A 120,190-nucleotide genomic window follows, 5' to 3' on the forward strand; every position below is an offset into this window, starting at 1 on the left:
GCCGCCGCCGCGGCCGCCGCCGTGGGGCTGCGGGCTCCTCCCGCAGGAGATAACTGTCAGCGCGCGAGGCAGTGGCGGCGGCGGCCCGGCTCCGTCATATGACCGGCCGCCGGCGGCCCCGGCGCCCCGCAGTCACTCGGCCGCAGCCCGCGCTCCCGCAAGGCTGAGCGGCCGTGCCGCCGCCGCCGCCGCGATGGCCCCGCCGCCGCGCCCGTCGCCCCCGGCTGCGCGCTGAGCCGCCGGCCCCCCGAGCGCCGCGGCCGGAGCTGCAGCGGCGGCGGCAGCATCATGGCCCCGACCCTGCTCCAGAAGCTCTTCAACAAAAAGGGCAGCGGCGGCGGCGGCGGCTCCGCGGCGGCGTCTGCCCAGGGCAGGGCTCCCAAGGAAGGACCCGCCTTTAGGTGAGGGGGCGCCGCGGGACCCGAGTTGGCTGCGGTGCCCGCTTGGGGGAGGGCAGGGACGGAGGGCGGAGGGCCGCCCGGGACCCCGCAGCCCACCGCCCGCCCCCGCCCCTGGGGCTGGGCAGCGTGGCCGCGCGGGGTCCGAGCGTGGCCCCGAAGCCCCCGTGGCCGGGAGGCTCCTTGCCTTTCTCTCTCCCTCCCGCTGTCTTTCCGGACCGCTCTGGGCTCCTTCCTCGTTTCAGAGAGTTGTTCCTGGGGCTGCTCGGGCGCACGCCTCCTTGGCGGCGGAGCTGGGGGGTTCGCGGGGAACCGGGGGGGACCCCTCCCCTGGGCGCCTCTGCGGGCGCTGCCAAGCTGTAGCTGTCATTTTGAGGGCAGCTCCAACCTATTGTGTACGTGACAGTATTTTTGAAGTTGGGAAGGAGCAACAGTCACGAGAAAGGCATCTTCCTTCCTTCTCGCTCTGCGTGACACGCTCGCAAACGGATGAATGAAAAGTATGTAATTTCCACGGCATCTGAAAGGTGGATGCGGCATGATGCGTGCAGAGGGGGAGTAAAAGGATTTTTATGAAATGGCTGAGATTTCAGTTTGAGAAAGCTGATGCATATATTTAATAGACCCGAACTCGGAACACACACCTCGGAACGATCATACCTACGAGCATTTATGGAGCGTCTAAGATCTTAAATGACTTATGTCGATTTCTCGTTTATTTCACCAACAGCCAGTGGGAAGTCGGTGTTATGTTTCCCATTTTACAGGTGAGAAAACTTAAAGTCACAGAGAGCGTTAAGCACTTTGCCCAAGATCCACAGCCGTACGTGGCAGAGCCTGCGTTTTGACCCAAGTAGTGTGACCACAGACTCCAGTCTTTAAAATCTCTTGGCTCTTTTGCTATCAGGGGCTAACTTTTAAAAGATGCCTTAAAATGACTTATACTGCCTTTCAGCACACAAGTTAAGTTCATTTATTTACCTTTAACAGTTGTTTTTTCCCCCAGCAAAGTTTTTATTGAGCATCTACTTCCAACTCTAACTCTGCTAGATGCTTTTTGGCCAAAGTATCTTGCAAAAAGCAATTTAGTATGAAACAGGTATAGACCCAGTATAGTCAACCTTTTTAAAGTTTCAAGTGAAACTTGGAATAAATTTTGGACTAAGTTTTATGTTCTGGATTTTTGCCTTTCACGAATCCATTCATTTAAAACACACACAGCCCCTCACTGCATTTATGTGAACATTGAAAACCAATATTCTATATTTGCGGGACGGTCTGTGTGTACATGAGGTTTGGAAGGTGAATTATAAGGACTTTAAACTACCTTAGTAAAATTCTCCTGTTTCCTTTAGGCTGACTGAATCTTTATAATTTGAGTACAGAATTCTGTTCCTTCTACAGCTTTGAGTAAAAGTGATGCTGGCTGGCTGTGTTGCTTCTCAGAATGGTAGAATTACTTCAGACCCAGGGTGTGTAATTTCTTCTCTTCCCTCCCAGTAACCCAGACTTGATCAAGGGAACAAAGCCTGCAGAGAAAAGGGCATGTGTGTTACAGGTGTCTGGTTTGGCAGCCATTTGTCAAGAGCATTTAAAGCCATTTTAATGCTAGTGGAGATAGTTGAGTTACAGTGTCATTGTTTCCTGTGCTCTCTGCCCAGTTGCCCACCACTATTTCCTCTGTCCACAAATTTAATTCAGTGTATTTTGAACAACAAAAAAAGTGGCTATATTTAGGGCTTGCCCATATTAGGGAAATTGATTCCCGCATGGTGGGAGCTTTTTCAGTGTAGTGTTCTGACTTTCCATTGGTGTCTGATGAAGAACATAAAATTGTGCCAAGGACTGGTTTTTTGGGGGTGTTTTTTTGTTGTTGTTTTTTTAATTGACCTGATTAAGATTTTCCACAAGTTTTTGAGGTAAATGTTTTTGGGAGAATTGGAGACCTCAGTTGAACATCTTATCGTGATGACAGCCTATCAACTTGGTCCCTGATAGGGGTCCCCATGGAAAAAGAAGTAAAGTAGCTCCGTCAGTAAAGACCCAGGAAGATGGGGTCAAATCAGCCAGGGCACACCAGATCAACAAGGACACCCAAGCAGTCTTTCCTCCTGCTGTCTTCACCTCACTTACCTCTTAGATGCTGGGTAGCCCTCCTTGGGAAAGCCTCCTGGAAAATTTCGCCTTCTTGCCTTACGAAATTAGGACCTTGTTTCTGTCTTATCCAGATTTAACCAAATAGGAGCTAGCACATGCTTTTTGGAGAAGTGGGTGCCTCAGACAGATCATTAGCTGCCCTTGGGAGCCCACTTTGTCGTTGAGTAGATTTTGAGAAGTTAAGGTAAAATCCTCAGATTAAAAATCTAGTATTCCTAATATGAATTTGAATTTGTGTCCTTCAGTGCCATTTAAATACAGGATGTAATTTGTAGATCTTGAGAATGAAGGGTGCCCTAAAGACTCAGAGATTCAGGTGGACTTTTTAGGCAGTTTTGTAGCATATATTGCCATATATTTTGGGGGGAAATCTAAGTGAAAATAAGATCCAACTTTAGGTACATATAAATGTGTTTAGTGTGTGTGTGTGAGCGTGTGTGTGTATATATATTTATTATATATACATAAATGTCTTTTAGAGTTTATAGAAGCCTTTTATATGTTCTTTCTGTGATGAACTTGGACTAGTTATTTTAAACTTTTCTCCACATCTCTGGAGTTCTGCCCTTCATCAAGTTTTGCCCGAGATGTTCCTCCGGTCACTCTTGGGCATGGCCTAGTCACTGTCCCGGGTTTCTTACTGTTCTCTCATTCCTTTAGGTTTCACATACTGTAGCTGATTAGAGAAATGTGTTTTTCAATATCACTAGCTTATATCACAGATCACTTTCAGATCTTCATGTTTTCTGGCATTCCATCTAAAAAGAGAAAACCATCACAGTCAAGATTCCTTCTTAAGTGTATTTCTTTTAGGATCTTGACAAAGAGCCCTTTTCATAGCTTTCAGGAGAGAGGTTGCTAGGAAAACAGAAAAGGAATCAAAAGAGATTGAATTTACATGTTTGGGAGAAGTAGTTAAGAACACTATATAATTATGGTATTTGTGAATTGTAAGCTCTGTGTAAAATTATGAAATTGCATTGTGGTCTTGAAATTTGAGAGAATTCTCTTATTTGCAGGTCTTCAAAATACTTTCACTTTTAATTAAGTGATACATAAATATATATTTGAATAACTCTTTGTTCCACAAAGATAAATTAGAACAAAAATAATGTGTTTAGTAGCTCAAGTTAGAAGTAGAGTTGGGTTCTTGGTTACCTTGGATTTAAAGTCAGCATGTTCATTTAGAAATTTTTAAAAGCCAAGATATGCCCAGTGAAATGCATGTTTGGTTCAACTTTGAAGTTTTATTTTAAGGTGTTTTTTCAATGTCTCTGGTAAATTAGTAGACTTGTTTCCACCTAAAATATATATGCAACAGGAAGGTCAAAAAGATCGTGAGTTATCAAATGTTTTATTTTGGATCAGCTAGATGAAGTGAGTAAGCATATATATCACCTGGGATATGAGGAGTAAAGGAAAGTATTTCAGCTGCTTGGCAGCTGGCTGTGTAAATGATGGAAAGAGGAGCCCCCTTTCCTCCTCCCCTGCAGTCCTGAATGGCCCAGTTAGTGCTAATCCACATTGCTCTGTTAGAACAACTTTAAATAATCTGTTACCAGGTTAGTATAAATATAATCTAATCTACTTATCGCCATTATCAAATAGCATCTGATGCCCGTGTGCTTGTGGCTTTGTGCTCCAGTTGTATAATTCAAGGTAGGATACCCTTGTTCCCACCTACTGGAGTTTACAATCTAAAGGAAAACAGATTTTACACCAAGATGAATAAACAGCGAATAACACATTGGAAACCATAGCAAGAAGATAATTCAAACACCGAAAAAGTAAATCTTTACATTAGGTACAGCATTAAGAACTCACCATTCTCATCCTTGCTGTGACTGAGGCCAGGACCAGGACTTATTCTTCCCTCACACAGAGGGAAATTACACAGACGCACTTCCAGCTCCCAGGATACAGGCATTTCTAATGAGATTTTTCTGAAGTAGGGTAGAGAATATTCTGGAAAAAATACAGTTTAGTTGCACTAGGCTCATATTTTTAATGCCTATAACATAAGGTGAGTGACACATAAATAGCAGGTTTGATTTCTTTTTACCGCTTTCTAAAAGTCTTCCTGGAAGTTTCCTTGCCTGTTGTTTTGGTTTTATTGGCACACTCATTACGTCATATCTCCTTGTCCTGAAACGAGCCATATACCATGGGGGTTTATTAGATATTTTTGGCAGAGGTACGAAAGGGATTGTTCCATCTAATGCAGTGTGTTCTGTTAAAAGCACTTGGGAGACAAATTGAGGAGACCATTGATGTAGTGGGGCCTCACGCATCATGTGAGAGCAAACAAGTCTCTTCATTTCTCTCGTCCTCTGTTTAGTCATTTGTCAAGAAATAGCACCTATGTAATAGGGTTGTGGTGAGGAGGTAAGATGATGAGTTTGGAAATCTTGGAAAAGAATAAAATGCAATACAAAATGATTTAAGTATTACCAAGAGCCTTTTAAATCATGGAATTCAGTATTCATATTGAGGCTTTACTAGAATTGAACCATTTTTCAGAGACCATTTTCTTTCTATAGGTGGGAGACTTGAGACAGAACTGAAGTGACATGCTTTTATTTACTTATTTTTTTACCTTGATGTTGTTGATGAAACAGAGACCCCAACTTTTCAGAGGAGTGTTAAAGACATATAGCAGGCAGTAACTCAGATGTGGATGGAGGTCACCGGGAGTTCAGAAATATTCTTAGGAGTCTGGTGTATTTGTATTTAGAATTATTTGCAAGTTTTTCTTATCAAGAATGCAGTCTTATTTAGCCAAAGGGAAATTTGTTAAAATAAAATAAAAAGGTATAGCCGTATAATGGATGATACTCTGCAGCAGTCATCATTATTTTATATATAGTTTTATATATATATGTAAATGTATATTTTATATATAAATATATATGTACGTATATATAAATATACATATATATGAGATGTGATAAAAAAAATACCGTGAATGCTGCTGCCGAGTGCCATCCAACAGAAAGGCAGGATCTTCAATACAGAAAGCGGCACGTTGAACATTAGTAACAGTGTGTGACAAGTTTCAACTTGTTCAGTGCAGACAGTCAGGTGTGAGCTACGGTTGAGAGAAGGTGTGTTTTAAAGTGCGCCGTAAATCAAGGATCACGTATAATCAATGAAATTTTGATTCAAACTGCAAAAAAAGTGCTAAAGAGACACACAAAATGTTAAAATTAGTTTATGGTGATGCTGTAGTGACCATGACGTGGTCCTGTGTGACCTCTGGCTCTTCCCCAAAGTCAAAATGACCATGAAAGGTAGACGTTTTGAATCAATTCAGGACATTGAGGCAGCCAGGACAGCCCAACTAAAGACACTTACGAAAGAGGCCTTCCAGAACTGCTTCAGGAAGTGGCAAGGACGATGGCATACGTAAGTGTGTTCGAAGCGAGGGGGAAGCATTTTGAGGGGGTTTAATGGCAATGTGTCTTTAACTATAATACTTTTTTTTTTAACGTAAACATTCACCGCATTTTGTGATCACACCTCGTATATACATATACCCATGCACATATACATACACACACATATATATGTGTATATATGCACACACACAGAAATGCATTCTCAATAGAAAAAGTGAAAACGAGATATAAACTGATGTGAGCAACATTTTAAAACTCGAAATGTGTAACATTATGCAGTGTGGAGGGTTAGGAACACTACACCAGCATATTAACAGTGGTTGTCAAAGGGCAGGTGAAAGGTTTTTTCACTCTTTTGTGTTTTATTTTTTGTTGGTATTTTGGATTTTGCTCTAATGAATTTGTGTTACTTTTTTTATTTAAATTATTTCAAATGTTAAATAGTCTTTGGGGTATTTTACACTGTGAGGAAGGGAGTAAGCATAATATTTGTGGAGAAACCTGATATAAAAACTGTAAAATTTTCCCTCTTTGGTAAAATAACTGGTATTTCCTGTTATTAAAAGTAATATGCTGTGAATTTTAATGTACTTAAAACTAAGTTCATTATAAACCTCAGGAGGCCAATTTAATTGGTGATATTGATAATTGTGGGCAATATACATGAGCAAAATGTTTATTAGTCGGGTAGGTCGCTGCTTCTCCTGAGCCTCAGAGCCCTGTGGTGGTCACCCTCACCAGGTCTCGAGCTGGTGATGGAGAAAGATCTAATTAAGATTTATTTCAAATGTGTTTAGAGAAAAGCGACACCACCTTTTAGATTTTGGAAAACTTGGATAAGTTAAGGGGTTTGGATTCGATGTGTTTAAAGCTAAGATATGTGTTACAATTTTATGTTTTGAAGTATGAATTGGTCATTTTACACATTGTCATTTGACTTCATAGGGGGTCTTGAGAGATGGTCCAAGCATGTGGTCTTGTATTGCGCAGAGCGTAGCTCTAAAGAGAGCATTGGCTTTTGTTGTGGCTTTAGGTTGTGTGTCTCATGGTTTGCTTGTGAGGTCAGTTTAAGGAAACCACTTTGCTGTTGTGTTTCTTTGGCAAAGGAAGTTGTAAAAGATTGTCTTTGCAACTCAGGAAAGTCTTCAGCTGTCAGTGTGAACTCCTGGTGGGTGAATCTGATTTGGGAACTGGTCCTGTGCCTATTTCTCCAGCCACTGTTTTTCTTGGTGTGGGTGAAAAGGAACAAATGTTTTATCCTGATTGTACAAGTCCCTTGCCTAGTGTGAATTATTAGGCTTGCACTATGAGATCATGTCCTTGGCTGTACAAGTCATTCTTTTCCTTTGTGTGTAACAGTCCTGAAATACTACTAGGTGAGATCCTACTTTCCAAGCGTTCTTTATCTCAGGTTTGTGAAAAATGATTATTATGTAAAAGAGGAAAAACAGGATGGACTTTTCCAGCTAACTGGGCATGAAATAGTGATTTCCCTCAACTCCACCCCATCTGCAAATGGAACATCCATGACTCACTTCTCAGGGCCACACAGGCACTTTTGTAACCAGGGCTTGAAGGGGAGGGTGGGATGGGGATGGAAGGAGATGGGCTGGCATCCCACTTGTGTTCAGCCAGAATCTGTCCAGCTGCCTTCATAATGGACTTCTGGAAAAGGACAATGTGCCTTCTCACACATCATACTACATATTTTTTTTCTTATTGCATTTTCTGTTAGTGCCAAAATAATACAGTATATTAAGTGCAATAAATGCAGCCATTAATGCTGTAATGCTGCAGCTAAGTGTTGCATAGCAGAGTTTGCTCTGTACGTTACATCAGATTTTAGTATTAGCTGAAGTCTGGAGCCCTGGTTATCATATTCCTCTCCCTTTAACTGTATGCCTTCCATGCCTTTACATATTAAGAATATTTTTCTAGTTATGTGTCCCTGAATCTTGCTTAATTTGTAGATTGTGCTCTAGAATAAATGCTCAGCATAGTGTTATAAAGAGATACATATACTGCTTTCTGAAGATGATTTTATCACCACATCTAAAACTTTTTAATCATAAATAAGCATTTCTGTATTTGATATACTACATCTTTCAATAAATTATCGTTGGTGTTTGATTATCCCCTGATATCTAATTGAAACTGATCACCTATTCATGAAGGATGTCTAAGTGAGAGTGGTCATTGGGGCAGGGGAAATTCATCCCCCAAAAGCTGTGGGGGACAGACTGAGAACCTATGTATCTGGTGAGGCCCTCAGTCTAGTTCCCAGAAAGGATAGTTGCATGTTGAACGTTAATAATTTATGCAGCATATGTTGACAACCTTAATTCTGTGTATTTTTGATGGAAATATTTTTCTAGGAAAATTGATGGTCTACTTATTTGAATGTACCTTAGGTTATATTGTGTATGTGGATGTCAGCAGAAATTGAACATGTACATGAATTTACGTGACAATTTAACACAACTTAAGAAATATAACCAACTTTAGAAGTGTCTGTTTGGGGAGGGTGATTATCACTTTGTGAGGGGTGTAAATGTCTATTAGATTGTTTTGTACACATGAAACTTTAAAAAAAAAAGTATCTGCTTTTCTTTGATTTAGGTATACTAAAGACCCTGTGATGCTAAATGCAGCATTGCCAAGGTTTAATGGTCAGTTACTTGTTTAAATTTATTTATTTGTGGCCTATTCTGACCAAAAGGTCTGTGAGTGTGTTTTAATATTTCATTCATGAAACATTTTCACAGAACACTTTAATATTTGCTTTGACAGGTTTACAAACAGAAACCTAGAATTTGCTTGTAAGTACAAATATGCTATATATCAGTTAAACGGAATTGAGTGGATTTTTGCATTTTGTTGGATAAATTCTACTCACTAAACTTTTCATTCAGTTGTCATGGCAACTCTATTCCTTCACAAGTTGAGGACAAGTTAGATGTTAACCTGCACATTCCTCAAGAGATGAAACAGGTGTTGATTTAGGATGTATTAGGAAGAAGCAACAAAATCAACTGCCTAATCAGTTCTGCTTTTAACACACCTATAAATACTTCATATTGCCAACTCTCCCTGGTGTATTCAGAAAATTGGACATTTTCTTTTTTCTATCTTATACTTGAAAAGTTTGGGGTGGTGGGAAAAAAAATTAGCTCTTAATTAACCATCCTTGCTTACTCAAGGTCTTTAATAAAATATGATTGAGAAACAGTGGAAATATTTTTAAAATTTGCCACTTTAAAGCATACATTTGAAAGGAATTGAATGAAGCAAGGAAATGTACATCTTATGGTTAGAGCACAGATATGCAAGTTCTAAATCCTAGCCCTGCCTTTGTATCTGTAGTGCTTAATTCAGTACTTGGCACGGAGTTGCCTATAATAAATACCTGTTGAATGAATGAATGTAAGAGTTTTACAAACTGATGATCATTAGAGATTCTCTGGTATTCCAGAATCTGATCTCTTGAAATATTAATGTTTTATAGTAGGGAACTGCCTTTCTTGATGTTTCTGGCATGCATTGTGATATTTTTTTAAAGGGAATCTGTTATAGACAACTCAACTTCCTTCTTTCTATTAATATTAATGAGTTGTTTTTCTGGTATCAGATTCAGAGGATAAATGCTCCAAAGGACCTGCCCCCTTCAAAAAAAAAACCAAACAAAAAAACCACACAAAACCCGAAACTAAAAACGACGCTTAACTAATATATCTGAGATTCAGTTTTAAAATCCCACAGCTATTAAATGTGACCTACTGAAAAAGTATTTAACTTAAATATCTGCAAACCTCTGAAATTATTAGCCGTGTGTTGATAAATGTGAAACTCTGTTCTATACTTTTTAGATCTATTTGAATTTTTGTGTGGCTTGGAAAAACTGAAATATATTATAGAATGAAATTAGCCAATTGGTTCTTTCAAATTTAAGATATAGCTCGCTTAATTATAAAAGCAGTATTGGTGTGCTGAACCCTGTAGAGACTGTTTGCATGTTACATGAAGTAAGTGCTTTAGAAAAAAACAGATGGACTCATCTCTGCTTTCCATGTATGATTTTTCGATTTGAAAAAACTGACTTAAAAATGGGTTTATACATCTGACCTGCCCTTTAAGAAGAGTATAGCCCAGACTAACACACCATTAATGATGGCCTACACTGTGTGAGGAAGCAAACCATGAGTAAACATTCTCCCTAAGCATATCAGGCAATGACTGTTTACTTTAGAATGGTACATTGAGTAAGTTAGTTGCTAGGGCAGAAGGCGGTAGTAGGAACTGGTGTCTCTGCCCAAAGCGGGGAGACTGACCCGTGGCAGCCACTTGGTTCTTTCCAAGTGTGCAGGGCTCCCTGGAGCTCTATGAATACTGGTGCCTGTTCTGGGATACTGCACATTGCTCAGTGCTGTGTGTTCCTGAAAAATTGTTTACAAATTAAATTATGAGTTTATTTTGTTCAACATTATTCATTTTTAAATGCACCTGATTAAAAATCAAACAATCTAAAATTAAAAATTACACACATTGAAATATAAGCCTCTTGCTTCATAACCATTATTTTCCCCAAAATCGACCTTTATGCCAGTTTCTTCTATATCCTTCCTGAAATACTCCATACAAATACAAGAAAAAAAATAATCTCTTTCATGTCACAGAAAATGATAGTTGCTGTGCACACTGTTCAGCATTTCGCTGATAGTTGCCTAGTATTCCATTGAATAAATGCATGTATAATACTTTCTTTAACCCAGAGGTTCTCAAGTCTGCCTGGACATTACAGTTACCTGGAGAGATTTAAATACCCAGACCGCGCTCTCAGATCCTGATTTAATTAGTCTGGCTTGGGGCCTACATGTCTGTCTTTCTGAAACCCTCCCCAGATAATTTTCATGTACAACCAGTCATACTAATTTTAACCAGTCCTCCACTGATGGATATTTAGATTGTTTTCAGGACTTTTTGTTAGAGATAGTGAAATTCCAGATCAGAAGACCCCTCTGCATAAGCTCAAGTCTATTTCTAGGATAAGGACCCACGGTGGAGTTTCTGCCAAATTGTTCCTCAGAGAGGCTGCACCTATTTATATTCCTGCCGACAGCATAGTGGCTGTTGAGTGGAGATGCTTTAAAGTACCCTAACAAAACAAGACTGGTGGGGGGCGGTGAAACTCAGTCCCCAGCGCACTGTCCGTAGTTTTCCGTCACTTGTGTAGTCCACTGTCTGTGCTGATTGTTTGAAGCTCTTGAGGAATTCAGGATGGCAGCGCTTTCTAGACATAAACGTGCTTGTACTTTTTTGACCCCAGTGATTTAAACAAAAAAAGTTACCTGCATAAAGTTGTTTAAAAAAACAAAATTTCATGCATGGAGATGTCCTTTAGATATTATCATTATAATGATAAAAACCTAAAAAGAATCCTAACAGTTGTCTAACAATAGGAAGGTGGCTAAAATGTGGTGTTTGCTTTATGGGATGTTATATGATGGTGAAATGATTATGAGGCTTGTATTAAGATAACCAAATTTTATATTTAATGCATTGACATAATTAAGTGTAATTTACTATAATGAATATATTAATTATATGTAATTATCAACCAATTATAATGAACATATCAATACTTAAAATGTCACTACAATCAAAGGTTTGATGTGTTAAATGAAAAAAAACAAAATGGGTGCATACAAAATGACTATATAGCAAAATATGTACACGTATGACCAAGGACTACAAAGGAAAACAAAAATACAACAGCTGATACGATGTGATAGCATAATTGCAGGTAAATATCCTTTTTAAAAAATCCTTTATTATAAAATTGTGTGGGCAAATAATAAAATTAGGAGAAAATTTGGTTTTATAATGCAAATAGCCATTTATGGCTTTAAAGATGTACTTTCATATTGTAAACTTTGTTAATTAGTGGATATATTATATGTATGTAAATGGTTTCTCTGAAATCTTTTCAGATGTCTGTAGCTCCCTTTCAAGAATTTTAAAAGAGACCCCAAAAATATTTGTGAAAAATGAAACTATCATGTGCTGGGCACTGTGCTGCCTTCCTTCTACCTATTCATCTCTCTCATGTCCCATTGTTATCCTTTGAGGGTAGATGTTAGCTAATTTGTAAGGCTATAGTAATTTATAGATGAAAAATTGAGGCCTGCTGGAGATTACCGAGTAGTTAACTAGTGATGCTGGGAACGCAAACCCGGGTTGCTGAGTTCTTTCCTGATCTGTAGTCCTTCTCTGCAGACTAATACCTGGCGTACCTAAGAGGTTAAAATTCTGTGCAGTTTATAAGGAAGTATAAAGTCTAAATATTATTTCTAGGAAACTTCCTGTTTAATTGTGCAAATAATAGATGTTAAGTTTTAAAAAGTAATTGGTAATACAAAACAGCAGTTCAGGACCATGTCTCTAAAGTCAGGTGGAGATGAAAGGAAGGAATGAGGGCTATTTAGTCTGGTTGGTTAGGGGAGGCTTTACTGAGGAGAGAGACCTGATGGATAAAATTCAGAGAGGGAGGGAGCAGGAAGACTTTTTGCCTTAGAATTGTTCCTGGGTTAATGAATGGACCAGCTCTGTGAAATAAGAGAGCGCCTGTGAGGCAAGATCCACTGTGACCAGATTGGCCAGCCTTGCAAGCATTATTTTAAGTTTTAAATCTCGGTGACTTCAAAGAGTAGATGGGGGGGGGCAGGTGAGGGGAGTCTTCAATCTATACTTTGAGGGTTAATAGGAAGAGCGGGGACTTTGTTATGGATTTGTATTCTTGACTTCAAACTGGGCTCTTGCACTTGTGACATAGGGCACATTATCCATTCTGAGATTTTTCACCTGTAAAATGGATGTCAAATTGTTTTTCTTGTAAGGTTGTTCTGAAGACTAGAGATAAAGTATGTCCATCATACCTACTACACAGTGCTTGGCGCCTATGATGCATTTGATAATAGTGGCTCTTATAACTCTCAGAGCCTTCAGTGTTATCTGTCTCTTCCTGCAGCTACTTCCCTATGTGAATCCCGTCTCAGGATTGCAGGGCCGTGGCAGGCAGCTTGTCTCCATCACAAGGTGGGGTCCCCTCTCTGAAGGCACAGCATTGGGGAGCCACTGCAGTTTGCAGTGTTGGATTGCTGAAGCAGCTTGCTCAGCACCGGTACCTTAACTTAAATTTGGGGCCTGGGATCCAAGTTAGTGCCATGTTACCATCTATAATATCAGCAAGCAGAACCTATTTCTGTTCTGTAGTCTTCCCTCTCTCCCCCAATCCTAGACCTCTCTTATCTACAAAGGGAAACAAACAAAAGTGATACAGGCCAGAGACATCATGCTCCCACCTTTATGGTTTCACTCCCAGTCTGTGGCAAAATCCATACTTGGTAAACCTATCAGATCTATCTATATATCTTCATCTTTATCTCTGTCTTTCTCTTTGTCTCTGCCTCTCTCTTCCTCTCTTTAAAAATAAAGACTTTATTTGTTTAGAGAAGTTTTAGGTTTGCAAGAAAACTGAGAGGAAGGTACCGAGATTTCCATACATCCTCTGCCCCCCTCGCCCCCCCCCCCACAGCCTCCCCCATTCATTATCAGCATGACTCACCAAGGTGGTACATTTGTTACCAAGGATGAACCTACACTGGCACAATACTCACCCGAAGTCCATAGTTTACCTGAGGGGTCACTGTTGGTGGTGTACATTCTTTGGGTTTGGACGAATGTATGATGACCTATCATTTTTCCCTGAAAATAAGACCTAGCTGAACAGTCAGCTCTAATGTGTCTTTTTGAGCAAAAATTAATATAAGACTCAGTCTTATTTTACTATAAGACCAGGTCTTATATGATATAATGTAAAACCGGATCTTACATAAGACCCTGTCTTATATTAAGTTTTGCTCCAAAAGACACATTAGAGCTGATTGTCCGGCTAGGTCTTATTTTCGGAAAAACAGTGTATATTCATCATTACCATATCATATTGAGTATTTTCACTGTCCTAAAAATCCTCATGCTCTGCCAGTTCATTTCCCCGTACCCCCAGAAGCTCTCATTCTATCTCAGGAGCTCCTGTTTTGTAAGTAATTTCCCAACAGTTCTGCTTCTCATATTGATTAATTTCCCAAATGTGTAAAGAGTCACTTGTGGCTGTCTCCTCATATTCCATACTTATGCCAACGAGAGTGGTTTGTGTTTAAAGACTGAGTAATTCAGTTACTCACAATAGATTTTTACAAACAGAAAAGGCGGGTGGGGGTGGGACGAGAAAGGCATTTGTTTTAGAAGGCAGAAAAAGGGGAAAGTTCCAGCTGTCCAGTAATCTTATCTTGCTGAAGTGCTAAGTACTGCCCCTAATTCATGGGGGTGCTAGTTTAGATAATGTGCCAAGGGAAGTACGTAACTCCTGCTTGCTCCTAATAAAGCTGGGGAAAAGCAGTCTAGTTCCATCAAGTGCAAACCCAGTTTGTTCGTCATTGCGTCTCCCTTCTTCCAGTCTTTCTCCCTTCATACCCAGGTTGTATTGGACTTTGCTCTTAGAGCTGATTGCTGAGCTGCGCTGCTCTTCAGGTTACTCCAGTGAATATTGGGTTTTACAGCTCGGACGCTTAAAGTCAATATTGTGTTTAGCACAGTGGCAGCAACGGGAGTTGTTTGGAGATTGCCTTGACCCTGTAGCATGCTAAGTAGCTGTTTAAGAGGAATGTTCTTTTCAGAGTGATTGTCAAAATTAGCACTTGATTGTCAGAATTGTTGTGGTCCAGTCAGCAGATCATATGGCAGGTAACTTCTCAGGGGTTAAAGTATTGCCAGGGCATGTTAGACCTGTTGTGCTCTCTCCCTTCATGTTAGAGACCCTAACATGTATGTGCAAGGCAGTAGGCCTGTAGTGCCCCATGTACTTTAGTGGGGGAGGGGCAGTTATTGTCCAGGAGAAGACAACAGGGTCTCTTCTCTTTTTCAAAACAAATCCCAAAGTATTGTTAATCTATCAGTTATCGCCCCTCTGTTCAGAAGACTCCCCATTTCTTCCCATCCTAGAAATACTGGGATGTGGGACCTTGACCAACTCTGCCCTAAGCATTGGGGCAAGTAGACTTCATTTTTTTTTTCTTTTCTTATTTATTTATTTATTTATCTATTTTTGCGAGCTGACATTCTCAGTGACAATCCATCAGATTAATTCCTGTGCGGCGTACTGGGGCAGAGGAAGAGGTCATTGGACCAACATGGGTTTAGGCTCTGGGTGGCCTAAAATCCTCACAGCTGGAATTCCCCACCTGGTCCCATCCAGTCCAGAGCTTGGTCCAGGCTAACTTACTAGGATTTGAAGCTGAGTTTTGGCATCAAAGCTTAGCAAGTAATTAAGGGTTTAGATATCTTCCATCGCTTTCTCTGAATGTCGTTTCCTTGGGGACTGAACTGGTATGCATGGAGGAATGTACATGAGGCATATTTCAGAGGAAAAAATGACACGGGGGTGTGAACGTGAAGAAGAAGCAATTGTTAACAAAATGCGTAAGTTTTTAAAAAGTAGTAATGCATACTTTTAAAAAAGTAGTGACATATGAAATAACTTCAAGGTTTTTGAGCCTGAGAAACCTGGGAGAATTATATCATAATTAATGGAAATAACACAGCTATAAGGAGAAATGGCTTTAAAAAGGGAATATATATGTTTGCTTTTGCACATCCTGAATCTGAGATGCAGTTGGATGGACAGGACACTCCATGCAGTGATGTTCAAGAGGCAGTGGTTGTCAGGGGAGATGTGAAGCCAGTGTTTGCCAGAGGGCCCGGGAAAGCTGTATTTTGCTCCTAAGATTTTTTCTGTTCTGTTACCCAAAATTACTTTTGCCAGAATTCTCTTTGTTCTTCCAAACTCAGTTCACGTGCCACCTCTGATTTGTCTTTGCTGAGTGCCACAAATGGGCATGCCTCCTGTTTTCCTAATTATCCAAACACTACCAGGTTATATGCTGAGTGCAAGGAACGTTATATGTAGAGGTCTGACAATCAAGTTCTCAAACTTCTTGCAACATGTTGCTACTGTGTTTCCCGGAAAATAAGACTTAGCTGGACCATCAGCTCTAATGCGTCTTTTGGAGCAAAAATTAATACAAGACCCGGTCTTATATAAGAGCCGGTACCCCGTATTATATTACATTATATTATATTATATTATATTAATATCACATTACATTATATCATATTATGTAAGACCCGGTCTTATTTAAAATAAGATTTTAAATAAGATTTTTCTTATTTTAATATAAGACCGAGTCTTATATTAATTTTTGCTCCAAAAGATGCATTAGAGCTGGTGGTCTGGCTAGGTCTCATTTTCGGAGAAACACAGTAACCTTTTTTGATATCAGAGGGATTATTCATTATGAATTTGTACCAACTGGACAAACAGTTAACCAAGTGTACTATTCGGAAGTGCTGAAAAGGCTGCGTGTAAAAGTCAGACGACCTGAACTTTTTGCCAACAATTCATGGCTCTTGCATCACGACAATGCACCAGCTCACATGGCCCTTTCTGTGAGGGAGTTTTTAGTCAGTAAACAAATAACTATTGGAACAGCCTCCCTACTCACCTGATCTGGCCACCAGTGACTTCTTTCTTTACCTGAAGATAAAGGAAATACTGAAAGGAAGACATTTTGATGATATTCAGGACATCAAGGGTAATACAACGACAGCTCGGATGGCCATTCCAGTGAAAGAGTTCCAAAGTTGCTCTGAAGGGTGGACTAGGCACTGGTGTCGGTGCATAGCTTCCCAAGGGGAGGACTTTGAAGGTGACTGTAGTGATATTCAGCAATGAGGTATGTAGCACTTTTTTTAGGATGAGTTCGCAAACTTAATTGTCAGACCTCCTATGTCTCTGCAGTGTATAGTACAGCACTGACTACATTAAGAGGAGCTAGAAAATGTTCAAATATATTTATTTGAACCTGTTTATTTTCAACTTGTACCGCTGTTTAGAGGAATACAAATTATCAGCCATTATATAAAGTTCCTTTAAATTTTTTGCACAAATTTGTCTCTTTGTATCTTTAAGAACATTTCCCAGTGTTTGTATTTCAGAATTTAACTAATGTTTTAATCCTGTTCATGCCTCTATGTTTATCCCTTTTTGTACTTTCTTTTCAGCTACAGAATTATGTCCTCAAGAGACTCTTCTCTATAGATCATTTTATTTTTTTCTATGCAAGTTCCACTTTTGATTTCTGAGGTTCCCCATTAAGAAATGTGTGACTTATTCTAATAAGAATATACTTGTTTTGGAGTTTTGGTCTGTCGTAAGAATAGCTTGAACAACCTTCTTTCCCTAAAGTGACCATGCCTTTGCCCAAACTGAAACTCATTTGCCACTTATCTGTTCAAAGAACCCTGAAAGATCTTACTGTGTATTCCTTCTAGTCGGGCATTTTCCTGGTAAAAATATTTAGTACCACTGTGTTTTCCCGAAAATAAGACCGGGTCATATATTAAGTTTTGCTCCAAAAGACGCGTTAGGGCTTATGTTCAGACAATGTCATCCTGAAAAACCATTCCAGGGGTTGTTTTCCGGTGAGGTCTTATTTTCTGGGAAACACAGCATTTGTAAATATGGCCCTAACCTCGGCCAGTCTGTCACTAAGATCAGTTATGAAAATGTTAAGTTCAGTCTTCACACCCATCACTGAAAGACCATTCTATTTATACTTCTCCTTCGATAGAAATGGTTGTTTATTCCTACTTTTGTTTTCTGGTCCTAATCCAGTTCTCTGTCCAAGATAAATATTCTCCTGGCTTCATGTTCTTTTAGCCTCATAAAAACAAGTGACCAGGTACCTGTGGGTTAATGCAGTTCACACAGTAAAACATGTTTGGCAGATGAGATTCAGATGAATAAAGGAATGCTTGTTCTGGTTTCTCATGGCCATAGTTTAAAAATACATCCTAAATTTACTAGTAAGTTTATTAGTACATAAATCATATACTCTTACAGCTTCAAGGGACTATCAGAAGTTAGTTCCTCCCATTTGAGCTTTATGCATATCAATTGTTTGAATTAAGTGAACCAACGAGGCCTGGAAAATATTTATTTCACTCATAAGTTGTGGCTGTCCTCAAATGGTGTTGAGAATTGACAGTGGTTTTTATTCCAGTAGTCACCCTCTGCAACCTTTATTCTGTGAGATTCTTTTTTTTTTTTTCCTAAAAAGGTAGTGACAAATTAACCAGAGTTAAAGGTATTGCGATTTTGACCTCCTGGGGTTTCCTTCTCCCTGTGACTTTTTGATTTCCTCTTAATGATGCTCTCGCTACCTTTACTTTGCCACTTTGATTGACTTAGGTGAGCGAATTTCTTAGTGGGCAGAGGATAGGAAACAAGAGAGGAGAGATTACTTTCTGAATCTTGCCTCTCAAGGCCTAAGATTTCTTTTAGTCCCCAAGCCTGTGATTTGAATTTTACATCTGAGACAGAAGCTCCAGAGACTCCAGGTGGCTGCTGCCATCTCCCCGTAGTCTAGGAGGTGGCACATCAGGGATTGGAGGATCTTATACTTAGCTGTTGATGAGAAAGTTAGGAATATTCCCTGCCCCCGCCCCCCCATGAGTGCAGTTAGCCAGAGGCTCTCTTAATTGAATCGTTTCTTTTCCTTAGCAAAGACAAAGACAGAGTTGTTTAGCCTGTGAAATGTAGTGGTGACGGTTTCAAAGCAGAAACAAGCCATGCTGAAGGTTTAGGATGCTGAAGTTACGAATTACACGCTACACAAGCCAGTTTCCTTTTCTATAAATGGTTTCCTTTTCTATAAATAATGGTGAGAGAAGGGTGCGTATTGGGTTAAATAGGCTGTTGTGTGCTAAAGACCAGTATTTCAGGGAAAGCGTAATTGATAAGGGACTTAGCTGTAATAACTTGCACTTACATGGCTTTTATTTTCCAAAGCAGTTATATGTATGTTATGGACTAGGAAACAGGCTCACTGGCCAAGGTCACAGAGAGTTTTCCGTATGGGTAGGGCCAGCTCTGGAACACAGACCTCTTGATTCCTGCATTGGGCCTCAGCCAGTTTTTAGTCCAATGGGTATGGCAAGTTCCCTTGTTTTGCCCTTGTTAGAAGCTATTATGAATTCATAGCTAAAATACATTTTTTGGTTTTTAATGCTCATAAATCTGCATTCTTTCGTGTGCTGTTGAACCTTTGTGTTATTTTCATTCGATTGGTGCCCTTTTCTGACATTGCCGTGCTCAGAAGTGTACGTAAAAATCAACTCTAGACTCCTTCATATGGTTTGCCATGTCTCATTTCTCTTCGCTCTTCCCCTAACACTCCTTACACGAGTCAAAGTGAACTTTTCTCAGTTCCTCAAACAATTTTGAGCTTTCCCTTTATAAAGATTTCTTTGCCTGGAACTCACCGTCTCCCTTCCGCCTAACATCCTGACTCCCACCTAGCATGGTGGTTAGGAGTGGGCGTGGGCTCTGGAGCCGGCCTCAGGTTGCCATCCCGGCGCCATTGCTTCACGGCTGTGCGGTCTGTGTGACCTACAGAGCTGCTCTGTGTTAGTACGTCTGCTGTCGTCCTCTTGGCACATTGGAAATAATAGTTCCAGCCTCCTGGTACGGTTATGAGATTTCAGTGGGTTTGTTCTTGGAAAGTTACAACAGTGCCCGGTACATGGTAAGTGCTCTGAGAGCGGGAAGCCCGTGCTGATAGCACTCCCACCCCCCAGTGCACTAGATAGCTCTGCTCTTTCTCCTTGTCTTTGCAGTTAGCACCCTATCCCGCCCATTTGGCATTACCTCTGCATGACTCGTCCAGGTCTCTGTGAGGACAGGGATGACTGAGCCATGTCTGTGTTGTTCCCTTTGTGATGGAGCACGGGGCATGGCTACAGGTACTTGGGAAGTGTTTGAATAAATGAATAAGCAAAGGACCTCTTAGCTCACTCTGTAAGCTGAATGTCTTTGACCTCAGCTGTCCTTTCCTGTAGTGAAGATCAGCTTTTCTTTGGGGCTTTTGATGGCGCTGATTTTAGGAGAGGAAGATAGAAAAGACCATCTCCTAGTTTAGCCTAGGTTTCTGTGTGGAAGCCTTTGGCGTTGTGACGTATTAGTGCTTCGTGTAGAAGAGGCTGCACCTATGGGCAAGCCTCCCAAAAAAGGCTCCAGAGGTCACCAGTCATTGCTGACCACAACCTGGACTTAACCTAGTACCTGCCCCAGCCTCCCTGCCCCAGCTCTCTAAACACACATTCGCAGGATTTCCTGGCATCCAGCTTTTGTTGGCAATCAGGTGTGCTGTGGTGGTCATGTAACAGTACAAGCCACTTGACTTTTCCCCCTTATGTGGTCTATTGTTAGTCAAGAACAAAAACAGTGTAAAAGGAAAAGCTTATGCAAGAAGAGAATATCTTCTGGTTGAAAATGAGGAGAATTTCTTTTCTGCTCTAGGAGTGGTGGTGATCTGGCTTAATCCTGGCAGTTACTCAAGTGGTGGGGATGTTCACGGTGAAAACAAGGCCTTCGTTAAGGGGAGGGGCAGGGAAGGAGGCAGGGGTTTGCTGTGCTGCTGTGAGTCCTTTGCTTAAAGCCATTAAAGGGTTGCAGGACCAAAGAGTGAGACTAGCAACTAATTTCTGTAGAATCTATCCGATTTTCAGGGGACAGTAGGGAAAAGCAAAGACTAAGTCAAACTGTTGAAAAACATGTTTCATTTCTTGAGCTTGCTCCTGTCTTCCTACATCTAATCTGCCCTGATAGAATAATGATGATACAGTTTAGTGGGCAGTGACCATGTATAGGCGCTGTTCTAAGCACTTTCCATACACTGTCATTGTACATATGTGCAGTACTTATGGTTTGTTTATGCAGTCTTGTTTTTCTTTCCAAAGAAAGCAAAGCGGGATGCATAGCAGTTAAGAGTGGATGTGTGTGTGTGCGTGCATGCGTGTGTGTGTGCATGTGTTTGCGTGTGTGCATGTGCGTGCATGTGTGCGTGTGTGTGTGTGTGTGTGTGTGTGTACTCATATTGGATTTGAACCCTACCTCTTCTTACTGGCTGCGTAATTTTGGAGAAATTACTTTCCATCTCAGATTTCATATCTACACACTGAAATTAGAGTTCCTACTAGATAAGATAGTGAGAGCCAAGTGCTGCGCTAGGCTCATAGTAAGCTGTTTTCTTCTACTGGGTGTGACCTTTGATTGTGATTGGTATCCAGGGAAATTTTTGAAAAATTTCAGAGCATTTCTACTATGGCTCTGACTGGGAAGTTAATTTTGTGCATTGATCAGTGCTTCTGGCAGTGTTGCCATCGTCTGTCAATAAAGAACAGGACCACTGTCACCTCTGCCCTGGCTTCCCAGACCTTTGCTGATCTCCAGTCATACCTGTCGTTGGTCCTTTATTTCTTTGTGGAGACAGACAAAATTGGAGCAGTGTGTTTCTCCAGGAAGTCGTGGTACCTCATTGAACCACTCACTCTGTTTCTTAGACCAAGAGGGATTCATGGTGTCGCAGCTACTTCAGGTACTCTTCTTTCAGCTGTACCTTCCTTCAGCAACTACTCCTCATCCTCTTGGTTTTTGAGCAGTCTTTTGCCATTCTCCCATACCCTCAGAACCTCTAAAAGAGCTGGGTTTGGGTGTGTGTACGCGTGCACGCACGCGTGTGTTTGTGTGCGTGCACGTGCGTCTGTAAAAGAGCAGGCTCTTACTACTTGGAAAGCATTTTCTCATAGTTAAGATGTTAAAGATGTTATTATGTTATAAAGGACAGTTACTTCATTAATTTATTAGAACAACGGCTATATTATAGGTTAACCTATTTTTTGTAGGATGTCCCGGGACTCTGACCACCCTTTATAATGTTTCTGACATGTAGTCTGAACTCTAAAATACATTTACAGATGAATTTATAGGACCCCTTACAATAAATCTTCATTCAAAAACATCTATTGAGGGGTGGCCGTTTAGCTCAGTTGGTTAGAGTGTGGTGCTGATAGTACTAAGGTTGCTGGTTCGATCCCCACATGGGCCACCATGAGCTGCACCCTTCTTAAAAAAAAAAAATCAATTTAGCATCTGAATAGGATACTTCCCTTTTCTTGAGCAGTTCAGTTCATGAAGGTTTAGGCCACATTGTTTTGCCATAATACGTATAATAGGGACTAACAGCACACCAAAAGGTAGAGCTAAGGAGGACTTACAGAAGAGCTCAGTAAACGTTTGTTAAATGACTAAGATCTCTAAGTTTTCATTTAAATATCTATCGTTCCATTTGGAGAATTAGATACTTAGTGTATGTATTTAAGTCGTTTTCATATTTGAGCTCATAATGTTTTTATTCCTGTTGTCTTTCTATTTTATCTGCAAGTGATTTTCTAAAAATAAAGATCAGTTTATCATGATTAGAATTTGTTTACTGGTTTTCTGAAAACCTAACCCAATGGAATGGACAGGGTTGAGGGTGAGAGGTGGATGGAGGAGGGGGCAGCCATAAATGAGAAGGTGGAGTTTTCTGATAGAATTTGTGGTTTCTCCCTAAATGCTCTCAGGCAATATTGCTTCCAGCCCTTCTATAACGTCATTTTTATTTTTAGTGTCCACAAATACTCCAAGCTTTATATGTTTCTTCCGCGTTGAGAACCCTTAGAAGTTTTCATGTTGGTATGTTTGTGATACTAGGAATTTTACGAGTTATAACCAGCCACTGTTCAAATGCAGGAAATCCTCTTTTGGAATGTCATGATTTTTCATAGACTTACAGGGTGTATTGCCTCCCTGCCCTGACTGTCAGTAGGGACCGCCAGTAATGACCCTGTGTGTTTCATTTCCCACACGTTGTCTGCATTGTGTAGAGTAAAAAAGGAGGGTTCTATAAATCAGTAATCCTGAGTGCATTACGTGCCACATAGAGAAGGGTTGAAAGTAGGTAAAAGGTGGAGGTGGTGGGGCAGCTGGTAGAGCACTGTCCCTGAGCAGGTGAGAGACAACGAGACCCAGAGATCAGGCTGTATCTAGTCTTTTTCTTAGACTAGAAGAAGCAGAACTTTTGCCCATAGAAGGAGGCAAAGGTGAATGTGGGTTAACAAACATTTGTTGAGTGCCTTCTATATGCCAAGCACTGTGATGGTTTCTGGGAACAAATGGAGGACCTGACCCATGATGTGCTTTCAGGGGCCTAATAGTTCAGTGGAGGAAATGATCACAGAATACCATCAGGGACTGAGTACAGTCAGTCCTCATTATTTGTGGATTCCATGTTTGTGAATTAGCCTCCCCACTAAAATTTGTTTATAACCCCAAGGTCAATGCTTGTGACGCTTTTATGGTCATTCAGGGACACGGGCAGATGGGCAAAATATTGAAGTCCCTGGATGTGCACGTTCCCTGCTTAGGTCAAACAAGGCAATACTCTGCCTTCTTATATCAGCTCTTATACTGTAAACATTTTCCTTTTCACAGTCTTTGGTGTTGAGGTGGGTTTGTTTGTTTGTTTTGCATTTTTATGCTTTTTGTTGGTGATTTTGCTGTTTGAAATGGTCCCCACATATAGTGCTGAAAGTCTAGTGTTCCTAAGGCAAGAATGCTGTGATGTGCCTTACGAAGAAATATGTATTAGATAAGCTTTGCTCAGGCAAGAGTTACAGTGCTGTTGGCTGTGATTTCAGTGTTTTGATGCAACAGTCAATGTATATATTAAGTAAAGAGTCTTTAAGCAGAAACACACATAAAACATGGGTAAGTCTTCATCAGTTAATGAAATTGTTTTGGCCAGAGGCTTGCAGGAACCTACCCCTATATTTCCCCTAAAAGCAGTGGTCCATTACTCACTAATTCAGTTTTCACAGCGACTTCATAGAACATGAGTACTGTGAAGAGCGAGGCTCAGTCGTACCGTGAAAGTGCTGTGCGGCCCTCAGCAGCCTGAGGTGCAGAAGGTGAATGGTCAGCTGATCTGAGAGTGAGTCTTAAGGGCTGTGCCAACTGAAGGACTGGTGGCTGGGGAATCAAAGCATGACTCTGTAGGACTCAAAGATAATGCAGTGAAGCCAAAATGGGTTTGATACAGGAAGACACTGGAAGACTATGTAAAGGCAGAGGTCAGGCTAGGAGGGAATACAGCAGCTGTAAGGGTAGGAGGCTGTAGTCAGTCATACCAGGAAGTGGGTGGGGCGAGAAATGAAGGCTGTGAAAGAAGAGCCAACAACACATTGTTTGTTGGATCAGCCATTCCCAGGAACATGGGGCCCCGAGGGCCAGTACAGTGATAGCTCAAAGCGCCCAGCGAGCTAACGAAGACCACTTCATTGCCCACCGAGTGCAGCTGCGTGCATCTTTCCACGGAGTCCAGGAGCCCCAGCGTGTCCAGAAGTCTTAAAAGTCTGGGTGTAAAAGTAGGTCTAAAAGGCCTAAAGCAAAATACCAAATGAGTGGTAAAGTTCTTCACTGCACAGAACACAATGTGCTTTTTGGTGTCCAAGCCCTACCCCTTTGTACCATGGGAGGAACATGGAGGAGGAATCAGCAAGATTGTTTATCGATTAGATTTGATTGAGGGAGAGGAGGGGAGGAGAGCAGTGAATGTTGTCAAGAGTTGTGCCCTAATGTTGACTAATTGTCATGAGATGCTTTTTCCTCTCCAGAGAGCTAGATGTTATACTTCCAGAATTTTCTTTGTTATCTCTTCATGCTCGTAGTTCTTCAATTTTCAGTTCCCTTGTCATGTGATTTTCATTATGGCCTTTGGACTGGCGAATGTGTGTACATATGGTTTGATAAATAGAGGTAATGATTCCTCTCAGTTCTGTTTGCGTGGGGGTTGGGGAGTTAGCCAGCTTCCTCTGGACTCTCTTTAAGGTTTCACTCACACCTCTGGACAGTCTGATTCGAGGCTTCCAAACTTTCCCACGGGCCGCGGAATTAGGTTTTCCATCTTTTCTTGTTGGTCGTGGTGATGGGGTTTGGAAATGAGGAGAGGAAAATCATATTCATCAACTACCCCTGTAATTCTTCTTCAGAGTTTCCTAGAGCTGTGCTCCCCAGTTTGGCAGCCACTAGCCCAGTGGCTGGTGAGTGCTTGAAATGGGACCAGTCTGAATGGAGGGGGGTGTTTTCTGTAAAATTCACACTGGATTTTAAAGACAGCGTGAAAAATATGAATGAAAATATTTAAAATTTTTTTATATTGATCATATGTTGAAATAAGGTTTTGTATATGTTGTGTTAATCAATCATTACAATTGATTTCACCTGTTTTCTTTTGCTTTTTTTTAAAATTTAAGTACTAGAAAGTTTTAACATATATATGTAGCTCACAGTATTTTCTGTTGGACGGTTTTGCATTGCTTCCTTTGAATTTCCAGGGAATGATTTGAAAATGACTATCAGATGGCACTAAAGACCAAATTGCTGGGTCCACTTGTATTTGTCGTGCCATTGAAGTTGCTAGTGTCCCTGAATGGAGCACTTGTCAACAAAAGTAATACTGTTATGAATACTAAAAATGCTCTCTGAGAAGAAAACTTCTCCCTAAGAAGTATATTCTTTTTCTTTAGAAATCCTTCTGTAGTAAAGAAAATCCAACATTCATGACAGTTCTACTGGATGAAATATAACTGAATCCCTTTAAGAATTGATATCAAGGTTAGCATTAGCTTGTGTTTTGGACTAATCAAACAGTCAGATTTTTAAATATGTAATTATTTTTCAAAGGAGCATTCGAATCTATGTCACCTTGAGCCAAGGTATAATGAGGTTTTGTTGTCCCTGTGAGTGACAGGGACTTAGGTGGACAGCTATTTGGGAGCTCGAGACAGCCTGAGTAAATAATGAGAGAAAAGAGGTTAGTTCTAAGTTAAGAACCATTTACTAATTGCATTCTGTCTTTCCACTGTTAGCTTAACTACACAAGCAAAGCACTAAAGAAATGAAAGATGGCGGTGTCCATGTCCTCAAGAAGTCCATCATCTGGTTTCTAAGTTTGTAAGGGACATTCTAATACTCTGATGTCTGTGATGAGGTGTGAGGAGAGAGTAACACCTTATACTGGTAGCTCAAGCATTCAAATCTGCTCATTATTTATTTAAAAAAATGCAGGCTCAAGTTTACTGTGAATCAACACCACTTCCACAGTGTTCTTATATGGGAATTGTGCATGGCCTGCATCCGTTCTTGCCTGTATTATGACTGTCCCAGGGTAAGACGTAGGGACTGTCGTTCTAAGGTATAGCCAAGGGGAACAGTTGAGCCATGGCTGTTGGGAAGATTCTGAGCTATAAGAAACAAATAGAGAACCCTTCACAGGCATTGTCCCTTCTGTCTTCCCATTATAGATGTTGAAATAACTTCAGAAAAAGCGTCACTGTGAGGGGTTTTTACAGGTTAGATGGCCCTTGGTTTGTATATTGAAAAAACTTAAGAGGATTTGACTTGGAGAGTTAGATGAAGGGTATTTTAAGAAGGGACATTGGTGTGATTGAAGCTACATAGGAGGTGGAAAAGGAATTTATTCATAGAAGAAAGAATGCCTTATGTTAATTTGAAAGCTAACTATTTCATAGATATAATTTTCTAGCTGTTGCACCAATTTGTTCTCGAGTTTATTGTTTGCAAGGGACTTCACAATGAGTTTATTTTAGAGAACTTAATTGCCTGGAGCTTCCAGAGAACTGGCTGTGTTTTGGTGTGGGGGTTAGGGAGGCAACTGACTTTTTTGGATAAAATCATTATTTGCCAGATGTGACTGTGGCCAAAGTTATTTATCTTGGCTTCATATTGTGTAAATATAGTACAGTCAACTATGAACTTAGCAACTCAAATAGCACAGTGAGTACTTTTGGATGCATATTTTTAAAAAGCCACATCACATTTGTCTAGACCTGTGCAGTTTTTCAGAGGGACTTCCACAGGCTCACATGTAACAGTTTTGACACCTTTCCAAGATGGGTGGAGTATCATGATCACCCATGTGTTTGCAGCTGAGGAAACTGAGGCTAAGAGAGACGGAGCATCGTTCCCCAGAGGCGTGTGGCTAGTGAGGGACTGGGCCAGCGCAGATGGAGGCTGGCCGTCAGGCCAGGGTTCTTTTCCCTGTGTGACACTGCTGACGGCACTCCACGTGTGCTTGCCGGCGTCTCCGGAGTTCCTAGTTCTCAGCCTTGTCATGAGGAACTGACTCAGAGAAACGACAGCCTGCTGATTCAGAGCTGAATATCCTTTACTCAGCCTCTCATTTCCAGCTTTCTCTTCTCAGAAACTGATTTCTGTCCACTCCCAAGCAGCTTTCTTTGTCTTTGTAGCTCTTAAACCTCTTAAAGCACTTTAAGAGTCTTTCTTACTTAATTGGCCAGTGTTAAACATATTATAGAAGAAGGTTTTCACTTTAGCGAGCTTAGGCTTGTGTCACTACTGGTGTCTGTCAAACCAAAACTGAAGGAGGACAGGAGAGAAGGGTCTTCTGGTATCACTGATCTACCTCTATCCCAACCTCTGCACAGATTTACTCGAAAAGCTCTCATACCTTTATTCTGCTATGTGCACTGACTGTTCCATTGCGTGGATGTGCAGTAGGCCAAGAATGAATGGGGTACTGGTGAGCGGGCTGCTGCGAGAGTCCTGGTGAAAGGCGGGGCTTGCACTAGGGTGGGAGCAGTGGGAACTGCCCTGTTTCCCTGGGCAGGGTCGAGAGGGTGCCCAGACTGCCATGCATTCCAGATAAGAGAGATAAGAGTTCTTCCCTTTCTCCAGCTGTCATGTCACCAGTGGTGAGTGAAGAAAGTGTCTTAGTACTCTGAGTACTTCTAGTAAGAGACTCCCTGGCTCCTCCCGCCCTACCCCCCCAACACTGACAGCCCATCTCACCGTCACCGCATCTGCCCCGAGATGCTCAGTGCACGCATTCCATTTCTCTCTGCATAATCAGCGTCCTGAGCAGGGCCTGACGCATCAAATATTTGAAAGGGTGAATGAATGGAGTCCTAAGTCTTTAGAGAGCGTGTTTTAAAGGCAGGTTTGTAAATTATTCTGCAAAACTAGTGAGATACCTTTATAAATTGTAGGAAAGTGTCAAATGCTTTTTATTTTATTCAATCCCATCTGGTGGCTTATTTAATTACAGCACGGATTAATAAATAACTCCCAGTAGTTCCAGAATTATCCCAATGGCTATAATAATTACAGTAATAATAGTTTTTGTTTGTGTGATGCCATTTACAGTAGTTTGAATTATTTATTCCTCTGTGAGATAAATAGTTGTATCCTCATGTTATGAATGTTAAAAAAAATGATAAATGCTTACAAATGTTTTTAAAACTGTTATACATGTGAGAGAGAGAGAGAGAGGGAGGGAGAGAAAGGCCTTTTGACAATAAAACTTTTCTCCAGGAAGACTCAGAGACGAGTCTGGTGTGGGACATGGGTGTACTTTACCTGAGTGGAACAAGGCATATGAGAACGTGCGCAGCAATGAGACGGCTTATAGCAGAGGGTCTCAGTGCTCAGTTAAGGGAGCAAAAGCGTCCGTGAGGCCTGGGCATGTGAGCTCCTGTGTCTGAATACCGAGGCTGGATTTTGCCTGTACAGCTCTGCTGCGCACTGAGCAATCCAGGCTGCATCTGTTCCAAGGAATCAACGGAGTTTGATTATGTCATAGCTGTACATCCAGATAGAAGGGAGATGGAGATAGCTGAGAGTTCTCCCCTAAGTCATTTTTGAAACATGCTCCTTATGAATTACACAGTTTGGTGAGAATAGTGACAGTTTTGATGAGGAGAAGGGGCGCACCGAAAACTGGCCATACTGCAGAGCCGTTTATGGTCAAATAGGTGTAAGGGAACAAGTGTGTCCTACAGGAATTTCTGTAACAGCTCTTCAAAGCAACCTCTACTTTACTTTGTGTGGCCTGGTCACACGCTTTGTAGAAAATGAGAGAACTGCGAAATATTCCCAAGATGATGGCCCCAGCCCAGTAGCTCAGCTTCCAGCGTCTCCAGCAGATCTGGACTGCTGACACTTTCGCTAAGGTCCAAATGCTTGTGACAGCCTGGTTTGAAATTAGAGTTAAACTTTAAAAGTAGTGTAATATTTTGTTGCTAATATGTGTCTAACTTTCGGAGTCTTGAAAATAACCGATGTGGTTGTTATTAATTGCAGTGCAATTTGGGCATGGGTTGTAAAAATCAAACATAGGGAAAAAGGATTGTAGAATGAGGACTGATATTGGACCTTAAAAAAAAAAATTTATTTACATTGCTGGTTATCCAGATGATTCCAGAAAGGGTGAATCATTTTACTGAAAAAAAAGATAAGCAGCACCTCTTCTTATGGGTGGACAGTTACACTGTAGAGCCTTACAACCTTGACTTAGCAGGCCTTGCCTGCCAACCTTTTTTTCTTGTTAAAGGTTAGATACGAAATAGTTACAGCCACAGTTTTATTGTAACTCTTCTTATCAGGACCACTGTTTCACTTATGAGGTTAGAGATCTCCGGGAGTCTCATCTTTCTTTTCCTTATCTTTGTTGTCAGCATGTTGGCGGTTAGATACGCCATTTGGTTAGATACGCTTGGAATAGCACTTTCCCAATAAAAGTGTAATGTGTGTGGCTTAAAAATCCCCTTATTGTTAGGTATATTTATTCCTGCTAGATACTAAACTAAGTCTTCAAATGAAGGGAAATTGGGGAGTTTTGTTTTTAGTTAGCTATTTTAAAAGAGAATGTAGCTGCAGCTATATACTTTTGCTGGCTTATATAAATACTAATTATAGCAATTCCGTTGAAGGAAAATGCAGTGTGAGTAGAATTGCACTCTGACAGGGTGAGTGCTTTGCTTTTCCTTTCAGCTGTCTGAAATTGTTTTGACTCTGACAATTCTCTTACAATAAAGCCTGCAGAATTGTTATACAGTAAAGAAATAAAATGATCATTACTGATTTGGCTACAAGAGTTTAAAAAAATGGTTTTACCCATTGTTTGTAAATAATACATACACATTGTTAAAAAATGGAAAACAGAGAAGAATAAAAGGAAGAGTATTTTTAATCTCCCTACCCAGACATTCTGATGTTTCTTCTGAGTTCTTTTTTCTACACTGAGGTTTTAAAAAGCACACTTGTTATCAAAGTGCATATACAATTTTGTATCCTGTTCTTTTTATTTAACTTTATAAGAATTGTTTTCTGTGATTCACAGATTTCATGAAGACATGCCACTCATTCGTTCATTCTTTCAATTACTGAGTGCCCTTTCTGTGCTAGGTGCTAAATTCTGTGGTCCTCTTCAAAGTATGGACGTATGGGAGTGGAAAGTAATCTGGATTACAATTAGGAACTACAGATTATCCTGAATTTTCGTATAACTTTTATCTGAATCTGAAAGCTAAATTATCTCCCAGGCGTTCCTCTTTTAAGTCGAAGCAGTGACACTGGTTGATTTTATTGTACATTTCAGCTAGCTTTGTACGGATCAAAAAATCACTCTACGATCAAAAAATCAGTCTGCGTAGGAGTTTGTCCCGCAGCTGCAGTGCTGGACTGGGCAGGGTCAGGCAAAGAGGGCAGAGCAGACATCCTGTGGGGTGCTGCTGTGCCTGGCTCCTGCACAGGGCTTGTTTACCAGAGAGTGGGGCAGGGTTCATGGCAAGGTGTCTTAGTCGCCCACGGTACACATGACCGGGGCCTTGTCCTCAGCCAGGACTGAATGAGTGAGAATCTAAGCATTGAAAATGGTGTGGGGCTCAAGATGTAGGAGAAAGGAATTGACATAATTTATCAGTGACATCCAACTGCCTCCTCCTTAACCTCTCCCCAAACCTGTCCTCTGATGGGCACCTCCCGGCAGAATAGATTGAGGACGAGTGGTGTGGATCAGCCATGAGCAAAGCTGCCTGGATGTAAAGCCTGCCTCTGCCGCTGACAGGCTACATTATTTACAGTAGTTCCTTAACCTCTCTGCGCTCCATTCTCCTCTGTTAAAAGAACATGTTAGTGCTACCGACTTCCTGTGATTAAATGAAACACTATTAGAACAATGCTTGGCATGTAGAATAAGCACTGATAAATCTAGCTAGTAATTATCTACTTTGTATGCCTGAGTTTGTACATATTGCCAAATTTCCTGGGTGCTGAGCTTGTCAGATAAGTTTAGATGGCATTAGGGGCAGGTATGTTATTTTCTGATTGCACACTGGACTGCTAGTATAAGGCTGGGCCGCTGCTTAGTATTTGGAGCTATTCATGATCATGTTTCTGAAAACAGTCGAGTGTTGACAGATTTGATACTAAACCTGGATCTGTCTCCAAAACCCGTTGTTCTAAATCACATCTCTTCAAGAAACCTTTCTCATTCCCTTACCTTCGTCCAATTGCCCCTTTTTTAACTTTGTATTAAACTAAAATATATTGACAGAAAAGTATACCTATTCTGCTTGCTGTGCTTTATAGCACCAGCGCCTAGATCAAGAAACAGTAGTTTACCAGCGTCCCATAAGGATGCTTTCTTTGTTGTGCCTCCTTCTGGGGATGACGCTTTGAAAACCGTTGGCAGAAAGGCTTGTGATCAGTTGCTCGTGGGTGTATGGAAAAAGCATTATGGAAGAGGGGGGATTACAGTAGTCACCCCTACCCACAGTCTTGCTTTTCGTGGTTTCAATTACCCACAGTCAACAGCTGTCCAAATATATTAGATAAAAAATTCCAGAAATAAGCAGTACGTAAGTTTAAATTGTGCTCTGTTCTGAGGAGCGTGACGAAGATTCCGGTCTGCCCTACCTAGGATGTGAATCGTCACTTTGTCCAGCATCTCCATGCTGTAGTCGCTCCCCAGCCGTTAGTTACTTAGTAGCCATCTCAGTTATCAGATCAACTGTCGTCGGATTGCTGTGCTTGTGTCCAAGTAACTCGTAATTTACTTAAAAGTGGGGGAGCAGTGATGCTGGCAATTTGAGTATGCCAAAGAGAAGCCGTAAAGTGCTTCTGTTAAGTGAAAAGGTGAAAGTTCTCAATTTAATAAGCAAAGGAAAAAACTCATGTGCTGAGGTTGCTAAGATCGACAGTAAGAATGAATCTAATGTGAAATTGTGAAGAAGGAAAAAGAAATTTGTGCTAGTTTTGCTGTCGCACCTCAGACTGCAAAAGTTACAGCCACAGTGGGTGATAAATGCTTAGTTCGGGTGGAAAAGGCATTAAATTTGTGGATGGAAGACATGACATCGTCATGGCTCAGTGATCCTCTTTCTGACGTTTCGTTAGACGCTCAGTAGTGGCTTAATGCCACGTCACTCATGTGAGTGATTCACCTCATTTCATCTCATCCGTAGGCATTGGAGCACCTCACATCATCACTAGTAGAAGGGTGAGTACAGTAAGAAGATATTTTAAGAGAGCCCACATTCATATAACTTTTATTACAGTACATTATTATAATCGTCGTTTTATTTTTAGTTATTGTTAATTCCTTACTGTGCCTGATTTATAAATACAACGTTATCACAGATATGTATGCATAGGAAAAAGCATACATATATAGGGTTTGGTACTATCCACAGTTACAGGCATTCACTGGGGGTCTTGGATTTTATCCCCCATGACGGGGGCACTACTGTACCCCCAATAAGAGGAGGGTCTATTGTGGTGGCTGCAGATCATGACCCAGCACTGCCTCCCTTCCTTTTATTCTTCCTTTTTTCTCATTAAGGTAATGTGAATAAGCAGAGAAATATTTTTTATAGAAAGAGTTATTAGATAAGAATAATTAGAATGGACTGTTTGGGGAACCATGTTAGGCCTTCGTTCTTCTTTTCAGACCTGTCTCTTTCAGTCGTTGTTTTTGAGTTAATTTTTCCTTACATACAGTGATCACTGTTTTTCATCACCTGAAGAGTGCGAAGTCAAGTGAATGCAGAATTGCATGAATACTTAACTTAAAATTTTCCTGACTTTAATTCTCCCAACTCTAAATCAGTCATGGGAATGGATTTTTTCCTCAGATGCCAAATATCTTGCATTGGAGGTGGGTCACTGGAACGCTGCAGTGGAAGGATTTGGAAGGAGTCTGGGCACCACAGGAAACAGCGTTCTGGTTGATTAAAGATTTTGGCTGTGGGCAAAGGAGACTGTACTGGGTCCCAGGTATTTGTCTTGTATGGTCTAAATCAGGGGTGTCCAAACTTTTTTCAACATTTTTTACCAAGGGCCATATGCAGTAAAATACACAAACAGCCAGGCCACGCACTCGAGGTGAAGTACGTATTGCCTCACCTGGTTTATTTAAGTAAACTAAATATATTTTTGGAATTTGCTGCAGGCCAATTAACAATGGATTGCGGACCGCAGCTGGCCCAGGGGCCGCAGTTTTGACACCCCTGGTCTAAATGATACTTACGCTATTTCTTGACTCATAAACCTAGCACTCTTCTCTAGGACCACTCAGTACCTGGGCTGAGGTTGGAAGCAGTCCAAATGCAATTTAAAAAGTCTCCTTTTCTTACATACGTGGATTTATGCCACTTCGGCACTTCTGGGGTCCTCATTTCCAACACCAGATAAAGTTCACCTGTATTGTGAAGGTATCTGTAGAAGCAGCAACAGTGCCAGTCAGCATGCTGACATGCAGGTGGAGTGTGGGAGTCCATTCAGTGGTTGCGGATACTTTTCTAAGTGTATAAACGTGGCTGAGCTGTGTGAAGGAAATGGCTTTGTCCTGAGAAGGTTTATTTACAGGGCCGATGATACATTTTAATATGTATGTTATTTAATATTTAAGAGCAGATTATATCCCCCCATGCTAATGAGTAATAGTATGAGTACCTAAGTAAGAGTATGATTACGTTTTGGTAAAAAGATTGAAAGAAAGGGAGATTGGATTGACATAGAGAACAGAATTTGGGGCACCAAAGATCTAAATATACCTTTTTCTTAGTTACTCCATGAGCTGTTCTAATATCTCAGAATTACTTGTTTTTTCATTTACTGAAGAAAATTTAAAGCTTTTAGTTTAAGTATACAAAAGTTGGAGCTATGTAGTGTACAATGGTTGTGGTTTTGATGTACTCTACTTGATTACATCTTATCAGATTTTGAACTGTGGAATTTTGGGTTATTAAGGGGAAGAACAGGGGAAATGGCATTTTCACTTTTTTAAAGTCTTAAGTCCTTTCTGTTTAGATAACACGAGTCACATTGATTGGAGTTAACACAGGAGTATCTTTTGATATAGTTGTGAGGGAGGGGAAAATGTTCCCTCTTTTCTATTTCTAGTTCTCTTGGTTGGTCTAATAATCAAATTGACATGACACAGATCAACAGAAGAAAATAACCAAGTTTATTATGTACGTACGTATGAGGGTTCCATGAAAATGTGGGACCTGAGGATAAAGCAGAGTTGAGACTTATATACCATCTTCAGCTAAGGAGAAAGTGGGGGGGTGGGGAGGGAGGTCGTGGTTTGGACTTCAAAGGGAATGCAGGCAAGTCACAGGTAGATGAGAAGGAGCAAACATTCAGTCAACAAATTCTTCCCAGCCACCCAGAAAGAGTAGGACTCGAGGGGAGTCACTAGACTTTGCTAGGCTTCCTCCCAGTGTGCCACACGGTTCATAGTATGTTAAGGTGATAGCTCCCTTCCTTTAAACAGAGTTTTCTATCTGATTTCCTTTAAGCAAGTAAGGGAGAGGTAAAAGGCTCTTCCTGAGTCTTTTGTTTCTTAAAAATAACCAGCTTAAAATAACCAGTATCCCCAAAAGGCATACGTTGGGGTGGCAAACTGCTCCCCCTCACAGTAAATGAGGGAAAGAGGAAGCGTGTGTGTTTGAGCACAGACACCCTCCTGATCAGAGTCCATGCACAAAGCAGCTCACTGTTTGTGGCAGTAGATTCATATCATAGTTTTAATGTACATATTCAGTGGCATCAAACCAATCCACATGTTATCTGTTGGGTGTCTTGTAAGACCTGTGTGGGTACAAAGCTGAATGTCAAGAGCCAGTTTTTATACTCAAAGAATTTATGATCTAGTTAGGATCATAAGACATGTACACTACTCTATTACAAAACAGTTCTGTGTTAAGTGTTAAAAGTGTGGTTTAAAAAAAATTATAGAGGAACTCAAGAGAGAAAAAGATCTTCCAGCCACAGGAGGCTTCATGGGTAAGATGGAATTATGACTGAGGAAGTAGTTCTCAAACGTATGGTTCCCAGGCTGGCAGCCCCAGCACCCTGGGAACTTGTTAGACATGTCAGGAGTGCTGAATCTGAAACCCTGGGAGTAGGCCCAGCGATTTGTGTTTATAAGCATGCTCAAGTTGTTGTCTCTCTGCCAAGGAAATGGTAGCTGCAAGGTGTGCCTCCTGAGTGTAGGGAGAAACGGACTGGCACATAGTGAGTGCTTAGTTAAAGACGGCTGCCTGAATGACGAAGCGCACGGAAGGCGTTAGAGATTCCGTGCCACTCACTTTCTGTTTCACAGACTTTTCTCCCAGTGCATCTTTATCCTTATTTCATCTAGATGTCCTTTGTAACCATGTTGTCATTTTCAACTCTTACTATTCTGGTCATTTAAAATGTTTTCATCATCTGGGTAGGGGATGAAATTTCATTTTTATAGCAGTATTTGAAGTCTTTGGAAAATGTAAAATATCAGAATTATTGAACAGATTTGCGGCTATTCCATAAATGTATACAGAATACATATTTCAAAAGAGGGTTTCATGTCCTCCCATCAAGTTCTAGAATAATATATTTTAGAGTTTGGAGTTTTAAAACTAAAATTTATTCTTATACACAAAAGTGGGATGTGTTCCCCCAGTGTTTGTTTCCTCTACATATTTGTATAAAATTCAGTAACTTTGGCATTTGTAAAGATCCCACCCTGTCAGCGCTGAGCTCTGCTGTCATTTCTCCTCTGATCGTGGACGAGGGAAACCCTGGGTGACTTGGAGACGCTGGTCTGGGGCCTGCTGGGCCGGGTTCAGAGCACCTGGTGACGGGGAGAGGCTTCACTGTCGGCCCGCTCACTGAGCGCCTGTGAACCGAATGGAAAAGTCCGAGCGCTCGCATAGACCTTTGGATTCTCTGTCAAAAAGAGAAAGTGATTTTAAAGACAGTTCAGGTGGGGGGAAAGGAGAACCCGTGATTGCACTGTGGCCGTGCAGTTAAGCTCTCAGTTTAAAATGTGTTCCCCTTCCTGGAAAAATGAACTCATTTTCTCCTAACCTGGTTTTATCTCGCCACTGTCCATTTAACTTGTGCCACAGAGAAGTCTATCTAGTTAGTCACTGTTGTAGGTGTGTTGTGATCTTTATTTCTCAGGAGGATATATTTGAAATCTTTTTTGGGTTTGTTATAGAGGAACTAGAGGGTCACATATATGGTAAAGTCTTAAGGTAATGGAGACCTCTGCTATGCTATCATGGGATTTTCTCACACTTGTGAGTGACATAAGTGGCGGCCATCTATAAAGATACATACATTTAAAACCTTGTGAAACTGAAGACTCAGCCAAGGGTTCATCAGACTTTAGGGATCTGTTAAGATTTTCTTCAACCAAATTCGAGGATGAGGAGGAAGAAGAAAAGGAATTGGGACAATCCTTTGTAGAGGGGAACCTATGCTTTTTATTTCTTCTAAAAGAAAAGATATTTTTTTCCTTGAACTCACAATACCGTGGAAAAATCATATTCTATAACATTATTCTCATTTTACAGATGAAGTATGTTAATGTCAGAAGTCAAAATTGAACTGCTTTTGTTCTTGGGTTCTGGTAGGAACCCAATTGTAGGAATTCAGTGTAAGAGTTTTGAGGGTTTATAGCTTCTCACTTATTACTATTTTTCTTATGAATTTATCTCTCTCTATATATTAGTTTAATATATGTGTTTGGTATTAAAGCAAGGATGCGTCTCCACTCTCCCTCCCCCATGTCACCTCCTATATGCTGAGCCCTACATCTGTCTGTTGTGGGTAAACAGCTCTCCCATTTGCCATGGGCAGAATTTTGCAAGGTTGCACAGTAAGACCTGTCAGCTGACACTTGCTCACATGAGGGCCATTAAGAGGGTGGTGTGGCCAATGTCAGAACAACCTTGCAGCTAAAGGCAAGTCACTGCCTTTGCCCAGAGCCATAGGAATAGGTCTTGTGACCCGTTGTTTGACTACCACGTAATCTCCAACCGAGGAGCTCAGATGGAGTGAGTCAAGCCAAGCTGCTCAACCTGCTCACTGCTTTTTCTTTTGCTAACAGGAGTACAAGCTTAGGAACAAAAGTAGGAAGTGGCATTTGGACTTGTCTGTTTATAATGGGTTTGCTGAGAACATGTTTTATAATGTGATGGATGCATCTGACTTCCTAAGTCATCGCAAGCTTAATTTACGTAACAAATGAATGTTCCTTTTTTTTTTCTTTAAAAAAAAGTAATTCTTTTGAAAGAGGAAATTCATAGGCTGCTGCCAGTAGCTTGTCTCACCTACTGTACAGGGAATGCAGTGATCATTTGAGGCAGCTGGTCCGTGCAGACTATCCCTCAGTCAACAAAGGATCTTCAACATTTGTGTCCAAGTCCATGTTGATAGTCAGGATTACCCGGAAGACAGTTGAAGGGCTCAGGAGATGTGTGGCGGCACAGCGAAGAGCACACACCGGCCCGGGGGCCGGCAGGGTCCGGCCGCTTGTGTGAGTGATGCTGCTTCTGGTGCCGGAAGGACTTACAAGTCAAGCTTATGCACAAAGCTTCGAAAGCGTGCCCAGGTAGGAAGGCGCACTGATCACACGGAGCTCCACAACAGGTTTGAAACTTTACTTCTATTTCAAAATCTAAGCAACGTTTTTATTTAATTCACTGTGTACCAAGGAGATGAAATTGAGTGCTCTAAGTAGGAGATCCGGAGGGGTTGGTGGGTGTGCAGACACACATCTGTTTCTTTGTAGAAAAAATACGGGGGGCATGGGTATATTTTTGTGAATGTTTCAATTCTACCACCCCCCTGCTTTCTTCTTAACTTTTCATTACCTCTGCCTGGAGCCAGCTTGCAAGAAATAGTTACCACCTTGTCCTGTGTTGCAGCTTGAACTTTATGCTATTTGCAGTGGTCATCAGGAAAGAGTTGCAGTCCTGACGTACCACGGCCATTGGTACATGAGCACCAGAGTGGGGGTTCTCGCTTAGTTTGACCGGTGGGTGGGTGGGTGTGCTTTTCTGGTGGAAGGCTGGTGGTGAGGGAGAGCCCGGTCTTCCTCTTCTAGAAAATCCTTTTCACGGGAAGGATGGTGTTTTGATGAACTCATTTTAATAATGGAGCTGATCTATAAAGAATAACATACTTGCTGTATTCTTTTAGGTTGATTATTGCATTCGTCTTGGGAGAATTCATTAATTTTATTAGTAGTAGCTCTTAAATATTCTTTGTAAAGAATTTTGTTGCATGTCAATGAAAAGGAAAAATCCTGAGAATTACATTTCATTCCAAAATCCTTTGTAGATAGTAAGGAGAACCAAAGGTTAAGCTCTGATTTTTGTAATTAGTACAAAAGTAAGTTTCTAAATCCACTTAAATGTTATGTTTTTCCTTATAGATGTTTTCTCAAAATTAGTGTGCCTCATAAATTCCTTATCCCATAAATATATTTCTTGGCAGATGAAAAATAATCAGGATATAGTTTCTGTCATATAAAGTCTTTTCTTTCTTTAGTAGAAATGTAATAAAATGTCCATTCCAGTATAAGAGCCCAGTGGATTGGAGAGTTAGGGAGAAGTGTGGAAATCATTTTATGGGTGTTGGGTCACATGCTTGCCGCTCAATTAAAGAGGTATGTTTGTAGAGGAAAAGGTAATGAATGATGTGGTACATTAGAAAAATACATTTGAGCATCCAGATAAGAATTTCACTTTTATACTGTGTGTTTTTCTGTTTCTTATCAAGAAAGGACTGCTGACAAGAGGGAAAGAGTAATGGAATGACACTATTTGAGTCTTGATCCTGCTCCTGATCTGAATCCCCAGCTCTGAGCCTGGGAACCATGAGTTCCCAGGCGTTTCTGTGTCTCTCGACTGTTAACCAATGTAGTTGGTTCACACTATTTTAAAACTCCTTTCCTCCTCTGAGAGTCTAAGATGTAGCATCAGGCCCTCTGTACCCAATTTTAGACCTCAAATAGGTACTTGGGGGGAGAGGTAGCAGCCGCAAAAAATAATATGCAGGGCCACACCAATTTTTTAAAAAAATTCTACAGCTTTTGGTATGCACTTCTGCTTCTTACTCCCCATGAAATTGCTATTCTTTGGTGGATTTTAATCATCTTTTATTGAAACAACACTAAAATTAACAAAACATGTTCATATTTACTATCTCCTTTCCTTATTTTAACTTCTTTAGATTTACATCTCTGATGCTGAGATTTTTTTTTCTTCAGAAAAAACCTGACACAGTTCAGTGCAGAAAGAAACCTTTTAATCCTCCTGTTATACTTCATGTGAAATGAAACTTTGCAGTGTGGAAGTTTGTCCTCTTCCACTTCCGTTTTCCTTAATTTCTAGAAATGACAGATGTTGGGGTTCAATTTATTTCACAAAATTCCCAAACCAACAAAACCCTACAGAATTTGATGAGGCATCTTAAATGGCTTGTCTATAAAAAATTTCTTGCTAAAACTCAATTCACATCTCGTAACTCTGAAATATGATGCTGGGTATAGCAAAGGCAATAGTAACTTGATTTTTCAAACTTTGCCAGCAAATTAGGTAAATCCACAGGGCTGTTTATATGAGGAATGTGGGAGCTTATCTGTGAATCATTGTTTCTCTGATGGCAAGAGAAATTTAACATAACCTTGTCTTAAAAAGTATACCCTTTACACAATGAAGAGGAACTGAAACAAAGCACTTCAAAGTCAATTGTGCTTTAAGTTTCATATCTTGAAATTTGGAAGAGATTCTTTGGACTGCATTAGAATCCCCAGGGTGGAAGGAGCGCGAGAATTAATGAATGTAGATATCTGATTTACCTACAATTTGGATGAACTAATTCTACTAAAATAGAGCTGTAGGGTATCTGCAGTCATTGCTTAACAAGAAAATAAGTACAGAAACTACTGTGTGTGTTTTCTCTGCTGAAGCACTTCACAGAGACAAGCTGGCCATGATTTTACTACCAGTCTTTATTTATAGTATTTGGGATTACTGACTAGGAAATACAAGATTTGGAGAGGTGCTAAGGCAACAGACCACAGAATTCTAAAGATTTTAGTTAAAAGCTATTAAAAGAAAGTCTAATGCAGGTTGTAGGAGTGGGAAGAGTGTTTCTCATTGTGTTCTTCACTTAGAAACACTGCGAGAAAAACATTCTGCTTTGATACTGAGAAAATGTAGCTATTGGACAGGTTGAATGAAGTGAGCAGAGAGCAAAAAACAAACCCTGGTCAGTTGATGGTCCTGTGCTTCAGGACAAGCTTCCCAGGAAGGCTGTGTGTGTCTGGGTGTGGCTTTCCCATGCATTGGGTATTGCTGTCACAAGTTCTGCCCTTTCTGCATTCCTTCCCTTTTCACTGATTTTAGATGCCTTGAGGAATTTTCGTTGACTAGTTAAAAGAGTTTATTGCCACCAGTTGTTGGTTGGGATTTTGAGGTGTAATTTGAGAATGAGTGAGTGAATGAAAGAAAGTGGTATCTTAGTATGGCTGCAAAGTCATGTCTGATTTAGATTTAAAGAACCTTTATCTTCTCCATCTGAGGCCACCTTTTTCCTTGGGAATGAATCAGAGCAGTCTTAGTACAGGGGTTTTGAAGGGATTGTGAACTTGCTTCCTGGAAGCTGATAACTGACAAACTTTTGTCTGGGCCTTATTTTGGTAAGTACTGATGACATACGTGGGAAAGCCCCTGCTATTAGTCACTATCACTGTGTCCATAATGACAGTGCTCCAGACAGCAGACAAGATGACTCCGACTCTGGGCCAGTCACTGAGCAGCATCTAAAGCCCCTTTCCCTTGAGTTCCCGCTCAGCTGTCTGCTCCCCTGGAACACTCACTGAGCTCAGTCCACGGTTCCTGGTTCTCCTGTGACGAGTCCTGTTGTGTAAGTGTAAGGCTTAGCCTTAGCCTTTTGTTGTTATAGTAACAGAAGCTGACTAACTGCTGAACAATGATGTAGCAAGCCCTGGTGAGAATTGGTGAGAGCACTAATAAACTGTGACCCATCTAAGATTATAATTAGACTGCCAATCAAAACTCACCAAAGGGAATCCAGCCTGTGGGCTCTAGAAACACCAGGATTCCTGGCAATTCTCTTCCCCTTTTATGGGATCCCAGTTTTATATGGGATGTTGGATATCAGGCATCCATCCATCCATCCATCCATCAATGTTTATATCTTGAAGGGTTTCATCCTTATCAGATTAGAAAGTGTTTTGTTTTTGCTTTTTAAAAAACTTTCAGGTCTTGTTACAGAACAGATGTGGATTAAAATCCTGTCTTTTATCTCACTGTGCCATTTCCTTTCATTTTTGTGTCTTAGCATGCCCAAAGGCCATAAAAGAAAGAAAAACTTAGTAGAACTAGGTTAGCTTTTCTACTTACTAAATTTTTTTTTTCTTAGTTCAAATCTCACAAGTGGGAACCTAGACGTAGCAGATATGGTAGAAGCACCTTTATTTGGGGGTTCATCTGTATCTTCCTGTCATGATCTGAGGTTTCATCTATGTCTTGAACTCACAGTGTATTTGGAAATGTTACCCATCTCTCTGTTTCTATTTTCTCTTCTAAAAAAAATATAATAATAATAAAGTGGTGGATTGGGTCAGTGATCCCTAAATATGTGAGGTGTTTTTAAAAATGTAGGTTCCCAAGCTTCACTTCAGATCCATTGGACCAAATTCCTGGAAGTAGAGCCTGTGAAGCTTTGTTGATTACAAATATAAACAAACACAAATAGCTTCTGGGATAATTCTAATGATGAGTCAAGTCTGGGACCCTTCAGATAAGTGGTATCTGAGGTCTCTTGTATGTAGCTCTAGTATTATAATTGTCTGTCAGTGACCAATAAGACCCAAAGAGGTTAGAGAATTGTGAAGACCTTGGGTAATCAAGGGAGTCAAAACCATCTCAGTGGTGTTAAATTCAGTTAAGTAAATTTGAGGATTTAATTGGCTTTATTGAGCGATTCATGAATCAGGCAGCATCCCATCTAGCAACCAGAGAGGAACCCGAAAGGCTATGCAATATGGAAGGCTTTTATATAAGCAGAAATTGGGCAGGACACGAAAGTTATTAGCAAAATAACTCCCCCGTTGTTGGGGGAGGTGTGTCTTGTCAGTCAGACTGATTGCCTCAGCTTCCTCTGGGCGGAGGGGAGAGGGCCCATGTGACAGATGACCTCGTTGCTCATTGGTACTTACCAGGGAATTCCAGACTGAACAATTAAGGTTATATTCCAGGAGAGGGTTGAAACTGCATTTAAGTCATGTATTCTAGGTTCGGTGTCATCGGCTTTAGCACAAGTGACCCCATGTTGAGCCTGTGTTTTTCTCTTTAACAGTAGTAATCTTTTTCAAGGTGAGGGAGTAAGCCATGTGAATATTTGAGAAAGTGTGTTCTCAACAGAGAGAAGAGCAAGTACAAAGACCCTAAGGCAGGAACATGCTTGGTATGCACCTGTAGGGGAGGACAAAGAATTTTCCTTCTATCCTTCTAAATGCTAGCTGGTCAAATAATTCAAATGACACACAGCAGATTAACAGGAGAAAATCACGTTTTAATATGTGCGCATGGGGAATTCACATAAGCACAAAAATTCCAGACATTGAGGGAAAATTTATCATTCAGAATTGGGGGAAGTAAGGCAATGCACAGGGAGAAGAAAAGCAAATGCATATCGGCCATCTTGAAACAATGGGACAGAGAGAGGAGTTTGGTCTCATGAGCTTTGCTTGGTTCCTCCCTGTCTATCACACCTAGTTCATACTAAAATATAGTTATCTAAGGTAATAACTCCCTTCCCAGAGCAGGTCCTCTATCTCAGTTCTTCAGGGCAGACAGGAAGAAGGCCAAAGTTTTTTTCTGAGTCTTTTGTTTCTTAAAAATAACCAGCATAAAATAATATCTCATAGAGGCATATTTTTGGGTGACAGACTCTGTTCTCCTTCAGACCCTAAAAAGAAAAATGTTGGCTAAGGACAGAGATGATTTGGATTCTGAGAATAAATGGTCCTCTTGGGGGGTGTGAGTGGGGCTGAGGTGTGCTGGTAGAGAGGGCTATCCCAGTGTGACAGATTGGGGTGTGGAAGTTGCCTGCCCCCACGTAGCTCTCCCATTGGCCCTTGCTTGATAACAGAAATTCCTGTTATCGGAACCTCATTTTTTTGTATTGAAGCTTTGTTCTCTCTAGGCAGTAACTGATACTTTAGTGTGAACTAAAAGAGAACTTGTTCCTCTGTCGGGAAGAACAAGATCACATGAGAGGACTGGGCTCATCCTGTAGAGCAGTGAGGACTGACGGGAGATGGCCTGCACGTCTGCTGAACAGAGACACAGACTTTTGATGGCTACATCCAAAGCTCTGGTCATGCGTCCTTGGTTTTCATCTTCACAGAGAATTCTCAAGCAGACTATAGCTGACCAAAATGATCTTCAGAGAAAAATCCTATCGCCAACTTTAAAACTAGTGCCTATTACTAAAAGTTCCTATATTTTAAAAGTTCCTTTGACAACTGAAATATTTTTCCTTTTAAATAGACTTAATTTTTTAGAGCACTTTTAGGTCCGCAGCACAAGTGAGCAGAAAATACAGAGCTCCTGTCTACTTCCTGTCCCACACACCCACGCCTCCCCTGCTGTCAACATCCCCACCTGAGTGGGACATTTGTTACAAATGATGAACCTGCATGCACACACCATTATCACCCAAAACCAGAGTTTACATTACGGTTCACTCTTAGTGGTGTACATTCTGTGGGTTTTGGCAAATGTATAGTGACGTGTGTCCACCAGTATAGTATCGCACAGAGTAGTTTCACTGCCTTAAAATGTTCCTGTGTGCTTATTCATCTCTCCCTATCCCCAGGTGACTACTGATCTACGTTTAAGAGTGTGATCCATTTTGTGTTAAGTCTTTGTGAAGGATTTAAGGTCTGTGTTGGGATTCTTTTTTTTTTTTCATGTGAATGTCCACTTGTTGCAGCACCATTTGTTGACAGACTGTCAGTTGACTATATTTATATGAACCTGGGCTCTCTTTCTTTTCCGTTGATCTGTCTATTCTTTCAGCAGTACCACACTGTTGATTAGTGTAACTTTATAGTAAGCCTTGAAGTTGGATCCTTTGGCTCTCCATATAAACTTTAGAATCAATGTGTTGATATCCACAAAATAACTTAGTGGGCTTTTGATTGGAATTGCGTTGAATCTATAGATCAAGTTGGGAAGAACTGACAGCTTGCATCTTCCTATCCTTGAACATGGAATATTTCCATTTATTCAGTTTTTTGATTTCTTTTGTCAGACTTTTGTAGTTTTCTTCATATAGATCTTGTACGTATTTTGTTAGATTTATTCCATAAATAGTTTTTGGAGGGGTGCTAATAGAAATGGTACTGTTTTTAATTTTAAATTCCACTTGTTAATTGCTGTCATGCTAGCTATTTTCCCCTTTTTAAATGCCTCCATCTTTTTCTTTTATATCATTACTAAATTAACTTCTAAGATTTTCTTAAATATTATTTATGATTATCAAGATGATACAATTTTATTACAAAATATTTGGAAAATACAAGCAAGTATAAAAATGAAAACCCAAATTACCTAAAATGCTATCAGAAAATTTTACTACTATTAACATTTTTGTTGATTTCCTTGTAGTCCTTTTTGGTACATGGATGTAAGCTGCATTGTATTAACTGAATCAGGCTGTATATCAAGCTGTATAATCTGCTTTTTCATAATGTTTTCCCCATGTCATTAAAATGTTTTTGAGGACAATTTTTAATGACTTTGTAGTATTTTCTTAAATGGCTTCGAAAATTAGGGTGTGTTCTGCTAATGGATATTTAGGTTTCCAGTTACAATGCAGCGAACAACCCTATTTTTGTTCAAATTTCTGACAGTCTTCTTGGGTGGGAATTTTCCTTGTAGGAAATTTGAAGGAGACCCATTTTTCTTCTCCAGTGGAATTTGCAAATTGAGAGATAGAAATTGGTCAGGTAGATGGAAACCAAAACACCTGTATCTGGAGAATGGCTAGCGTGTGTAATAACAAGGGGCAGCCTGATAACCTCAAAATTAAACCAGTTCGCCCACCCTGCATAGCAGCCTAGAACCCACAGGCCTGATCACAATAGGGTCTCACCCCTATAAAGCGTGATGTTGGGGAGTTAGGATCAGATCAGTGTGTGTGCTCTGTAGGCAGATAGATGCCCACAAATACAGGGAACCTGACCAATCAGAGCTCATTCTTCTTCCCCTGGGAAGGATCACATGGGGGTGCGCGGCAGTCAGGAGTGTTAACACTCACGAAGATTGTGTCTGTACTTGCAGGAAACCGGAAGCAAAGGTAGAAAGGCCCCCAACTCTAATGGCTTTTGTAGGACGTGATTACTGGGGTTTTTTTTCTTAACCTTTTGAAAAGTGTTTTATCTATATATCTTCAGATATGATATATCCAGTCGGTTCCACAATAAAATATGTATTTGAAACATATTGCTCCCACCTCTTCATTCTTCCCCATCCCCTTTAGGTAATCACTTTTAGTAGTTTCTTAAAGATCCCTTGTATATTTCTTTTGTGCATAAATAAGCAAATAGAAATATGTGTTCTTCCTTCTTACACAAAAGGTAGTATGCTCTATACTTTGCTCTTTGCTGCTTGGACTTCCCACTATAATCTTAGGGGTCTTAACCACACTCTCCTGCTTTCTCTCCAAGAGCTGCTTGGTATTGTGTTGTGTGGGTGTAGCATAAGTGATTGAATTTGCCCCACCGGTGTCCTCTCCAGTTGTTTCCAATTGTTTGCTCTTATCAAACAAGCTTCAGTCACATGTTTTTTTAAAATCTGTTTAGTTCCAGAAGTGGGACTAGTGGGTTCAAAGTTAAAAATACTTATAATTCTGTTACCTATAACTTAACCATCCATATGTAATCTTACTATTTTGTGCCTCTCCCTGTATTTCTCTCGTGTGGGATGTCTAACTTGAATTTTTGCCAATCTAGTAGATGTATGATTTTAAATTGTTTTTCTCTTTATAAGAGTGAATTTAGCACCTTTTCATGTTTAAAGACCATCTCTATTTTTTTTTCCTGTGAGCTATCTGAATCCATTGTCCACTTTTCCACTGCCTTGCAAGCCTTTTCCTTTATTGATTTCTGATTGTTCTATATGTGTTAGGGATGTTGATCCTTTGTGATATGAGCTGCTAATTTTTTGGTGAGCTTTTTAAATAGCTCTTGATAACTTTTTCTTTTTTACCCCATTGAGGTCATATTGTACCTATAATTTGGTGTTCTGCCTTTCAGTGTTAACATTATATCACCAGAATTATTTTTACACCTCAGAAGGAAGCGCAAAGGGAGGTCCTGGAGTGTGGAGGATGTGACCCTCACTTATTTGCCCCTGATGTTAAGGTGATAGTGGAGCGCAGTTGGACGCGCACAGAATTTGGAGTCAGGAGACAATGGTCTGTAGTCCCGGCTTTGCCACTTTCTGGTTATAACCTTGTTAAAGCCTCCTCACTTCTGTGTGAAACAGATTATGTAATACAGGCTCTCATAGGACATTTAAGGTCAGCTCAGGTGAAGTCTGTGAAAGCGTTGGCAAACTCTGAACTGTCAGGCAATTATTTGTGTGTGTGCTGTGCAGCTGTGATCACCGTATGCCCCTTCCTACATCTACACATCAGACCTGGAACGCGTGTCACTAGTCTCTGTGAGAGTATGCAGTGAAACAAAGGCAGTTACTTACCAGATGGAAGTCACTTTGATACAGGACCAGCACAGCAATAACAAACCCAAAGCCATATGTGGGTCTAATAAATGAGAAGAGGGATTGCGTTTTTAGAAACTTGGTCCTGTCTTTGGGTGAGGTAGGGAATGAAGAAGGACAGGAAAATGTGGTATATACATGCTGGGAAGAAAGCTCAATAAATATCATTGTCTAAGGCCAAACTACATATTTGAAATTGAATCTGAATTCCTTGAATTCATTAAGGTGGTTTCCCTGTAGGAGTTCACCCACTGCCTCATGCTTCAGCTACCAAGAAGCCTCTGACAGCAAACAGTAATTAAGGTTGTTCGTTTTAAGGCAATAAGGGAATCTTTATGGGTTAAAAAAAAAGGCGGGGTGGGGGGAGCGTTCCTGTTGTGTTCCTGTTTCATTATTTTAATTTAAATTTTATCACATATTTTTAAATATTTTAATTTTTTAATGAGAGATAGGACAGTCATATGGTTAAATATTCAAAACACACAAAATCTTAGAGAGTACTTCTAGCACTCTTACTGTGAGCCTGGCTCTGTGTTATGTCCTTTACACACATTTTATCCTCAAAACACTTCAGAGGTAGCGATGGCGAGGATACTAAGGAACAAAGAGTTTAGGTAACTTGCTCAAGTCACATAGCTAGGAAAAGAGGCAGAGCTAGGGCTTGAACCCAGGCTGCCTTGCTCCAGAGTCTGCACTCTTCCTCACTCTTCTGTTTTGACAGAAGAGTATTAAGTATGTAGGGAAAGCCTTTCTCTGTTCTCTGTAAAGAATATGCAACAAAGTCTGCTCACTTCTCTTCCTCGACAACCCAGTTCTCTCCTCCAGACACAACCAGTCTTACCAGTTCAGCATACTGTGTCTTTCTAGAGATACTTTATGCATATACACTAAAATCCAGAGTTTTTCCTTTTTGAAAAAATACATATGGTAGCATTCTAACACAGTGTTTTGTATTTCTTTTTTCTAGTTAAAACTGTGACTACTCCATTGTATGGGTGCACCATAATTTAAACATTCCGTGTTGACAGTTGTTTCCAGTCCTTTGCTATTCCAAGCAGTGCTGCAGCAAATACCTTTGTTCATAATCATTTTGGACCTGTGCAAGTGGACTTGTAGGAGTAATTCCTACAAGCAGTATTGCTGGGTGAAACAGTGTGTGTGTATTTGTACCCATCTCTCTTTCTCGCTCTTTTGTTATTTTTTTATTTTTGTTTTTTTGTCTCCACTTCTGCCACCGCTTCCCCACATGCTTGCCTCTTTTAGAGATAATGTTTTACATTATCAGATAAAAGAGACACCCATCTCTTTTAGAGATAATGTTTTTACAACCAAAATAGGTACAGTTTCTGTGTATTTTGGCTTTCCCATTTTGCAAACAAAAGACCTATGGAGAGAATCATGCTTTTGACCTCTGGAAACCTCTAGGAAAATAGAATGATTACCTTATTTGTATATAATTTAAATGGATCTAGAAATGATATATAAGGCAATGTCTTAAATATTTAGTTTGAAATGAATTCATCTGTCTGTTATCAGTACATACCTTCCGTGGGTGAGGGGATGCGGAAACCTTACCCTTCAGGAAAAGATATGAAATCATGTTGATGCTTGTTAGCTTTCAGCGGAGCCATTATACAATTCAGTAATCGTGAAATACAGTAAAGAATGTTGACTGTTTGGGTTATGCTGACAACACTATGAAAGAATTAGCTTAGTAAATATTGTATTCATGCATACATGGAGACAAAGATCAAAGCTTTTTTTTTAAAGTAAAGGTAATTTCTAGTTAAAAAGAATGACTAGTGCTCTTTTAAGAATTAAAGGAACCATTTTGGAAAATGTGAGCCATATTTAGAGATTCTATGGGTTTTTACAGGGGAGAAATGAGAGAAACTTAATAACAACAAAATCGAGGAAAGGTAGCTGGGGCAGAATCTTGGTTGGCACTCAATGTCCCTGCCCACTCAATGTCCCTCTTGATTCAAAAGAATTTGCACTTTTTCTCTTGAAATTGTGTTAGCATCTTTTGAAGGTTCTACAGTTGGAGATGTATTCTATACTTTGATCAGCATGCTTCTTAATTGAAACACATCTAGAAGGTTAAAGGGATGTCATGCAGTAATGCACATTAATTCATTACGATTGCTTTCCTCTCAGTACCTGGATGAGATCATCTATTCTGAATTATACTGTGCACGCTTAATAGATAATTTGGGATTGTGGTGTGTTAGAGTTGGAAGAATGAAGATCTTGAGGAATAATTTTAGTCCCAACCTATCGTTTTATAGAGGAAGAAACATGGGACCAAGACGTTTAGTGGGGGGCTCTGCTGCTCCCTCAACGCTGTGGTGGCCGCAGGGCAGTGGGTTACGGGGGGTGCTGTGAGTGCCACACACAAACTTGACCAATTTCAGAGCTTTACCGGACATGACCCTTAACTCCAAAGGAAGGGATTCCATCTTTTCCTCTTCTGTACTTCAGATCACTCTGTTCATAGCAGCCGAACCTCAGGCTGCATTGTGACTCGATGTTTTGTCATTGCTGCATGAACACATTATAGAAAGACTTAACATGGTTTGAGCATGTGACCCTCGCACCATTTATGGCATTGTTTCTGTGGAGGAGAAATAAGTTCTGAGGTACCAACCACCTACTTATACATAAACTTTATAGTCACTTTTGTTAGGGATCGGGTACATTTGGGAAAATGTGGGGGACCTGAGTGTTACTTATTTCAGTCTCGATTTTAGTAGGCATTACGTTGGTCAACAGTCTCTTATCCTACAATTCCAAAATCCTGAACTGTATAAAAAATATTTTTGGAACTGACCTAAACTGATATGAGGCTATTTATAGTCCCTGTCTAATCCACTTAGCAGAAATATTTATAACTTGAGCTGGTGAGGTACTAATTTTTTTGATTTAAGGGTTTGACTACACCTCAGACCCTGGAGGAGGCATTAAATAATATGTGTCATAAGCGTCTTTCTAAACTCTAAAAAAAAATCTGAATTCTGAAACATCTGGCCTCAAGGATCTCAGTTAAAGGATTGCATATCTGAACTTATCTTTGAGTTATGCTTTACAGTTTTAAAAGTACTTTCATACTTATTCTCTATATTTTCCAACAACCTTGTGAGACAGATCAGGCTGATACATTTTGAGAAAGCTGAGCCCCAGAGTAAGTGCTTTCCCAAAGCCATCTGGGTTGCAAGTGGCAGAGACAGAGTTAGAAGCAGTGTTTCCCCTGGAGAGCACTCACTCATGGCCCAAACCTCACGTCCTCTGTGACTTGCACTCACCCTTCATCCCCACTGTGCAGACTTGACCTCTTCATCCTTTAAGTTCCTCATAAGCCATGTAGACATTTATATCTCAGTAACCGTAACAGTATAGTTTACTTATTTATTTATGGGTAGGCTTTCCCATATCCGATTGTAAGCATTTTGAGGTGGGAACTGGCTGTAGTTAATTCCTATTCCTGGGATCTGTCACGGTCCCTGGGTCAAGCCAGGTGTTACCGGTGTGTGGAAGGAGTGAATGCAGGAACGTGCTTTTGGGTTCATGTTGCAGTGCTCTTTCCATGCCATGCTGCGGACCATAGGGATTTATTCTTCCTTTCCGCATATTTCTTTTATAAAAGGAGTAAAGGATTTACATATCCCCTGCTTTCTGGAAGACAGAAAAAGTGGCAGCCAACATTGAATATCAATTTTTTTTGATAAACTAACAGAGGGATACATTTAATTGGGATCATTCTTATTTTTGTTTTATTTTATTTTGGAATCATTTAGAAATGATATCTTTAGATTAGTATTATGTATTAAAATTTCTAATGAGAATTGGAATCCTTAAGCACTTTTTGACTATCCTCTTGACCACAGGACAACAATTCAGTGGCGGATTTTTATGTAGTTCCTCTAAAACTAAACTAGGCCATTTGTGCAGCGAGGGCTGTATCAGTACAAAATAGGGGAAGAGGGGAAAGTCAACTAATTTGCAAATTAGTTTTCCTGTAAGCCATCTTCCTAACCTAGCCAAAAAACAAATTTTTTTTTAAATCTCTTGTTGCCACCTATTTACATATTTTTTTTCTTAAAATAAATAGCTTGTTACAGTGTGGGAGCTAATGTACATTTGTGCAGACCGGGTGAATGCTGATTGCCATCTCAATCATAATCCTGTCTTTTCCTCCACTCCTAGTCTTCCTTTATTTGCATGTAATAGTTATTAGGGCCTGCTCGTTGTTCTTGAGCAAACCTTTTGAGAGAGTTTCTATTTCTATTTAGAAACTTTTTTTGAGAAAGTTAAGAAGAAGAGAAGTGGGAGTTAGCAGAAAAAAGAACATAGAACAGGATTTGAAAGTGGCTGGCAAATACCAACATACACGTAAATACAGTGAGTTTCATAGGAACAGGAGTTATGCTTTGTTCACTGTTTTATTCCAGTGCCTGGAGGAATGCTTGGCAGGCAGTAGGCATGCAGGAGCTGCTTGTTAAATGAATAGTATCTGCTAGTTTTTGTTGTGATCATTATTGTTAGTTTTATTTTGTTTCATTTACCATTTCTTTGGACCATTGAAAGTTCCCTATCATACCTGACTCTTTAAACATTCACATTCTTGGATCATAAGACTGCTCTTGACTCTTTACGTGACCTTAATTTTGACTGTAGGTGGGGATGTTTCCTGTGTGATAGTTAGCAAGAGAGAAAACATTTTTGAAGTTGCTTCTTTCATTGATCATGCTTCGACACGGGCGTACTTGAGCCTGCTTCTAGCCTGATTCCTATACAAGTGTAAGGGAAGAATCGAGCACCAACACTGGAACTGGTCTTGGAGGATGTAGCAAATCACCCTGCAACAAATCACACCGATACTACTCTCGTCCTTATTAGCCAGGACTCCTTGAAACCCTGGGATGCAAGTCAGTACCACCTCTCCACGTGTCCTGAATAGGGTTCCCTCCTGAAACACAGGTCCGATCATGTCATTCCCTTTCTTAGAAAGTTGGAATGGCACACCAGTGCTTGTGGGACAGACATATTCCTCGGCATAGCAGTCAAAGTCCTCCACGAGTAGCCCTGCAGACTCTCTTGCCAGCCTCATTTCGTACAGAATTCTTCTGCAGTAGACATGTTCCAACTACCGAAGACTTTGACCTTGTGTCGCTTCACTCCTTGTGCGTGTGCTGTGCCCTGGCCTGCAGTAACTCTGCCCTGTTCCCATCACGTCTCCTCCTTGCTATCCTTGATCACCTCATTCGTTCGGATATTGCTTCTCCAAGAATTGTTCCTGTTGCCTCTCTTGCCCTCTGTATTCTGCCTTGCCCTCTTGTTTTCCTGTAGGTACTTACATGATTGTCTCTTCTAGATTTTAAATTCCTTGAGAAAAGGCACTTAGATATTTCTTAGTCTTTATATTCCCCTGAGTACCAGCATTCCTTGGCTTTCCTTGGCTTGTAGACGCCTAATTCCAATCTCTGTCTCTGTCATCACATAGCCATCTTCCCTCCTGTGTCTGTCCAGATCTTTCTTACGAGGACACCAGTCATTGCATTAGGGCTGATTCTAATCTAGTATGACCTCATGTCAACTTGATTACACCTGTAAAGGCCCTGTTTCCAAACAAGGTCATGTTCATAGGTACCAGCAATTAGTAATTGAGTGTATCATTTTGGGGGGCACAAGTCAACCTCAATACGTGGTTATATATATTTTAAAGAAAATTCTGTTTTCTGTACTTAAAATCATTTGAACTATTGCTTGTCACCTTTCAGGTAAGTAATGTAGACTTTGGTCACTTGCTTCCTGCTCTGGATGTAATAAGACCTGATTTTAGTTCCAACCACCAGATCTTACCATCAGAGAATGTCAAAGCCTAAAATGGTCCATATAAGTCACTTCGTTTTAAATTTTACGGTAAAAAAAAAAGGTAGACAAATCTTGTGCCTCAGGTCGTACAGCTGTGACCATAAAGTAGATGCCAGGGACCCCTTGATGCCAGGGACCGTGATCTTTCTTTCCTTGCTTTCAACAAAAGCAAAGAAATGGAGTAGTTCTGATTAGAAGAGATGCCGTGAAGAAAATAGATATTTTAAGGCAAAAGCTTCAGGCCTATTTTTCATACCTCTCTGAATCTGCAGAGTGGCCCTGAATAAACCACCAGGAACCACGGCTGGTGCTTCTAGAAGCTCCACAGAATGTCAAGGTGAATGTGAACATGAAGAGAATATATGTGCCACGTGATTATGAATACCTCAAGCCCTGTGTGTGGAGGGCAGTAGGGAAAAGAGCTGGCAGTGTTCTGGGCTAGTTTCCTAGCGCATCTCCTTTCATCTTCACAGCGTGCCCTGCAGTGATGCTTGGGGGAACTCTCTAGGTTGTAACAGCAGCGGGAGGCAGAGCTGAGATTTCATCCCAGGCCTCTCTCATTCTGAAGTGCTCATTTAATCTCCTCTGTCCTGCCTGTATTTCCTTTACCAAATTACTCAACTGTAATTTCCTCTACTAATATTAGTGATGGTAAAATTATAATTATGTGTTAAACCAAAGACATTTATATGGAAGAAAGAGATTAGAGTTTTCCTCATATTTTATAAAGTACTTTTTAAAGTATTTGGGTAAAAACTTGCGACACTCTGACTTACATATACTTTTCCCTTCCCATATCTTTTATTTCCATCTCTTTAAAATTGAAAAATAACATGAAACATTTAATACAGTGCTGTAATCATTATTAAATTTTAGTTCTTCTAGACAGGTTATCCTCAGTTTGATAGTAATTTGAGTCAAAAATAAGGATTGAACATCTCACATCATTATAATCTGTAAATTATAATGCTATTTTGGCAAAATGTGATTGTTGGGGCAAAATAGATTGAATAAGAAAACAACAAGGCACTTAGATCTTTGTTGGTTTTTCACGTTTAATAATTTCATCCTGTGTATTCTGTTTTAATAATTTCAGAGAGTGTTTTTAGTGACCTTGTATAATTTTAAAATGTAGTGCTTTAGGGCACAGTTGTCCGTACATTTTGGTTGTAAGTGACAGAAAACTAACTCCAGGAATAGTGTTCGCTCAGCAGCAGCTGGCTTCAATTGCAAACAGGAATCAGTCTCATTCAACGGCTAACCTCAGCTTTCCTCCACGTTGACTTCATTTTCAGAAATGCTGTTACTTCATAATGGCCAAAAATAGGCACCAGCAACTCCAGTGTTAGCATTTACCAGCCGAGCAACTAAGTGTGGGACTGGCTCTCACGGCCCAGCTAGGGTCACATGGTCACATCTGATGGGCCAGGCCTGCAACATGGCCTAGCTCTGGACTGAGAGTAGAAGAAAGATGATTTCCAAAGTCAACTTGCTAGGTTCTCATCAAAATGAGGAGGAAGATTTGCTGGGCCTGGTAACTTGGAACACAGGTTGTTAAAAAAGCAGGTCCAACCGGACATGTTTTTTGGTGCTTAGATTTAAGAAAGTGAATCTGGTACCCTGAAAGAACACATTCAGTATTAACTACCACTGCCTGAGAAAGGAAAGGACCAATAACGCATAGTTTGTAACTGGGTACCACACACTGTATCGATTTATTTTAAAAAATAACATTAACAGTTCTCTTAAGTAATTATACCATTTGGGAGCAGTTAACTGTGCGTCGGCCTCTGTGTCAAGCACTTGCACTTGACGTATTTCATTTAATTCCTACAGCAGTTTTGTGGGACGGGCATTAATTCTCATTACGCTGATGAAGACATGGAAGCTCAGAGTTTGGATTTAAACCCAGATGGGTCTGACTTCGCTCCAGCTATACTATGTCTTAGTTTTACAGTTTGCTTTTGTAAGTCTATCTGTGGAATTACCCATTCTCCACCTTTCGGGACATCCTCTTCCAGCCTTCTCTAAGCAGTTCCCAGTCTGCGTCCGCACACCCCTCCAGTATTGGTCCCCTTCCTTTGCTGTCAGTCTGGCCTTCAGTTTGGAGGGCCTGAACTCAGAAGAAACTATTTGGCCTTCCTCTTTCTAGTCTTGACCTGTCCCAGCCCTGTGTTCTTCAGAGCAGCCAGATTGGACTTTTAACAAAGTGTAGACTTGGGTTAATCACCCAGTGTTTACATTGGCTTCTCACTGCACTTAGGGAGGATGCTTGCCCCTGCCTTCCTTCCAGCCTACCTGGAGCTCTCTTTCTCCCTCGGGCTGGTTTTTGGTTTTTCATGTTTGTTTTTTTTTTCTTTCTCTAACACTTCAATCTTAGATCTTACCATGTCCCTCCCTCTTCTACTGTGTTCTTCATTCCACACTTTATCTCTTTAACTCTTACTTCTTCAAGTTCTATTTAAATGACACTTCCTTAAATCCTTAGGCACTTCCCTGCCCCTCCCCCCCACCCATTAACTATGAAAATGTGAGATTCTTATCACATCCTTTACTTTTCCTTTTGGCACACATGACGTCTGTGTTATGTATTTGTATATGATTCTCAGCCCACCAGCGTTCCCCACTAAGCCGGGTCCTCCACGAGGCCTGCGGGGGGCCAGGTCTGTTTAGGTCATTAACTGCTGGGTCTCAGGTGTCTACCGCAGTGCCTGACAGGGAGGCGCTCAGATGTGTGTTGCATGGATTAACAGCCTAATAACAGGATATGCCCAAAGCAGCGCGTTTTAAATGACTACCCTTTCTCTAGTTCTCGCATTCTGATTTCATGTATTACTCAGGAGCAAACCTATATTTAGAGCAGTTTTGTCCCAGTAGCTTTTGGTATACTTCCTTTATTTCTGTTTCAGCAGTTCAGATGCTGTTCAGTGATATAGTTGGTTTTTATAACTTCTGTATCAGAGCTAGCTGTAATAGAGGAAAACATAATACTAAATTTTCAGATATGTAAATTCCTCTCAATTTAACCTGAGCATGGGTGGGTGGGAGAGGAAAAGAAAAGGCTCTACTGACTGGCTCCAAATGGTTCCCTGCCCAATGCCACAGAAGCTTGACTGCTCCTGGTCCTCAGATGTCCTGTCCCCAGATCCCAGGCATCCAAATGTTGCTCTCTTCACATGTCCTTGTGATTTCTGGCAATCATCCCTGCCCAAAGTGGCTTTGGAAGAAGAAGCTAATCTCCAGTGATTTATTATCTGAAGCCATCTTCCCAACCTTTGTCATGGACACTGGCAACGTGTGTGGCTCGTTGGAGTCCAGAGACAAGGCTGTGTGCCCCGGTCTGAAAGGCTCCTTACCTGTGTGGCACGTGTGGCCTTCTGAAGTGGCACACAGACGCATGACTTGGACACGTCTCCTCCAGGATTATTCCAAGTGCAGCCTGACTTCTTTCTCCCTTTCTAATCCACAGTTGGGCATGTTCGGAGTTTGACCTGAATGAGATTCGCCTGATAGTTTACCAGGATTGTGAAAGGAGAGGCAGACAAGTCTTGTTTGATTCTAAAGCTGTTCACAAGATTGAAGAGGCGGCAGCTCAGGTATGAAATCCAGATTTGCTTTCATCTTGTTTGTTTGTGTTTTTTAACCACCTGTCTGATCAATCATTTATTAATCCGTAATCCTCACTTGTACCCTCCCCCACCCCGGCTGCATTTGTATTCTTATTAATATACATAAGTGAAATTGTTAGCAAGTAATCATGACAGCTGCTACACAGTTTACTGTAAATATCACTAGAGGTGAATTTGCTGGTGAGTTGCAATCTAGTAGGATTTTGATGCCAAATAGATGCCATGTAATGGGAAATCTGAGAACTCCAAAAATCGTAAAGTATTAGCTTGAAGGGAAGTTAATGTATCATTCTGTCTAGTGTGTCTCATAGATGGTATTACAGAGCACTGGGTTAAACAAAATGAGCTAGCTGTCCTCACTGCAGGGCTTCAGTATGCTAGCATGCATTGTCATCTTCAAAAGCGAGCACTTCTGAAACCTGTCTGACCATGGAAGCTTTTATTTATTTCGTTCACTTAGTGGAAGGCAGGGTGGTGGAGGTGTTGTGGGCTGCAGTGCGGGGGTAGGATGAGGGGGTCTGGAGATGGTAAAGTGAGGACAGAGCAGCTTCTGACACCTTGGAGCCACAATGGGTCAAGTTATGTGTCTTCCCTGAGTCTCTGGACAGCAGTCCAGGCTACTTCCAGATGTCACCTTTAGACCTTTCATTCTCTTTTCAGTAGTTATTCAGTGGTCTGCAAATTAAATAAATCCATTTGTATTCATTCTTTTCATGTTCAGTAACTTGCTAACTATACTGACCAAATTCTGGCAGTTTACACAATGTGTAGCTAAGTAAACGAGTCGTTTCTGTCAGTCTTTGTCTCATCAGGGCCAAGGGGCTGTTTTCCTGCTTTTGATAAGGATCGTTTCTGCAGGAAGGAAGTGTTTGCTTCAAGGGAGTTTAGCTGGGTGGATTCCATAGTGCTTTCAAGTGGAAGTCTGCCAGGTAGCTAATCATTATGGTAGTTGTTGGGCTTGTTGGGTAGGTCGGAGTGTGTGTGGGGCGGAGGCTGGGGGACTGGAAATCTCTCAGGTGATTCACCTGTAGGCTTTAATGGTGGGTTTGTATCAAAGTTTAGGTGAGCCAGCGCTTGACCCTTTGTTTGGACAGGACATGGTTCCCTTGATTTCCCACATCATTTCCTTCCCTGAAGGCCTTGCACAGATGGTTTAGTTGCACACCCACACTCCATCAGTAGGGTTAATGATGGTAACAGGTGGAGGGAAAAAATTCTCACCGGTTTTCAAACAGCAACTGGAATCTTCAATATAGCGGAGCAGTGAGGAACATACATTTCTTGGCAGCATTCATTGAATCAAAATGGCATCTAGGTCCAGGAAGGTTTGTAACATGCGCAAGGCTCCAGAAGGAGTCCATCCACTTGGGGCTCTCTTCACTGTACCAGGTGCTATCTCCAGTTATAGGCCGCCGAGAATGTGGTGCCCCAGCCGGAGGGGCTAACAGTCTCTGAGGCAGGTGTGGACTGGGTGTTGCTGTAGGCCCTCTGAGGGGCTGTGTTTCTCGCTGAAGTGGTATTAAGTAACAGCTAGATCTGAAGAGGGTGTTGAGGGAATGCCAGATGCTCGGGAATAACCAAGCCCAGTTTGAATACCATCACTGCGGCAGCGACTGTTAGGTACCAGCGCGGTTTGTGATGTCCTTACACTCATCCCATTTTCAGTCCCCGACCCCTTTGGCAAGCACAAGATGTCATGAGTTTGTGTCCAGCACATGACTGCAGCCATTTGCATTAGACTACCAGTGTGACTGTCACATTGGAGATTAGATAAGCTGCAGTTGCATTCATGTTTTTCCAAGCAAATCTGCGCACACAAAAAAGCAAGACTTGGAATAGCACTAACGTACCATAGAAGGCACAGGATGTTTATTTCTGTATGGAGTAATAATGTTTGGTGTAGGAGGAATGGAAAAATTAATAAAGGTGTACCTGTCTGCCTTTATGTCATAAAAATTAGCAGTGAACTCTGTTTAGGGAACATACAGTAGATAATCTTCTATTACCCCTAACCTTTAAAGACTGAATTTCCGTCACGTGCTATATAATTCAGAGTTTTAGCTTCATCTTTCATAAACTTAACCTCATAATTTTCTTTCCTGTTTCCTTTAAAGGAGTCCTGAAAGAAGTGTGTCATTAAAAACGCAAGCCCAGTCTTTTTAAATTCATAGTTTTGCTTTCTTAGTTCTATTTGCTTGGTAAAAGTTTAAATTTAAAGCCACATCTTTCTCATCGATTTTATATAGTATGACTCTATACAGTACTAAAAATCCTCTAGTAATGAAAACAGAGATCAGAGCTCATTGATGATTTAAAAATATGAATCGAAATCTGAATAATGCATTATTTAAGGAAAATGAAGTCTTAACACGTAACCCATTACCCTCTGTCCAAAACCCTTCTCCTCTCAAACGTTGCAGACTCTCAGGAACCACATTTTTGTCCTCAAAAATAGAAGTTTCTGGTTTTCTATGTGACCTAGGCACAGTATAACAGAATGTTTTAACACAGGAATTCCCAGTGAGGAATATGTGGAGAAAGCCTGGTATGCTTAGCAATACTTTACGTTGCCTGTGTCTCTTAACCAGAAAACAGATGATGTCCCTATTAAAATGTCAGCCAAGTGCTGTCAAGGAAGCGGCAGCAGTGGCAGCAGCTCTTCCCATGGTTCTCCTGGGGGTTCTTTACAACATGCTAAGGAGCAGCTTCCCAAGTACCAGGTAAGCCACCCACGGAAGTGTGGGGTACGCAGGGAGCTGACATCATTTACTATGATTTCTCCACAGTTAATCATGCCTGCTGGGGGGCTCTACTCCAGGAATGTGAGAACCGGTATTACCAAATGTGCTCTGAAATGTTTCACGTCAATGCTGTTTTCACATTGTGGCTTTTATCTCTTTATAAAAACTGTAATCGAACAGAGGGGATCCAGCGTAATGTATACCGAATGAGGAAGAAATAGTGCAAATGAAGTAAACTCTTTTGTTTTGCTTCCTTTGTTTTCAGAAGCAGATTAATAAACAGGTATTTTTTCAGTTTTGTTATAAGAACTCTATAAGGAACTGTTATGAGGATTTTAGGAATGTATGTGGGCATCCTAAGAACATAGCACTTGCCAGTAGAAGGAAGTAAACCTTGTATAGGAGAAGAAATAAGTGGCAAGACCTAACTTGAATGTGAAGGATAGAGGGCTGGTAGCATTTTTATGCTGTGTGTCTGTGTAGAGGGTAGGGATTAGGTTGTTGAGAAATACTGGCTAACTAAAGAGAAGAAATGTTTCATAAATATTGAGTAACAGAAAGGTATTAGCTAGTGGAGGACATATCTTTTTTTTTTTTTTCCTTTTTGGACCCATGTAGAATTTTGTCTATCATGTTGCTGGAAAAGCCAAGACAGGAAAATTACCAGCAGCCATAGGTCTATAGAACTTTGTTAATCTCATGGTCAAATTTTTACCGTATGTTTGAGTTTGCCCTTATTTCACAGTGCTCCTGGGTCTCAAAGCAATTGGTGGTTAAAAAAGTATAGAGTGAAACTTTCAGCTAGTTGAGAATCACGGTTGTTATGTAGACCATATACCCCATGAAAAACCAGAATATAAAATGGAAGTGGTGAGTGGAAGTTATTAATAAAGAATGTGAAAGTCAGTTGGTTTCGGTCTGCACGTAGTGAGAGGAGGTTAGTGAGAGTTGTAACCAGAGAGGAGCGTAGTTAAACAAGGTTGATGGATTCATGTTTCTTTCCTGCTCTACAAACATATATAGATAGTGTGTGTGTGTGTGTGTGTGTGTGTGTGTGTGTGTGTGTGTGTGTATTTGGAGTTAACAAAAGATTGAAAAGAGAGTGTTAAGGATGATTCCCACGTTTTTGCTTGAATGGAAAGGGTATTAGCAGAGAATCTGGCTGGTGAGCTGGGTCACAGAGAGACGGTGGTTTTGTTTTGGTCAACCGGTGCTGGAATTAGGTTTATCCTGTCTGTCACTTTGTCACCAGTGCTTAGAATAGGTGCTTAGAATCCTATATCCAATGCATCCTTTCACATATCATCTGTTCGTAAGATCCAAATGTTATGATATGTGAATGGATGCCTTGGATATAGGATTCTAGAAGAGGTCTGGGCAGAGAGACAAAGATGTGGGAGTTATTTCTGTGTAAAGAATCATTGAAATTCCAAGAATAGTTGAGAATGCAGACACTGAGGAGGGTGGCCCTCTGAGGACCAGCCGTGTTCAAAGGATGATCTGGGAAAGAAGAGCTCCAAAAAGGATAGTTGTTAAGAGCATCAGATACTGTGAGAGACATTTAAGAAAGCAAACTGGGAAGTGTCCTTGCATTGGACAGGTAGACGGAGGTCATCATTAGAGCGGTTGGAATAGAGGAGGCTGCAGATTAACAAGCAACTGAGAGTGAGGAAAGCGGCAGCAGCATAGGCCACCCTTTGGATGATGAAAGGAACAAGAAAGACTGGTCAGGAGATAGAGGGGTCAAATATTTAAAAAATACTTTGGCAAAACTTCAGAGGTACCAGACCATCAGTTATCTTTTGGACTCTCACAAAACCCTGCCTCCACAAAGTTGCACTTTTGTTCAATACTGTTCATCATGTGGTTTAATAATACTGAACCATATATATTTCTTTTCAGGATATGTTCTTCGTACCAAGAGAAGAGTTACCCCGTTTCTTTCATATCTTAGTCTTTCTATTTAAAGTTTATAAATGGAGATGATGAAAATATGTGTATCTCGTAACAAGATTAAAAATGAACTCTGATAAAACACTTGGATTCTGTTTAAAGATACTGTGTATAAAGAAGAAATGGTGAACGTTAGTAATAATTTGGGGAAAAGTAGGCCATCACCATTATAGATTAAGATGGTAAAGTGATCCATTGTTGCTTTGAGAAATTGTTTTAATTACCCACGAAACTAAAGAGAGACCCAGAGGTTAATAAACGTTATTTCCTGTTGCGTTACCCATCATTATTGTCCCACATGCTAACTCTGCTTTCGGTTTCTTTTCACGTGTGGTAGTATACAAGACCAGCGTCTGATGTCAACATGCTAGGGGAAATGATGTTTGGCTCAGTTGCAATGAGTTACAAAGGTTCCACCTTAAAGATACACTATATACGGTGAGTTTGGCCTTCTTTTTCTACTAGTTGTGAGAAGTGGAATGGTGATACTGACTTCTTACATCAAAAGTGCGTTTCTCCCTCTTTTTCCCCCCCAGTTCTCCTCCACAACTGATGATCAGTAAAGTCTTCTCTGCTAGAATGGGCAGCTTCTGTGGGAGTACAAATAAGTAAGTGTGGGATTTTGCACCCCCACCCATTTTTTTTAGTGGCTATTTCTGGGTAGAATAATTCTGTGAGGGCTGTAATTCATTTGAAATGGGAAGCAGGATGAGTTCACATTAACAAAGTGATCTTAAAAGTAGCGATTTTCCTACACAGAGTGAGTATGAAAAGGCCTGTGACTTTATCAGGTAGCTTTAAAGTCAAATGACTGTTTCCTGGCCTCTTTTGGGTCTCCATCTGTTACCCACTGTGTTCCTAATGCCATCACCAAGTTTTCATTCCTTGCAAAATGAAAAGAGAAGGGAAAAAAGGAGGGACCATATGAATGAGTTTATGGTATTCACCAATATTATTTTATCCTGTAAAAAAAACTTGAAAACTTGTTAGTGTGTTCGTTTATTTCTTTCTAAAGGGATGAAGTAGATAGTGAGTTTTTACAGGCGGCTGAGGAGCTGTGTGGCAAGATGGGCTACCTGTGCTTGCCATCTCTTCAGCTGTCAGTGTTGCCCATCTGCGTGATTGGTACTTAGGCCTTGCAATATCTTGGTTTTACTCTTGAGTTTTTTTCTTCCTCTAATTTTATACTTGTGGAGACAAAGAATGCTGAAATGTCTAATTTAACTGCCATTCTGGCACATTTGTTCATATATTTTGAACTTTGCAAGCAGTAATATTTCATATATTTCTTTCTTTTTTGAATAGAATAACAAAACCTTTGTTATACTTCAGTAATTTGAAAAAAAGTTTTGTAATAAAGGGGCATTTTTAGGGGTCAAATGAAGGCTGTTATTTTTTACAATCTTGAAAAATTAAACATATATTACATATATTTGTTTGTAGATTTGGGTGCCGTTAAGTCTGCTTACTCTTCAACAAAATAATGAGTTTACTTGTTTGAGCATTTAGCATTGGACTGTTATGACTTAAGCCAGTATGGGAAGTGACGTTTATTGTGAGAGTTTCTTTTTTAGACTCTTAATATTACCTGAACATTTATATACTAAACTAACTCCTTGTAATAGAATATTGAGCTCAGATTTCACCGAAAATCATTTTGGCCTCATTCTGCGTTATTCTCAAAATCCTGATACTTATTTTACTTGTTAATAAATGCAATAATTATTAAAATCTGCTTTCCTCACATTGGTGTTGATGAGTCATTCTAACTTTAGATGTTTTAAACTCAGACTCCTATAGGAATCCTATCAATTTCTGTTACATCCTCCTCCTGATAAAAGTTGCTAAGTCATTCATAGATGTTAACTAAGAGTGCATATTAATTTCATTTTCAAGGTTTATGTAAAATCATCTCTGAAATGAATAGTAACATCTTGGCTGTCAGTCACAAAAGCAAAATTTAGAAATGAATAGTAATGTCTTAGGTGTCAGTCACTGAATCAAAATTTATAGAGGTTGGTGTCCCATTATGTAACGTAAAATTGTTAGGAATGCATTGTTTAGTTTTACAGCGTGAACTTCCTCAAAAAGCTTTTCTTGTATTTTCCTCCAGCAAATTCCCCTAAAGTTTAATTCCCTTTGGTAGATGTGAAACTTTATTCATTTATAAAGGAAAGTCTGAGCAACTGATAATTTGTCTATATTTGAGAGTGTCCGTTAGAAAACAGCTTTATTCATCTCTTCAAGTTTTTCTCCTCTCTGTCCCTTCCTTCCCCTCTCTGATTTAGCTTGCAAGACAGCTTTGAATACATCAACCAAGATCCCAATTCAGGAAAACTGAACACAAATCAGAATAATTTGGGTCCTTGTCGTACCGGCAGTAACCTAGGTAAAATCAGCCACATGAATGGGTTCTTTCTTTGTGCATACCACTGTTGTGGGCGTGTGTTTTGCTTTATTTGAGTTCCTTGTGGTGTGTGTGTGTGTGTGTGTGTGTGTGTGTGTGTGTGTGTGTGTTTGCGTTATCTTTAATCTCTGTTCATTTTGTGTGTGTACTTTGTCCTCTGTGTGTTTCTATCCCCAGGTCTGCTGCAGGCGTGCAGCAGCAAGCTGCTACAGGGGGTGGCAGAAGGAGGACCTCTCCGGCTCACCCGGAGCGCTTCTTTCTTTGCAGGTTTGTGTGGAATGCTGAGTACAGTGCGACCCACACACATTAATAACTCCTGTGCAGGTTCTTTAAAAAAAGCCTCTTTGGTGCCTCTCTAGAAATCCAAAGGGCTCTTGAGATATTAGTGTCAAATGCAGCCAAGTTCATGGTGTTTTGAAAATTCCACCAGTGAACCTCCATTGTAAATGTCTTTGATAATACCCCAGGGTAAGCTGATTTTGGACTGAAATGAGCCCTTAGTGTTTCTAAGAGGATTATATTTTCTGATTTTCCTAGGCCGCTTCTGCTGCTATGACCTTTTCCCTTTGCCATGGTATCTTATATCAGTTTATTCACCTGCATCCTTATCTGCACAGAGTTTCTTCAAAAGTCACTCTAATAAGAGCATGGAAAACACCTCTCTCTCTCTCTCTCTCTCGCATTTAAGTAGTTTAAATACAGTTTCTAGGTTCTTTACAGGTATAATCATTTTGGTCTCTCTGGGTAGGTCAAGTCTGGGATGTAATCAACCTTGCTGACTAAGGCTCTTGAATGTCTGTTGTAGTCTGGCATGATTAACAAGTGTGGAAACCTTCATTACTAACATTAAAGGCTGTGTTTCTGGCAAATGGTTTTCTGTTCTTTGTGGTCTAAAATATGCTAAGCACCATGGCTAACTGACACCTTCCCACCTGCTTAGAGTGAGAATACTCTCACTCTAAAATGTATACTCCCTTTAAAATTGTGAGAATAAACGTGATTCAAAAAATAGCTGGCAAGTATAATAGTCAGGCAGGGCCCCGGGCTTCTAGTTTACTATAGCAGCATGTCATCTCCCCTCTAGCGCAGTAAATATCCAGTTGAGATCAATCTGAAACATTCCTAGAAGTCTGTAATACTTTAGAGCTTTGTCTCAGATTCATGCCAGGACATGAGTTTTTCTAAGTAACTACAGTAATACTGTGTATGGGTGTGTATGGAAAAGAAGTGGAGGAAGAAATATTTGAAAATGAATATAAGTGTTTTCTATCTGCAAAGAGAGTGGGTTATGTAAACAGAGAAGCATTTTTAAATTTATGAAATGATTTTCAAGTATTTCTCTTCACTGAGTTGCCTCTAGCTACTACTGAAACTGATTAGAAAGCATTTTGAAAATACAGTGCTATTTAAATTCTACTAATAACGAGGAAAATGGCTAAAAGTACCTTCCTGAAAATGTTGGCGCATTGTATCAACTGCATGAATAGTTGATTCAGTTTTTTAGAGATGAGCGTCACTCACAAAAGTTTACATGTACAGTAGGGTAGTCAAGACAGATAGTTACTTGATTCTGTTTTCTTCTTACTCTCACCATCATCTTTTTATGTATTTCATTTTGATTTCTACTTAATCTCTCTCTATAAATTTACACGAATCATCAGTAGCGGTAGCCTACTTGAAATTAAAAATTATGGCAGTCTTTTTTTTTTTTATGCAACACCTTGTTTGAAGAGCCCAATAACATGGTCTCCTTTTGCCTTTTCGTAGCACATAGCACTCCAGTTGACATGCCAAGCAGAGGACAAAACGAAGACAGGGACAGTGGCATCGCGCGATCAGGTATTTGTACTTCCTTTGAATTGGTTTGGCTAATAGAGTGAACTGTCCATAATGGTGAGGTAATTGGGAGAATGTAAGACAGGCCTCAGCTTCCTTCTCCATGTTCTAAAATAGCATCATATGTCTAAATCTCTACAAATGTGATGTACAGTATCCAGGAGTAATTGTACAACACAGACAGACTAGTTTTTTTTCTGATACCTAAATCCAAATGAGTCTAATGTGTTTGGAGAAATTTCTTTTTAGCGGGAAGCTTCCTTGAGCCAATTGTATTTGGTGGTTTGCTTGCTGGGTGTTGAGTATAAAATCGGGAAGGAAAGCGTCTGTGGAAGTCAGTCTGTCCATGACTAAGGAAGGGCCAGCCAGTTGACTTGGTCACCCTTTCTTCTGTCCTAGAATCACACCATTCTAGATTTTATCTCAGGTACCCCTTCTCTTCTCTCCTCATTTTAAGACTTGAGCTTTTCTAATACTGCTTTTAGCATCTTTTGGTTTCTGCTTTAGTACATGATTCTGCCATGGATTTTTGATTTGTGATCCCTATTTGAGGTAGGTTCTGGGCTGTGAAGGAAAGGCAGTGAACTAATGATCTGGAATCTGCTGACTTGGAGATGAGTGGGGCTTCGCCTGATGAACACGTACGCACAGCCTCTGTCTTCTACGGGAGACTAGGGGCACCCTGCTGGTTTCCCCAGTGATACGTGCCGCCTTCACCAAGCAGGCCAGCCAGTCAGGGCTCGGATGTGCCAGGGCTGGGTCCAGGCCTCTAGGCCTTTCCTTCTGACCTTTCACCCTTTCTTGTTTCCAGCTCTTTCCTGTAGAAACAGCTTGAAGGAGTCCTGGTGTTCCTTCCGTGCAGTACCAGAGCCTGTCTCCTTACTTGGTACAACTTTGCTCCCAAGTTATTAAATGTAATTTGGTACTGAATCCCTGTTTGGTTTACATATGTCCCATAATGTAAAGTATGCAGCATTTTATTTATAGTTAAATAAAAATAGTGGAGTCATTTTGGTTTACTTAAACTATTCGGAATTTTTCTGCTTGGAGGATTTGTCTCTTCTCCCTTGTGCATTCATTCATTCATTCATTCAGTCAGTCAGTCATTTATATCAACATGGATTCAAAGATATATATTTTATACTTTGGATTGTAACTCAGTTCTACTTTTATTTAGTTGCTCAAACTGTTCCAGCTTTGGCCATGGAAGCCATGGAGCTCTTTCAGTTGACTCCTGTGTTTCTTTAACATATCCACATCAATGTGTGTGTGTGTGTGTGTGTGTGTGTGTGTGTGTGTGTGTATTTGAACACTTCCTTACTTTATGAGATTACCAGATGCTCCAGACTTGTCTTGTATGTTTCCTAGCGCCCCCCCACACCCCAAATCAGCCATTTCTCCATGGGGTCTTGTCCTTTCACTGGAGAAAGGTATTCCAAAGTCTGGAAACTACAAGTGCTTGTTGCTACTGGAGTGTCATTTCTTATAACCTCTCAACTGACCAGCAAAAAATATGAGTTTATGCTTACTGTATTTATACATATAAATATTTCTATATGTAACATCTGTATATTAAGTTAAACATGAGTTTGTACTGATATCTCCATTATTCATAACCCATTACCACATGGATCATTCTACATTCATCCCCTTGCTTATCTGTAAATTCTTACTCCAGCCATGAGAAGCCTGGCTCTCACTATTTGCCAACCATTTAATTATTTACACACACACACACACACACACACATCACTTTTCAGAATTGTTAACCTGTACCCCTATAGGAAATGACTTCATTAACTAGAGTACAATGTAATTCCTTTTACCTTTAATCTTACACATGTCCACTCTTTTCCAAAGTTACTTATAGGTCAGCATCTTTCAAGATGGGAGGATTTTGGTAGTTATATATACCAGGCCAGTAGAATCTCTGAAATCACAGCTGACACTAGGTCATCTTGCAACTGGCTTCATGAGTGCTCCCAGAAATACTGATTATCACAAATTAGGTCTGAAGAATAATTTAAGTTCCTTTTTTTCCCATTAGTCCAGTAAAGAAGTAATTTTAGAAAAGCTTTTCGTCTGTTTGTTTTTAAGATCATTGTTTATAGAGAGAAACCTGTTCCAGAATTTAAAAAAAGGAATTTTAAAGGAGATTTTGCAATTCTCCATCAAAAGGAAACCTTATGCTCTGTCCTCTGCCATCAGCCCCTTCTGTAAGCATTCTGTTCGGCAGGCAGCCTTCAAATGAAGGAATGGATGGAGGAGTTTATTTCACTTTCAGCAGCAGACTTGTTCTGTGCATAGTGTTCTCTGGGGCTAAAAAGAGCCACATGGTTTTGAATTCTTAAAGGGGTTTAAGAATTGTTACAGAACTAAATTACTTTGGTGGTTTCCACAGGAAGACCAATTTGATACAGTTGAAATTGAGGGATGGAGTTAGAAGGGTGGTACAGCTTCCTGATTAGCCAGCCATCAAGCCACATTTATTTATTGAATAACGAATTTCTAGCCCCCTGTGTTGTTGGGCTCTACCAGAATTTGGGGTATTTTTGAAGAAGACAAAAGAATAGCATGTGCCCTTGGGAAGAGTTACATGTAAACCAAGAGTTAAAACCAGTGTGATAAGTACTACCCCATAAAATACTGCAGGAGCAAAGAAGAAGAGTAAGTACCTTTGCCTGGGAAGCCAGAATGATGGCCTTGGAGAAGAGGTGATATTTGAGTGACACCTTGTAGGTAGAAAAGAACTGCATCAGAGTTTAGCAAAAGAGCATTTCTGAAAATAGTTTGTGCAAGGGTGTAGATCCTTGAGAGTATACTGTTAGAATGTTTGAACAATGGCAGGACTGGAACGTCAATCGGGTTAGAAATGTGAGGCAATGTCAGAAGGGTAAGGTGGTTAGGAAAGGCTGATTTTGAATGGGGCCAGTGCCATGCTAAGGAATTGGATTTAATCTTGTTAGTGGGGCAGCTAAGGGACATAACTTGATTGGCTCTATATTTTAGATGCATGCTGTGTTTCATAAACTCTGTTCCAGAAGAAAATAGACCCATATATCCATTGCTAAAGTAGAATGACGGTGATACTTTCTACAAGGGTGAAGGGGCTAGAACTGGGCAATTGATTTTTCCCATTAATTTTATGTCAGTACAATTTCCCCAAACTTTTGGAGTTTCTCGCACGCGTGTGTGTATAAAACTAGTGTAAAATGATTATCTGATTTAGCATAAAATTTTGAAAAATAGTCCATTGTTTTTTTCCCTCTTCCCTTTTTGGAATAGTGTCTTAGAAAAATATACAACATTTTTTCTGAGTTATTCAGTAGCTTTTTGTAATAAAAGAGGAAATAAAATCTTAATTCTGATCTGTTCTTAATGCATTTTACTCCTCATCATAAGTACTGTAATGCCTCTTTGCATAGTTTGTAACACATAGACACACACACACACACACACACACACACACACATAGAACAAGAAATAGAGCAATAAAAAGACTTAACTAATTAGAAAAATATTTTTTTAATGAAGTTTCTTCAGTAAAGAAACAAACTAAATAATCAGCTCAAAATGTTTTTTGCATTGTAATATTAGCAGTTACTCAAAGGTCTTTGCCTTACTCCCTGAATTTTTGGAATGTATTAAGGCACATAACTGAGAAATATATATATATATATATATATATATACACATATATATACACACTTTATTCACAATTTAATATTCATATTCATAGGCTTTTACTCATAACAAATTTGAGAACTATTTTTCTAGTGTCATTGTGGAAGATGAGAGGTATAAGTAGGAGACAAGATGACATATTGTTGTTTACCAGAAGATCGGAAGCAACCCAAATGTTCACCTCTAGGGACTGGATAAATTGCATACTTCCCAGTCAAGTCAAGGAACACCACGTAGCAGTAGTTAAAGGATTGAGGAAGCTTGGCATGCCTTGAAACAGAAAAATTCTCTTAGATACACATATATTTTAAGAAAAAAAACAAAGGTGTATCAACTGTGTTACAGGGAACTGTCATTTATGTTTCAAAGAAAGGTATAGCCAAGATCTCCCTCTACATACAAAGATAGGTAAGTATATTCATAGGCTGTCTGTAGAAGGGATACAGGCTGGGACAGGTATGGAGGGAATATGCATTATCGTGGTATTCTCTTTTGAGTATTTTGAATGGGTCCTCTTTGCATATGTCAACCAAAAAGATAAATTATTTTTAAGAGGGTCTGTTAGGGGTTGCCATTAGGAATTTTCAAGTAAAGTCTTGGGAAAGAAGAGGGATGAATTCAGCCTTACTAGGAGGCAGTACGGCAGGGCTGGCAGGCCTGATGGGACATGGGCAGGAGGGCGGAGCTAAGGGCGACTCTCCAGAGTCTTAACTTGGGAAAACCAGTGGAGGACGATGGTATCAACCAGTAAAGGGAAAGCAGGAAGCCAGTCTGGGGAGACAGATGTTGAAGTAGTTCTTTAATAGACGTATATATAAGTTCTCCAGCTATGAGTAGTCAGCTGTAATTTAGAAAGAGGAATCTGGCTTTAAAGAGAGGGATTGGAGCAGAAGCTAAAATTTAGAAATCTGGGGTACACGAGTGGAGTAAGGTTCAGAGGGTCGGGAATGAGACCAGAGTCCTTGAGCCTCATGAACCTGTTGCCCTCACTCAGGTTTAGATTCTCTTTCTTATCAAAATGTCCAAATCATTCTCTGTAAAACTGCGTTTCCTCTGTTCTTAACAGTAGTAAAATAAGCAGAAGATCGGCACGAAGACAACTTCCAATATGTACTTGCAGACATTTTTACTTGAGTGTTTTAAAAGGAACCATCAGGACAAGAATACACATCATAGATTGTAAATAGGACATGTGTCTTGGTCACTATGCAGGTACAGGATGGACCCCACGCTCAAGATCGGGTTTGGATGTCAAGACTGATAACATTACACATATACTGAAAGGATATGAAAAGGTTTATTCCCCACATAATGAAGCTTTCTGATGACAGCAGTAGGCTGCCCACACTGGCTAGAAGATGATTTGGGAGAGAGGGAAAGGAGACTATCTTAGTTTTTGAGGGTCGAGCCAGGGTGAGGGGTCCGGCACGTGGTGTGAACTTCCCACTGGCCACAAGGAGGGAACTCCAAGGCTTTTTCATCAGCTTGCCCAGATACGGAGCAGAAAAGGGAGGGGGGTGGGTGACGCTAAAGGCCATCAGCACTCAAATCTCAAAAACTGGAGTCAGACCCTATTACCACATGGGTCACCTTTGAATGATGTAAAATGCCATCCCATTTGTATTTGAACCCTTCCTTGACTTAACTGACACAGTGCTTTCTAGCATTATCAAAATGTCCAAATCATTCTCTGTAAAACTGCGTGCAGGAGTCAAGGAGTGTACTGTTTTTTGTTTGTGGTCTGTGTAAGGGAAAGGCTGTGGCACCCTGTTGACCTTGTATGTATCCATATAGGCAAATGCTTCAACTACCGCTTGTCAGAGCCTTGGCGGTACAACTCGTGCTCCTCGGGGAACACGAGAGAATGCGAGGCCTTCAAAGAGCTGCCAGGAGGTCATCTGCTGCTCACTTCTCTGTCTGTCCTGGGAAGTTGTCACAAGGCAGTTTCTCATCACCTCCTGGGTTCTGATGACATAGAGCTTTCTACCCTGCCCTCTCAGACGAGAACTGCAGAATATAAAACTGCTTAGCTGGAGTCTAGAACTGGCTCCCCAGCGACAGGGGCCCCCCCAACTTGGGTTGCAGGCATCTGACCCCATTGGCGTGTGGGACAAGGATCACTGGGGACTGGCCCCTTAGGCCGGGTCTGCTTTTCCCATCTGTGTAAGTGATAAACTGCCCAAATGTAAGTAATAAGCTGCCTTGTATCCTTACTGTCAGATCTTGACCTTGGGCTTTGCCTTGTCTTTTATATATGTGAACTTGGCAGTCTGTTCTATAGCGTGGGTAGAACTCAATTTCTTCATTTCTTCAATTTCTTCTCGTATTTCTTTAGACTTCTCATATTTCAAGTTTTAGGTTCCCAGCATCACTTCCCAGAATGGTATATTCTACAGGAATAAATGGATGCTAATTGAAGAGTTTTTCCTCAGGCATGAGGGTGGAGGTGAAAATACACTTTTTTTTTTTCCACTCCCCTGCTCCTCCCCTCGCCCTCGCCCTCCCTCACTCTGAAAATACACATTTTAAATTAGGAGTTAACCTGGTACAAAATGTTAACAGTAATCTCCTAGTGATGGGATTTGAGCTAATTTTAGTTTTCTTATTAGCTCACAGAACTGCAAAAGTCTTTACAATCCATATATGTATTCACTTTTTTGTTCAAATTATAGAGGGATTCTAAAAAGAAAACTGATACTAAAAATATTAAGGAGCATTAGACAACACTTTTAAGCTGAAACTCAGCCTGTGACTACTTTACCTAAAAGTCTCACATTTTGTAACTGAGGTACCAATTGGAGAATTTCTTTACCCAGCTCACAGAGCTAATTGGGGGCATAACTGGGGCTGCCATGTATTCCCCCTTAAGTCTCAGGCGAGAACTCTTGAGTAGCCTGTAGACCCCAGGCCCTGTAGCAAAGGGAGGGTGAATCAACTGGGCAGAGCCCATGCAGCTCTATTTTCATACAGGGTGAGTGGGGTGCACAGAGCTCTAGCGTCAGTCACATCACGCCACTCTCACGGCCTTTCCCACCACGAGCCGAGCCAGCAGTCCAATGCACTAAATGTAAATCCAGCCTTTCTTCATGAAAATGGAAAAAGGTTGTGGACTGAAATTAGGCCTGGTCTTGCATTGGAGAGTTGTAACTGTATTGTTTTCTAGAATATCTGATTTACTTAAGCACCTTAGCTTAATATTTCATTTGTATGCCGTAAAAATTAATACTCAGCATTTTATAATGAGGAGAAAAGGAATAATCTCTTCTCTTTTTTGTTATTTTAAATTTTTGCCTTTCCTTTTCATGTCTTTATTACAAGTCCTAGGTTCTTTTCATACTTAACTAATAAGAATTAGAAACCTTTTAGTACTCTGAAATGTCTTACTTAGCCCACATTTTCCAAGAATTATCACAGAGTGAAAACTTACATTTATTGTATGGTGCACTGGGCTAAACGTTTTGCATGTATTGATTTGTTTAATCTTCACAGGAACCTTAGGAAATAGATCAGTTTTTTTCAAAGTTTCTTTTGTCTGCACAAATGCTAATGCATTTTATGTCCAGTAGCAGACCTCTTTAATAAACAAAAGTTTCCTCAATATTAACACTGCACTATACTCATTTTTGTTTTCTTATTTTTTTATATGTTGGTTTCGATCAATTAAATAATTCATAACCCACTAGCAGATCTCAGCTCTCATGAAAAATAGTGAAGTGTGCTACTTTATTATCTCCATTTTACAGATGAGCAAGTATCACAGATGGTGAGTGACAGAGCAGGGATTTGAACAAGGAGCCTAGGCTCTTAGTTTATTAAACTGAATTATACAGCCATATAATTTCCAGAATAAATTGGACCTCAGGGTCAGCTCCATCTTGCTTCCGTGATGAGGAGAAAAAAATGTTTACAATACAAATACATCCCCTCAACTGTGTCCTCCACATGCCAAAAAGAAGTTGACTTGCTCAGCTAAAGACAGAAAGAGAGAGACAGGGGACCGTAACGATTTGGGAATAGGGAACAGGGATCTTTTGGATCTTATAGTGGACTCTAAGAACTTCGGGGATGGGGCAGGAATTTTGGGGATTTTTTTTATTAAGTAATTTTGAGGAAAAACTCTCTTTTATCTTCTTTCAAAATTCTCAGTGAAATTACCCCCTCACTGTTATTTGAAATGTGGATTTGATTTTGGAGATTTAAGTCAAGCCTCAAGGTTGAAACCAGGTCAGAGCAGAAGCCACCTGCTGGGGCCAGCCACGTCTGGGTGACACTTAAGTGAAGAAGTGCCGTGCATTCAGTAGGTGTTTATTGTCTGTTGTGTTCAGCGTGGTATCCTGGGCACCAGGCATACAAAGATTATTAAGATCTACCAAACAAATTTCCTGTGAATATTGATTTGAGAAAAGCATCCCATAGACCTTTGCTGTGGGAAGAAGCTTGAGTCGTTATGCGTTAGCCTGGGAAGTTCTTGATATTCTTGTGGACGTGAAGCTCCATGAAGGCAGATGTGTGTGTGTCTTGTCCACCACTGTCCACCCCAGCTGCCTCGCACAACACCTGGTACATCACAGACACTCAGCATTTGTTTATTGATCATTGGCTAATAGCCAAGTAACTCTTGGACTCTTTTCATTTGTTTAAGAACTCAAGCCAGAGAGTTAGGTTATTTACATCGGCCGTAAAAGTGTAAATAAAAATATAATAGTTCACTTGTAGAAACTGCCTTACCAAGTGATATCCCCGAGCGTAGTACACCTTGTTTACTGAAGTCAGTTTCCTTGGCCCGGTGATTTGCTTGTGAAAATGTTGACCAGTCATCTATCTGTAACACCCCATGTCCTTTTCCACTGCACTGAATGACATTTCAGTATCTAATTCCGTAGCCCCAAGAAAGTAAAAAGAGAAAAAGTCTTGCCTCCTTTTTCCATTCTTCCAAACCAAGCAGACGTCTGCCATGCAGCTGGGATTCGAAAGAAACCCTTTGCCTACCTAAGAGGGACCAGTTCTTGCCTGCCTGTTAGAGAAGTCTGGGCTGGCATGTCAGCTCACATTTACTACAAGCCCAAGTGCAGGCATCCAATGTTATGTAGCAGGAGGAAGCAGAGAGGCTTGGAGGCAAATAAGAAATCCAAGCAGAAAACGTAAATTGAAGACTAGAGGTTGCTCTTTCATAACAAAGGGACTGGCGGGAGGACTTCGGGGAAGGAGGGATAAATATTGTGTATTTGGAGATGGGCAGCAGGAAAGAGGATATTATGTGGAGCAACTACTAATTTGCCTAGATTTCACCTCAAAATACAGAGTGACGAAGTAGTCGAGAGGAGGCAATGTGTGTAAGTAAACTTCGTGTGTATGGCATTGTTGCCAGGTAGCAATACACACAGTTGTCTTATATGGGCCATTTTACCAGATATCTGCAATCTACACTCTGATTGAGTGAGTAATAATTATTTTGCATTTGTAATATGGAGCACGATAATTGATGCACTTGCGTTGTCTGTAATCCCTGTTTCTTTTCATTTGTTTTCTTTTTTAAAGAATGTTTTCTTTGCTGTACAGAGGTCATACCTTAGTAAGAGAGGAGTTATAGTCTCCCCCTGCTGGAAGTGACTGATAGGACTGATAGGACAATTCAGGTTGCTTGGCAGGAGTACTCAATTTACTTTGAAATTTTCTTCCCCACAGCTTCGCTCAGCAGCCTTTTGATCACTCCTTTCCCATCTCCAAGCTCCTCTACATCTTCTTCCAGCAGTTACCAGCGCCGCTGGCTTCGAAGTCAGACCACAAGTTTGGAGAATGGCATCATTCCTAGGAGGTGAGCTGCAAGTTTCCTCTTGCTGAAAAAGGTACTTATGTCGGCAGCACCATGAGACTGGCAGGACTGTACTCACCTATTATCAAGGGAAAACGGCTGCTGAAGCATTTTGATTGGCTTCAGTACAGCCTGAAAGTTTACAAGTTAGAAGTTTTCTGGAAACAATAAATAAAAGCTGGGGGTGGAAAGTCTGGTTTCGAAGATACTGGGAAATATTTGGATAGTTGTGCCATGAATGAGCTAAATTTGGTGTTAATTTAAAAGGAGTAGTGAGCGCTCTCTTTTAACAGGCTCCCTTCCAGATGTAGCTCCCTTAAGTTAGAAGGGTGAAATAAATCTCTTCCTTGGCTTACAGTGACCCAGTATGGTCTTTGAAAATACATGAACTCGAGGATTGTGACATGCTCTCTTTGTAAAACTTAAATTCTTAAACTAAACAGTCATGAATCAGATTATAAATGAGATGGCAGTGAGGTGTTTTCTGCCTTTATTTCAGTTGGTTTTTAGATCTAAAGTTTAGTTGTGCCTAAAATGTACGTTTTTGGCTAATGATGATTTTACATCAGTAGCATCCAGCTATTTGTTCCTACATGCCAAAAACTTTAAGGGAATTAAGATAAGTTGTACCTATAAAAATTCACGTCAGTTGATTTAGTAAATTGACGTAATCACCGTGTGTAGGGAACTGTTTAGGTGTAAAGATGATCCAGCTACCTGCCTGCAACTAAGTAGTTAACAGATACATACCATAGTAATGATATAAAGAGGCTGATAAGTACTATAAAGAGGCATAACGTGCCTTGGGACTCAGAGAAGGGAGAGAGTGCTTTCTGGTGGTCATGGGGGAAATTGGGGAGCCCTCCATGGAAGAGATGGTACTGACAGGACACGCTGAGAAATGAGAGGTCAAGGTGTGTATATAGCACATGTCAGGTTGCTTGCCCCTCTTCTCCTGTGCTCTCACAACCCTAAGGAGCTAGATAAGAGAAAAACTATCGCTGCGTCACTGAGCAACCGCTGTTTGGTTGGTGAACTTCAAGTGGAATGGTTAAGAGCTTGGGATTTGGTGTGGGGACAAGTCCTGGCTCTGCCACTCACTAGGTGAATGTGAGAAAAGTTAACCTGGATTCAAAGCGTCGCTTCCTCACCTGCAATATAATTGTACTAGTGCTAGCTTCACAGCATTGTTGGGAGAGTTAAATGAGATAATAGCAAGTCAAGTCAGGCCAGGATGAGATACGATAAATAAAATATAGGCCAATTATGACTTAATTACTGTTATTGTTATTACTGCAGCTGTCAGGAGAAGGTGTCCTGCCATCCTCACTGTCATTGCAGTGGCTTCTGTGATTGGAAGAAATAGATGGACCTTAGAAGCCTCTCCCATTAGACATCTTCGCTTTACTAAAAATGCTTTTCCAATTTGGATTCAGGATTGAATCCAAAGTTGAATAGCATTCCCCAACCCAGTCCTTCGAAATTGTTCAAAAACTCTAATTTGAATTGAGATCTGGCATTGGGAACTGATGAATTGCTAGTGAACATGTACCTAAAATAAGTATGGTAGGCTCAAAAATGAAAATGCAGGGCCCCTTGTTCAAAAAGCAGGAAAAAGCATTATTAAAGGGTACTAAATATAAAATGTAAAGAATACTTTACTTACAAAATGTAATAGGAATAATAGTGGTACATGAATAATAACAAATTTATAAATTGCAAAAAGTAATACTTTGTTGTCATGATTTTATGCAATATAATAGTGAATGGGATACTTGTGATATCATCTTAAGATTTTTTCTGGCTTCTCTGCAAATTCATCTGTGTAGGTCAAACAAATTTACACATCAATCATTGTAACTGAAAGCAGCTTTACTAGCTCCTGACAAATGCAACGTGGCAAATATTTTTGATATTTTGTTTACTTTTGAGAAAGATCTTTCTGGTGTTGGGGCTTTGTAGGTTAAGACAACATTGAGGTAGAGTTGTGATAAATTTTCAAAATGTAAATCTTAGTATATCTAGGTGATTCTTGAGGAACAGTTTTTCTAAAACAGATTTAAGTCTTCACATAAATCCATTTAGTGTAAGTCTGAATTTAATTTTAAATGTAAATTTATATAAGGTTATTTTAATGTTTCCTGACATTTCTTGTAACTTACGGAGCTTTTACAAGAAACGGGAAATGTCTTCATGAGTTGACTTACAATGTTGTTGGAGTTTTCAAAACCAGAGATTATAAATTCTTTGAAGAATTTCAGTAACTCCCTGTTATGCTTTATTGCAGTGTCCAGTGTAGGCTCTCCCTTTGTGATTATTTGCTGTGCTGGGGCTCAGGTCAGAGAGTTAAATATTTGTGCAGACTCCACAGGGGTGGGCTGTGATGATAGATGGACAAGCTGTCCTCCCACCATGGGTCACGGCCTGCCCAAGTCCTTCCTCTCTCCCAGGGCCATGACCACTGCTGCTTCTGCTGCTGCCACTGTCACCCCCACCAGTCTGGGCCTTGTGGCTCCCTGGATGGCTCAGACATGTGGGTGCGTGCCTGACCGCCAGGCCAGTTGTTCATTGTCTAGGTTGTGTGCTCTCGAGCCTGAGCCCACCATGCACTCTGCTGCCTGGTATCCTGACTGCTCACACACTGCCTCATTGTCCCGTCAGACTTCACTTACAGTTTCAAAGACAAAATTATTAAGAATTCAAGAGAATAACCCCAGAACATTAAACCAAACCTGGGACTCTTGTGAGAGCAGGGCTGTGTGTGAGCTGGCCCTGGATCCTGCATGGTTTCATCCTGAGAATGGCAGTGCAGAGGACATTTTGAATTAATCCCTGTGCCGGTGAAGACCCCTTCATTTAAAGGTTGTTGCAGTCGATCTCTGCCTTTTGGCAGGTGTGTGCGTTGAGAAATTAGTGCCTTATGCTAGACAGGAGAACAGTGGGTACCAAAAATAGGATTTCCTCTGGCTTTGAGAGAAAATTCGAAGTGGTCAAAAAATCTTTCTTCCTAAGAGTTAAAGGTAGTCAGGGAAGATAGGCACAGTCCTTAACAGGATTTTATTTGCAATGTTAATGTTCCAGACTGGCACCCATGCCACAGGGTTCCCCGCTGTGCCAGGTGGTGAGCTGTGGTGGTGACCCTGGACAGGGAGTCAGGCGCGGGCACTTAGCTGGGACAGACGTACTCCCTGTAGTGGGAGAGAAGCTACAGAGATTGCACCCCTAAATGAGGCTATTGAAACCCGAAAGGAGCAAGGTACAGGGGTCCAGAAAAGCTTTCGAACTGAATTATTAAATTGAACCAACCATATAAAGTTGCCAATGGAGTGTTCTCTGAAATGGCGATTTCATGTGTTGCAGTGTACTGATAGATTCCACATAAGTTCAAAGCTGGCGTACACAGTTAGACTAAACAGTCCTGATATCCAGTATAAGTCATTGAGATGTACTGCAGTACTCTTAGTTTTCACTTTATGATCTTGAAGGACTCATAATGTATGTAAATGCCTATTCATCGGTGTCAACAAAATTCTATTTGATTTTTAATAAGGAGAAAAATTAAGTGGGAGGATGGTCTTTCCTCTACTTGAAGGCCTGTTAGCTGATGTGTTTGTTCCCACCTACTTCCCCTCTGTGCTCCAGCTGGCACAATGCTTTTGATGGCATGAACACCAGCCCATGGATGACTCATAGGGACCGAGTCCCAGGTCACTTCCAGGAGCCAAGAAATGAGGCTGGATGACAAGACAGAAACCCTGAGTTCTAACCCCAGTATTGTCACTGGATGTTTTCTGCTCCTGAAGCAAGTTGATTAATCACTCTGACTCAGTTCCTCTATTTGCAAAACAGTCTATGGTACCTTACCTGTAGGTGACTTTAAGGGTAAAGATAAGATGAAGTATTTGAGTTTATACTTGCCTTTTTAAAAACCTCTGAAACCTCCTTTCATTGTGTAATAATTTTGAAAGTATGATTACAGTACCACATGACCTGATTTATTACAGTTTGCATGATTGACCCAAGATTACAGGATGAAGCTCAGTTGTTTTAGAATTCAGTAGAGAGATATAGTGAAGTAAGAGCTACCCATACTATTTCAGCTGTGGCAGTTTTTCAGAAATTCAGTAGGTGGCACTCTCTGCTGTGTCAAAGTGGAGTTGGTTGTTGTTTATAAGGGTAGAGATGAAGATGATGCATAAATCTGCGTAGGGCTCAGTTTTTTTATTGCAGTTTGATTTCAAATTAAAGACCACATTGGCCAAAGATGAATGGACCTATATGGTCATTTTACTTTTTGGGAAAGAAGGGAAGGAGGCGATAACAAGAAAGGGTTGCAAGACAGGTATTGGTATCAAATAAGCTCAGAATTCCCTATACAAGATAGAAATGAACTGGTGCAGGAAAACAAAGTTATAGTACAGGTACTTGGGAAAAGAGGAGGGAGCACTGTATGCAATGAAGGAAAATTCTAAGAGAGCCTCAAGAATTGTTTTCTGATGAGCAGAAAATTAGGACCTAGGAATTTCTCAGAGAAAACGGTTGATGGTTATTAATGCATAACATTTACAAGAATACCTGGAGATCGCATCTTTCCAGTGGTATGTCTGTTAGTGAGAGCCTTTTCCTGATTTATCAACCACACCCACATCTCCGGGATCTCTCTTGAAGTCAAGAGAAACAAGAACATATCTCTCTGAGGTTAGAACAAGACATCTGTCTCCTTTCCCTCAAAAATAAAGTAGCTTTCCTGACCATAAAACTTTTGATGTATGTATGTTTTTTAACGTGTGGATATGTTTGAAATCACAGACCCATTATAGACGGTGAGTAGAGCACTAAATAAGAAATTTAAGACCAAGAGTAGGAGGCCAACTGCCTCAAGTTCTGCGAAGCATAAGTGATTGTCATGTTGTAATTTGTAGTACAGAAAATGGAGGAAGTCGTATCCTCCCGTATTTGGCGGAGATATGGGACTAAATGGTAGAATGCATGAGAAAGAGAAAGCTTATTGCATAACTATCATGTGTCAGGCTAGGCACTGTCGTTTGCAATATTATGTCCTTTGCTTTGATTTCTTTGTAGAAGAAAAACAATTCTTTCGTTTTCACTCTTGCTATTTATAGCTATGTGGTTAACTTATGCTGCTGTTTCAGAATAGTTAAATAAGAGACATGGTGGGGGCATGTTTGTGAGGTTTACCACCGAAAACGAATTGAATATGTATTTAGAATTTATTAGTGTCATGATTCTCTTATCATAGAAGCAGTCTCTTGAAAGAATCTTAAGTGTTTTGAGGACTTGACTATTCCAGAAGAGAGGTGGGGCTTTCTGCTAGGGGTATTTCCCAGAGAGCTTATCAGTCACAGGTAATCTGAGCATTTATAGGAATCACTGCATCTGATGGGAATAGCCTTGAGAAAGAGAACCTCACCTATCAGTAAGCGTCCAAACATGCCCTTGGTGAAGTGGAATACCACACAGCATCCTTTCTCTTCCCGCTATCAACCAGAACAAAGGGCCCGTGTTTTAAGTGGACAGATTTCACACTCCTTCCTAAAGACCACCAATCTGATGCAAAATAGTCCAAGAGAAAGGGTCAAAGAATATATAACAAGGGGACATTTGAAATTACTTTCAGTTTTCATTTGTTTCTTTTCAGGTTAGGATAATACTGTGTAACAAGCTGATATTTTTGTTTTTCGTGACAGAGAGTTACAGAAGAGAAAGAACTAGAGGTAGAGAAAGTCTTCCCAGAATAGACTCCGAGTGTTTTGGATTGGCTCTCTGCATGTCGTCCCCCCACCCCCACTCCCAGCATTAGTTTATCTGCAGTGTGATGCACTGATGCAGCTCTCCAAACTTACTTTTCCTCTAGATCAACTGATGAGACGTTCAGCTTGGCTGAAGAAACCTGCAGTTCTAATCCTGCCCTTGTCCGGAGAAAGAAAATCGCCATAAGCATCATCTTCTCTCTGTGTGAGAAAGAAGAAGCCCAGAGGGATTTCCAGGACTTCTTTTTTTCCCATTTCCCCTTGTTTGAGTCGCACATGAACAGACTAAAGAGTGCAATCGAAAAGGTAATACAAAGGTAATCCAGTGTCACATAGAGATGGGATCGTGGGGCTTTAAAGATGGTAGAATCGCTCTGTCTAGGCATCAGATCACGTTCCTAGAGAACGTAAATCATCTTCAGCTGTGGTGGGTCCTTGGGCACATGGATACCAGATATCAGATCCTGCATCGCTTAGGAAAGGGGCCTACTGCTTCCTGATGGCTGTAGTCATTCCCACCTGGAATGTTTTGATTATACTATTGTCTTTTATTAATAAAACCCAGTAGATAATTATAAAGCACTTTCTTCTCAGAGAGTAATTTGGCTCATTTCTCTTCAATGAAGGCCATGATCTCCTGTAGGAAGATAGCAGAATCAAATCTTCGCGTCCAGTTTTATGTCAGCCGTCTGATGGAAGCTCTGGGAGAATTCAGGTACATTCACCACGTTTGTCAGATCCAATGAAATTTATGAGCAGCAGTAGCGGTGGCAGCCATGAATCTCAGGACATATAAAGACCATGACTTGGAAGAATTAGGGGGCAACTCCTTCCTTCAAGATGGAAACTAAGACCAAAGAAGGAAGAACTTAAGTCACCCGGTACCTAGTAGTCCTCACTAGTGCCTGGCAGATGGTCCTTGATGTGATTGTTTTTAACAGGGTGAATGGAGAAAACTAATATTCAGGTGTCTCTTGTAAGCCTGTTCATTATTTCGTGTCATCCTCACAAAAGCCCTAAGAGGAAGCACTGTTGCCCCCATTCTGAAGTTGTGGAAACAAGTTCAAGGATACTTGTCCAGAGCATAGATGGAGAGAGTATATCTGTCGGAGAGATACACCTTCCCGTTTGCCAGGGCGGTCCTGGTTCATGCTCAGCGCCCTCCCAGAAGTGTCCTGGTCCAGACAGTATATGCTCACCCTAGTGTGCCTTCATTGTTAGTTTCTAATTGATGATCTTTGTATTGTGGACACCAGATTTCTAGCGTTCTTGCCCCTAATGTCTGTGTGGAAAGGTAACCTGCTTTGGGTAGCAGTAGGATTCTCTTTCACCGGCTGATCTGGGATTGTCGCACCATTTTAGAGCCAGTTTCTCAGAGGTCAGGAATCTGAAGGTACAGAATCAGAAGGCCTCACTTACTGTGTTCATAGAGAGGTCTTGTTCTTACTGCAGCAGCCCAGCCCTCCAGAAATGGTGACAAAGTGTTAGCGCTTGAAGACCTTAGTTGTAGTCAGTGGATCCCAGTTGCATGTGACCAAACTCACCATTGCTACCTAACTCAGCAAATGCTCTATTTGTCGCCAAGGTGAAATCCTGCTGTGTCTCAATTATTTCATGCATACAGCTGGAAAGTCAAGTCAGAATATGTCCATGTGTCCTCAGTTAGAAGAGTGGATGTGTTTTAAATTCAGAAATAGCAGTGGAGATCCCAAGCTAAGTTAGTATACTCTTTGGAAGAACACTTGTGAGTCGTAGAGCTTGGAGTAAAGCCCTTGGCACCAGGCATCGGGAGACCTGCATTCTCATCCTGACCTTGTCATTCAGTATTTGTATGCCCTACGCAAGTAACACAACTTTTCTAGGCTTCATTTTCATAATCTGTAAAGTGATAGAACGAGACTAGTCAGTTTCTCTAATAGCTTACAATATTACGAATTTGATTCTGTTAGTCCATATAAAAACTACATATATATATATATATATATATATATATATGTATGGACTAACAGAATCAAATATGGACTGAACAAATCAAATATGGACAGAATTTTATATGGACTAACAGAATCAAATTCATTTTAGATGAAAAAAAATACATAAATAGCTCTTCTTCACTATATATATAAATGAATTTGGGTGCTTTGAATAAATAATGACTGACCAGAAATTAGGAGAATTGTGTTGCCCCTTCACATTGTCATTATAGCGTATACTTTATCTCTTCCTTTATTTATTTACCATAAAAGTGGGCATAAATTCTGACAGAAGGCGTTGTGAAAATTGTTTCAGAAATGAATATTGTGTATCAAGTGTTGGTATACCTTTTCTGTAAAGGGTCTCTGTCCTAGCTACTTGATTTTACCATTGTGAAAAAGCAGCACCAGATAATATGTAAGCAAACGAGCATGGCTGTGTTCCAGTAAAACTTTATTTACAAAAAAGGTGGCAGTTGGATTTGGCCTGTGAGTCAGTTTGCTGGCCCCTGTTTTATATTCTGCCTGAATCCCTTGAGCCCAACATAGATCTGGATTATTATCGTTGTACTCCTTTATATAAAGATTATCCAGAACAGTGTTTGTGACAGTTTGGTGTGTCCCTCTTCTTTTCCGTAGAGGGACTATCTGGAACTTATATTCTGTTCCAAGGATAGCGGAACCCGTATGGCTCACGATGATGTCCAGCACTTTGGAAAAAACCCAGCTCTGCCAGCGCTTTCTCAAGGAATTTACACTTCTGATAGAACAGATCAACAAAAACCAGTAAGTTTTGACTCAGCAGAGCCTGGTACGCAAATTCTGCAGCCAGTGTATGTTCTGTCTACGGCATGCCTCTTGCTGCGTTGACTTACCTGGTTGTGTTTTCTCCCATTTCTCTCAGGTTTTTTGCTGCCTTACTAACTGCAGTGTTAACCTACCACCTGGCCTGGGTACCGACAGTCATGCCTGTTGATCACCCTCCCATTAGAGCCTTCGCAGAGAAACGTACCTCTCAGTCAGTGAACACGCTGGCCAAAACACATCCGTACAATCCTCTCTGGGCACAGCTGGGTGAGTACCTGCATTGACTATTCAGAGACTGTATGGGATGGAATAGGAAAAAGGCTGGAATTTCCAGTTGATATTAGCTATCCAACCCGGTAATATAGGGCAGAGGAGATCGGCCCACGGATTCTAATCGTAAGGCTCCCCCCACCTTCCTCTTCTTCCCCTGCCAGCAGCTTTGTCCTCCTCCTTTTAATGCCGCAGAGGTAATCCGTCCTCCCACCCCTGCAGCAGTTCACCCTGGGGCAGGGGTTCTTAGCCTCAACATTCTCCACTCTGGATCAGGTCATGCTTCGTTGTGGGAGCGGTGGAGGGAGCAGTGCTGTGCGTGGCAGGATGGTTAGAAGCCTCACTGGCCTCCGTTCACTAGCTGCCAGTGAAAACCCCCTCTGACTTTGTGACGGAAACAATTTCTCCAGGCATTGCTGAGTGTCCAGTGGGGGACAAGACCACTCCTGGCTGAGAACCACTGCCCTAGAAGATGGACTAGATTGGAGAAAAATCAGACAAAAAAGAAAGGAGCACACTAGAATTTCACGACCTTTTTCATTTTAGCTTAAGTCAGAAACCTTATCTTTCTCTATCCACACTGCTTCCTTGCGGTTAGTTGGATGGCATTTATTTCCTCAGCTGTGTAGATGTCAGTATGGGACTCTAGTGCTCTGGCATAGTTGAGTACAGAGTTTGGAACTGAAGAGATCGATTTTGTGTATTTGGGTTCATGTGGAGGAGAGGTATACGCTAGGACCTCTCACTTATGAAACGTTTAAAGTGACAGATGGAAATTTGCACACTCGCTTTGTCCCAGACCCTGTGTTAGATGCCAGGGATATGGAGTTGAATAACGCGCACTCTTTAGCCTCAGAAAGCTATCTGCTTCATGAGGAGGCAGATTTGTATTCACATGTCAGGATACCCTGATTACTCCTTTGAACGGAGGTGTGCAAAAAGGACATAGGAGAGAGACTGTATAGTGTGAAGGCTAAGAGCGTGGGCAGCAGAGCCAGGCAGCCTCGATCAGATTTAGTTTCCATGGGCACATGATTTAATCTCTCTGTGTCTCAGTTTCTTCATCTGTATAATGGGGTGAAAATAGTTCAAGGTTGCTGTGGGAATTGAATTAGTTCTGCATAAAGCACCTTTGTTACGGATGCACCTAATGAGAATATTAACATTAGAGGGGCACCGAGAGATAGAGTGAGGGTGATGGAGGGGCTTTTCAAGGAAGGCATACTTGAGGAAGTGTTCAAATGGCATTTTCCAGAAAAAGAATCACAGAGCCAAGCACTGTCACTGTGAGCCAAGCACTGTTTTAAAGCTTTTTTACATGTTATTAATTAGATTTTCATTCCAAAGCCTCTTACAATTGCCCTTATTTTATAGATAATAAAGATGTCTTGCCCTTGTGCCCAGGGTCGTGAGATATGTAAGAAAGAGAACACCTCTGTTACTGTCAGGGGGATAATAGGTGCATGTTAAATGACTTAATAAAGAATTTAGGGGTGTTAACATGGACTTAGTACAATCCATCAGTGCTAAGCTCAGAAAAGAACTCAGAGTATCCAGCTCACTCTGGGTCATCGCTTCTGCCTGGAGAGGACAGAGCATTACTGTTCTTGTTATGGAACAATAGTCTCGAAGAAAGGTAGATCATTAAGTGGTGAAGGTAAGGGGGCTGGATATTAAGAAAACGTGGTGTTGTTTCATGCTGCCAGGTCACTCACTTAAAAACAATGCTAATTGAGCACTGTGCATTTAATTAGATAAATGTATTTATAATTAGACATGCTTCTCATTGAAATTTAACCAATTGAGAGCCATTAATTCCCTGTGTTGAGCGGAACAAGGCGAAGTCCCTTCCTGTGGGCTGACAGTCCCTTTTCAAAGGAGATCGTGTATCATTGAGTCTCCCATCCTCCCTCCCCCAAACAACCCAGCAGTGCCTGCTATTGGCAGGAGGGGCGTGAGGAGGGGCTGAGGCTTGGCCCAAAGTGCTGTGATAACTTTATAAAGCTGAGTGTAAGTGGTGAGTTCCCACTATTACAAGAAGAGATTGAAGGGCTTCAATAATTTGACAGGAGAAGACACTGTTTTCCAGTTATTATATTTTCATGAACTATTTACCAAGTCACAGTAAACAGGAAAATATAAATTGCTAGGAATATGCCCTGATGCAGATGTCATTTTAATCCAGGTTCCTGAGTAATAGAAAAGATTCTATCTTTAATTACCTCAAAGGCATATCCGAGATCTTGCCAGGACAGGTACCACTTCTGTGCCCGCTTGGGCGTGGTTTCTCGGCATCCCAGAGAAAGAAGAGGGGCTGCAAGCAGCAAGCCCTTTCACACTCTCCCGGGCATGCTTTCAGGAGTTGAGCCATCCCCACCTCAGCCTAACACATGCTGTCTACATATGGGTTTTCCAAAGTGCGGATAACCACACATTAGTGGGTTCGAGAAACCATGTTTACTGGGTCAAAAAAGGCATTTAGAAGGTACAGTAGAATAGACAATATTAAAGTAACACATACATGTTTTGTAAAATGTTTGTTTCAAAGGGAGTGTGAGGTAGCAGTCTCAACTTTCTTTCTGTCTTGGGATGGATATATGAAGTTTGAAAGCCACTGTCTTTCATCGCTGATTGAAGGAGTTACATATGGGTTACTTTTTGACCCTAACGATCTCAAGGATTTATGAATATGAAAAGTAGTTTTTCACCTCAAAAAATAAAAGTTTAGGATCACCGGTTTAAATTAATACAACTAAAAGAGCCTGAAATTTCTTCATTTTTTTCCTCCAAAAGTTTAAATTGTGTTTTTCAGAATGCAGTGGAATTAGACTACAAATCAATAAACTAGATGATAAGGAGAAAATTCCCACCTGCTGAGAAATTAAACAACCACATTTAAATAACCCACAAGCCAAACAGTACTTCACAAGAGACATTACAAGTAGTTTGAACTAAATGATAATAAACATACAATGAATTCCAATGTGTAGGATTAGGACAACAATGTTGAAAGGGGATTTCACAGCATAGGCACAGTTATTAGAATGTAATCAATGAATAAGTGGTCCTTTAAGACACTTAGTTTCTCTCCTTGTTAATTTTCTCTGTTTCTCCCTCTGTCTGCCTTTGTTTCTCCATCTCCATAGCCCCCCACCTCTCGCACTCTCTCACTTTACCATCCCCTCTTTACAATGATCCTGAATTCTCTCAGCTTCTCGCCTCATTCTCTAGCCCCCCTTTCTTACTCTCTCCTTTTTCTAGTTTCTGTTCCATCTTTTCACTGTTCCCCAGTATCTTCTTTCTTTCCCGCTTCCTGTTTTCCTCTCTCTGCTTTCCTCACCTCTCCTCCCTACTCTGTGCTTCTCGCTGATTCTCTACTGTAGTTTTGCACCTCTGCTGCCATTGCTTTCTTCGTTCTTCTCTTTCTCCTTCTGTCTGTTCTTTCCCTCTTCCTTCTGTGGTCCTCTCTTTCTGTTCCTCTGCTCACTCTTGTCTCCCGTCTCTGGTGTCCATTCTGTGTCCTCTGCTGGTTTCCTTCCCCTGAACTCTCCTCTCACCCTGCCGTCTCCTCACCCCTTCCTGCTTCCATGTGCTGGGTCTCCAGCCTTTCTCTTTTTACCACCACCACCACCCTTGTTTTTTCTGTCTCCTATTCTTTTTCTTACATTTAAGTTTGTATTTTATTTTAAATTGTGGTTTAAAGAAAGCACATAACATAACATTTATCACCTTAACCATTTCTAAGTGTTTAGTTCAGTCATGGTTAAGTCTGTTCACATTGTTGTGCAACCTGCCTTCACTTTATAAAGTTATACTCATGAGAACAAAAGAATCTACTCTAAAATTAGTCACTTTATCAATCTGGGACTCAAAAATGTATTTGCCTTCAAGTTCCAGTTCTAGTAAATCTTTAATATTACAGGTCTATTATTTTAATGATGCATTATTATTATTTTAAGAAGCTGGACCGTAAAGGCATTGTTTCCACACACACTGCTCTCATTACTTTAAATTATTATAGATTGTATTTTAATAGCCTCCGTGTATGCCTTAGTTATTGAAATGTACAATACCAAAATGCATTGCTCAAAAATAACATTGTCATTCTGACCGGCCCTTTCTTCTTTGGTTTCTTTATGCTAGATTTCAGATATGTACTGCTTATCTTCTTTATTATTAGGATGGTGCAAAAGTAATTGCGGTTTCTGCAGTTATTTTTAACCTTTTAAACTGCAGTTACTCTTGCATCAACCCAATAACTTTGAGACCGATTTAACAAAAGTGTCCCATGAATTCCTGACATAACTGGAACACCCTGCAGCAATGGACAGATGTAGGGAAGGAGCAGTGACAAGTTCTTAGTCAAGAAAGTTTTCTCAAACAGAACTACTTGTCCTAGCATCAGACTACAATTCTGACTTATTCTTTTGAATTCTTGGATGATTTCTTGGTTGCAAAAGCCTCGAAGATAAAGCCCTATTAGCTTGTAATCCAGTCTGTTTATAGAGAGGATTGTTTGCTACCATTTCTGTCCTGCCCTGTAAACGTTCTCAGGTGCAGTTGCTCACACTGCGGAGCACTCCAGAGGAGGGACTTCCTGGGGGCTCCCATAACTTTTTCCTTAGTCTTCATCTGTCTGTTTCAGTAGTTTTATCCACTACATGCCTGTACCCATGCCTTCCCTCCTTTCTCTACATGCATTCCTCAGATGGGTTCTAACTTCCTGAGTTCTTATTTACAACTGTTACCATGCATCTCTTTTAGTTAGTGTCTTTTCAAGTTTTGATTTATTCTAACATTTTGTTTATTTCCGTAATGGTTTCTAACTCAGGGTTGATTATGCAGAGATGTAAACGAGATAAATCCATGTAAAACACTTAGCACTGTGCCTGCACAATCTATAAATGTTGGCTTTTGGTTATAATTGTCATTATTATTATAAAAGTATCAAATGTATAACTGATCAAATGTAATAGTAAAGTCATCAAAGGCAATAATTTTAATAGTTAGGCACTTGACCAATACGTTTCATGAAAAGCTTGTACTGTTGGGTTTGTTGACACATTTGCCCTTCATCTTCCACCTTTAAGCCAAACGTTCATGGTTCATTAGCCAGTTTTTAATCAACTTGTCAAGATATAACTTGTGTGACATATTTTTTCCAGTAGAATTGTCATGTAAAGTAGTAGAACTATTCAGATTTATTCATACTCAGAATCATATTATTCATGACTAAGTCATTTTCTTCTTGTTAATCAAATTGGTTCTACTGTGTGTGTGTGTGTGTGTGTGTGTGTGTGTGTGTGTGTGTGTAGATAATTCTGAGCAGGCCATTTCATTAAGTATTTTGAACTGATTCACTGTACTTTGGTTCAGAGATCCCTGAATGTGGATCTCACCCCAAGGCCTATTGTCCAGGATGCTTCTAAAAAAGTCACATCATTCTAGTTTCCAAGATACAATATTTGATTTGATCACATATTCAGGTCTCTGGCTTTAGCTTTCCTTGTGGGGAGGGAGGAGTTGGCCAGCCAGTGAACTTTGTGGGAAGACCTAAGCAGCACAGCGAGGGGAGTGTACACCAGTGCTGCCCCTGCGCCGAGAGCAGCGCTCCAAAGCCTGTGCCAGGCCTTTCCAGGCAGACTTTCTACTGCCATGTTTCCCTGAAAATAAGACCTAGCCAGACAATCAGCACTAATGAATCTTTTGGAGCAAGAATTAATATAAGACCAGGTCTTATAGTAAAATATTATTATGTTATATAATATAATCATATTATATTATACCCAGTCTTATAGCAGAATAAGACAGGGTCTTATATTAATTTTTGCTCCAAAAGACATATAAGAGCTGATTGTCTGGCTAGGTCTTGTTTTTGGAGAAACATGGTATAGGGGCAAAACTAAAACAGTTATTACCAGGAATTACCTCTTTGCTTCAATCAGGTGTGTAAAGAAGTGATTCTAGTTTGGGAATATAAGTCATCTGTTTTTCTCTTGTGAAGGCATATCCAAGCCATGCTGACCGCAGACAACCTTGTCTTTGTGTCCACTTTGCTCTGTAGGCGACCTCTATGGAGCCATCGGTTCTCCCGTGAGGCTCACTCGCACCGTGGTTGTGGGGAAGCAGAAGGATTTGGTCCAGCGCATTCTGTATGTCCTGACCTACTTTCTCCGTTGCTCTGAGCTGCAAGAGAACCAGCTGACCTGGAGTGGGAACCACGGAGAAGGTGACCAGGTGTTAAATGGGAGCAGCATCACGACAGCCTTGGAGAGGGGAGAGGTGGAGGAGTCCGAGTACGTGGTAGTCACCGTGAGAAGTGAGCCTGCTCTCCTCCCACCCATGCTGGCTGAGGAAAGGAGCCCAGGCCCCGAGGGGTCGGCTGGGACCCGAGAGGGCGCTGATAGTAGAGACCCGTGTTCCAAACCTGACAAAGAAGGAAGCAAGAGTTCTGTGGCCTCTAGCCTGGGACACCAGGAGCCAGCACTGGATAGCTCGTGGAAACCTCAAGACACATTTTGTGGGGAGGAAGAAAGTCAAAAAGAGCTACCCCGAGGTGGCTGTTCCAGGCTCGCCAGCTGTGACAGTTTGGGGGCAGGACTGAAGGTCAGCGAGGAGCTGAAAGGGGAGGTGCCTAGGAAGCTGCCTGACCGGTCAGCAGCCTGGCCTTGCCCTGACAGACGTTCTCACGAGAAGGTCACTTTCCAGATTGGAAGCTCCGCATCTCCAGAGTCGGACTTTGAAAACCGCAGCCGGAAAATGGAGGAGCGGCTGACAGCCTGCAGACAATATCCAGAGTTAGGTGGTTGTCCCTCAGCTGAGCCCACAGTAGCCGCTGACATGGCCCAGGACCAGCAGGTTTCTAGGTGCTCCTTCCCACCTGGCTTCCAAAAGAATGTATGCCGTTCTCAAAATCCATCATCTGAGGGGGGTAAGGGTGAATTTGACAGGGGTTGCGCTGAGGACAAAGGCATCAGAAGCCAGGAAGCGGCAGGTGCTGCCGGGCAGCTCGACCAAGCTGCCGACTCGTTTGTACCTAACGCCCGTGTGGCAGGGACTGGACAGAGAGCGCTGGAGGCCGAGGAAGAACCTTTGCTAGAACCTGCCCCAGGCAGGTGTGTACAGCAGGACTCTGGTGTCTCAGTCTCTGCCGATGTCCCCTGTGGGGACGCCGCCCGGAAGGATGACTTCAGGACTGAAGGAGACATTCCCAGAAATGAAAGTTCTGACAGCGCTCTTGGGGACAGTGACGACGAAGCATGCGCCTCAGCCTCGCTGAATCTAGGTCACAGCGGTGACCTGCCTGACGGGTCCTTGGAAGTGGAGCTGCCTCTGCCAAGGTAATACTAGCAGGCTGGGAAGCAGAGGGAACTAACCAGGTTCAAACACTGTTTTCCTCACCTCACAGCATGATCATGTCAGCTGTTGTTGGCTATTTCACACACAACGGTCTTGTTTGTTTGTTTCCTCCTCGAGTATTAGAAGTGTTATCAAAATGATACAAACGGTTCCCAGCCTGCCTTTTTTCCAAGGACGACCACTGGCTGAGTGCATCTGGGCTTTCTGAGCAGGGAGGCAACTGGGTGCCTTTGCAACTTCTATGACATTTGGGGGGAAGCTCCAGGGGGTAGTGGGAGCAGGGAGTTTTATTTTCTGTCATCTGGGTGGAAGCTGGTGGCTGGCACAGATGCCTCGCCTTGGAGGCAGTGGGTTATGCTGGCTGGGCGGCTCCTCTCCTGCGGTCGGAGCAGCGGGAAGTGGCTGGGAAGCAACACCTTCCTTAGCGCCCCATCAGGTCGATTATCTGGTCTGTGATGACTGGAAGCAGAAACTAGAGACGTCTTCTGTCCTGTTGCACTGGCGTGGGCGCCACCCCGCGCAGATGTGTCAGTTCCTAAAGCCAGGGTTTTGGCGAGTGCCTCCCCGCCAGTAGACTTTTTCTTTCTTCACTCTCTTCACACAGACTGCCTGGAGGATGTTCCATATGAGGTACAAAACAAACTTGTAGCCAGCCATTAAAATACTATTTTTTCCTCCCCTTCCATTTCAAACAACTCATGCTCCTCTTGCAACTCCCTCCCTTTTCCCACACCAATGATCTGCTTACCAGAGCTTTGGTGAAATGGACCACCCAGAATCTCTTTTTCTTACCTCTGTCTTTGGGGTTTTTGTTCCAAGGGTGACACAGAAACAGAGCCCATTTTTGATGGTGTATTCTAACAGATCGATATTGTTGTAGGTCTCAGCTCTTCAGCAACTCGAATGTCAGAAACTTTGGCCGCTCCCTTCTGGCAGGTTACTGCCCCACATACATGCCTGACCTGGTGCTTCATGGGACCAGCAGTGACGAGAGGCTGAAGCAGTGTCTGCCGGCTGACCTGGTCCACACAGTCCGGGTAAGTGATCCCAGCTGGGAGCCTCCAGCTGCTGACAGCGTGTCACCAGGATCCTGGCTGGCGACAGGTGTTTAGACTGTTTTGCACTGAAGGGAGTGCGGTGAAGGGATTGTTTACAGAGACCTGGGCAGGATTGCGGGAACCGACAGGGGCTGGTGAAGCACCCAGGAATTAGCGGAGGCTGGAAGCTGTGAGCACATTGGGCCTGAAGGAGTGAGGGGAGTGAGCACAACAGCAGAGCTGTGCGGAGCCGCAGCTGGGAGAGCTGCCAGAGCACTGAGGAGGCTGGGGGGCTAGCCCGCTGATGTCTCTGTCCCCCACCACTGGGCGCAGCTGGAAGCCGGAGAGCAGGGTCCTCGCTGATGCACATGCAGCCCACAGAGGTCAGCCTCCTGGGGCCTGTGTAGGACCGAGAAGGCAAGGAGTGGGTCTGGGGGTGGGCGGGAGCGAGCACGTAGGCCGGGCAAACCGAATAACCAGCGCAGATGGTGGCACTTACATGGCATCCCAGGGACGATCGAAGAGCTGTCACATGTGGTTCGCTTTTTATCTGATCTTTTACAAGTTCCTAAAAGTAATTTATTCTAACTGATTTGTCATTATGTTCACTTTGATGGCTGCATGAGGATGACTGTATAAAGATTAACAAGTCTTACTGGAAAATTGCCTTGTGGCTGCCGCTAAGTGCTTTTCTGCTATCTGCAGCGTGACAGGAACTGAGCAGTTAAGGCAACTCTGTCAGTCTGATGGGCCTGTTTTTAATTGAGCTGCTATTGGACAGATGTGCAAAAATAGATGTTTTGCTTTGGAAACAAATTGCATCTTGTGCAATAGGGAAAGTCCTCATGGCATTAAGAAAATTGAAACTGGGTTTGTTGTCTACCTCCTCACCCATCGAGTGTTTTTCTGGGAGGTGAAACAGGCATTGCATGTTATCTTTGGCCTTGAGCATCTCCTCTGTGGAGACTAAACATATATCAGACTCAGGCTAAACAGGCTGAAGATTTGTCTGAAATGGGAAGAAAAGCTCAGTAGTGATGCAGATGGCCTCATAGGCCCCCTGGACGGGGAGGGAGAAGAGTTGAGGGGAGGTGCTCTGAAGCTGGAAAGCCAGCCCAGTGGCCGCGGTAGTCCCCACCATTCCTCACCCGGCACTACTTTGTGGTCGGACACCAGCCCTCATTAAGGTATTCCTGGAATGAAGCTGTGAAATTGCTCTTGTCTCTATAAGGAATGTCATAACATTTTATTTTCATAGTTGTCATGAACACTGCATACTTTATCATTTCGGTGGTCTATCCATCAGTGACCTTCGAATAAGAACAATGCCCTCGCTGTATGATAGATACTCTCTTTCTAGGTTGTCTGAAACCATGTATGAAGCTTCCATGACTTTAGAGACTCGCATACATCTGTGGCCATCTGTAGAATTAAGACGGGAAATTAGAGGCTCTCCTTTCCTTTTCTGTCAGCACCTTATGTTTATATCCATAGATGCAAAACCTGGGAGTTTTTCTCTCTGCTCTGCTGGCGGTTTGATTTGTGAGATCATTGGTATTGTTTGTTGAGCCTTCTTCCGTGAAACCTGGCGTTCTGCTTCTGACAGAGGTTCCAGGAGATCGCGTGTGAACTAATGGGGTTGTCTTCAGTGCCATGAATCCTACCAACTTGGCGGTGTTGCCAAAATGGCCCAGACTTGCTCACTGACCACTGTGGAAATGTAATCGATTGACTAATAGCTCTCCTTGAATTTATCTGCAAAATTATTCGTGACATTTTTTGTATTTTCCCATAGGCTGACAAGTTCCAAATTTTGTGGGTGAGGTTTTCATGGTGACCATCTAGCTCTATAATTCTTAATATACTTGAAAAAACAAAATGATGTTTCCTCTGGTTATACTCTTAAAGATTTTTCCTTTCCTTTTAAAAGGAGTGTTTTCATACTGTAGCTTTTCTCTTTAGACTGTGCAATCGCCCTGAGAGATCGAAAGGTATTAAGCATAATAACCTATATTGTGTCAAATTGTGGATACATCAAAGTGCAGCCATGCATGGGTGTTAATAGGGAATCATGGAGGGTTCATAAAAATATCTTCAGAACTTTAATACATTTAGAATGTATCCAATTAACATTAGTGGATTTCTAATTTCACTTGGCACATTCATCATAATGAATTTTGCTTTTGAAGTAGTGTTGCATTTCAACTGCCTCTCAGACTGGGACTCTGGTCTATGGGAGTGTTTAAATAAATAATAATTTTTAAGAAGGCCATTTACAAATATTTGTTGAAAAATAAAATTTTTTTTTAATATTACATTGAATTTACTGCTCCATAGAGCCTAGTAATTATTTAAATTCTTGAGTAGATTGCCAGCGAAAGAAGCAAAGATACAAGAACAAGTAGATGGCCAGAGTTAGAGCAGAAATAATAGCTTTTTGAGGAAGAGAAGATTTGGATGAATTGCTTTATCATAACTTGCTTTCAAAAACCTATTTTGGGGATGTTAATACTTGTTAGTGTTCATGCTTCATTGGGCTTTGCTATTCCTAATTGTATTTAGAGAAGGATTTTTGATAACTGTTTAAAAGCAATTGACTTAAGTTATTGATCTATTTTCTAGATGATACTATCTGTCTTACGTAAATGTGCACTTTTATAACCACATTGGACCTGTTTTGGGGGCTTCTTCCCTCACTGAGGGATTGCTTCCTGGAGCTTCCATACTAAGGATTTCTCTTTATATATTTACTTATTCTAGTCTCTTATGAAAGAAACATGTATTAACTTCATTTCATGTATTTCCATTTTTATTACTGGCTTTCGCATGTTAAGATGTGGTCTTTAAATGTTTAAACATGTGTTCTTGTTTAATCCATATACTCCCTTTTCTGTCATTTGAACTGTTTCTCTGCCTCCTAACATATAGATTACACAGCTGCCTTAAATTAAGCTAAAGTAATATTTAGTTTCATTTTTTTCCTGCCACATCTAAATGTGCATTCTTTCCTCTGTTTTCCTTCTGACTTTCAATGGTAAAGTAAGAGAGAGAGCCAGCTTTGCTGTGTACCTGTGACCTCAAGTAGCTTTTTTTCTCTTCTTTTTTACTCTGTGTGTTTGCCTGTGAATACTGCTGACGGGGCAGTGTCAGGAGTGTGAAATTATGGGTCAGTGGAGGGTGGTGGCGGAGCACTGGCTTAGCATTGATACTCATTTGCTGATACTCAAGTAAATCAATTGGCATCGCTAAGCCTCAGAGAAATGTACTTAGAGGAACAGATGAAATATAACCCAGTGGTTAAGAGTTTGGCTTCTGAAGATAGACAAACCTGAGTTTGAATCATGGCTCACCCCTTAGTGGCTTCGTGGCCTTAGGCAAGTTTCTTTGATTTTCTGAGTGTCAGTTTCATCTTGTATAAAATGAACAGTATTTATAGGTCTGGTTTGAAGACTCTGAGATAATGCATATCAAGTGTTTAGCACAGTGCCTGGCACATTACTAAATGCCCCACAAATGTTAGCTATTAAAATAATATATGATAAAGTGCTTTGTAGACGAGTTTCCCGGGAAACTCCTGTTGGAGATGGCAGAACAGAACCCATGCACATGTCTGTTCAGCGCTGAAATCGTCCCCTTTCCCTTTGCCTGTGTTATTTATTACAAGGGGCAGGCCGGGCGGTTCTAACTCTGCAGGGTACGGTCATCAATCCCAAAATTAACATCATTTTTTAATGTTTTCTTTAAAAAGACTGTGTTCCAGGGCTTCAGGCATTTTGCAGAATAATTTATGAAATGAAGTAACAGTTGGATATGGCAGCCTCTTTCATTTAATTTTAAGAGGAACAGCAGATTGACTCCAGAAATACCATGTGGAAATCAGTAGCACAGATAAGGAGCTTTGCTGAAAGCCTGGCTGTGATATATGCTCATGAATGCCTAATTAAGCCAAGCAGTGTAATCAAGCAGGAAGACTACAAAAGAACAGTAAGGCACATCAAGTGATAAATCATCGCTTAAGTAACACAGGGAGCATTCAGCGCCGCAGGTCAACAACAACCTTAAAATCAATAGTGTGGCGAAAGAAGCATCTGTGAGGACAAATCCGCCCTTTTAGAACACCTCTTGTTGCTTTCATTTCCCAGTGTAGGGTAGCGAGCCTGACCACCCAGCTGTGGGCCTGTAGCACTATCGTGCTGTTGAGTGAAATCTGTGTGTGTGTGTGTAGCACATGTATTCATGGACGTGTGGAAGCAGCATGCATACTGAATTATGATGGTATTGCTTATTGTGAATTGTGATTTTAAAATATGTGGAAAAAATACTGATCTCTGGGTGTGACCGACTCCAGTCTGAAATCGTTGTGATTCTCTCCCCTTCTCACTGTGGCTGCAATCTTATTTAAGTTCCCCATAATCTTCCCAACTAATAATCCCTGTGTCCAGTTTTCCACCCCTCACAGTCATGTTGCATAGTGCTACAAGAGTGTTTTTTCTAAAACATAAACACAGTCATTTATTCTTCTGCTCTAAAAGTTTCCCTTTCTTTAGAGAGTGTATAATATAAACTCCTTAGGTGGAATTGCCCCATTTATGTCTTTCAAACACACACACACACACACACACACACACACACACACCACACACTCAAGCACACGCACGCCTACATCTCCTTTCATGTACCAGTTGCACTATTTGCCCCTCTTTAGTTGTCCACCTTTCCTCGCACCTCTTTCCCTGTGCACATTTGCTGACTGAGGCACGATGAACAAACCTCTGTTCATTTTTGAAGATCCAGTTCAAATGTTGCCTCTCCTTTAAAACCATCCCAGGCACCCCCAAGTAGAACTCTACTGCTCTCACCTTCAGGCTCCTTAGCATGTTGCACTGGACGGTTGTTCTCTTTCTGTTTGCACGTCTTTCTCCCACTAGGGCTGCTACCACCTGGAAGCAGGGGAGACTGCTTTTCTTTCATTTCCCCAGCACCTCAGCTGGTACCTGGCACATACAAAGTGCTCAGTGATGTTAGTTGACTCTTCCCCAGAGAACAAGTGTGTATTACTCTGGAGAAAATTATGATGATCAGTGTGTCTTCTGAAGTAAAGAGAAATGGCAGATCGTCTTTCTTTAAAAAATAAAGGGAAAGAGTAACGTGTTTTAGCAATGATGCCTGTGGCTCTTTGTATTCATTTTCTTTACCTAAAGGAGAGGAAAAAACTTGTTACAGGTCTCTCAGGCTTCATTTCTCTTACATTTTGTAACTATTAGACACATGGCTAATGTTGATGTTTTCCCAATTTTTTCCCCTCTGTGTACAAAGTATTTGGACATCTATGCCATTCTCTACAAAAAAAAAATCCATCAGCCTTCTCAAATTTTATTTTGGAGTTATGCACATCCTCACGTGACTTTATTCCGTTCTTCTACTTGAAACTGTTTCTTTCCTCAGTAAGTGACCACCTGATGGTTAAGCCATCCCCAAGGTTGCACACTGTGTCCCCAAGGCCACAGGCTGAACTTGGGTGTCAGACCAGCGAGCCTGGTGATCACAGCCCCAGGCACCAACACACAGGGGTCAGATGTCTCCTTGGGGCCCCCAGCTCCCCAGACCACCTCCCTGCCTCTGCCCCCTGGTCCCTATGTCCTCATGCTGTCTCTGGGCTTCCCAGGGTCCCCACCTTGATGTATCTACCAGGATTCCTCAGCAATATTTCATAGTCCAAAATGAGTGATTTTTTTCCTTCTTCTCCACTTTTTTTTTTACAACTTTTAAGCTTTTGCTTTTGACTTTGAACCTGTTTCCAGTAGGAAAAGAAACTTACGATAAACAAATGCTTACAGAGTTTTTGTAACATCAATAAATACTGTCTGGTATTTTCATATGTTAACAGTCTGCTTGATACACTACAAATTTCTCATGGTGGCGTTTCAGGTGATCTGGCCGACGGGGGCAGGGAGGCTGGAACTGGCTTTTGGGCAGGAGGAGGAGCTGTCATGCCTTAGAAATTTATTTACTAAGTACCTTGTATGTGCTAGGGATTGTATTTGCAGCCACAATGAAAACACGACGTGGAATGATTCCAGCAACATGTATGGACGCAGATGGTATCCTCTTCTCTAAAACTGTAAAAATTATGGATAAAATATTACCATCCCCACCTCAGCCCCTTGCTCTATTGCTCGTGCATGAAAAAAAATTGGAAATATTGTGCCAGAAACAGATAGAAATGAAAGCCAGAACAGTAAGTTTGGGCTAATGCAACTGTGGCTCTCTGGCATTTCAGTCTGGACACAGGTCCTAGGAATTCAGTGCTGGGTTCCTAAGATCCACTCAGGATAGGAGATGCGGTCTCTCATACACATAAGGCTTGGGACCTGGAAGTGATCCCCTTACCTACAGCCGAGGGCTTCCAACAGTTGTCCTTCCATGAATAAAGGTACTAGAAAACTCCAGCTTGAAACAGTGAAGCAGCAGAGAAACAAGTTGGAAACTTGAGTGGGGAAAAATAAAGTCACCCATGAGAAGTCAAAATCCCAGGCCTAAGCGATAACTATGTTTGGGGTTCAGATTTATTCCACCCGAGTGACTTGAAATAAATGGGGAAGCCAGAAGCATCAAAACCTCTAGGACTCTGGCAGAAGAAGCACCCTGGACCCCTTCACAGCCACAGGCTTCTAAGTCACATACAGCTTCTTTTCCTCTTCCCCACCTTATTCCAGTTACAGTTCTTAAGCCTTTAGTGACTGGCATTGACTGTTTCCAAGAGCACATGAAACAAACAAGTCCGACAAGAGGGTCTCATGTTCAGAAAGTGCAAACCACGTGTAAGGAAACTGTGATAAGGTAGAGTGAGCAAATGCAAACAGGAGAATTAACACTCCTAGAAAAATCTGAAATATGAGTAAGTAACTGTTTAAAAGGGTTACAGTGGTAAAAAGGTTTTGGAACATTAGAAAAAAGGTGGGATAATGTGATAAATGATTGTTTAGATCTGTAAAAGAACTAAAAAAGAGCTTCTAAAATTGAAAAATGTGGTTATTGAAACTAAAACTCATGGGATTGGCTAAAGAGCAGAACAGATTAAATACAGCTGGAGAAAATTAAAAGTTTGTGAAATGGGGGGCCACATTGGAAACTATCTCTTTGAATGTAGCTCAGAGACAAAAATACATTAAAAAAATATGGCAGAGCAAGTAAGAGACATGGAGGCCAGAATGAGAAGATAATAAGCTTATCAGCATTATCTCATATAGAATGATTAACAAACTGACGCTCAAATGATGCCAAAGAATTTAATTTTTTATTATCCAGAGTATTTCGGGGGAAAAAATACAGGGCGGTGCATCCAATGAATTACCTGAATCCTTAATCACCTGCTCGCTTTGTGTTTGAAGGAGGCTGCCCAGTGGCTCGTCCCTCGTAGTTAAATCTGCACTATTCTGACTAATGTGCAGATTGTAGAGCTGGTTATAAGTACAGGCGTCTGTCTGCACACGAGTTGTGCATAACACACCAGTGGGCTGGCCATCTTTGAGGACTGACAGTGGGTTACTTTAGAGTGTATGTTGGGCAGTGCCAGCAGCGTAAGGATGGAGAAGTTTCTTAGCAAAGTCATAATAGAGATAACTGTGTTTTCTCCTATGGACATTAAGTTGAGACCATCATTCACACTTCTTGTGATCTAACCTTCTGATCTAAATGTATACCAAGGCAAGGTTAGGATTTCAAAGGAGAGGGCTTGGCAGACTTCTCCAGCTAAAAGCTGGAATGAGTTCCTAGCTTCTGCTGCTGACGTGCCAGGATACTTCAGTGCTAATATGTTTTGTCCTCAGTGTTCCTACCTGTGGAGCAGGCTGTGTTCCTGGCTATTCACAGGAAAAGGCATGATGACCAAAAGGATAGTTACCAGGAAGCATGTACGCATACGTATGTGAGAACGGCATTGTCCTACTCTTACGTGAAAAATAGGTAATTACATGAAATGTTAGTCATTTAAATGTGGTATGTGGAAAACAAGTATATTAATAATTGTGTGGATGACCTAATAGAACTGAATTGAAAACAAAAATAAAGAAATCTGAATAGAGCCTTTTTCAGTGGAGCCAGCATGCGTTGGATTTTTAGCATGTGCCTAGCATTTCATCATGCTCACCTCCGTGGCTAAAGAAGAAAAATAAAATGTGGTTTCTCTCCTTGAGTTACTTACGAAATCACTGAGTAGTCAAACAGATGTGAAATCAAGAACAAGTTAAGACAATGTGATGAAACACCAAAATGTATTGGAAATGTTAGAAGATGGCAGGGAAAACATTGCAGACTCCGCCTGAGGTAAGAGGCAGGGGTCCTCCATGCCTGGCAGATGGGGTTCTTTGAGAGCCCTGGGAGGTGAATGTGTATGGCTGACGATGGGCCCAGACTGTGAAGAGCTTTAAGTATGGGAAAAGAAACGTTTGGACTTAAGTGCTTGGGTCATATGTGCTGGAGTAGGTTTTTGAGTAGGTGAGCAAAACGATAATGTGGTATTTTAGGAAGTTTGAAGGTTTAGTGGACATGATTACTACAGAGAGGGTGGTGTAGGAAAGTAAATGGAACACACCCAGTAAGTGTTAGGCATTATGCTATATGGTTCGTACACATGTGCCTCACAGAAAGCCTCTGTGAATTATACCTCATAGAAACTCTGTGAATTAAGTACTATCACATTATACAGGTATAGAAACCGAGGCCCAGATTAATGAGTTGCCGAAGTCCCACAGCTAGTAAGAGACAGAGGTAGTATTCACACCCAAGTCTGTCCGACTTCAGAGCCTTTGCCATTTGTTGTCTCATCATTGCCTTTTGCTGAAATATCAGAACCACAGCTCTTCTGATTACCCAAACCTTGTAGAAATTTCTTGTTCTGAGTTTAAGTTAAGCAGAAGTCATGTGTATATAAGTCAAAGCAGCATATTTGGTATACTCAGATCTGATCTAGAACCTCGAAATTGAAATGACCTAGATATCTAACACTCCCAGGAAACAGACCCACAAATCCTCAGGCTAGAAATTAACTACTTATTCTGTTGATTCCACAAGATATAATAGCCAAAGAATACTTGAGAAACCTTTAAAGATCTATAATACAAATATTTTCATTTGTTAATTTGTCTTGAGAAATCTTTACAGGAAAGCAGTTTGGATAAATTGGATATTGACAATGTAGAGCTAAATAAATGATGTTCTAACTCTCAGAGTAGAACAGGGCAGAAAACGATAATGGCATGTTGCCACTACTTCATTCCTCCGATGGAGATTCCCATTAAGCCTAACACTTGCCTACAGCTTTTTATTGACCGCCAGTGTTCTTTCATCTCCAGGCTCTGTCCGAAGTTACTGAGTTGCCCAGTTAAGTTTCTGAGGGAGGGATGGAAACTGGTGGCAGCCATCCAGAAGAGGTGGCAGGAAGGCATTAGGGACCGTTGAGGGCTGGTGGCTCTGAGGTGCTGCCTGGGTTATGGATGGGTGCTCAGCAGGCTGTGGGCTCTCGGGAGGGTGGCGATAAGGCAGCGCTTTTGGAAGTCTAGGATTATGAAGAAAGTAGAAACATACTGCAGACTCATTCTGATAAGAGAATTCAACAAACTCTGTGGGCAAGAAACTTGCTTTTAAAATTGATTCTCTTCAGCTTGAGAGAGAAAAGGAAAACTGATATATGTGTCTGTAAGGTTTGTGAAGTTTTCAACTAACCAAACAAAAGCATTTTAAGTTGAAATGTCTGTAACGTTAACATTTCCTTCAGAATTCAAATGTCAGAGATCCTGTTTAATCTGAGACCAATAATGGTTGGGAGGAGAACTTTTAAAAGAGTGAATATGTGTCCTGGGCTTATTTGTTTTTCTTATGATATTTAATCAAAATAACAAAGCCCTTTTTGTTAAAGGGGGGGGGTGTTTAGTATTAGAAAGAAAGATCTTACTAAGTAATCTTACTTGCCAAGCTGATAGTCATTTATACTGTATCCCTGCCCATCCACAGGAGGCCAGACTCCTTTGATTCATGTGTCCGTTTCCAGATGCAGCCAAGCCTCACCTGCCTGTTTCTGTTTTTCTAGTCCCCATGCCCAAACTCTTAAGACTAGCAGAAGGATGGATCAGGCATTTAATAGGTGTTTCAGTCATTCCGTCTTATGTTTTATAGCATTTCTCAAAGTACTTAGTTTCTCAAAAGTACTTACTCTATGTATGTTACTGCTGTGTGTGTGTGTGTGTGTGTGTATGTGTACGTGTACGTATCTACGTACGTACGTACCCTGGTGTGCATGTGAACTTGATAAAATGTGAACCTAAAAAATCTCCCTGACAGATCTCACTATTAATTGCTTCTACAGTTAAGATATGGCTAATGAGAAAAAGTTGATATTAAAACGTGTGCTATAATTCAGTGTTTCCTTTGTTTATTTTGAGTCTGTGTATGCCTTAAAAGTAGAGCCTTTCCTAAGAGGAATTTTAAATTGAAGACCAGGGCGCAGGGTGTGTGTGGGTGTGTGTTTCTGTGATAAATCCAAACATAGCCTTCTGGATCTTAGAGTTCTTTAAATTCTAAAAGTTTAGAGATTGACTAATAAGCTTTTTAATGGAGCTGTGTTTCCTTTGGAAAGATATATATTAGAAGTGTCCAGAATTGTCAGAACTTAAGCTTCAACTCTCTGACCCTGTCTAAGTTCAGAACAGATTAGGAATGGGCAGCCAGTCAGCCGGTGCCCCGTAAATTGTAACTGAAATAGTTGCTGATGAGATTTTTGTTTCTCCAGCATTCATTTCTTTTTCCTTGACTATTTACATTTCCCCTTATTTCCATCTGCCTTTAAAACATGTTTCTGTTTCAGTAAATAAGTGGGTAGCTACTAAAGGGTTGTAGTAAGATGGAGACAGTTGGGTTGCGCTGTGGACGAATGCAGAAAATTGTGTGTTAGGTATTTAGTGGCCCAAGAATGTGTAATTCTTTGAATTTTTTCCTGTTTGTTTGTTTGTTGTAAGGTAGTCTTTTGAAAACATTCAGCTGGTTCTTTTCAGTTCCTGGAGCCTGCATCCATGAAAGTCAGTCAACCTGCTGGTTTGGGAATGCATTGGCTGTCATTTACTTGTGCTTAACCTGTTTCATCGTAATTTAGGAACATTTTTCAAATGCCAGGTCCTGTGCTAGGGGCTAAAAGTTCAGGGAGAAAAGATTCAGCCCTCATTTAAGGAATGGGCTCCCAAATTCCTGTCAGTTTGTCCCAGCCCTTGGACCCATTTGTCTTTAGTCTCGCCTCAGGTTTCCCCTTAGAATCTGCCTCTTTGCTCCAGTGATTTAAAAATAACTTGTGCTCATTTTTCACTTTTTTTTCTTTTACATTCTCATGCCCATTTACTTCCTCCTTTTAAAATAATTGCGCCAACTTCTCTGTCCCTTTTTGTTAATCGTGTATGAGTCTACAACCTTCTGAAGTAACTCATGCTTGGAGACTCTTCCATCCATCACCTCCCCACGAAGGCTCATTGCTCTTATTCCAGCAGATTATTGCTTAAAACGAATATCTCTGCGTTGGTGGTGGTGGTACCATATAATGTATAGTCCATGTGCTTTTCTTGGATTGACACACACTTCCCTTTCCTACCACTCTGGTGGCAAAATCCTTTAGGAAATTGAGTTGAATTGGAAACTGAGCCTAAATTACCTACTCCAAATAATTTTTTTTTTTTTTTTTGGTAAAGCAGGATTTTACACCAACCATTCTCAGACTTCTATCCTCTTGCTCATAGGAACGAGTGGGGAAGGAGCATCTAATTGGCCTAGCTCGGGTCATGTTATTACCACACCTTGATAGGGGGAGGTGATTGAAATCTAGGTGAAAGGTGATTGGCATGCCTTCAACTCATTGTATATATGTGGGCATATGATCAGTAGAGATTATATATACTCTCAGACTATAAGTCCCTTGAAGGAAAAGGTTCAGAGTATAGATCTATTCTGTGTTATACCCAGCACACTGTGAATCTCTGGTAAATGCAAAGCATCGAAGGGGTTTGGGCTCAAAATATAAATCTTTTTAGTTTTTGTATTTCCATTTCCTTTGTTCATTAGGACGAGGTATATTGCTGGCGAGTCATCGTCATCTTGCTATGAATTAATCACATACTAACTGAGCAAGAATTTGCAGGAATTTGTACAGGGAAGTCACTGAGGCCCTGTTTTAGCTTTGCATTTTGGAGAGTGTGTATATGTGTGTGTCAGAAGCGTAGGAGTGAGGGGCCACAAAAGCTCTTGGATGAGAGTGGAAATATGGGGTCATTACGTGTGTATGTATGTGTGAGATAACCTTTGCACTGTTTGGTTAATGAGTCTAGAAAATGAGAACTATCCCTTGGAAACTGGGCTTTGCTACTTCAAGAATCTGCTTTGTCAAGTTCTTTATTTCTCATGTTTAAGATTATTTGACCACAAGCTTAAATAAATGTTGGACCATTAGATTTTGCCTAATTTGCGATTCTTTTCAATGAGAAAAATATTCTAAACCCTGAAAGTTTCCTCTTAGATAAAGTATAGGAAAAAATGTTGGTCCAAACTAAGGTTTCATTCAACCTACCACTCAGTCACTTCTTTCCCATCTGTGAGAAAGAATACAAAGCTGGATAGACTTCCAACGAAGCCCAAGATTTAGAAGCCTTGGACTTCTTTATTAAACAGGAAGCCAAGTCAACTGTTAAGGTGGTAGTAAAACAGCATACGTCTTCGGTTTCTATTGCAGTCTTCCCACTACTAGTATTAAGTCTTAAAATTCTCAGGTGGTCATCTGCGGCAGGGTTGTGTATCTGCTTGGATTCTTTATCTCAAGCAGCAGAAACCAACTCTCGTTAACTTAAGCAGAAGGAACTTTATTGGAAAGATATTAAGGATTCATAGAATTGATAAGGCCAAAGAACTAGGCTTCAGAAAGACAGGAAATGAGGACACTGAAAGTCAAGGAACCAAGAACCGCCTGAAGGTATTTGTAGTAGTTGCTGTCTGGGCAGGAAAATGGTGGCACCAACCTCCTGTCCCCCAGCTCAGAGGGAAATCGTGTGGACGGAGAATCTAATTGGCCTAACTTGGGTCACATTACCACACCTTGATAGAGGAAGGGTGGGGCCCTCCAGGTCTTAACCAGGAAAGGTCATTTTCCAAAAGGAAATTAGGATCAACTTATTGGAAGTTACTCTAAGCAGCCAAAAGCAACACATGGCCAGGTTGGGAAGGTTGGGAAAATGTGCTCATGTACATGGGCTATGAAATGTGTCTGTTTCTGTCCGTCTGTATACCCACCCTATCTCCACCGCCTTCTCTCTCTTTCGTTTAATTTGGGCCCTAGAAAGGCAGTCGTGCTGTGATGTTGATTTGTGCACGTGTGGGATACTAAATGGATAGGTCATAGGTGCTAGTGGGGAAGCAGTCATACTTGGATCAATTTCAAGACATTTAATTTTTTAAGGTCCTGTTCCTTTACTCCTTCGGTGTTTACCATTTGCCCTGTAGCACAGTTTACTAGTTAAACTGCTCTCTCCCTAACTGCTCAGTAATTGTGAATTTTGTATTTTAAGTATGTTCATCAGTAGCCATACTTTTACCTTTTAGACTCTCTAGAAAAATAAATTCTAGAGAGTTTATTATTTGGTTGTTGAAGTTGATTTATGTATGTAGCGCACAGTTACTTAATAAATATTGCTTAATGATTAAAGCTATATGTAACTTTAAGGGAATATGAAGTTATCCTGCTTGAACCTTGTTATTGGAGAAAAAGGCAATAGAATCCTACAACTTTTTCTGGTACTCTCCATTTTAAAAGGAGAGTGAAGTCTTTTAAGAGGAAATGAATTTTAATATCCTGGAATGTAGAGAGGGCATGTATCTTTTCACTTATCTATGAACGTTTAACAACATTTATAGCATACCTTCTGGGTATAAGAAAAAAATAATGATTAGATGCAGTTTCTATCAAATTAATTTTTCAGTGATGATTTAATGACATTCCTATTTTGGTCCCTGTAAAGCTCTAAATTTCTATAGATCTTACCATCAACTTCTGAACTGTTAGTCTAATGCTAAACAGAAGCATTCTGGACATGTCGAGTATTATTTGGAGGCAGTGTGAAAAGTTGACCCATTGTGTTTCTCTTCCAGCATCCGGTGCTTGATGAGCCCATAGCTGAAGCTGTGTGTATTATCGCAGACACGGATAAGTGGAGTGTGCAGGTGGCCACAAGTCAGAGGAAAGTGATGGACAACCTGAAACTGGGCCAGGATGTCTTGGTGTCTAGTCAGGTGTCCAGTTTACTTCAGTCCATTTTACAACTTTACAAGCTTCACCTCCCTGCTGATTTTGTAAGTATTTGTTCTCATATCACCAAAGTAATAGAGTTAAAAAAAAACATTTTTAAAAGTACTTTAATTATAAAATCACAAGTTCACATGTACTGTTTTTAGGACAATTGGATGTTAGCGCAAGAAGGATAAAACCAGCAAACTGGATAGATTTCAGTAACAATAGCCCTTGCATGAAACAAGTAATACACAGTGACATAAATCTTTTTGAAGAAGGTATCTGTTAAAGGCAGTAAGGTATGGGAGTAGGAATCAAGCACAAAAGGAAATTTTTAAATCCTCCTTTGGAGAACTTAGTAATTGTCCTTTTATTAGACTGATATCAAGCAAGCCAGTTTGTGAAGGGATTGTAGTTCTTTTCGTTCAGGGACTACCTTCACAAAGTTGTTAGAGACAAAATAGAATATTGTTTGCATAAACACTTGAAATTTTGAAGTACCATGCCCATAGAAGATGCTGCCAGTTATTCCTTGTTAAATGGGATTTTAAAATCACTTTCATGACATTATACTAAACATAAATAACAGAGCCTATAAACGCCTAGAAAATTATCAATAGCTCTTCCTCGGTCACTGAAATAATATACAAAACAAATTTTTTTCATATGTGTGTATGCATATGTGTGCTTTTTCATGCGTGTGTGCAGAGGGAAATTGAAAGAAAGTCTGCTAAGAGAGGGAGGGAGAAAGGTTTCAAAAGTGGAAGCGAGGCTTATGGGTGTCTAGCTAGGAAAAGTGTGGATGAGGAGACCTTGGGGATATGCCCTTAGATGGAAGAGCTCCCCCTTCTCTGCTCCTTCGTCCCCTCTGCACTCTAAACCCAAACCAAAACATCGCTGTCTCCCTTCTGGCCTCCACAAAGATACAGAGCTATTGAACAGCAAGATGGTAGGAAGCTGAATATTAATTACCTACACTAATTGCCAATGGAGTGCTAATTTTCCTGAGTTCTTATGACTGAATCCACAATGGCACCACATTCCTCAGAAGTCGTCAAGACTTTGAAGGCCTCGAAGGAGGTACTTTGAAATACTGTCTGCTTGTCCTCTAAGTGGTGGCACGACAGGGAGACCAACTACCTGAGTTAAAGTCTAGGCTTTGCCATTGAGTTGGTTGTGTGATGGTGGGCAAACCCGTGAGTCTGAACTTCTGCTTTCTCATTTGTAAAATGAAGAACAGTACTTTTTCAACAAGCATGTCATAAGAATCCTCTGAAAATTAAGGCTAAGGCCCTGCTTTCTAAACCAAGCACAATTTAAACAGGCAGTGTGAAGTAGTGGCCAACATCTGGTCCTTAGTGCCCAGTAGCCTGGAGTCAGATCCAAGCTCTCCCACTCCCTCATTGTGTGACTGCTCAGAGTCTCAATTTCCTTATCTGTGAAGCGGGGCAAATAATAGAACCTGTCTCATATGGTTACGAAAATAAAATTAGATAATTTATGTAAAACTCTTGGAATGGGGTTAGATGTTTTAAGCATTCAGGAGGCAGCTACCACTAGTATGATTGTTAATCATTCATTTCAAAACACAGTATTAATGGCCGTAAAGACTGACAGCACCTTTTCACTGAAATCTTTATTTGGACTTTAAACTGAAGCATACTCTTGCAGGACGTCCCAAGGGGTAACATGAGAAGCATTTAGGGTTACTACAACCTGACTCTTGTTCGACATCCACAGGCAGTTGTTCTTTCTAGTAGCAAGTTGCATCATGCTTATTTAGAGGCCGAAATCTCCTTTTCTGTAAGTCAAAGAAGATATATTAAATTTTATAGTTTCTTACTGTTATACGTATTTACCAAACTTTTATATTGTATTCTATAATACATAGCTCTTGTTACTTTTGACAACTTAGTTTTCCAAGCAATAAATTACTATAGCTGATTCTTTTTACTTCATTTGGACAGATGTTTAACCACTTAATAATATGTATCACTTAGGTAACCTGACAGAAACCAAGATCAAAGGAAATTTCATCTGCAGTTTAAAATTCTCTTTAAAAGTCAGCTGAACGGAATACATGGTTACATGACTATTAGAGCCCTCAGTCTGAAAGGAAAAAGCAGCTATTTAAAATTTCAGAAGTTAAAAATGAAAGAAATCTATCTCAGGAATAAAATCCCAGAAAAGGGAAGGAAGAACCCACACAATTCTATTTGATAATCAAGTCTTTTAAAAAAAAATTTCTAGGTGCTTCAATTTTAAGAACAGTATACATTCCATATAAACCAATGTTCTCTTTATGCTGACAGTGCAATGTACAGTTTTCATGGAGACTATGAAAACACTGCAAATTACCTTTTTTAAAACATAAAGGATTCAATGTAATGTGAATGTTCTTTTTAATATTTTATAACTCTCTTACTAAAAAGTTTGTATTTATAAGGAACTGAAACTTAACAGGAGATTCTTTTACCACTGAACTCTTTTATTTGGGGCAACATTTTCATGAGAATTGGTGAAATCCTCCTTGCTTTGATTGTTATTCTTAGTCTCTGACCAGTTGTGTTCCATCCACCCAGCACAGTGCATTTAAGATTTTACGCCAATGAAAAATTAAAAAGATTGCATCTCTAATGGATACTTTTTCCATGTCATTGATCAGCCCAGATGGTCAAGATCAACATTTTCAAATGCATCTGTTAATCTTTTTACCTTGAAAATAATAGGCATAATGGTCTAGAAGAAAATTATGTTGGACGGCATTTCCCTTGCCAGAGCCGTCAGGTATCTTACTGAAGTTGCTTGGCCAGCTCTGCCTGCCAAATGCAAAAGCATTCGCCTCTGGTGAAAGACACAGATGGTTGCTATTCTCTAAAAAATGAATTTGGACACAATTCCAAGAGTAGAGATGTCCTGAAAACAATTGCCCTTTCTTCATTGTTATTAAAGACCTAGTTAAAATACGCTCTTGAGAGAAAAAGGAAAAAAATGAATTTGAAAATAACCTTGTTCTCATCATTCTACTTCTGGGAATATATTGTGCCAAAATAATCTGAGATATAGGGGGAAAAAAGAACAATACAGATGTTCTTTACAAAATTATTTATAATAGCGAAAATGCAAATTGCTATGTGGTTAACTAAATAATGGTAAATTCACATTCTCGAAAATTATTTAGCCATAAAATTACATTAATAAAGAATTTTTAACTACATGGGGAAAAGGATTAATATAAAGTTTTTTTAAAAGCAGGACAGGATTGCATTTCGAATGATTTCAATATGTACAAAACAAATGCTTTTTAGAAAGACTAGAATATAGTATATATAAATAGTCATTGGAAAAAATAAACCTTTTTTTTTTTTTCTTTTTTACGAAAACCTATTCTTGTACCTACTCGTCGTGATAGGGTTTGAAATGGCTTGCAATTTTTTTAAGTGTATTTGGAAGAAATGCGATTATAGTTGTGTACTTAAAAATGGAGTAAGAGAATTCTAGCTCTTAGCATCTTTTGGCAGAGATTTGAATTCTAGCCCTCATTGTGCGTGTTTTTGGCTTCGCAGTGCATCATGCATCTTGAAGATAGACTACAGGAGATGTACCTTAAAAGTAAGATGCTGTCTGAATATCTTCGTGGACACACCCGAGTCCATGTGAAAGAATTAGGTGTCGTACTGGGGTGAGTCCTGCGAGGTGCCACCATTTCTCCCTGTGATGGGGCCGTTGTGCCCACTGTACCCACTGACGCATGTAACCTGTGCTGCGTGCACCTGCAGGCCCTGCTGCCCCACTGAAGTGTCTGAGCGCCATCAGGTGTGCGTGTCTGCTGCTCCCCGGAGACCGCATGTTCCTTGGGTCTGATACCAGCATTGCACACCCAGAAACAAATGCAGAATGTTCAGCTAGCAGTACTTTGTTAGTCTTCTCCCTGGATTAGTTTATGCTTGAAAGTAAAAAATGTAATCCCACTCTGCCCATTTCTAGTCATTTCAGTAAGATGTCAAAGTCACAAAGCAGTCAGACACAGCAGTAGCTTGTGCCTATATTTCGCTTCCTGCAGGAGGTAGGAAAGGTCATTCTGGGCTTTCAGGGGCCTGGCCACATGTGTGTGGGGTTGCTGTGCTTTCCTCCCTTGGGTGATAAGCCCCCCAGAAGAGGAGAGGTGCTAATGTATACGAGACGTTACTAATGCATAGCGTCTTCCTGAGGGGCCTCGCCATAAGTTCTCTTGGAGAAATTCTGACTTTTATTTTACTCTCTGCTTAATTTTGCAACAGAGAACAAAAAGACACTGTGTATATGGGGACCTGTCTCCTGTATCTATGATGATGAGTCCCCTAATTTGGGCAAGAAAATGTTGTGTGTGTGTTGTCGACCTTGAAATTCTCAAGGAAGCCTGCTAAGCAAAGCATTGTTTCAAGACTCAGGCCTTTGCATTGTTGTCAGACTTTTCATCTTTCACACCCAGGATATGACTTACTGTGCTGTTCGGTTCTTCACATTTCCTGGCATACGTTGCCCTTACACACTTCATTTTTAAAATGTTTCCCCTTCTGAGGCATTTGCTTTTGCAGTTAACTTACAGGAGTATCTCTTTGTTATGTTTTTTGTTAGTTTGGGTTTAGATCTCTTTAGCAGCCTCAGACTTTCATCTTGCTACATTAGATTTCCCATGGCCAGACGGTCATTTCCATTTCTAGGCCTTCTGCCTGGTCCCTGACTCTGGCAGTATCCCTCATCAGCACCGTTAGAAGGACCATAGGATTATGGTACCTTCTCCCCTCTAGTCCCTCTTAGTCCGTTCGTTATTAGTGGGCATCATATTCAGCCCGTCCTTAGCCTTCTCCTCCTTAGCCAGGGCCAGCCTGGAAGGAGCAGGAGAACTTCTTGTCCTCACTGAAATTAAGGTCTGCAGGAAGCTTTACTGGACAAAGAGAGAAAAAACTCCATGGAGGAGTGCCAGCTACCTTTTTTAAATTTTATTTTTAATTTTTCATTTTTGGAATTCAAGTGAAAGATTAAGACATATTTCATAGACTGGAGCAGTCCTCATTTTTTTTCCTCAGGACACTTGGCAGCATTTAGCATGTGGCCAAAGCCGCATCCATTGGATGCCACGATGTCTCTTGATTCTGTATCGGTTAGTGTCACTTTGCTCTCAGAATCGTGTAGCTCATGTACCTAATGAGGGTCTAAGTTATATAACCTGTTGAGCAAACCCCCAAGGTTTTTGAAGACGTGGCCACCTTTATCATGTTCCTAAGACTAATTTGAACCGAGGTACAGAATCATGTGTATTCAGGATGCTGACAGGAGGAATAAGGAGATACTGGAGAAAACATGAAAGTGTAATGCATTACAGGCATACGGAAAGGTGAGGGACTTGAAATCAGGTGCGCCCTGCTGTGAGAAGGGCTTTGGGTCCACAGGTCTGCACAGCACGCCTGCGCTCGCTTCGCCCCCAGGGCACAGTCCACCGGGAAATCAGGCAGAAAGAACAAGTTTATCATCAACTTTCCCTGTCTTCTTTTTCAGTAGTTGTAAGCAATGATCTAGTAAGCTTAATACCCAGCAGTCATACTTAACTGTAAAATCATGCCACTTTAAAGTAATAATCATTTCTCTTTTCAATATCAGGATTGAATCGAATGACCTGCCTCTGTTGACTGCTATTGCCAGCACGCATTCTCCTTACGTCGCTCAAATACTCTTATAAGCTAAAGCTCAGGACAGATCTTCCTTGGAAGAAAAAACAAAAACAAAACATTCTCAACTGAAGGAGAAAGGAATAAGCTCTCTGTAACGTCAGAAGCAAACAGAAACCGTCATTCCATCACTTTGTTTTGTTTTATTGTTTTCAAGTGGATGCTTTCTTGGAACTTAGGTTTACTTGACATAACGGCGTTTGTGTTTTTTATGAATGCTCTAGGCCTTTTGTTACCCATGAATCAACCGAGAGAACGACTTTTTTGGCAGGAAGCAACGGAAGCACTACACTGAACACTAAGCTGATGGTACAGGTCGCCCTGTGTGTTTGGGCCGAATTATAATGCGTGACTTTGGAGCAGAGAGTAAGCGGTATGCGTACCATTCCAGACGGCAAATGCTTCCGAGCTGAAGCATGAGCTCTCCACACTGGAGAAAGCATATTTTGCTATTCCAAACAGACAGTCAGAAAAAGGACTGCAGATTCCAGGTCAGAGTTTGCTTTGTACAAAAGGTGAAGTAAAGAAAGCCACACTGTGCCATCCTCAGCTCTGGTGGCTGTAGGAGTTACACTGTCTGAGGATTGACTGTTGAGAAGAGAGTTCTGTAGGGACCCACTGTTTTCACCTCTTCTCGGAGTTTACCGTGTCTCAGACGCAGCCACAGGTAGGTTAGAGATGGATTGTTGGTGCAATAAACCCAAGAATCAATGTAGCATCTTAATCCCATCAAGATGGAATTTGTAGCAGCAAAGTACACAGTCTGATACCGTATGTTTAACCTTAGACTTCAGAGCTTTCTGCAGCCTCTTTAAGAGAGGCCATTTACCAAAGTGATTTCTGTAAGCTCACGAGTGTTTCTGTTGCTAAATTCTTCCAGCCAAAGTCACTTTTTCCTATAATAGTTAATACAAATGACTATTTATACTTTAAAAGGCACAGCTGTCCTAGTCGGAAATGAAACCTGCAACAGTTCAAGATGACTAAGGGAAGTAATTAGTTTGAGCATTTATAAACAATTCATATACGGTCCAAATTTTTACATCATCTCTGTGCCTTCTGATCCCTACATACTTTCCAAAACACCTTTCCAGAAATTAACTCACCCATAGTATAAAACCAAAATGAGGAATTGTTTATGTATTAGCAGAGTTCCATTAAAAAAAAAATAGCTTAATTTTCTGTTAATATAAAAGAAACTTTCCTGAGTTTACTGACCTTGGACTCTAACCGTGTCAGATGATGTACTGATATCCGGGGTAAAGGAAACAACTTTTAAAAATGGATCATTAAAGGATGAGCTAATCTCGTAAAGCAGAACATTGTTAGCACCTTGAAGATTTTGAGTACAGCCAATGATAACCCTGCTCCAATTTCCTTTCACTCTTTTATGAATTAATTCCAATCCTCCCATGTATCCTTTGTACCTAAGAATAGGAGGTAACTGCCCTGCTAGGGGTGAGAATGACTTCAGATTTTCTATTTGTTAAAACCCTAAACACCAAGTTACATCAGTTTGTCTCTTCTTTTCCAAGTGCAAGTTAATTCTTTGTTTGAAAGACTATGGTAGCAATACCAGTGGAGAAAAACAGGTGAATTACTTCTTAGGAATAATTCTTAGGAATCATTATTAGAACTGCTACCTTCACTCCTCTCTGTCTCTTTAGGATGTGAAATGTAGATGGGTGCGTTAACACTCTGAAGATCTTTACTTTTTATTTTATGTCTTTCTTTCATAAAATTGAAGCTTTCCATTCTTTTTCAGATTTCTCTATTTCCTTTTGCCTAACATCTGAGTCTAGTGTTTTAAATTCTCTAGTTCCATGACATCATTGCTTGTTGTGTTACACAAAGAGAATGAATCTTACCTGTGGCTCAGCTCACTCATCATTTGGTTTTCATTACATGCAAATAAATTGTAATAGCTGATGTTACATCATTTCCATCTGTACCAGTTTAAAGCATTCCCTCATCTCTAGTTCCCGTTTCCTTGTTTACACATTTTGGGCACTTTCCCTCATTCACCACCTTCCAGGGTTTCACAGAAAATAACTAGATACAAAATCAGTTCCGTTTTAATGTGGACAGAGTGGCATGTTGAAAATTAGACCCATATCAGGGGAAATGGAGCTTTAAAAGGTTGATTCTAAACTTCATAGAGAAGAGATTTAGTCCAACCCCCTCAAAGCCTGAGAAAATGTAATTTGCCTCTTGCTCTACTGTTCCAAAACTCTCTCACAGAAAATGTCTTGAGAAACTCCAGGTGGGTCACACATGGGGATTGTCTCAGTGACGCTCAGGATGGCAGCCAGGACCTAATCCTCACATCTATCGCCTGCAAAAACAGACGACGAACGTTGCTGCTCTTCTAGAATCCTCCTTTAAATAGCATTCAAGTTTTGTTTGTCTTAAGTTCAACCTCTTCCCAAAAGTGGGAAAGAAAGAAATCTCATGGAATTGTGTTGTGATCCATCCACTTGCTCCCGGAACACCACCCACTGGCTTCATTCTGTCTTAGTCGAAGAGGCAAGAAAGCGGTCCCGCCCGCTCCATGCCCACCTCGAGAAAAAAAATAAAACTAAAAATAAATGGAGAAAACTACCTCAGTTGACAGGATTCCACCTTTAGGGTGTCTTCAACTTTTAAGTCTTCCCTGTTGAGTGTAGCTTTTGTAGCATCTTGCTTTTTTAATAAGCAAGCTAGTGAGGCATGACAGAGCAGAAGTGTGTAAATGTTACTGTGATGGGCCTCTTCCTAGCATGTCGCAGTTTTATTTTTCATAGACTGACGAGTGATATGAATGTAAAGATAACTGTGTACGTTTAAACGTGACAATGAAAATGTAAAATGTAGCTTCCATACCTGTGCATAATTCCAAAGTATTTTATTTTTATCAGTGTTAAATAGCTTTTTGTACAGGCTTCAATCCATTTTTCTGAAGTGTGCTGTTTTTAAATGAAAGTAACTATAATCTTTTCACATCTCATGGAACTGCGGTTTACACATTGCAACTTTTTAAACTTACCATATTTTTCAAAAGTAACTCTTTTGGAGGGAGGAAAATCCCCGCTTGCGAAATGATACTAAACTGTGGTGTAGGCTCTTATAATTAGGTTCTGAGATTTTATAAAAATTTAGCCTGTAGCTTTTTAGGTTCCTCACTAGAGTTGATTGTACATAAAAATAAAGAATATAAAGTGACCCCAAAATCCTTTTAAATGTCTGGATTTTTTCCACTCACATGGACATTTGCAAGTATTTTGTTCATGCATACTTTCACCATTAAAAAAGAGTCTTTAGCTTCTCTGGGTAAATGTGAACCATTTGTTTTTTTATTGTGCTTCGAGGGAGAGAATATTTTAATATAATAATTTGCCTAAATCAAACAGCTCCCTCTGAATGTCAATTTTTTAATGTCAAAATTTGATGAACCATATATCTGGCAAAAGATTGCAATATGCTGAAATTTAAGTGGTGTTTAGAAAAGGAGAAAGTTTTGAGATTCGTTATAATTGAAGCTCCATTAAGATAAGTTGATAGGACTTTATATTTTTGATCAGTTAAAAGAGATGTCAGTGTCAATGTGTGGAAAATTTTTCTTAAAACTTGCTCATGTATTATTTTGATCCGTTTTTCTGTGGCATTTTGTGCAATAAACCTTTTGAATTTATCTTGAACATTTGTTTGTTACATTAAATCTTAGGACTTAAGAACTTAGAGGTTTCATTTCCGTTATTAACTCATGTCGCTGAAACAATTTCATTATGTCAGTGATTTTCAACAGAGGTGTTTTGGAAGCGTAGGGACGTTTTTGGTTAGCATATCGATGGGTGAGGGCTTCTGGACCGTGGTGGGTGCGGGTGGCGGATGGTCGGAGAAATGCCCTGCAGTGTGTGTGACACCCCATGGGAGGACAAATTCTGACCTCCTACGTGACTTTGAAATACCCTGCTGGACATTCGTGTGGGTTTAAAAAAAAAACTATAATTATCTAAGCTGAGAATTTAATTCTGTTTTACATAAACTCACATGTATTTTTCACATGATTTTAATTTTAATACATACTGAACTTTCCAGGAATGCCACTGTTGTATATAAACTGTTGCATATAAACCGAGGGAAGATTTTACCTTGTAAGGTTCAGAATTTTAACAAGAGTTGACCTGGTTTGGAAAGTGGCATTGCTACAACAGCTATGGTACTCAATGGAATTGGAGTCATCGATGCAGTATGTCTGTCTGTTGCATTCATGGAGACCATGGAGACGTAAGCACCTGCCTACTTCATTATATTTTCTTACCTACTACTGTCCCAACATCTGTGTATTAAAAATGTATTAATATAACTTACTTTTTAAATAGTAAGTCTAGTGCAATGTATTGGTTTGTTATAAATTATGCGTGTAAGTAGGTTACATTATTTATGAATTTTATTTTAGGAAAGTAAAGGGCATTATAAAATATTTACTATGAAACGGATGAGATCATTGATATCCATGGTCTCAGGAAAAAACTATGCTGTTAAGTGTAACTTGGAAGCAATATGATGCCATACTGAATTATGTTGTTTGAAGACTACAGAGAGAAGTCGCATTAGGTATTTCGAAATCCTTTTTGGATTAAATGAAAATTTCAAGTGTTTCCCATATTCCCTCGTGCAGCTTTAAAAGTGTGCTATTGATAAGAACTTAAACACAGAACACGTTTGGTTCCCTGGTGTCTGGACTGTTCTGTCAGACGTTTTATGCATGTTACTTCATTTAATCCTGGATGAGACGGGTACCGTGATAGTTCATTTTATGTGTCAATTTGATGAGACTCTGGTACCCAGATATGTGGTCCAACACCAGTGTGGACGTGGCTGCTGTTGTATGTGTTCAGATGAGACCAACATTTCCATCAGTACATTTTGAATTAAGCAGCTTACCCTTCCCAATGTAGGGGAGCCTCCTCCAGTCAGTTGAAGGACTTAGGAGAAAACAGACTGAGGGCCCCAAGGAAGAGGGTATTCTGCCTCCAGACTGCCTTCACACTTGGGCGACAAGATCATTTTTGCCTGGGTCTCCAGCCTGCTGGTCTAGTACACAGATTTTGGATTTGCTGCCATCCACAGTCACTTGAGCCACAGTTCCTTAAAATAAATTGATCTTTCTGTGTGTCTATCTGTCCTAGTGGTTCTATTTCTTTGGAGAACCCTGACTAATACAGGTACTTCAGATATCATCATCCAGTGCTATATATGATCACTCGAAAGTGGAGTTTGGTGGTCAGAATATCATCATACCGAGTTACAGGAAGTGGACTGGGAAGCAGATATTGAACCCAGTGAACAGTACAGACTTCAGAGATATCCCTTAAGTCACATAGTCTCTGAATATGTGCTGCAAAGGAGGAGCTGGAGAACAAGAAACATGTAAGTTATAAACAACTACCTGAAATGGCAAGGCAGGAGGTAACCATTCACAGTGGAAGGAATAAGCCTCCTTCCTATAAAGTGAATCCTGACATTGTGTGTTAATGACTGTAGCTGTGCACTTCCTTCTGCTTTCTTGGCATCTCAGGTCAGCAGTTATCCCTTTCTTTCATTTTCAAGTTCTCAATCTACTGACTTTTTCTACTCAATGTATAAAAAAGAAATTTTAACCAATATTAACCTTTTCTCTAATGTCCCTCTCGCCCACCCCCTTATCCTAAATTTCTCCTTCCTTTGACAGTTAAGCATATTTGAGAAAGGTTTAGTTGGCATTCACTTCTTCACTTCCTATTCATTCTCTATGAACTGCCACCTGGCTCCCCTTACCTCTCACCCCGATTACAAGGTCTGAGGTTCAGCACCAACACTCTCCCTCCCATGGTAACTGAAGGCTTTCCCCACATCCAGTCAGCACCCAGAGAGCTGTTGAATCTAGTACCTTCTTTGGGTCTCAAATGCATCATCTTTTCTCCTTTCCTCCACCTTCTTTTAGTCCCTTCTCATTTCTCAATTGAGTTACCAAAATGTCCTCTGAACTCATCTCCTTTTCATATCAAACAGTTCTAATCAATCTTCTTCCAGGTGGTATCTAAATAATGTCTCCAAAATAAAGTTTAATCCTGTCATTTCTGTTTAAAAGTCAGTCCAGTAAAATCCAAGTTCCTTAGCAACATGCACTCCGATGGCGCTGCTGGTCCCTCTGCCCCATCCCCATCGCCAGACACCCCTCTTTGCACACTCTTATCCAGCCACATTGGACCACACACATTTCCCCCAAAGAGCTAGGTTATCTTTGCCCTGACAATCCGTTCTTCCTAGTCTCCCTCCCCACTTCGCTCCATCTCGTCCTTCCTATTCCTAGCTTGAAATGCAGTTCAGTGTCACACCCTCTAGCCCTTGCTACTCAGGGTCCCTGGGCTAGTAACAGATGCATTGCTTGGTTGCTGAGAGAAATGCAGAATCTCAAGCCCCAGTCCCAGACCTTCGGATCAGAATTTGCGTCCAAATGTGATCCCTAGGTGATTCACAAGCACATTAAAATTTGAGAATTACTGCTTTTGCACTCAATGTGAGAAAAAGAATGTATCAATTACTGAGATTATGTCCATATAGAGAGTGAACGGGGGCAATGAGAATATTTATAAACAAAGAAATGAAATAGAAATGGATGATGTTGTTGAAAGTACCTGTTGCGTACACATAAATTTGATAACACTTAAGTGGCTATTATTTAAGTGGATAAAAACATTAGCCAAAAATCGAGAAGGGAAAATAGCAAATGTACTGGAAGATAGAACTTGGGAGACATTTTGTGATTTTAAAAAAGGAGAAATTTCGGGAAATACAGTAGAAGAAACAGTTTAGAAATTTGCTCAATTGGGTAAATGTATACAAGAATAATACAGACTGTTAAATATCATAAATTGCATTTTAGAAACATTGCAATTAAACTCCAAACTTACATTTATCAGTAAAAATCCAAACTCAAGCACCTGAATATATAAAATATTCCCATCGTCAACCATCTGTTGACGAGAAAACAGATGATGAGAAAATGTGATATTGTGTGTAAGTTTATGCTTTTAGGATGAGATGAGAAACGTGATATTGTGTGTAGGTTTATGCTTTTAGGATTTCTCCCAAATCATCCAATGCTATTAACAGATATTTCCTTTTTTGGAGGCTTCTTTCAGTGTGCATGGTTCTCAGCCTTCTAGAATAAGAATGGAAAATGTACTGGCATTCTTGATGCGTATAGTAATGGTAGCCACTCATTGGTGGCTAGTGTGAGACATTATGTTGGAGGCTTTACACACATTGTATTCATTATTTGCTTTTGAATTGACAAGGATACTTGCTTCAAGTTATTTTCACTAGGATTTATATTAAAGGGGTGGGGGCTTGAGCACTTATTGAGGTATCATCCACAAGAACCACATGAGGTAGTGCAAAAACCGGACTTGGGGAACAAGTTTCTAAAGCATCTCTGAAAATTTAGAAGAAAGCCTAGTTGATAAAAAGAGATGATTTTGAATGATGCAGTATTTTGTTTATCTCTGGAAGGGAGGAGATGTGTCCAAGTGATCAATTACCGTCACCAACAGTGAGTGAAACCAATGTCAGATGCCTCTTGGATGGACGGCACTGAGAATGCCATAATGTCACTTACCTGGGATTCTTGCCAAAAATTCATAACCTGAATTTACTCATGAGGATACATCAGGTAAATCCAGATTAAGATGTATTCTATATAACTGGTCTATACTCTTCAAAATGTGTCAGTGTTATAAAAGTCCACAAGTTGAGAAACTATCCCAAATTGAAGGAGGCTAAAGAGACGTGAGGACTACATGTAATATACGCATATTACCCCAGATGCAATCTTGGATCAGAGAAAATACAAAGGATATTATTGGGTAATTTAATCATATTGGACTATGAGCTATAGATTCGATGATAATACTGTATCACTTGTAAATTTCCTGAATCTTATAACTGTACTGTGGCTATGTGAGAGAACTTGTTCTTAGGTTATACTCCCTGAAATATTTAGGGGTAAAGGAGCATCATGTCTGCAACATAGCCTCAGAAGGTTTGGAAAAAAACAAAGTGTGTGTG

General features: G+C 40.7%; 1 protein-coding gene across 9 annotated transcripts; it reads left to right on the forward strand.

Moving 5' to 3' along the window:
• The first annotated feature begins 252 nt into the window (after positions 1 to 252).
• FNIP2 (folliculin interacting protein 2) lies at positions 253 to 115,776 on the forward strand. 9 transcript variants are annotated; one of them, XM_081077169.1, is made up of 19 exons: positions 253 to 401; positions 56,271 to 56,397; positions 59,019 to 59,150; positions 61,462 to 61,562; positions 61,661 to 61,732; positions 63,413 to 63,513; positions 63,709 to 63,798; positions 65,299 to 65,370; positions 66,179 to 66,253; positions 74,737 to 74,866; positions 80,739 to 80,940; positions 81,261 to 81,349; positions 83,247 to 83,393; positions 83,512 to 83,681; positions 89,749 to 91,024; positions 91,924 to 92,080; positions 106,253 to 106,453; positions 109,958 to 110,073; positions 112,032 to 115,776. In XM_081077169.1, the coding sequence occupies exons 1-19, from the start codon at positions 289 to 291 to the stop codon at positions 112,108 to 112,110; spliced, it is 3,450 nt and encodes a 1,149-aa protein (XP_080933295.1). In that variant the 5' UTR covers positions 253 to 288; the 3' UTR covers positions 112,111 to 115,776. The 9 variants fall into 9 exon arrangements, 8 of the variants coding, with proteins under 8 accessions (XP_080933295.1, XP_080933298.1, XP_080933301.1 ...); XM_081077171.1 differs by lacking the exon at positions 253 to 401 and adding an exon at positions 1,055 to 1,165; XR_013995174.1 differs by lacking the exons at positions 253 to 401; positions 66,179 to 66,253 and adding an exon at positions 37,093 to 37,754 and having other exon boundaries at positions 112,032 to 112,766; positions 114,341 to 115,776.
• The last annotated feature ends 4,414 nt before the right edge of the window (positions 115,777 to 120,190 follow it).

The sequence above is a fragment of the Rhinolophus hipposideros genome, assembly GCF_964194185.1.
Source record: "Rhinolophus hipposideros genome assembly, chromosome: 16".
Lineage (NCBI taxonomy): Eukaryota > Metazoa > Chordata > Mammalia > Chiroptera > Rhinolophidae > Rhinolophus > Rhinolophus hipposideros.

Coding starts and splice junctions, on each gene's coding strand:
- FNIP2 (XM_081077168.1), top strand. CDS start 37,579: ATGTGTGGCGGCACAGCGAAGAGCACACACCGGCCCGGGGGCCGGCAG. Junction 91,025..91,923: donor GTGGAGCTGCCTCTGCCAAG/GTAATACTAGCA, acceptor ATATTGTTGTAG/GTCTCAGCTCTTCAGCAACT. Junction 92,081..106,252: donor ACCTGGTCCACACAGTCCGG/GTAAGTGATCCC, acceptor TTTCTCTTCCAG/CATCCGGTGCTTGATGAGCC.